Source organism: Pogona vitticeps, chromosome ZW-PAR, assembly GCF_051106095.1.
Source record: "Pogona vitticeps strain Pit_001003342236 chromosome ZW-PAR, PviZW2.1, whole genome shotgun sequence".
Lineage (NCBI taxonomy): Eukaryota > Metazoa > Chordata > Lepidosauria > Squamata > Agamidae > Pogona > Pogona vitticeps.
In genome coordinates, this window is record NC_135800.1 from 322,996 (window position 1) to 463,956 (window position 140,961).

At 51.6% G+C, this 140,961-nt stretch overlaps 2 protein-coding genes across 3 annotated transcripts in view; both read left to right on the top strand.

The window, feature by feature from the left end:
• The first annotated feature begins 20,084 nt into the window (after positions 1-20,084).
• On the top strand, positions 20,085-58,827 carry RXRA (retinoid X receptor alpha). Its single transcript, XM_078382707.1, is given in 13 exon segments — positions 20,085-20,242; positions 31,622-31,890; positions 39,287-39,305; positions 39,308-39,436; positions 40,044-40,222; position 40,865; positions 43,943-43,999; positions 47,928-48,097; positions 50,112-50,241; positions 51,411-51,543; positions 52,191-52,282; positions 53,361-53,466; positions 54,215-58,827. Coding segments are annotated over 13 exon segments (1,464 nt in total). The 5' UTR covers positions 20,085-20,211; the 3' UTR covers positions 54,363-58,827.
• A 53,848-nt stretch (positions 58,828-112,675) lies between these two features.
• Positions 112,676-140,961, top strand: part of COL5A1 (collagen type V alpha 1 chain) — a 103,040-nt gene continuing 74,754 nt past the window's right edge. For both annotated transcript variants that reach the window (XM_072984553.2, XM_020812243.3), the window contains exons 1-4: positions 112,676-113,130; positions 132,456-132,623; positions 134,698-134,911; positions 135,510-135,672. In XM_072984553.2, coding sequence (XP_072840654.1) covers positions 113,037-113,130; positions 132,456-132,623; positions 134,698-134,911; positions 135,510-135,672 — 639 coding nt within the window. In that variant the 5' untranslated portion in view covers positions 112,676-113,036. The remainder of the gene's footprint in view (positions 113,131-132,455; positions 132,624-134,697; positions 134,912-135,509; positions 135,673-140,961) is intronic.

Sequence of the window (140,961 nt, forward strand, 5' to 3'; positions counted from 1 at the left end):
TCTTTCCTCCCTCCCTCCCTCCCTCCCCCCTCCTGCCAACCCCCCCCACCTGAGACCGCCTGGGTCGCCAAGAGGCAGGAAGCTCTCCCGTGCTTCTGCCAGATGGCCTAGACGGAGTCCAGCCTCGGGAATAATTTATCAGAAGGAAATTGCGACCCTACTTAGGAGGAGGGGAGGAGAGGAAAACAGTATCTCTCTTCCTCCCCCCCCCCCCACACCACTGGCAGCCTCTTTCCAAAGAGGTAGGCAGGCAGCCAGCCCGACCCACCCCAGCCCAGATCCATGGCTGGCCAGCTGGGCTGTCCCTGGTTCTCTGGACAGATGAGAAAGCAAGAGGGGGTTGCAAGGGAGGGAGCCCTTGCAGGGTGGGGGGTATGGGGGCGGGAACAGAGAACCCCCTGGGCCAGGCTCTGTCTTGGGGGAGAGAAGCAGACCCGCACGTTCCTTTCCCTGGTGTGTCTCTTGCAAATCTTGGAAGGGAAGCTTTTCTCGCCTCCCTGCCCGGGGACGCTGCGCACGTCCAAACGTCCCCTCTGGCATCGGGGCTCCAGAGCGAGGGTCGCCGGGCCTCCTGCATCCCTTTGCTAGACCAGGGCGGGGGGAGAGGAGCCCTTTTCGTCCCGGAGGCTTGCCTGTGGTGATGAGGCCAGACCTCACCTGTCCAGGTGCACCGACCCTCCATCCTCTCGGGGCAACCTGCAGGGGTTGCACTCTGCGAAATCCTGGGCAGATGGAAAAAATGAACCAGGTGGCCCGAGACCTTGGTTGGTTTGGCCACAGGACGACCTCCTCACCTTTGAGCCTGCAGGGGGGCCTTCTGGGAGATGGAGTCCAGAAACAGGTGGAGGAGGACCCCTGCTCTTTAAGGTGCATGCTTGTGCACATGCGCACACACACACACACACACACACACACACACACACACACACACACACACACACACACACACACACACACACACACACACACACACACACACACACACACACACACACACACACACACACACACACACACACACACACACACAAAAACACAGAGAGAGCCTCTGGAGCGGTTCCCCGCTTTGCAAGCCCAAACAGTCCAAAACAGACCCGTCTCCATGCTTCGCAGTTCAGGTTTCATGTTCCCCGAAGGCTCAGAGCAGAAAACAGGGCTTAAAACAAGTAAGAACTTGTGCCGTTCCAGGGCTGTGCTTGCCGAGAAAGAGAGAGAGATCACCTTACTCTCTGTTTTGCACCTTCCTCCCCCACACGTAATTCCTCCAAACAAGACGAACGATGAAGAACCTCTTGTGCAAGAGAGATTGACAGGAGGCCGTCGCACGAGGACTCTGAACGAAAGCGGAACGTGTAAGGCGTGTCAGTGTAAGGCATTGGAAGGGGATTCCGGCATGGATTTCAAATTATATTTTAACTACAGTTTTGCATCTTTTGAGTCCTTTTTTTGGTTGTTGTTAAAAAGCCATGGGCTTGTAGAGGAGTCGTGGGGTGGCGGGTGGGTTTCTGAAGCATCAGAAAGAGAAACAGGAGGCTGAAAAGTGGGGGAGCCCTTGATCCAGACTTGGGGGGGGCTTACAAATTAGGAACCTGTTGAGTCAACGAAGGCCAGGCATCTGTCCTCCAGTTTCCAGTGGAACACGAGGCAGAGTCAGTAGACCACGTTCGGCCCTGTTTCCCGTTGTTCCTAATAAAAGAGGACAGTGTGTTTTGCCCTCCTGCCCCCCCCCAGTGTTGTGCCCCCCCCCCAATAAATCTGCTTATGCATTTTGCATCCAGACCTGCACAGCCCCTTCCCGGCCCTCCCTGGCTGGCGCCGCTCTTGTGGGTGGTGGATCGTGGTCCCTGGCGTGGCACCGCCCGCCTCCGGAAACATCATCTCCCTTTTTTTCAGCCATCAATTTTACATGAACGTATTAATCATTTAGACCCAGATGAACTCTGCCGTAGGGAAGAACGAGGGGAGGCCCGGCGTGGTTTCAAGTTCAGTTTAAAAGTCTGTGTGCATATGTGTGTGTGTGTGTGTGTGTGTACATATACATATACAAGCTGCCTTTTATTATGCAGCTGTGTCAATTAGAAAAATGAGACTGCTATTTAAAATGCTGTTCCGTGGCCCTCTTTAATTAAGGCAGCCGCATAATACCAATCTGCTCTCATTAATGAATTTTTAACCGTCGAAATGAGAATGACACACACTCGGTCAGGGCTGTGAGTGGGTGGGTGGGTGGGTGGGAGTCCCTTTGCAGGAGGCAGGGGCTGGTGTGCCCTTCCCCGGGGGGGGGTTATTTAGGGCTCAGCTGGAGCTGGGGTGAGAAGTTTGGGATCTTGCATTTAAGCAAGCACGTACACCTCAGTAGAAGGGAGAGAGAGAGAGGAATCATCTTGGCTTCCCCTACTCATTGCGTGGCCTTAATTTGCCTCCTGGGACCCTCCCCCCCCGAGAAGTTGGTGAGGGTCCCGTTCCTGCCAGTCCTTCCTAGTCTTCGTCGACCGATTAATGTTTGCACCCAGTGCCACTTAGTTTAATTGGTCTGCAAGGGGCTCCTTGGATCACCAACCCAATTGGATGACGAATTTGGATTACAACTCCCGTCAACCCTAAACGGCGGGGAAGGGTGATGGGATCCGCAGTCCAGTAGCATCTAGAAGGCCCTCAGGGTGTGAAAAATTGCGGCGGTATTATTGGGTGTTAAAAACACGTTCCACTAGCAGTGTGAAGATTACCCTAACCATCATGTCAAGTGTAATTTCACAGGTGAAAGGCAAAGATAAAAAGTGAAACCCATGTGCCACTATTATTAGGAATAAAGCTATGGACGTCCTGGGTTCTCATTGCTGTGTCCCATGGGTGGTACCCGATCCGCTGGTTGAGAATGATGGGCTATAGAGTGAGGCCAAAGCAGCTGCCCTGACGGGAGAGAGAGAGAGAGTATGTGTGTGCACGTTTGTGCACGTTTGTGCATTCCTGGGTTTTGACCTTGTTTGAGAGGAGGGAGGAAAAAGAGGATGGGCCATGACCCAACCTCAATGCTGGGCTTCTGGGGTGGGAGCCCTGGCCCCCAAGATCCCCCCATCCAGGAAAGGACAGGGTGCAAATCCCCCCTGCACCATCTTCCCCCAGAGAGACCGTGCGTCTCTGAAAGAGGGGCCAGCGCTTGCCGGGACCCTGTGTGGGAGCGCTGAGCGGTGGAAACCGCTAACTTGGCAACTAAGCCGGAGATAAAATTACTCGAGCTGAAGTAATTATGTCAACGTATCCTGTGGTAACCGTATCTCTTAACAAGGGCTTAGCAGCCAAGAAGGACTGGCAGAAGGGTGTGCGACCGATCCCTGCGGCCTCCCCCAGATGATCCAGTACCTGCTTCCCCCCCTCGTAGGCTGTGCCCTGCCGGGGTGCTTTGGGGCACCCCTGGCTGCCTCTTGGGGCACAGAGACAGAAGGCTTAAGCTGCCTTCGTGGTCCCCATTCTCGACAAGCGGGTTCCAGTTTATGGCCCCCTTCAGCGCTCTTGTGGTTCCTCTAGCTGTGGTCAGTGACGGGGGTCATCCTCCCACCCACCCCCACCCACTCCCCGAGCATGGCCTTTGGACTTTGTTTTGCTTTGCTTTCGGGCCCGCACGACTCTGGCGGCTGCCACTGCTCTGACGGCCAGTCGAGTTGGCCCAAAGCAAATTCCAAACTCCAGGCTGACGTGGTGCGCTCCTGAGCCGATTGGAAAAGCACAAAAATTGTGCAGGATTTTGAGAATCGTATGCCTTGAGCGAGGGAAACGTTCAAAGGCTGTGGCAGGATGGCGTGGGTGTGGAGGACGGAGACCAGCCGGCTTCCTGCCTGTTGTTTTAGGTTGTCATAAGGGAGAGCGGCTGCCGGTGAAGCCCAAGGTCTCCTCCGACGGTTGGGGGGGTATTCAGTGTCAGCCAGGGTGGACCTCAGACTCACCTGCCGATGGGGAGGCTGGGAACCCCACATCCTTCGTGCGAGACCATACAGATCCCTCCCACTGAACTCAAAGCCATGGTCTCCCTCTTGGGTGGGAAGCCGAGAACCACCAGCGGCGGTTGTGTTTTGTTTATTTATTTACAATAGGATTACCCAGGCTTTCTCCTTAAAAAAAAAAAAAGCCCCAAGGTTTGGCTTGCCCCATAAACAGACAGTACTAAAACTAACAACGGTGAGTATACAAGTACTTGAAAAGCAAGAGGACCTGGATCAGGCCCGGTGGCCACCGGTTGCATTCCTAGGTGGGTGCCCAACAACACAACCAGCACCTTATCGACAAGGGGTCAGTCGGCTTCTGTGATTCACCCAGCAAGCCTAAACGGCTGGTAGGATTCTGGCTCATGTCAGAGAAGGGAGATTTTGGCAGATGGGGACAGGAGGCAGGCTAGCGGTGTGAGCAAAGCGACACGTACGAATTAGGTAAGCTTATTACTGGGTCAGGTAAAGCTGCTTCGCTTTGTGCTGTCTAGCGGAAGAATTTGGTTGGGGCGGGTGGGGAGGGGCAGGTCTTGCCTCCGTGCGGGTGTTGGTGTGACGGGATTTGTCTTGTGCAGTGCGCCTCGACGGGCTGTTCCATGCTGTCACGGAGCACATGGTGCAAAAATTAAACCGACCCTTTCCTATCTCTGTGCGTATTTGTGTGCGCGTGCACGTGCTTCTGTACTCAACCGGACCTTCCAGCAACGTGGGAGCCTTAAGCAGCAACAGGCGCCTCGGGTGTGTGAGATGGGTTGTAAGGAGGAGGCTGGTAGGCACCAGTTGTAAATCGTGGGCGTCTACGTGGCATCTCACACCCGGCAATGACTTTTAAGACTCTTGCAGGCATCGGTTTGTTTCCTCTGGAACTTTGTTCAGTTGTCTAAAGCCACGGAAAGTTGTTATACTTTGACCATGTAATGAGAAGTGAAAAATGCAGAGAGTTACATTCAGGGGGGGGCGGGGGAAAGAAAAGCTAAATGAGACCAGAAGCGCAGGAAGGAAAAAGCGCATCCTGCCTGAAAAGCCCGGGAGGACCAGTGATGGAGATGATGGATGAGCAAGCTGCCCGAAGAGCAAAACTCGCCTGAGGGATGAGGGTCTGAGGTGTGGGGCTCGCGGCCAAGTCGTATTGACTCAGACTCAGGTGTGTTTGTTTGTTTGTTTGTTTCCAATGTCTCTGACTCGGCTGGTGACTCTGAGCCCCCTCCCCAAACCCTCCCTGTTTTTCCGGGGGGGGGAGGGAAGCCTGTTTTTAATAGAGACTCAGACTTGGTACCAAAGTGTCAGAGACTTGGGGTTTAGACTGAAAGACGTGCCAACCTTGGCTCTCGTATTTAGAAACGTCTCTTCCAACGGCTGTGCTCTTGTCGATGAGCATCACTCATTTACTAGCCTCATTTATTTGTGAGTTTTTTGTGGATCCTTCCACCGGAGAACGGAGAGGGCACGGTGTGGCGGCCCTGGGAGGAGCGCAGTTTGCAGCCGCTGTGTTCTTCTCATGGCTATTCTTGTCCTTTAAGCTTCTTAGGCCCCCCCCAGAGAACTTCCAGAGCTCCCTATGAGAGGATCATTCCGGTATTTTAAAGCCTATCTTCTTCTCTAGGCCTCTTTTTGACGGGGGGGGGGGGGAAATAGCAACAGGTACATGGCTTAAGTGATTCGGGGATTTGTTTCACCAGAGGAGTTGGGAAAATAGCGTCCTGTTTGGCAGCTCTTTGGTTTCCGCCACTGTGGCCTAGATGTGCATCCAAGGTTACCTCTGCCACCACAGGGACTAGAAACTTGTTTCAAAGCATTGAAGAATCCTGGAAGCAAAGTGGCATTCCGAATACCACCTGTGGATGAGTCCGAGTATCTGCAGAGTGATCTTGATGTCCCTCAGTGGCATCGTGGTGGGCTCTGCACGGTCCCAAAGTGTCCTTCCTACTCTCTTCCTTCCTTCCTTCCTTCCTTCCTTCCTTCCTTCCTTCCTTCCTTCCTTCCTTCCTTCCTTCCTTCCTTCCTTCCTTCCTCCCTCCCTCCCTCCCTTCCTTCCTTCCTTCCTTCCTTCCTTCCTTCCCTCCCTCCCTCCCTCCCTCCCTCCCTCCCTCCCTCCCTCCTTCCTTCCTTCCTTCCTTCCTTCCTTCCTTCCTTCCTTCCTCTTCCTTCCTTCCTTCCTTCCTTCCTTCCTTCCTTCCTTCCTTCCTTCCTTCCTTCCTTCCTTCCTTCCTTCCTTCCTTCCTTCCTTCCTTCCTTCTCCTTCAGACTCTTCTTAGTCACAGTTCTCAGCGTGTTGGGTGAGTGGGGCTAAACCCCCTGGGGGTCCCATCCATTTCAAGAGGTGGGTAGTTCTTCCCTTCCCCATTAATCCCCAGGCATTCTCTGCTCTTCCTTCAAGATTCAGAGATGGTCTGGAAAAGCTGCGCCCTGATTTTTAACCTGGAACAGGCAGGATGGCAATTCCAGCAGGCGGCCCCCAAACTGATAAATTCAATTTGCAAAGAGGAAGATGTTGCAGAAAGGTTGGGAAGAACCTCCTGATATTTTGGGGAGAGGACGGGACACTTTTGACGGTGGAACAGACTCTCCTGTGAGATAACAGACTTCTTAAACAGCCCTTGGATAGTCAACGGCCAGGGATCCAGGGGCTGTGGGTTTTCTGCGCCGACCCTTGCAGTTCACCCAGGGTGCAATGATTCTCCACAATTCTGACTTATTGTTGCGTGTAAATACAGCCATTATCATTTTTCCCCCCTGCCCTTTTGCTGTCTGTCTGGGATATTTGTTCCCCGTTCGGTGCTGGTTCGCCACAGCATGGAGAGCGGGATGGGGGCCTCGTTGCCCTTTCTCCTTAGGAGGCCCCGAGACGAATTGCTCTTCCCTGCTTCCATTTCCCCTGCCCGCCTCTTTTTCCTGAGCCCTCAGATCCATCAGTCGTATTGCATAGCCTTCGGCGACCCTTTCCGCCGGCGAGTGGCCCGTCAAGAGGCCCTGCTTTCTGGCCTCTGCTGCGCTCTGACGGCTCCCAATTTTGTCTGGAAATATTAATCCCACAAATCACAGCCAAGGAGAGCCAGTCTGCCTCTTGCCAGCGGGAGGAGAAGGAAGTGTGCAATTTGCTTGGGTTTTTTTTTTTTAAAAAAATACTGGCCAGGTTGCAGCTTAGAGTTGACTTTCTTTGGGTTTTTGAGGCCTGAGGGGTGTCCTTCAAGACAGGACTTGGTTGCTTACGCATGTCTGTGCGCGAATAATGAATGCTACGTCTTCAGAGTTCTGTCACATGAAGAGCAGCCACGAGAGCTGTTGCCGTGGTGCGTGCTGTCCGCTCCCTTTCTGACCACAGCTTTTTCCTCCTCTCCGAATTCCTCAGATGCTTCTTCGGTGTTACAGGAACCTTCGGATTTTGCATCACATGGTTCGCTTTAGCCAAAGTTGAGCTGGCTTTAACTTCTCTACTGTGACCAGTATAAATATAATAGCAGAGCGTCAAACATTAAGGCAAGAAATGAAAAGAATACGGGAGCCAGTTCTTGGTCATCCTCCTCCGGATTGAAACAATTGCTAGTGGTTTCTAAGGAAAGTCAGGAATCCTTGATTTTGCAAAAAAAACCCTCACCTCACCGGTGCGTTTTTACGACCCGACTCCTGAGTTTTAAGTTTGACTCTTGGGCCCAATCCCTCACACCAGCAAATACTGAGAAACAAGAAGTATGCTAAGAAAAACCACCACAGTTTTCCTTACCTGGCGACTCTTGCCAGGAGTGTAGAGTTCTCAAAAGTGGCCTCTCTTTCCTTTTTGTGGGGGGCGGCGGCAAGGGGGTTATTATTCGGGACCACTGCCCAAGGCCACCCAGGCTGACTCTTCTTCTGGCAGACGCAGGGTGGAGAAATCTAAACCTCTGCAGGCAGGCACTCCAACTCACCAAGCTCTTGACCTGAACTGTCCTGTCATCCTTTTCTGGGAAGGCCAGCGAGAAAAGATGTGCATCCCCCCTCCCCAGGGTCAGGGGATGTGGTGCCCCTAAAGATGTTGCTAGGCTGCGCTTCTCATCATCCCTTGGGTGTAGGAATCGCAGCCCACCGACATCGGAAGGCTCTCCTTCTCTCTCCCCCCCCCCTTCTCTGGGCTCCGGGGTGGGGAGGGCCAGCTTTGTAGAGGAAGCCCAAGAGTCTGGGTGGGGGGGGAAAGCCAGCCTGTTTCTCGGCCTCCTTCCCCCTCCTTTCTCCCCCCCCCCAAGTGTTTAGCAACACAGGTAATAGCATCATGCAGGGAGGGTAACCATGGGAACAAGCCAGGCAGCAGCTGCCATTCCAAGGAAAAACAGGGTGTCCCTTTTTCCACTCATGCATTTGGTGTTTATGGAAAAGTGCTGCTTCTGCCCGGAGGCACACTTTGGAAAGGAACTTGGGAAGCGGGGCGCAAGGCGGACGAGCGTGCATTGGCCCAGCCGGGCTGCTGGTGCGCTTCCCTTGGGGGGGCTGCTCAGAAGGTCGGGGGGGGCTCTCCCTCCCTTCTCCCTGAGGTTTCGTGCCCATCGGGACCCCCCAATGTCTTTGGTCCTGTTGTTGAGCCGATGGGCCAGGGCAGACCCTCCTTTTATCCCCTTCTCCCCTCTCTCGGTCTGCGCTTGGGCAGAAGGAAATGTGGGTTTGTTCGCCTGTCTTGGTTTGCCTTCTCTTGGCCCCGCGGACACTCCAGAGAGCCTGGATTGAGACATGATGATGGGTCTCGAGGTGGAGATCTTGGGTTCGGAAGGGCCAGCGTGGGAAGGACTGCCTCTTGGGTTGTGGACTCCAGGCGGATCTCAAAGGAGAGTTTCTTGGTTCTGTTGGGGATGCTGGTTTTCAGAGTCTCTCTCTCTCTGTGTGTGTGTGCATATGATGGCTGCCAAGGAGCACCGGAATGTCTGCTAGAGAACCCCCCTGCAAGGTAGAAACTTCTGGAGGGGCAGAAGTTTTTTTAGTTGAGGTTGGAAAGCCCCTCTGTCAAAGGATCCTTTCACGGTGGATTTCCTGCAGCCCCGGGGAGTCAGTCTAGATGATCCTCAGGGTCCCTTTGGGGGCTACAGTTGTGTGCCAGACAAAGAGTGCTCTCGGGCATCCGTCTCCCACCCACGGCCGGCTGGACCCTGGAAAGGGGAACTGGCTTCCTCTTTCTCTTTCCTCTTCCCGAGAGAAGCCAGTGAGCTTTCCAAAGAGGAGGTGTGGGTCTCCTGACCCTCACCTTTGAGAGCCCTTTTTGCGTTGGTGAAGGTGATCCGCCTTGCGGTGATCAGCATCTTAAACCAGCCCTGCCTCCTTTGGGGGCTCATGAATATACGCTGGGATTTCCTTCCTTTTGGAAGAGAGATCCTGGAGTGGGTTTCCTGACTTGGTCGTTGTCACTGCGGAAGAAATAACCACCTCTTTTCTGCCTTCACAGTCTTGGGAGCCTGTTTGTTGGCTCCACAGAGGCCGAAGCCGCCATGAGAAGCCCAAACGGGGGTCCAGCCCATCCATGCCTTTGTTTTAATATATACTGTGTATCTGTATAGCTCCCCTTCCTCCTTCCTCTCAGGGCTGGAGAGAATGGAGCCAGTCTGGAGAGGCCTTTCCTTCCTTCCTCTCCTCTCCCCACCGCGTTGCTTTTCTGCCCCGTGGCCATCCCGGCGTGCCCTGTGATCCACCTGCCACGTCTGCTCTCGGTGCCCTTTTCAACCTTCAGAGCCTATTAGGAAGAGGCTCCCTTTCCGTCCCGACCTGGCTGTTGGTGGAAGGAAGCAAGCCCCCCCCCTTTGCCCAGCGAGCCTGGGGAGGCGAACCCTTCTGAGACGCTGTTCCTGAAGGCCAGGGCAATTGGACCTGACATGCCGGTTGCGAGGGCCTCCTTGGCCACGGCCGGCTCACCCTCCCCTCACCCTCCCGACCCCCAAAGGACCCCTTGGGCAATCCCTTCTCCAGACGGGTTAAAGGCTAATGAAGCCAGTCTAGCCTTTTGGCGAGTCTCCGTGGCCCCTTTGCCAGAAATTCTGGTCTCCAGCTGGAACTCTGCTATTAAACCCTGTTGGTAGCTCGGCTAAGGGTTTGTTTTTTGTTTTTTTGTGGGCGTTTTTTTTTTTGTTTGTTTTTGCTGTGGGAGTAAACGACCTGACAGTCTGGCAGCACCTTGTGTCGATGGGAAGAGAGCATCAGTGGCATTGAACTAGGAGTGCCCCTATCCGGTGTGTCTTGTCATGGAAGGGCTGAGGACTTGCCTTGCCAGGACCGCATCTCTCGGAAAGGGTTCGTAGAGAATGTCTGTCTCCAGAGAGAGGTTGGGTCCTCCTGGCGTCTTTCTTTTCAACGTTTCAGCGTAGTTTTAATTATAAGTGCATCTGTTGCTCACCATTGATTTGGGGTCCTCCCCCTCCAGTACCTGCCAGACCCTTTTGGGAGCGCATCAATCCTGCCTTGAATCCAGAGCCCACGGTGGCTTCCAGAGCCCATAGGCCTTGGGAAACCTGCCCGCCTTCTGTGCAGTGACATTTCTCTCTTGGGCAGGAGACCCCCGGGTGTCCTGCGGTGCCCATTCATCCTTGTTCGCTTATGTCATGGAGGCGGGAGGTCTAAGTCCCCCTTTCTTCTCCCCCATTTAATATTTAGACCTTGTGCTGCTCTCTCTCTCTCTCTCTCTCTCTCTCTCTCTCTCTCTCTCTCTCTCTCTCTCTCTCTCTCTCTCTGTGCGTGTGTGTGTGTGTGTGTGTGTGAGAGAGAGAGAGAGACCTGACCGTATCTTGAAACAGAGGCACCTGAGGCTTTCCAGAAGTGGCTCGGGCTCAGACGTGGTTGAACCGCTTGGCGTGTTTCCAAAGTGGGGCAGAACTTTGAGGGCCAGACATCCAGAGGGATAGCCAAGGAGGGCCTGCCCTCCATGCCCGGGACTGGAAGTCTTACTCAACCAAGCAACATGCTGGACATTGTGTGTATGTGTGTGTGTGTGTGTGCGTTGTTGCCAAGTCAGAACCGAAATAGCAACCCTAAGAGGGCTTTCAAGGTGAAACATTTAAGGAGCGGTCTGACCGGTTCCACTCCCCCAGCGAGTGTCCATGACTGAGTGGGAATTCGAACCCTGCTCTCCAGAGTCCGAGTCTGTCACTCTATCCATTACACCACAGCTGGGTGTGTCCCCCCCCCCCCCCCCGAGGAACTCATTACCCAGGAGAGCAAGTAACCTCACAGATCGGCTGGAATCGTGTTCCTATTCGTGATTCGTTCGCATGGGCTGTTCTCGTGCCAGTGGGGGCCCGCTGTTTTCCCAGCCGCAGGGCCTGAGACCTTCCCCTGGCGGTGTAGTTGACGGAGCCATCGGTCACAGGACGGGCAGAAATTGTGAACGGTGTTTCTGTGAACGGCCTTGTGCGTGTAGAAAACTTTATCCGGACTCTTGCCTTTATTATTGCATTTGTTTCAACGTTATTTGTTATAATGTTTTCCTACTTGGGGGGGGGGGCGAAATAACTAGGAGTGTCTGGGAGGGAGGCCCTGAAAGGTATATTTTTCCCTCCTTAAATACTGTGTTAATCTTACTTGTTAGTAAGCAAACATACTCTTAAGGAAGTTTGCTTCTTGCTGTGTTCCAAATTGTTGTTCAAAAGTCCTAACATAAATATAGGGGTTAAAAGGCAGGGTGTTTAAAAGCCATGAAATTCGAAAAACACTGTGCAGTTTTGTTACTTCTTGCCCTTTATGTCCTGATCTGCTGGGACAGAGAAGCGGGAGCGGGGTTGGGGGGGGGGTTTCCAGGACAAATGCTGTCATGGCCACCAACGAAGCAGTTGTGGTTCTCGGGTCGTGGGCTGCCCTTTAGAGCACCCTCCCTAATGGCGAGGGAAATTATTTAGCCCCGTTCCTGTTTCCACGGATTTCTGATACGTGGCAAAACACTCACTCTGGTGCACAGAAAGCTTGCATGCCAAGGAACCAACTTTCTCAAGATCCGTCCGAGAGACGGAGAGAGAAAGAGAGATGGGCTGTGGGGTAGGGGCCCAGGCCTGGCCGTTGCTTGGGCGTCTCTTTCCCCTCTGGGAAAATGGCCGCCTTTATGCATCCTCCGCGCTCGCTGACTTGCACCAACTGGGTCTGTCCATTTGTGTCCCGTGTCCGCCCGTCCGTCCGCCTGCCCGCCCATCCCCAGCCAGGCAGCTGGCTCTAATTTAGGAATTCCACATTATCTCGAAACCTTTTCCAGCTTCCTCAGAGGGAACAGCAATGCTTCTGTCTTCCCGTGACCCACATCTGGAACACGTTACCTCCGGGTGTCGGCAGCGAGGGCGAAGAGGGCTGGCTGGCACGCATTCCCCCCTGAGCCCTCTGGGAAGAGAAAGCCTGGGAGTGTGTGTGTGTGTGTGTGTGTGTGTGTGTGTGTGTGTGTGTGTGTCTGTGTAGACTGGCAGTGGGGGTGAGGGACAGCTCACTCCTTAAACAACTTAATTAATTACATTTCTGCGCCCACTCGTTATCTCCCCAGGGCTTCTAGGATGGGTTCAGGACATGTACAAGATTATTTTTTAAAATGACCCAGTACAAGAAGCAAGATACTAGCAAACGCCTCCGTACTTACATTTTTTCCCTTTAAAAACTGCACATTTGTCCCAACGGGGAGTTCCCTGGTCAGTGAAGGGGAGCTGGAAAATGTGAAATGCCCCCACCCGTCCGCCCACCCACCCCAAAAGATTCCTTGGCTTCGCTCCTACCCTTCCTGGATGGCCCTGCCTGGGGGCCCGGAGTGGAACAGGGTCCCTTCTGGATTGCTCCTGCATGGGACCCTAATTAGAGGAGGCCGTTGTCTGAGCGATACTGGGATGGCCCGGTGACAGTGAAGCCAGTCTCCCCACTCCAGACCTCTTGAGCAGTCGGTCTGATGGCTCCAGACCAGTTAGTTTGGGCAGGGCAGGGCAGGGGGGCTGGTGGCACGGAGTGGCTTGTAAGGCGTAGAAGCAAAGAGGAGAGCTGGCGTTCCATCGGGTTTCCAAAAACACAAGCCGCCTTGGTCCAAAAGTTTTTGGGCAAGTAGATCAGGACCAGCGATGGGGAGGGGGCCGGCCACCCCACCCTAGACCTTTGTGTCACAGTGGCATTTCACCAGAGGTCTTAGCGAGCCTGGTTTGCTTTCCTGAGCTGCGTGAGGATTCCCAACGGTCAGGAGGAAGGGGAGCCGTCCTGCTGTTTGTAACAGTTGTGAGAGAACCAGAAATAGAACACGTGAAGAACCTTTATGCCTTGACTCGGACCAAGCGGGGATCCCCAGAGCCTGGGAGAGCTTATGCCATGATGAGGGGTGTAAATCCTTGCTTAACCAGAACTTTGTTACTTGTCATGTGGTTTGAACAAGCATTTTTGCATTTCTGAGCAATTGTTTTTTTTTTTTTTGCCTGGTTGCTTAAATTGTGCAAAGGGTAGAGCTAAGCTCCAGACTATAGTTCCTGCTGCCTAATCACGTGGAGTTTCAAAAATGAGAAGCAGGAGATGGTTTGCTTGTGTCTTTCCAAACAGCCAGCCTGTCCTCCTGCGTTTGCTCTGTCCGTCGCCTTATACACAGCTCCCACAGGTTTTTCTCCTTGGAGCACTGGAGTCAGGGAGTCCCATTCTCAAGATTTAGTTGTGCTGAACTTTGAGTTCTTGGGGAGCAAGGTGGTCCCCCAGACTGCTGGGAAAACCAGCTTACTCATGTCTGTCGTGCTCTGAGAAGCCCTTGTTTCTTTTGCAAAGAGAGGCTTGTCATCACTGAGGTCTGTGACTTGAACCTGGGCCTCACGGGGATCCAGAGGGTTCCTCTGTGCCAGAGGAAGGGGCAGCAGGGGGCCACGGTGGGGGGGGCTGTGACTGGCAGGCAGCAGGAACTCTCTGGCTTGGCCCTTCGGACCTTGCATGGCCAGGCGAGCACCAAGCCGGTCAGCTTCCCAGTTTCTCCCAGTCTGAGCTCAGGCTACTGCTGGGAGGATCCCACCCCCCCTCCTTGGTGCCCAGATCTGAGTAACCCCAGGGCCAGAGACTAGGGTGGCTGGTTTGACGCTTGGCTTTTCGGTCGGTGGGAAAGGGAGGCTCTGCGTCCAGATTGCGCATGCACCAGAGGCAGGCGTCGCTCCGCGTGGGAGAGCAGGCGCCCCCGTCCTACCCAGAGATCAGAGTCCGGCCGTTCTCGTGATCTGGTTTCCGCTCTCTCTCTGCAAGCGGAGGCACTCCAAAGTTCATTGTCTCCTTGGTCCTGCCTCGTCGCCCTTCCGGCAATCTGGAATTTCCTCTCTCTCTCCCCCCGCCCCCCCTTTTCTCTGCCTGACTATTGAGGGAGGTTGGGAAGAAGTCAGCCCTTGCCTCTTGCAGGCTGCATCACGCCCAGCAGAGCTGCCAGGGTTTGGACCACCTTCTTGCATCCAGCAGCCTGCGGGGGTGGGGTGCGGGGGGTGGGAGGGGGTGGGCTCCTCCTAGAGAATTTGTGTTGCATGTTTAGCTTTCCTTTGTGCGTCTCTCTCTCTGTGTGTCTGAAATTACACCCCGCCGCACTGCCTGGCAGTAAAACTCCCAGGCCAATTCTACCCATCGCTGCTCAGAAGCAAGTGCCCGTAGATGTCCCCTATATATATATATATATATATATATGTACTGAAGCACGCAATGATAAACTGGACAGATTAGGCTTTAATGGGTGGCCCGTTTCCACAGTTGGTCGCCCAAAGAATGTGACAGTACGCGGAGAGGTTTTGCCGGGAAGGGGGAGCTGCCGTGGGTGGGGGTGTCTGTTAGCGGGGATTTGCGCACACCGTGTGTGTCTCTTTGTGCGCCTTAAGATAATTCAAATAGTTAGGGTGGGGGAGGGGGAGCGAGCCCCCTCTTTGTTTTCCCGGGGACCCCAAGGACCTGCCAACCATCACAGCCGGACGAACCAAAACATGATAAAATTCCAGTGAAAACTGATCGCAGAGAACAGCAGGCGCGCCAACGGGGGACCTCTGGAAAATAAAAAAAACCGAACGGCAGCAGCAAAAAATGAAAATGAGAGAGAAAAGGGGTGGATGCCAAAGTCAGGAGAGGAGAAGAAGGAGGAGGAGGAGGAGGAGGAGGAGGAGGAAGAAAGAAAGAAAGAAAGAAAGAAAGAAAGAAAGAAAGAAAGAAAGAAAGAAAGAAAGAAAGAAAGAAAGAAAGAAAGAAAGATCACACACAAACGATCAGAGGCATGGGCTGGAAGGCGAACGACGTTCATGCAAAAGAAAAGAGAGAAAACCAAACCAGCAGCCACCACGTGAGAGTTTGCAGGAGTCGGGGCTTGGCAGACTTTTGCTCAGATGGAGAGGACCCGCTTGAAAAAACACGACACTGAAGGGGGCCAGAGAAACTGCCAGCTGAAGGGTTGGGGGCGGGGGTTTCCAGGGGATCCTGCTGCCGAACCCGGCTGTCCGTGCGTTTTAATGGCATATACAGCGGTCCTCCCCCCCCCCCAAATCTCTTTATTTATAGGCCAGCTTCCAGGACCACCCTTCTGAAGGGAGCTGCCTTGCCTTGCCCCCCCCCGCCGCCAACAACGAGTGAAGTTGGGGGGTGGGGACGGGGGGGCAGGATCTCTCCCGACCCTTCGTTTCCTAACCCAACCGAAGCCCAAACTTCTTTCGAGAGAAAGTGGGGAGGGGACCTTTGGAAGGGAACCGCAGAGGGAGTGGAGTCGGGGGCGGCGGCGGCGGCGGCTCCTCTCCTGTGAGCCTCTGCCGCGGGGGGGCTTCCCGGGGGGGGGCGGCGGCGGCGCTGCCCTCTGTGCCTCCCTAGGCCGCCCAGAGCAAGGGACGGACGGGGTTTGCGCACCTTCGGGGAGCGTGTGCGGTGTTCAAGGGTCCTCTGCGGCTTAACACGGGGGGGGGGGCTTGTGAGCCTGGTGCGTTTGTGTGGGAGCGGGACCTCCTGGGAAAGGGGCCGCCCCCTCCTCGTTTTGGGAAGGAGGGGGCCTTGGATGCCTTGACAGTCACATTGTGTGCTTTTCCTGCTGCCGTGGAGGAGGAGGAGGAGGAGGAAGGGGGGCGCGAGGGGAACCCCCTCCCTCCCGGGGCAGAGGTGCCGAAAGTAGAAGCTTTCGGGGAGGGAAAGCCTGCGGAAAAGCACGCCGGCCGCTTCGCTTCGCTTCCAAGTGTCAACACCCCCTTACCGCCCCCCCCCCCCGGATTTGGCAGAAGGAACACAGAAGTGCGGCTGATTCTGCTTTTTCGCCTCCCTTGGGCACCCGGGGCCGTGTGCGCGCTCGGCGGTGAGGAACAGCGGAGGAGCGCGGCGGGGCCGCCGAAGCCACACAGAAAAGCACCTCCTCTGCTTTTAGGAGCGCCGGTTGGCGCGCCTGCCTTTGCCTCCACGAGGACTAGAACCCTCGGCTCCCCGTCTCCGCCCCAAACGCTCAAGCAGCCCCGCCGAGCCGTCCAGCGGGTGGCTCCCCGGGACCCGGGCTGCTCCGCGGCGGGGGCGGCTTTCAGGTGGCTTCCGACGTAAGGAAAACCTGTGAGACGCCACCGTTGGCTGAGGGTGGGAAGAGGAGGAGGAGGAGGAGGAGGAGGAGGAGGAGGAAGGATAGCCGAGCCCCAAAGCCCAACCGGGCCTTGCTTGGAGGCGAGAGAAGGTTTCCGTGGCCCTGAAACGGGCGGCGGCGGCGGCGGCGAGGAGGAGCGGGGCCCCGTCCTCGTCGGAATGACTCAGCGGCCCTTGTTGCCTGGCGCGCCGGTGACTCAGAGTCTCCTCGGTCCGGGCGGCGGGGCGGCGGCGGGGGGGGGGGGGGAAGAGAAAGACAGCGGGCCCTTTGTGCGCCTGTGTTCCCCTCGCCGGTCTCCCTGCGCCCGAGGCCGGAGACCAGTCCCGCAGGCGGTCGCTCCGTCCTCCTCCTGAGGCTGTTGCTGGCGATGGGGCTGAAACTCTGGGCACGGGCAAGGCGTGTCAGGGGGTGCGGGGGAGCCTGACACGCAACCCCCCCCCCCGCTGGCCTCCCTAATACCCCTCAGCTAGACCCCCTCCTCTCTGTGTGTGTCCCTTTTGTAGAGCTGGGGGGAGAGGATAAGGAAAGCCCACGATGGGGTCTTCCATTTCTGTCTCCTCCTCTCCCCTCTGGAGTCACCCCCCCCAGGGGCTGCCAGAACCGAGGGCCAAACGCTGGCCCTTGCCTCCCCCCCCCCCAGGATTTTTCTAGGCAAATGTTACTTTTGAAGTCAGTGTAAAAGACTGGTATTCCCCCCCCCCCCCGTTTTATGCCTTTCTCTTAAAAATTCTAATTTCAAAACAAAACAAAAAGTCACCCCAAACCTGCAAAGTGTCAAAGCAAGGAGCGGCTCCCCAAATACGGGGGCAGGACCTTCCTTAAAGAAAGGAGGAGAGAAACAGTTACTGTATTGATTTCATTTGTTGCCATGTAATCTCGCTCTACAGAGAGAAAGGTTGAGGATGAGAAAAAAAAGAGGACTTGGGCATTTATTGGTTGGTTGGTTGGTTTGATTTCTATGCCGCCCATGGAACCGGTGGTGACTCAGGGCCATTCACAGACAATAACACGGACAGAAACAACCCTGACATAATCAAATGCGTTAAATTAATTTAACAAAATGACAAACATTCAAAATTCCTCGCAAGCCTTGGGATGAGTCAGGCGAACACACTTCTTTTTAGACCACAGTAACTTTCCCAGTTACTCGGCTCGCCCGAACCGGACCAGCGACTGAGCCCCACCGAACCCGGCGAGGGAGAGGTGGCTCCCAGCCCCTCGGATGGGGTCCAGGGGCCCGGAGGCTCCCCGCTGTCGGAAAGACGGCTCTTTCTGGCCACGCGTGGCCAGAAGCGGCTTCTCGGCGCCTCAAGGGCCCCGGGGTGTTTGGGGTTGGCGGGCTGAGGCGAGAGCCCATGCAAGACCCCTCCAGGAAGGAAGTGGCGGGGCTGCAAAGGAGCCGGTGGCTTGCGGTGGTTTCACAAGAACTCAGAGACGGGTTTCTAGTCAGCGCCGGGAGCTTGCTTAGAGGAGCCTGTGGTCGGAAAAGCCGGCCTCCTCTCTCTGGCTGGATTGGCTCAGAAGGCCACCGGCATGGCCCCCAACGGGGTCTGGTTGAGAGCGTGCACAGTAGGGCCCCACAGAGACCCCGGTACCCCCTTGGATCTGTAGGAGCAGCGAGAGGCCCCACAGGGCTGGCCGAGCTCTTCCCTCGTTTCCCCTGGGCCCGGCTGGCGGCCACGGGGATCCCCCCGGCTTCTCCTTCTCCCCGTTGCGCCTCCATCTCAGGCTGGGTTGTGGGGCACCGCCAGGGGTCAGCAGCCTACGGTCCCTGTCCTTGGGAGGACCCGGAAATCTCGGAACCGTTGGAGAAATGCTGCTCTGCATCCAGAAGGAAGGGTCCGGGCAGGCCCTGCGTCCGTCTCCAGCCGCTCTTCCAATTCCTCTGCCCGAACAGTGCGACTGTTCCCCTCCATCTCATTTCCACTCAGGAAATGGTGTGTGTGTGTGTGTGTGTGTGTGTGAGAGAGAGAGAGAGAGAGAGAGAGAGATTGGGGAGCAATGGAAGGATGAGGAGAGGCTACTTGTATGAATTCATGTTTCATGGCACACAACGTGGTCAATTTTAATTACGTCTTAGGCTGCCTTCATGTTACTTTTAATGTATTATTCAGCCTCCTTTTTTGCTGAGAACTGCCTTTAACAAGCTTATGAAAGGTGGGAGCTAAATTGTGTATCAATTAGGACTTGCTGGATGTAAATGCTTCTTCTGTAGAGTATTATTAGACCTTGCAGACATAGGAGAGGTTTTTTTTTGGGGGGGGGGTCTCTGTGCATGTGTGTGAGAGAGAATCAGGTTAGAAATGGTCTTTTTTATTATTCTCTTTTTTCTTGCTCTATTTTTGTTTTTTGTATGTTGAATTTAAAAAAGAAAAGAAAGAAATGGCCCTGAAGGCTGGCAAGTGAAAGAAGGATTCTTATTTCCAACATCGGCCCCCAGTGACGGAGGAGTGCTCTGGGAAACCTAGTTCTAGGGTTCATGTGATCCTTTCCATGTAGTGAAGGAACATGCAGAGGTAGCCAGGGGCCTTCCCGCCCTTGCCACATCCGTGGGGCGGCTTCCTCCCTCCCCCAGCTTTGACACAGTGGGTAGAGTTTGCACGGCTGGAATTTGAAGCTAAATCATGGCTGCAAAAAATGTGTGGCCAAGCCAGAGATTGCGCCGCTTGTTTTAGGCTCTCCTTCCTTTGCAGGGCAAACGCTGCAGAAGAGCAAGCATCACTCTAAACTAGCCTTCAGGCCCCCCAAAAGGGCAAAAATGTACAAGGGAATCGTCTCAGGTGCCTTTCCTGTTTGGAGAGATTTCTGGGCTGCGGGCGGCTGTGTTGCGTCTCTTACAGCAAAAAAGTCGTTGCTGCTTTCTGCCAGTGAAATGGTATTGTCTGCATAACTTAAATTACGAATGCTTTTTTTCCACCTAATTTCATTCCTCTGTCATCTGAATCTAATTGATTTTTTAATCATGCGATATACTCTGCGTACGGATAAAGAGATGCACCGTTGTCTGATACCTTTGCCCGGGGGAGACCATGCTGGGTCTCTGTCGTCTGCCCTGAAGAGCAGCCACATTATAGCAATGACATTGGCCTTATTGAACTGCACCCTTCTGGCCCGTCTCTTTGCTTCTCTGGGCGCAGCTGTGGATCAGCGGGAAAGGCTCTCCTGCCGTAAAAGTCGGAGGATTGCCTTAGCTTCCCGCTGCTTTTCCGAGGGACGCTCCATGTTCCATGATGTGACTCAGCTGGTCTTGCATTTTCGCTTGGTGGGTGGATGCCTGCCCCCCTTAATTAACCCCTCCCTGCCCAGAGAGGCAATTACCGTGTGACAGCCTTCATGAGATTATTACTTTTGAACTGCCGAAAGATTAGGAGGACCGTTGAGGTCCCTTGGAAGGGGCCACCAGGTGAGACTTATCCCGGCTCAAAGCCTCGACCGGCAAGGGGCCATCTGGGAAGCGGGCGGAGGCCGTTTCTGATCCTAAAAACGATTATTAGTCTTTGGATAAATGTGGGTCAGGAGGCGATAAGGGGGATTAATGGGGGTTGGGGGGGTTGTGTCGGGCCGGAGAGACTTCCTTGTTGGCTGGACGCACCGGGGGGGGGCTTTGAAGGCCGTTCTTCAGCATGTGATGCTGCCGTTTTCTGCGGGGAGCTAGCCAAAAGGTTTCTCCTGTTCGCTGAAGGTGCCGGGGAAGGGGTGGCTTTTTGGGCTGCTGAGGATGCTGGCTGCTGCAGGATGAGCGTCATTTCCAGGAGGATGGTTGCAGGTGAGGAAATGGCTGAGGGCTTGGCTGGGGTTGATGGGGGGGGGGAGAATTCCTTTCAGAAATGGGATGTAAGGAGAGGGGTAGATCTGGCCGTCTCCCCTCGGACACCCACTCACGGTGGAACAAAGGCCGCCTGGCCAGCCCCTCTCATTCCCAGCACAGTCGGACGTGCAGGAGGAAGGATGGTCTGCGGATTGAGAAGGCCAGCGTCAGGCTTCCTTTTGGACCAAGGAGATCAAGGGCTTTGCCTGACCCTGGCCAAGCAGAAAAGCCGCTGCCTCTGCTTCCCTCGGTCTCCCACCAAAGAGGGGTAGCCTCCTCTTGGAGGTGGAAGCTCCTCTGAGCTACCTAGTTCTCACGATTTCATCGGCGCGCTCATCCTCTGTGGATCGGGCTCCTGGTTTTTCTGAGTCGCCTTGAGGAGGAGCCTCTTTCTCTCCCCCTTCTCCCTTGGGCGAAGGGACCAACTCCTTAACGTTGTCCCAGCCAGGATGCGGTGGGGGCAGAAGGCTTGAGCTGCCTGTGCTGGAAGGGCGGCCGTGGGCTTTGCCCGCCTCTGCCCGCCGTCCCCTCTTGAGCTGGCGGGCAGCTGCTGTCTGTGATCAGAAGCGATGTGGCTGGCGCTGGACCCGGAAAAGGCAGCCGGGATGCCAGCCAGGGCACACGCTTGATCCCGATACAGCTGGGGCTCATCTGATCAAGAGGGAGGTTAAGAGGAGAGCATCTGTTGCCCGAGAGGGACAGCCAGCAGGAGGCTGTAAGCTCTTAAGAGCAATCCTGCCCGCCCGCCCGCCCGCCTGCCGTGGGGTGACTCCCCCCCCTTCCTGGGCCAGGGGCTGCCTCTCTGCAGGACTGATGTAAGAGAAGCCCCTTTGCCAAGAGAGGGGCTGGGTTTCCGGGAGGGGGAAAGGGGTGTTCCTCGTGAACGATGACCCTTCCCTGTGGGTGCTCAGGTCAACCAAGGGTGTCCAGTGTGCAGGATTCGCATTCAGGGCACAATCAAACCTCGAGACCTTGCTGGACCCCAGAATCCCCGAAGGGGAACGATGCCTAGCAGCCGAGGTTGACTTGAGTCGGACCCCCACCGCCACCCGCCCTGCATGACTGGGCAACGGAAGGGCAAAGCGGGACTCCACAGTCGGTGCGGTTTGTCAGGTGTGTCCGTGGGTGAGTGCGTGTGGATATACACGCAAGCTGCAGGCAGAAGTGGCACCGGTGCAGCACAAGAGGTGGTACGATTCGCTCCTTAACAAGATCTGCTTGGTTTTTACTCAGCTTATCCTTTTTGTATACATTTTTGGTAAAGGAACAGGGGGAAATTTTATTTTAAAAAACCCCCAAACCTTGGGACAGGCAGCAGGAGGCCACAAGACACCCTCCCCCCCCCCCCCGGTGAACTGTGTGACGGGGTGGGGGTGGGGTGCTGGTTTCGTGGGCAAGAGGGGCAGATTTAAGGTCCAGGAGTTGACTGAAGCCTTCCCTCTTGCTTCTCTTCCAGATTCAGCTCGGCTGTGCCCCCCCCCAATGGCCACCCCGCCTCTTTCCTCCAAATTCCCCTTTGTGGCTCTGCTGATAAACAGGAAGGCCTTTTCTGGGCCGGAAGGAAATTCATCTTGGGGCATTTGGGAGCTGGGCTTCCTGCTATCTTTCAAATGCCGCCCCATGCCCGTCCGTGCCCACCCCCTCCGTTCTGGATGGAGGGACGAACTGCAGTCCAGGAGGGAGGGGTGCCCCCCCCTCTGCATTTGCTTTCAAGCCTTCACTCCCATGACTGGCCACTGCCAGGAAGGTGCCACCCGCATCCCCCCCCTGCCACACAGAGAGACAAACTGCATATCAGAAGGGGTGAAGGTGGGGTGGGATTCAGAATGATGACTGGGGCATCGGAGGGCGAGGTCCCTGGTCATCGTTGTGTTTCTGGACCGTTCGGGTCCTGACTGCTCGTCTTAGTTGGTTTGGTCTGGGCCTCTGGCTAGCCAGAGGTTGGGGGTTCAAATCCCCCCCCCCCCACTGACAGCCTCCTGGAGCTGGACTGGGCGATCCCACAGGGCCCCTTCCAGCTCTGCCATTCTACGATTAATATATGCCATCGTCACCCACCCGTCGCTTATGCCAGTTCACTTTGTAGCATTTGTCTGTGGAGTGAGCCTTCTTTCCTAGATGTGAGGGTGGCTGCTGTGCTTGCGGAATAACTAACACTCTTCATCCAAGCACCACCGCCAGGTCCTCCTCAAAAGCAGGAGCAGCTTGCACGGCGCACCTTCCCTCATTCCCCCCCGCCGGCAAACGCCTCGCACACCCACGGGAAGGCCGGCTGGCTCTCCTCTGAGCAATCCTGCCGTTTCTTGTTCTGAGCCTTGCAGGGCATCAAGAGCGCATACCTGGCTCGTGAGCCATCGGGGAGACCTGCTCAAACATGTCGCCCCAGCTGGGGAGGAGGAGAGGCGGGCGAGGAGCTCTCGAAGGGTTTTAAAAAAGGGTTTTCCCTTTTCTTTCCTGGCAGAGTTCAGTGGAGAGGGGCCGAGCTGGCGGCTTTTTTTTTTTTTAAATGGAGTTTTTTTAAAAAATGGATTTTGTTGTGCTTGATGGCATTGAAGGCCCTTTGGCGCTGCTTAGGGTTTTTGTCCATTGAATGTGGTAGGTAGGTAGGTAGGTAGGTAGGTAGGTAGGTAGGTAGGTAGGTAGGTAGGTAGGTAGGTAGGTAGGTAGGTAGGTAGGTAGGTAGGTGTGTGTGTGTGTGTGTGTGTTGATGTCATCCTAAGGGGAGCTCATTTTCATCCATCCTTACTCACCTTGAAGGGGTGATGCCTGGATCCTTTGTAATCTGAAAGTCCGTGTTGTGACCTCTGGTTTATTTCACATTTCAGATCAGTTTTATTTAAAAAATGCTTCTTGTGGCTTTTAATATGCCTTTTTATTCCATGCATTTTTTTTAACTAATTGCCTCCATGCGTTGAGAAGATGCTTTTTCATTTTGCCACTCCAGACTTTTGTGGTTCGTTGTGTGTGGGGACCAGGGGTTGGACGGGGTTAGGCTAGATGACCCCTTGGTGTCCCTTTCCGCTCTACGCCTCCGCGGGTCTGGAGCAGAAGGGGGCTCGGCGGGAGGGGTTGTGATGAGCATATATTAGCCACCATCTGAAAGCACTGGGAAGGAACTCTTGTCGGCTTGATTAAGACATTCCCCAGGCTTCCCTTCCGAGGACGATAATGAAGGAAGTTGTGATAACATGCAATTTAATCAAAAACAGCTTCTGTTTATTTTGAAAAGGAAAGGCCCCAATAAACAAAACACATGTGTGGCTTCTCTGCAGGGACCGGCCTTGTCGTTTTCATCCTCAAGCAAAGCAGACCCAGCTTTTGCCTTCAGGTCCCCTTTCTCATTCGTTCCTCCACTGGCTCAGTTTTCTTAACGAGGCGCCGGTTTTTGTGCACTGGGGAGGCACTGCCCCCCCAGCTATGAATCTGTTAGGGTGGGGTGTGCAAAGGGTTCATTGACTTCTCCACATCTGCACCAACTCCTGCACTGTTGGAGCTTTTCTGCAAAATGTTGAGGACCAGAAACTTGCTTTTAAAAAAAGAGATAGATTTTGCTCCAGATTCTGCTTTTTGATCAAGAATAAGCTGATACCTAAGGCGGACCTTGCTAGTGGGAATTCTCCCAGCATTTCAAAACCACAAACCAACCCTCTGGGTCCAACCCCTCTTTCGGTCCTCCGCCTTTTATTTTGCAGCTGTAGGTCCTTGTGTTCCTTGCCATCCTCTGGCAGGAGGGGTAAAAAAAAAAAAAAGTCAAGGAAGCAAACTTTTGAATGTCCCTTGGTGAGAGCGTACTGGTCTTATTGGGGGGTGGGGGTGGGGGGGAAGGGCTGGTCCTGTGGCTTATTTTTAGCTCCAGGATGTGGGAAGGAGTGGGGGGGGGGCGACTGGGTTGGGGGGGTAAGGGTTTGGGAAGAGGAATGGTTTTCTGACCCACAGCAGCTGTGGTTCCAAACCTTTATTAATGGTTTGTGGTTTGATGGATCAGGGATTCCAGTAAGTGAAGTCTCTCTCTCTCTCTCTCTCTCTCTCTCTCTCTCTCTCTCTCTCTCTCTCTCTCTCTCTCTCTCTCTGTATTTCCGTCTCTTTGCACAGTTTTCATGACTTTAGCAAATAAAAGAGCAGGGCAGACGGATGAAACAAGACTTTTCTGCTTTCCACCGAGGGGAATAAAGGGAATCCCCAGAGGACAGATTCTGTCTGTTACAAATGGTGTAAATCGCCTCCTTCAGCCGCTCCCACCCTGCAGTAACCAATGATCATGTGATTTTCTCCCCCCCCCTCAATTAATATTCCCCTAGTGGGTTGTACTCTTTGCTGCTGCCTTTTTTTTTTAAGCGTGGATCCTTCTGCCTCCATCTCAGAGGAAAGACCACCCAGGGGGGCTTTTCTAAGTTGAGCCCGACCTGTATTTTACTCCTTTGCCACTTCTGCTCTTCATCCTTCCTTTGCTAAGAACATTAATTTCCTTGTAGCTTGGGTTTTTTCCCCCCTTCTGCTTGACTTCCTGGGAGAACCACAGAAGCCACAACAATTAGAATGATGGATTTTAAGCGGCATCTTGTATCGTATGGTAACCAAAAAAGGGCGGGGGCCTGCCAAGTTCTGTGTCCCAAAAGGACCCTGGCTTTTGAGATTCCCGGCATGTTCTGCATTCTCTTCTAAAGCATCTCCTGGCAGCCTTGAGGGCTAGAAGCATGTTGCGTCCCTGTTTGCTCAGGTCCTCCGTGAATGAAATCCGCTCTGTGCGAGAGGCCTGCATTTAAGTGCGAGGGAGAAAAGCGTGCAAAGAGAGTGCTCGTTGCAAAGACTTGGGAGAGGCAGCTTCTCGAAGCCTCAGAATTTGGGAAGAGGAAAAGATTTTCCTCGCATCATTTGTTGATTCGCCGATTCCGAGGGTTGGCTCCTTTTCCGTTGTTCAGCTCTGAGGATTTTCAGAGGAACCCAAGGGTGGAAAATACCTGTAACACACAGCCCAATATTGTTGGCGACTGTGGCTTCAGAAAGGAGCAATTCATAGAACTCTTTGAAGCCAGCCATGTGTTTGTTGCAAAAATGTGGATCAGAATGACTGTACATGTGGTTTTCTTTAGGCAAAGTTGTTGTCCCCTTATCCGTTCACTATCTATGCAGAACATACAGCACAGATTAGATTCAGAGGAAGAAGGAGAAACTTCAGAGATTGAAGATATGCAGATGACACCCTCTTGCTGGCAGAAAGCATCAGTGGCTTTGAAGCAGCTCCTGAGGAAGGTGAAAGAAGAAAGTGCTGAAGCATGATTGCAGTTGAATAACAAGAAGAGGAAGGCGAAAAATCATGTTTACAGAAGAATCGCCTCTCTTTAATGTCTGTCATGAAGAAACCAAAATGGTTCAAGATTTTCTTTACCTCCCTTTTGTTGCAACGGAGACTCCAGCCAAGAAGGCAAGAGAAAGCTGAGTCTCTGAAGGGCAGCTGCGAAGGAGCAAACTTCTCCTTGAAATCATGTTAATTCATCTTTCCATCCCGGGCTGAAGTGTTAATGTTGTTTGGCCCAGTTGTGTTCCTTCAGTGCTCTGCTTTGGGTTTTAATTGGAAGCGGAGGAGGCCAAGAGAGATTCGGAAGAAGTTTCCCTGCACTGTTCGGCCAACCGGATCAGAGGCCAAGTGGCTGAAGCACCAACGTCAGACTTCTTAATAGCATTACCTCTGGGTCCGTGGGTCTTGATCCAAACGGATGCTTTCTGCCATCGAGAGAGAGGTTTCCGCTCTCAGGCCAATACAGATCTCTGTCTTGTTTCTGTCTTGCATTCTTCTTGGTCTGCATGAAGAATGAGGTTGCCCACCGCAGCCCGAAGGTCCTCCTTCTTTGAAAATGTCTGTTCTGATGAACTTCTAAAGCGATGGCTTTAGAACAAGAGATGGAACAGATTTTGCACGCACTCAAAAATGACTAATTTCTGGGCAGTTTCTACAGGGGAAAAAAAAATCTGTGTTAAATCATTTGTTGCTTTTAAAATGTAAAAACCGAAAAAACCAAAATCTAACTTGTGGGTTAATTTGTCATTAAGTTTGTTAGAACACTTCCTCTGAACAGACGGTTTTGAATTGCCGGAAATGGCCGAGTTAAACGGCTGTGTTAAAACAGCATCATTTGCTGTGTTAGTAAGTTAAAACAAGTTGTTCATTTACTGCTGGAAAAAAAATGGAAGCAATAAGGGTAGTGAATTAATTTTTAAACATTTGTGTTGCATCCCAGGGGGTCCATGCCAGGAGACCCACTTCTGGCAGCCACCGTGGCCCTGGGCTTCAGGCTGGCAGGGGAATCATCACCATCATCCTCTTAGAACTGCCAAGCTAGAAGAGAGTGTGTGTGTGTGTTTGTGTCCTCTGGATGCCAACCCAGGCACCCTCTTTCCGAGTGCTGTCGCTGCCCCAGCGCACCCTCCTGGCTTGACCAAAGCTGCCCGCCCCTTCCCGGGGGTGGGGGGAGGCGGGATTGTGGCTCCCTCCCTCCCTCCCACGACTCTGGCCCGTGCTCTCTGGTGTTGGTGGCCACCTCTTTAGGCTGGGCGTGCAGGGTCCGCGGGGTGGTGGCCCTGCTCCAGCTCCAGAACAGGCAGGGGGCAGGGCAAAGGGGGGGGGGGTGTTTAGCGGTACACAATGTGGCCCAGGATATTTGAAGCAGGGAAGGCCCTACTGGGTAGGGCCAACCTCTCTCTCTCCCCCCCCCCCAGCACATGCCAGCATTGCAGTTTTGCTGACCACCCTGGAATGCTGTTCGCTTCCCCCCCCCCCCCGGCCGTTGCCTTGAGGCCCCCAGGCTTGCTCTGCGGATGGAAGGAAGAATTTTGCTCCTTCCCAATTAGGCGCTGAGCCAGTTCGGGAATGCAAGGCCAGCGAATGGCGGCTGGAAAACAGAACGGCCTTCCTGTCCACGGAGGAGGGACGGGGTCAGCGGCCGAGCGGGGCCAAAGAGGTTCCCAAGCCTTGTGCAGGACAGCAGGAACTGGAGGGTGGGTGGGGATCCAGGCCGCCGGATCCAGGCGAGGGCCGGCGGCAGAACCTAGGGCCGGACTGGGAGGAAGGAAACACCTGGCTCTTGTCACATTCTCTAGCGTTCCCGTTGTGGCGAAGCGAGGAGGTGGAATGCTTTTTTCCTGCCGTTGACATTTCTCGTCCGGCTCCCCCTGCCTTGGTGGCCCCAGTGGAGGCTGCTACCTTAACGTGGTTGGAACGTGGTGCCCCAAAGGGTGGCCTGGAGTTTATTGATGATCCATTGATTGATTTTATTTCTGCGCTACCTTCCTCTTGGGTCTACCTTGCCAAGGAGCGGTCTGGATCCTCAGGGTCTCACCGTCTGGCGCTTCTTCCATTTGGTTAATGAAATCATTCGGCATAAAGCCGTGGGAGAAGGAGATTTGACCAGAGCCTGAGGCGAAGGAGGGAAAGAAGTCCTGCTTGACATCTCACCCCCCACCCCCACCCCCACCCCTGTGTCCTTTCCGCAGTCCTTTGAGGGAGTGAAGTCCTCTGCCTTCCTAAGGACTAGAAAATTAGGGTCCTTGTTATGTGTCCCTGAAAGAAAACTCCGGTTCCAAAAGGGGAAGAATTCTGGGTTCGTTAAACTAACCCAAGGTTTGTGCATTGAGAAGCCAGACCACTCCGTTTTTATTTACTTGTTTTCATATGTTTTCATCGCTGTCTTGGCTATTTTTAATTTGAGTTTTTTGAAGAGTCCACTTCAGCAGGAAGTGGAGAGAGATGAGTTTTCAAAGAGGAGACAAGGAAAGGCTCTCAGCTTTTTTTCTTTCTTTCTCCCTTCTTGATCAAACAGAGACCTTGTACTTTATCCTAGCTGAAAAGCGGCTGACTCACGAAAAAAACCTCTCCCTCCCTCCCTCCTTCCCCCGCTTTGGTCAAAGCTCAGCACCCCCACACGGGCAATTACAGCATTTCCAATTTGCCCAGAGCCCATTAAACTGCGGTTGAGCGCAATTAAAAGGCCATAACGAGTCCAGCTAACCTGCAGGCTGGCCTGTTGCCTCCCTGGATTGCTGCTTCTCTCCCGGCGGCTGCTCGGAGGGCGGAAAGCCCCACAGGTCTGGCAGCAACCGCACGCCCTGCCTGCCTGCCAGCCGGCCGGGCAAGGGGGGGGGAGACCTAGAAGGCAGCCGAGGGTGAAGAAGCGAAAGCCGCCTTTCGCCCTTTCCTTCTGAGAGGAGATCCTGGTCGAAAGGCACACAGGTGGAAAAGAGGCGGGCCATCTACCTGTTACCTCCGCCTTTTTAACCTTCACATCACCTTCTAGAAAGAAAGAAAGAAAGAAAGAAAGAAATCATCGATAGATAGACAGACAGATATGTGGTTAATTTTCAGATGATCCAAAAGTATCCCCCGCCCCCCAGTCATCTTTCTTGGGAATGCTTTGGTTTTATTTCCCTTTTCTCTCATCGTTGACCCCGTTTCAAAGACTGGAAAAGGAGCAGAGGACACCTGATGGTGGGGGTCCAGCGGCAACGTAATCATGTTGGATCCTGCAAGAAAGGTTCCTTTTGAGGGTGGGATCTTTAAAGGGGTCCTTTTTTTTAAAAAAAAATAGCCTTCTAACACCCTGTTCAGTCTGGTCCCAATCATCCAGCCCTCTCCAAAAAAACAGGAAAAAAACAAAGTCTGAGCAGCTTAGGGTCCCTGGACCCTAAAGGTCTTGGCCAGGCATTAAGCAGGGTTGGACTGGTTCACAATCTGGACTACGTTATCCAGGAGAGCAAACCAGATGGTGCTCCAAAAAAGCAATCTAACAAACCATCTGGATCACATCCTAAGAAACGGCAAGGTGACCAAAGCTGGAGATAAGACATGCCCGAACCCCAATTTTCCATCTGTTCCCCCTGCCTCAAGCAACATTTTTATTAATGACTTCAATGAGTGTGTGCGTGCATGTGTGTGTGTGTGTACACAACAGAATGAAATTCAACAAGATGGGGAGATATTCGGCTTGGCAATACTACAAGTGAGAAGGATCTTGGAATTGTTGTAGATCACAAGCTAAATATGAGCCAACAGTGTGATGTGGCGGCGAAAAAGGCCGATCTCGCTCTCTTTCTCTCCTTCTTCCTTCCTTCCTTCCTTCTTGGCACACCGACTGGGAATTACTGGGTTAGAATACAAGATATTCTTTTTGGGGCTGGTGGGCTGCAGAATGGATTCTGCCGTCTAATGGGTTAAGCCGATTTCGAATGGATTCCGCTCAGATTTCCAGGAGGAATGGGAAGCGCCACAGGTTGAGAAAGTCATAAAGATCTTCTAATGGAGAAGGAAATAGCTGCGATTTTCAGAGAAGGGTGATGCCCTGCTCGTGTCTCTCCGTGGTTTTGAAACAGATCACCTGCAACCCAGAATTTATCTTTTAAAGCATTTGTAGGAGTTCTTGCTGGTACTACAGATGATCTCAGGCGGCTCTGGTTCATTCAGAGAGAAAGGCTTGTGGGGGGTGGGGGGTCCTTCCGGAACCCCCTAAAAATTCTGGAGGGGGGGTCTTCTTTGGGACCCAGTCCATGGCTGGCATTTTGGGGAGCGGCAGGTCCCAGGTGGTCGTCCTGTATTGTGTGGCGTCTGTTTTACGCCAGTGTTTGATTTTTTTTTTGCGGTTACTATGTTTGTAAACACGTGTGCATTGAAACAGGCGTGTCGAGTTTCCTGATCTTATCACTGATGCTTTCCATGGTCGGCCACTTCGGTTTTTATTTTTAAGGAAAGCAGGAACAACGTTTTGAAAAGAAAGGTTTGGCGCTTTCTCCCAAAGGGATCACGCTAAAGGTTGGGAGCTGATTCTCATGGCTAGGCTCACGCCCGAAGGAAGGCTGCTTCAGCTGGCGCTCAGGATCCCCTCTCCCGTTTCCTTCGCCATCCCTGGTGGTCTCCGTGGTGGGTTCTGCTCCTCGAGTGAGTTTCCATGGCCACGTGGCAATTTGAACCCAGCCCTCTCACATGTCACTGTTTATGGATTCGTACATTTAAGACATTTGAGCGCTGCTTTTCAAGACGAAGCTTCTGCGGGGGAGGGGGTGTTGGTTCACACAGCAGAATGTTTTTGAAAATCCATGTTTTTGTTGAGCACAAATTATGATCAGAACATGGGAGGATGGATAGAAGAAAAAAAACCCATAAAGAACAGTAGAACCCCCCCCCCAAATGTCTTAAGTATAAACTCAGATAAAAGACGTCCAGATGTCCAGAGAGAGAGAGAGATCCATATGCTGATCTGTAGGGTTCTTAGTCCACCGACTGATCAATATTTGCTCCATGCTGTTCTGATACCAGCTGATCTTGAGGGCATGGATAATCCATTTTTGTTGATTGTCAGTTAATCTCCAAGGGGTGGGGTGGGGGGGGTGTATAGCCTTTAAGGGGACACGGGCGTTCACAGAGTTCAAAGGTAGTCAACCCATATGGTGGACAACATCCCGCCCCCCCCAACCCCTGGCAAAGAAGTTGCAATGGGACATAGCCAGATTGCTTGCTTCAAGGAGACCTCGGATCTTGGGTAGACTTGCTCGGAAGAGCACCCCGGCATGGAGTCAATGGACCCCAGTTAGCACAAGGAAGGGGGGGGCAGTGTTTTCTTTAAATCCCTGTTTCCAATTCTGGACGCCTCCTGTATGGATTGTTGCTGTTGTTTTTTTAAAAATCATTTTTAAAGTTTAAAAAGAAAAACAAATTAAGACCTCCGGGAAGGGAGGGATTGGAGGAAAACGCAGACACACACATATCTGAAAAATGTCCAAACCAGAAATACCTGCCCGGGCGCTTCCTGTTCACCCTTTTTAACAGCAAGGAATGACCATTTGCAGGGCTGGGCGCAAAGATTCTGCCCCTCGCCCTCTCGAAGTGGCTGCCCCTGGTTTAAGGTGAGAGTGGCCCCCCCACTCGAAAAACGCAGGGGCGCCCCTCTTTTCTGTAGGGAACGTTCCCCTGCCATTTGAAGGCCGAGTCAATTTGGATTTGGTGCCGAGAGTGTGAAAAGTTGACGGAGTTGCTAATTCACAAAAGAGGCCCACCCCGCAGGGCTGCTGTGAAGGCGGTTGGTGACGACCCACCTGCGGGGGGGCCCTTGAGCCAAACGGAGGAGGAAGGATGATGGTGCTGTTGGTTCCCTTACGGTTGCTGAAGGATGATGATGCTTTCACAATTCTCCCCCCCCCCCATGGTTGACTCCAGTTTAGAATCAGAATTTGAATGCTGTCCTGAGGTTCTTTTTGCAGTTTTGCTAAAAGAGGGTCCAGAGGCGCTGAACGGAGATGCCGGGCTGCCCGTCTCGTGTCCAACCCTTGTGTTTTTCTCTCTCTTCTGCCTTACAGATTTTTCTGCGCAAGTCAATTCCACCTCCTTGAGCTCCCCCACGAGCCGGGGCCCGATGAACGCCCCTCCCCTCCACCCGCCGATGGGCCACGGGGGCCTCGGGGGCTCCATGGGCTCCCCCGGCCAGCTCCACTCGCCCATCAGCACCCTCAGCTCGCCAATCAACGGGATGGGCCCCCCTTTCTCCGTGATCAGCTCCCCGATGGGGACCCACCCCATGTCCGGACCCTCCGCGCCGGGCCTCGGGTTCGGAGCCGGCAGCCCGCAGGTGAGTGGAGGAGCTTCTGCAGGTGGGGGTGGGTGGGCTGCACCACTGGGTCTGGGGGGGGGAGAAGGTGGGGGGAATTTAGGACCTTTTGAAGTCAGTGACTTCACTCGGCCGCGCAGTTTGCAGAGGGGGCTTCTCTCCACCAACCCCATGTTGTTCCCCCAGCAATCTGGGGAGCCGGGCCGAGAGGGCAGCATCTCCCCAAAGCCGCCCGGTGGGTTTTGGCCTGAACAGAGCCTTGCACCCTCGTGCAGCCTCTCTTTCTCTGCCCTGACTCTCTTGGTGTCCACCTACTGTGGGAGAGGAGGAAGGAGGCTGCTGGCTGGCTTCCTTGCTTTCGTGCCACCCTTCCTTGGGGAGACGGAGAGCCAGGCGCTTGGTCTATTTTTAGACGTGGTCACGCAAAGCACCGGAAGTAAACAGGAGGCAGGCGAGCGGGAGGGGGGGGGGTGTTGACTAGAGGAGGGGAGAGAGAGAGAGAGAGAGAGAGAGAGATGCTCCTTGTCAGACAATGTTCGTTGCAGAACAGTCGGTGCTCCAGTTCCCGGTCATGGTGGCGGGCGCAGGAGGAGTAGCCCTCATTTACTCATGGCCAGCCTTAAGTGGTTTCCCTGGAGGAGATGCGGGCGATGCTCACACGCCCGGCTGGCTTCTGCCATCTGGCTCTCCTCTTCCCGGAAAGCCCGTCCCTCTCCCTCCCTCCCTCCCTCCCTCCTGCCTCTTTGCACGGGTTTCTGGCCGTGGCCCAGAGGACACACCTGAGTTTCCACAAAACCTGGTGAGGGAAAGGAGAAAGGAAGGGGGGAGCCAAAGGAGAAGCCGCCTCTCCTTCCTTCCTTCCTTCCTTCCTTCCTTCCTTCCTTCCTTCCTTCCTTCCTTCCTTCCTTCCTTCCTTCCTTCCTTCCTTCCTTCCTTCCTTCCTTCCTTCCTTCCTTCCTTCCTTCCTTCCTTCCTTCATCAGCCCCTTCCTTCCTTCCTTCCTTCCTTCCTTCCTTCCTTCCTTCCTTCCTTCCTTCCTTCCTTCCTTCCTTCATCAGCCCCTTCCTTCCTTCATCAGCCCCTTCCTTCCTTCCTTCCTTCCTTCCTTCCTTCCTTCCTTCCTTCCTTCCTTCCTTCCTTCCTTCCTTCCTTCCTTCCTTCCTCCTTCCTTCCTTCCTTCCTTCCTTCCTTCCTTCCTTCCTTCCTTCCTTCCTTCATCAGCCCCTTCCTTCCTTCCTTCCTTCCTTCCTTCCTTCCTTCCTTCCTTCCTTCCTTCCTTCCTTCCTTCTTCCTTCCTTCCTTCCTTCCTTCCTTCCTTCCTTCCTTCCTTCATCAGCCCCTTCCTTCCTTCCTTCCTTCCTTCCTTCCTTCCTTCCTTCCTTCCTCCTTCCTTCCTTCCTTCCTTCCTTCCTTCCTTCCTTCCTTCCTTCCTTCCTTCCTTCCTTCCTTCCTTCCTTCCTTCCTTCCTTCCTTCCTTCCTTCCTTCATCAGCCCTTCCTTCCTTCCTTCTTCCTTCCTTCCTTCCTTCCTTCCTTCCTTCCTTCCTTCCTTCCTTCCTTCCTTCCTTCCTTCCTTCCTTCCTTCCTTCCTTCCTTCCTTCCTTCCTTCCTTCATCAGCCCCTTCCTTCCTTCCTTCCTTCCTTCCTTCCTTCCTTCCTTCCTTCCTTCCTTCCTTCCTTCCTTCCTTCCTTCCTTCCTTCCTTCCTTCCTTCCTTCCTTCCTTCCTTCCTTCATCAGCCCCTTCCTTCCTTCCTTCCTTCCTTCCTTCCTTCCTCCTTCCTTCCTTCCTTCCTTCCTTCCTTCCTTCCTTCCTTCCTTCCTTCCTTCCTTCCTTCATCAGCCCCCTTCCTTCCTTCCTTCCTTCCTTCCTTCCTTCCTTCCTTCTTCCTTCCTTCCTTCCTTCCTTCCTTCCTTCCTTCCTTCCTTCCTTCCTTCCTTCCTTCCTTCCTTCCTTCCTTCATCAGCCCCTTCCTTCCTTCCTTCCTTCCTTCCTTCCTTCCTTCCTTCCTTCCTTCCTTCCTTCCTTCCTTCCTTCCTTCCTTCCTTCCTTCCTTCCTTCCTTCCTTCCTTCCTTCCTTCCTTCCTTCATCAGCCCCTTCCTTCCTTCCTTCCTTCCTTCCTTCCTTCCTTCCTCCTTCCTTCCTTCCTTCCTTCCTTCCTTCCTTCCTTCCTTCCTTCCTTCCTTCCTTCCTTCCTTCCTTCCTTCCTTCCTTCCTTCCTTCCTTCATCAGCCCCTTCCTTCCTTCCTTCCTTCCTTCCTTCCTTCCTTCCTTCCTTCCTTCCTTCCTTCCTTCCTTCCTTCCTTCCTTCCTTCCTTCCTTCCTTCCTTCCTTCCTTCCTTCCTTCCTTCCTTCCTTCCTTCCTTCCTTCCTTCCTTCCTTCATCAGCCCCTTCCTTCCTTCCTTCCTTCCTTCCTTCCTTCCTTCCTTCCTTCCTTCCTTCCTTCCTTCCTTCCTTCCTTCCTTCCTTCCTTCCTTCCTTCCTTCCTTCCTTCCTTCCTTCATCAGCCCCTTCCTTCCTTCCTTCCTTCCTTCCTTCCTTCCTTCCTTCCTTCCTTCCTTCCTTCCTTCCTTCCTTCCTTCCTTCCTTCCTTCCTTCCTTCCTTCCTTCCTTCCTTCCTTCCTTCCTTCCTTCATCAGCCCCTTCCTTCCTTCCTTCATCAGCCCCTTCCTTCCTTCCTTCCTTCCTTCCTTCCTTCCTTCCTTCCTTCCTTCCTTCCTTCCTTCCTTCCTTCCTTCCTTCCTTCCTTCCTTCCTTCCTTCCTTCCTTCCTTCCTTCTATCCTATCCATTATCAGCTCCTTCCTTCCTTCCTTCCTTCCTTCCTTCCTTCCTTCCTTCCTTCCTTCCTTCCTTCCTTCCTTCCTTCCTTCCTTCCTTCATCAGCCCCTTCCTTCCTTCCTTCATCAGCCCCTTCCTTCCTTCCTTCCTTCCTTCCTTCCTTCCTTCCTTCCTTCCTTCCTTCCTTCCTTCCTTCCTTCCTTCCTTCCTTCCTTCCTTCCTTCCTTCTATCCTATCCATTATCAGCTCCTTCCTTCCTTCCTTCCTTCCTTCCTTCCTTCCTTCCTTCCTTCCTTCCTTCCTTCCTTCATCAGCCCCTTCCTTCCTTCCTTCCTTCCTTCCTTCCTTCCTTCCTTCCTTCCTTCCTTCCTTCTTCCTTCCTTCCTTCCTTCCTTCCTTCCTTCCTTCCTTCCTTCCTTCCTTCCTTCCTTCCTTCCTTCCTTCCTTCCTTCCTTCCTTCCTTCCTTCCTTCCTTCCTTCCTTCCTTCCTTCCTTCCTTCCTTCATCAGCCCCTTCCTTCCTTCCTTCCTTCCTTCCTTCCTTCCTTCCTTCCTTCCTTCCTTCCTTCCTTCCTTCCTTCCTTCCTTCCTTCCTTCCTTCCTTCCTTCCTTCCTTCCTTCCTTCCTTCCTCCCTTCCTTCCTTCCTTCTATCCTATCCATCATCAGCTCCTTCCTTCCTTCCTTCCTTCCTTCCTTCCTTCCTTCCTTCCTTCCTTCCTTCCTTCCTTCCTTCCTTCCTTCCTTCCTTCCTTCCTTCCTTCTTCCTTCCTTCCTTCCTTCCTTCCTTCCTTCCTTCCTTCCTTCCTTCCTTCCTTCCTTCCTTCCTTCCTTCCTTCCTTCCTTCCTTCCTTCCTTCCTTCCTTCCTTCCTTCCTTCCTTCCTTCCTTCCTTCTATCCTATCCATCATCAGCTCCTTCCTTCCTTCCTTCCTTCCTTCCTTCCTTCCTTCCTTCCTTCCTTCCTTCCTTCCTTCCTTCCTTCCTTCCTTCCTTCCTTCCTTCCTTCCTTCCTTCCTTCCTTCCTTCCTTCCTTCCAGCCCCCACCAAGCTCAACGGCCAACGAGGCACGTGTGTGTCCGTCTCCCGTCCTCGCCCCCCCCACCAGGAGCCAAGGTGGGCCCGACGAAAGGCGTGGTGCATCGGACGGCAGGTGTCATGGGTGATCAGGTTCTGCTTTGTTGGTGCTGAAGGCCCAGCGGAGCAGAAGATGCAGGAAGGGACGGCAGAGCAGGAGAGACTGCAGGCCCCCCCACGGGCTTCCTCTCCCCCTTCTCCCACCTGGAGAGCCTCCCGAGAGGCCAGGCGCGTCAGGAGGGAGATCCTCCTCCGGTTTTAATTTCAGCTTGGAAATCCAGTCAGAGCCACACACGGCTGTTATTTTGAAAACATTTGTCCTGCACTCTGTGGCAAGGAAAATTGATATTATTCCTCTCTCCACTTCATCGAGCGGGGTGCTTGAGGCCCCTTTGCTGTTCACGACGGTTTGCCCATGTGTCCTCGTTTTATGGGGAGGGATCTGAGGAGCCGGGTGGCCACTTCCCCGGGCCACCTCTTGGGAACCTGGTCAGTCTCCTGTGCCTCCTTGCACCCTTGAGGGCTAGGATCTCACCTTTTAAAATAGCCACGCGGATTCTTCAAGAGCCCCAGCCTCTGTTCCCCCAAAGTTGCGTTCCCGTGTGGTCCACCCAAGCCCTCCGTGTCTCTGCTTCCCCCCCCCCCGGGGCCCCTCTTTGCGTCCAGTGAATTTCAGCTTCAATGGAGAGTTGCAGCTCAGAGTCCTTCAGGATAGGGGCTTGTCCACTTTTAACAACACAGAGAGAGAGAGAGAGAGAGAGAGAGAGCTTTGAAACACGGGCACACACACACACACACACAGGTATTGCAGGCTTAGCTTGCACTTAAATCTAGCAGGGAGCATGACGTCATCTTTTTTTAAAATGTAAAGATGCTTTTAATGTAAAGCGCAGCGCTCCCACACAGATGCTCAATATTTTGCGAGCCCTCTGCACGCTCAGCCCCTCTCACTCCCTCTCACGCACACACAGAGGGACCTCCTCTGGACAGAGGCCGGTCATCCAAGCTTCCCAACCGTCTGGACCGCCTTGCACAGCCTCTGCTGCTCGTCCGGGGCTTCTCCGCCCTTCTCAAGACTGGGTGAGGGTCGAGGGGGAGGCAGCCCAACCCGCGCTTGAAATATTCAGCCTGCTGGAGAGGAAACCAGGACCTTTTTCCTCCGAGGTCTAAATGCAGACATGGGTCTTGACATGCCGGCTGCATGCGTTGGCGCTAAAATGGCTATGCTTGTGTTCTGCAGGAGGAATTCGTCAGAGCTTAAGAAAAATAGGCTTCAAAACAAGGCCAACATGTGAAAAACTTCCCTTTTACATTGTTGTTCTTTAGATGCCTCCGTCGGCAAACAGGATGATTGTCACCCAAACGCGTTAGGTGACTGCTGTGTTTCCATCCTGTTGGTGTTTCTGGGCCTGGTCAGTGAGCTTTAGGCTTTCTGTCCTGGGTCCAGGGATGGTTCAGGGTCACCTGGACAGCTAGATCCAGCTGCAGAAGCCGGGGCCTCTGCAGTCCCCCCCCCAGGTGAGCCCTCAGTTTTAAGCAGCCATAAAGCCGTGTGTGTGTGTGTGTGTTTCCCACCCTTGTGCTTGCAACGTGCCACGTTCCACTGCCAACACAGCAGTGCCCGGTGGTAGCAGCAGCTTGGACTAGCATATGATCCTTGGGGCCCAGTTTGGAGCATGGATGGTCCAAGACGCCTCCCCCAAAATGTAGGTGCTCCACTTCCATTAATCTTTAAAGGTGCTTAAGTTCTTTGCAGACAGAACCCTCCGTGGGGGTGGAGCGTCGAAGAGATGCTTCGGGAGGGGAGGGATGAGAACGAACCACCGGGAGGGTCCAGAGCCCTCTGTGCCCACCCGGGGCCGTCTCGAGGGCGGTGGAGAAGCCCCTCTGCCTCTCGGGTTCTGCAGACGGTCTGGAGAGGTTTGCCCTCCTGAATGCCAAAGAGGAAGGACTGGTGGGCGCCCGGGCAGGACGGGGAAGGCCCCCGCCAGGCGCCGGGCTTTCCAGAGCAGCCGTGGAAAGAGGAACCTCTGGCGGCAGTGGGGGGGGAAGGAGGGCAGGAGGGAGGGTGGGTGCTGATCTGGCAACTTCTTGAGGTTTCTGACGACTCAGAGAGAACGGTGGAGCCGCCTGGTAAGGGTGGGCAGGCCGTGGTTTGGAAGACGAGAGGCGGCGGCAGCAGGAGAGGGACAGCTCGTGTCCGGATGCCCTCCTGTGCAAGGTTCCTTTGATGGCCTTTGAAGCCCCCCCCCTTTAACCAAACCCCACCTGCCGTGGGTCCTGTGCTGCGGCTTATTCCCCCCAAAAGGCACAGCTGCTGATTGCAGGCGACGCTGTTCCGTGTGCTGGGATTCAAGCGAGTCCGATGCCTTCCTGCCCCCTCCTGCCAGGGAGCCTGTTTTCCCCCCCCCCGGGGCCTGGGTCGTGCCGGTCAGGGCGATCTCTGGGGCAGAGGGGCCCTGGCCCTCTGGCCTTGGGTGCAAAGGGAAACAGGGGCTCAGCCTCCACCCCTGAGGGTGGTAGCATCCTTAAAAATCCGTCGTCCTCCTGAATCTGCATCCGGGCTTCTTCAGTTTTTGCGCAATAAATTAGACAGCGTGAGAGTTTTCCCCACACTGTGAGAAGGCAATCATTTTGTGGGTGTGTCCGTTTCAGGAAGATTTTTTGTGGGGAGGGGTTTTTGCAAGACTGATTCTGGGATGCGTCTGACAAAAAGCGCGCCATCAGAAAATGCTGTACAGTTTTGCCTGCCTGCGTGAATTAGCAAACGTTGCCGGACAGGATGGGTTGCTCGTTTCTTGTGCCCTTGGATGGGTTGTTTCTGTTTTGATCCGAGTGGCTCCCTGCCTGCCCCAGTTTTGCGCTGCTGCCTTTTCTTCAAAATGCCAAACACACTATGGGGAGAAAGGATTCATGTGGGTGAAGGTGAGAATCCTTGCAAGGGATAGAGAGCTGATGTCTCTCATTGTGCGGAGATGGACCATGCCAAGGAGAAAGGAGACCTTTATATCATCCCTATTTGTATGGCTTGAAAATAGCTCTGGTGTCATCTCATCTGCTTCTGGTGATTTATTTCTTCTAAGTGCTTTGAGAGAACCTTTTACTTCACTTTCTAAAACTGCAAGTTCTTTGTTATTGGATTCCTCTTCGAAGGAATCTTTCATCCTTGGATCTCTTCTGTATAGTTCTTCGGTATATTGTTTCCACCTTCTCTTTATTTAATCTGATCAAGTAATATATTCCCTGTTCGTCTTTTAGCATCCTTAAAGCAGTCACTTAGCTCATGACCTAATGCGCAGATACTGATGTAATGAACGCTTTGAAAGCTTGCAACCAGTCATCCTATTATGCTCTGTTGCTGTTGCCACAATCATCTCCTCTTGGGTCCCCTCGCAAGGAGAAAGGGAGCACCTGCAAATGAGACCAAATAAATAAATAGTAGGTTGCAATTCAGGAATGTGTGCGCTACAATAAAACCCTTTGGGCTTAGCGCCGTCGCCTTGCTTGTATCCTCTTCCTTCCCGGCTTATCCATGAGTTTTCCTTTGGTCTTCCCATCCTTGCAGCTGAATTCTCCCATGAATCCGTCAGCAGCACCGAAGATATTAAGCCTCCCTTGGGGATCAACGGTGTCCTGAAAGTGCCGGTGCACCCGTCCTCGGCCATGGCCTCCTTCACCAAGCACATCTGTGCCATCTGCGGGGACCGATCCTCAGGTAACGGCCAGCTTTCCAGCCGATGGGCTAAGGGAGGGTGTGTGTGTGTGTGTGTGGCTGGCTGGCCGGGGTGATGGTGGGAAAATAGGCTAGAAAATTGGTCGGTTTCTCCCACCAAGATCAATTAGAAACAGGCTTGGCCTCTAGCTTTCCCTCCGTGTAACCGAGGGCCTCTGGGATCCTCATGGGTGCCCTAGCCGTGAGGCAGTAGAAGGAGGACTCCGAAGAGCTGTCACTCGCGGGGACGATGGACCAGGTTTGTCCTCCGTCGCTCTGGCCTGGCACTTCCCAACCGCCGGAGGGGTCCCCAGATGTGCTGGGCGTGCAGTTCCTTTTGCCACTGGCTGTGCCAGCCAAGATTTCTGGGAGTCGTAGTCCAAGAACGCCTGGGGACCCCAGGTTGGGAGCCGCAGCTCCCGAGGAAAGATCCCGAAGGAGGGGATCCCAGTGAGGAGAAAGGACATATCCTGCCTTAAGCCTCAGGAAGAACGTCTTGACTGCAAGAGGGGTTCAAGAGCGGGAATGGGCAGGGGACCCTCCCGGGCTCCGGGGCCTCTCAGCCTCCTCCCACCGGTCTCCTTTCCTTCTGCCCCTTTCCGGCTTCCAGGTAAACACTACGGGGTCTACAGCTGCGAGGGCTGCAAGGGCTTCTTCAAGCGGACGGTGCGGAAAGACCTCACCTACACCTGCCGCGACAACAAGGACTGCTTAATCGACAAGCGCCAGAGGAACCGATGCCAGTATTGCCGCTACCAGAAGTGTCTCGCGATGGGCATGAAGCGGAAGGTAAGGCGCCAAGGGGAGGGGGGGCGAGAGGCGCACGCCAGGCCAGGCGAGGCAGAGCCACCCGTGCACCACGAAACTGTGAGGTCTGGGCATGGCTGGCTGGCGCAGGCGGGCAGGAGGGAGGGAAGGAGGGCCAAACTTTTCTCCTCACCGTTCTGTCCTGTCCTTGATGGAACTTTTCTACAGTGGACGGGGAAATAATACGTAAGGAAGAACGTTTTTAGCCTTGCTGGTTTTGGGTCGGTTCGTTCCACGTGCCGCCGGAGCGTTGATCTGTGCTTTTGCTGGACGGTCGGGTCTTTCGCTTTGCCGGGAGCTCGCGGTGCGCGGCCCCTTGTCTCTACAGAGCCCAGAAGAGGCCCTTCATTTGGGCAGCGAGGGAGGGACACCCTCATCACGCTAAGCAAGCCCAATGTGCTCAGTTTACGGGGTTATTTTGGGATGTTCCAGCGCCGGGGGCTGGAAATGTCAAACCCGGCGCTTCTCTGGGAAGGAGATTCCCGCCGACCCTGGTGGTGACGGATGGAAGGGCTCTAAGGAAGGAATCCAGGAGGGGTGGGATTCCCTATATCCCCCCAAGGAGAGGACCTTTTCTGCCAGGGCCGGGTCAAACCCCTCCTGCTTGCCCGGGGGGTTCCAGAGGGTCTCCCTCACCCCGTCCACCCTCCGGCCTCTTTTGTCCTTCATGTTTTAGGTGTTCTCTTCAAATTCTGCTCTATCTATGGGGGTGGGCAGTTTATTTGACGCTTTGCTTTGGATTTATCTCTTTGCAGGCAGAGTTTGTGTCTGATTTTTCTCTGCTCACGTGAACCGTTTTTAGTGAACCGTTTAAGGGAATACGTACGTACCTTTTAGGCTGCATGCATGATTGGGTGTTGGGCTGTATGAGTCAGGAAGGGATATTTTGGGGGTTTATATCTATAGCTATATGTATATAAATCACCCAGCCTGACTCTGGCATTGTTGACGCCTGCAGAACAATCTCCCCGTCGACCTTGGTGGAGAGCCGTTCTCTCCTACCCCACCCAGCCCAACACGCATTCACAGAGGCAGGCAGGCAGGCAGGCGCACAGGCGAACGTGGCCCCGATTCGTTCTCTGAAGGAGGGGGAGACAGGATGCGTCCTTGAGTTAAAGCTTTCCTGATGTTGCTGTGGCTTTTCCTCTCTCTTCCCCCGAAACCTTTCTGGGACCCGAACAGAAGCAACCCTTGTGAGCCTGCAAAACCAAGCTTTTCTTTTTCAAAAAGAACAGAAACTCTTAACAGAGAACAGGACTTCTCCTAAACACTTTTAGGGCAAGTTCATTGCAGAACCGTTTGGAGAGAATTCACCAGGGTGCTCCTGAAGCGTGAGAGGCGAACAGACAAAGATCAAGTGGGGAGAAAAGTGGAAGATGCTGAGCTGGAGAAAGAGGACCATAGCAAAAGTGTGCATGTGAAATTAAGAAAGCCAAAGGGAAACGGAGAGGAGAATTATGGCGTAAACCTGGAGAGCTTTAGGCTTGAGGACTAGTACCTTGAGGTTGACTTCTGAACATGAAAAGTCTGAACGTTAAATAGCAGACGCAAGGAAGGGACATGTCATGAAAGGCTTTAATACTTGGGTACTGGACCCTTAATTCTGTGCTCCAAACACCTGAGATCCTTTCTGCCTTCTGCCCGTTGTTGTTCCTGAATCCTACCATACGCGGTTCCTCCTAGAAATAAAACCTGCATTTTAAAAAAGGAACTAAATAAATCCGAGCTAGAGCAGATTCTGTGGAGCGAAGCTGAACTCCATCGCCTGTGCAAATTGGGGGAAAGTGAGGAAATAGGCACATATTGGTGGATGCAAACTAGCTTTTAAAATTAACATGCGGCCCTTTTCCCGTCAAACTGCTGACGGTTGTCCTGGAATGACTTCGCAGGACTGGTAGTCATGCCAGTGACCTCTCCCTGAGCCTTCTGCTGTCGCTGCTGCTGTGGCCGTTGTTTCTCTCTCTCTCTCTCTCTCTTTCTCTCTCTCTCACACACACACACACAATCATGAGGGAGGGGGAACCTGGCACGGACTTATCTTGGGAAGCTGGGAAGGTGCCTTGCAAAGGAGCGGAGTGGAGAGGGGTCCTCAGTGAGGAGGAGGCCCCCCTCTGGCTGGGCACCCCAAAGGTCCCAGGGTCTGCGGGGCCGCCCCCACCACCCGGCCTCTCCAGGCAGGGCTGGGGACGGCTTTAGTAGCCCAAACGCTGGACGGCGGCTGCCGCCCCCTCAGAGCTGCCAGTCCTGGGCTGAGATGGGCCAGGAGCCTCATAAAAGTTCCTCCAGGCCAAAAAACCTTGGGTGTTGTGGCTTATCTTGGTCATGCGCATTAAATATCTGCAGAATTGTGTACAAGAATTAAAAGCTGTTAAATGTTCTTGAAAACATGTGCCAAAACTAGCCCTGAGGACTAGTTACTTGTTTTGCACGAACAGATTGAAAATCTGGGATGCGTGGGCTATGCTGCCCTTTGGAACCTCTTCCATAGGGTCCTTTCCAGCTCTGCAGTTCGAAGGTGACGCGGATGAGGATGAAACCCTTCTTCTTTTGACTCTCGCTCTCCGTTTCCTTCCTTTGCGGGTCCTGCTGGTGTTGCATGAAGCCGAGTCAGCCTGCGAAACAAAGTGGCAAGGAATTAAGAAAAGAGCATCAACCATCCAGTGATACAAATGTAACGATGCTTCGGCTGGGCCAACGAGCCCTTGTTTGTATTAGTTGGAGGGGCTTGTCCTCAACGCCACTTCCCAAAGCTGGCAAACATCGACGAAGCGCCAAACTTTCCTGCTGACAGAGGCGTTTGTTTCTGCTAAGGGGTGCTGACCAGGGAGGTGGAAAGAGCTCTCGCTGGGTACCCCGATTTGAGCTCCACGCTTTGCAAAAGGGTTTGGATCCCTGCAAACAGGAGGACAATCTACTTGAGCCTGTTGTGATCAAACCCGGCTCACGAGCAGAGTCTTGACCGCAGCGCTGCAAGAGAACCACTGGCCAACTTCGGTCAGCTTTGCTAACACTGGTGGGCGCCAGCCGTGGCTCTCGTGCGCTCCAGGCAGGATTGCGTCGTAACCCCACCTTAAGAGCTCCCTGGCGTTTGTTCCCTGGGTGGGGCAGGTGGGGGTGGGGGTGGGTTTGCATTCCAAATAGTACCAACCGGGCCTGTCCTTGCTTTGCTTCCAAAGTCTGATAAGATCAGAGTGAAAGGGGTGGATTGGTGGCCGGTGGCATTTCCTTGCGCTTGGGATGTTCAAGCTGTCCCCAGCCAGAATGTTTTCCGGGGGGGGGGAGAGCTGGAGAAGGAGGAGGTGGGGCCCTCGTGGCACCCCCCAAGCTTTTCGTGGCTCAGGAATGAACCTCTTCTCATGCATATTCGGTGGCCTGTTTCTTCGAAACAGCCGGCGTGGCTGCAGGAACACGTGGGGTGAAACCCGTGGGGGAAATAGCCACGGCTTCTGCGCGCCGGCTGCTCCCCTATGGCGATTAGAACGGACTCCAGGCGAGCGAGACTGCTGCCGTCTTGCCGCGCTCCCAGCCTGTCACCCCTGGAAGAAGACGGCGTTGGGCCGTTCGCTCCGGGGTGCCGGTGCGGCCTAGGTGGAAGCCACGGTCCAGTATTTTTTTTGATGATGATGATGATGATGATACTAAACAGAAAGAGCAGCCTTTACTACAAAAATGTTTCATTCCAAAATTTCTACTCTATTACAGGGATGGAGCACCATCCCTCCCGGCCCACCAGACTTCCTGGAAGGCAGGAGGAACCAGGTATTCCCATTTCAATCTTACTAGACCAGCTGTTGAGCAGCCCAACACGTGCGTGCGTCTCTTGTCTGCAAAGGGGGAGGGTCACAGCAAAGCCTGCCCCTCCACCCCCCACTCCCCCCACACACCCAGTTCAAGGGGCTCTGGGGAGCCTCCCCCCCCCCGGCCGGCTTCCCTCCCTGCAACCCCAAGAGCAAGAGAGAGGACCTTTGGCCCCCTCCGGTGTCTCTCCGGAAGGGTCTGAAAGCTGGGGGCTCGGTAGAGGAAGGGGGGGTTCCCAGCCAGCCTCAGCCCTCATCCGGGATGTCGGCCAGTCTTCGGAATGTCGGTCCCAAATCTTGAGTCCCAAGCCCTAAGTCTTGAGTCCCGATTCGAAACAAGCTTTTTCCCCCCAGAAGAAAAAAAAAGAGGCAGGGGTGGGTGGCTTATCAAGTTGTGTCCGGAGACCTTGAAACAAAGAAAGAAAGAAAAAACTGAGTCAATTCGCTGATGCGACTTCAGTCCAACTTGACAGAAAGTCCCGCGAATCAGGTCCCCCTCCCTGTTAGCCATGGGAGTGGACTAGATGACTTTTGAGTCCTCAGTTCTGTGACTCTGGGGGGGGGGTACGAGATTGGAGAGAGGCAGGGCCAGTGGGAAAGGAGGAGAGAGCCCCCCCGGGTAATACTGCATTGCCTCCCCCCCTCCCCGCTTCTTTCCATTGCAGTATGAGATGCTGCTGCTGTTTCAGAGCATAAGAGCGATCCCCGAGCAGCGCACACCCCCATTACCATGGGCCTCTTGAGGAGTATCTCTCACTGGCTGGGTTAATAAAAGTTGCAGACACCTAGAACGCTCGCTCAGCCTACGGAGCATTTGATCCCATAGATGCCTTGCCTACTTGTGCCTCTCTCTGCAAAGACACCCTTGCTTTCCTCCCTCTCTGGGTTACTAACCAGCATCCCATAATGATTCCCTCCCTGCCTCCCACTCGAGGACCCTGCACCACCCCTTCCATGCGCCGAAGCCACCCACCCGGCGCATCCGACGGCCCGAGGGGCACTTTCTCCATCCGGAGCGCATTCCCTCGCCTGCGGCTGCGATGGATCCTGGGCCTCCTCTGGAGGAGCGCTGCGGGCCCCTCGCTTGGGATCTGAGCATCTCCGTATCGTTCGTGTCACACCCGTGGCATGCGGGCGCGCATGGGGGGGCACATGCGTGTGTTCTTTGGAAGGCCCAAGGTTTCCTGGTGACCGGATGGTTTGCTTCCTGGCAGGGGCTGTTTTTCGGGCCGTAGGGCCAGACCGAAAGGGGTCTGTGGCCCAGTGGATGAGCCCCACTCGTTTTTTTTTTCCCCAGCAGAAAGCCCATGCTCTCCTCTGGGTCTCCTTCTGAGTCACCTGGCAAGGTCCTCTCCCCCGTCTCCATTCCCGTGGCCAGGCGCAGTCTGGAAAAGCCACGGGCGGGTGAGCCCCTGCCAGGCAAAGGCAGGTTGGAGGGTGTGGTCTTTCCATCCACGGGGATGGAAGGGGTCCTGTGGGGTTTGTTTCCCCACCCGCCCCACCTCACCACCGCCTCCTCCTTTGCATGTCTGAGAGGAGGATCCGCTGGAGTCCTCCGCTTAAACCTAAGGTTGATCTCTGGTGCAAACGTTGGGCCCTCCAAAAGGATAACGCCTGTCCTGCACCCCGACCTGGGGCTGCAATCATCATCGCCGTGGCATCCGTGACGAACCTTGTGTGTGGAATTGCGTGGGGATCCTGCGATGTCACAGCAGCCCCGAAGGCGGCGACTCTAAGAAACGGCCCACTCTCTTCTAGGATGCCCGGTGGGGGATGCAAGCCCTGATCCTTGTCACCCCTTGGCTCGCATCCGTGAAAATGGGCGTCTGGTGTTCCTAAACTCCAGCTTTTTTTAAAAAAAAAAACTGCTTACAATCAAAATGTTTTTTAGCTTTCTTTTTTTAAAGGAAAAAAGGTTCTTCCTGACACTATACCTGTTGGGGCAGATTATTTTATGCTTGAAAGAAAGAGAAAACTAATTTTGATGGAAATCTTGGCTGCTTCGCTCTCTCTCTCTCTCTCTCTCTCTCTCTCTCTCTCTCTCTCTGTCTGGCAGTCTTTGCAGGGCATGGTGAATTATTGAAACGCCAACGCCTGAGCGTTGCTCCTTTCTGGCAGCATGATTCTCACTCGAGGCCTCCACCCTTCGAACGTTCCCCATCAGATTGGCTCCGTGCTTTTTTTAAAAAGTGACTTTTCATCCTTTTGCCTGGTGGGCGTTTGGAGACGGCGTGCCTGGACCTTTCTGCCTATGAAGCGAGGGGGCCCTCAGGTTCTGTGCTGCTGATGGACGAGGGGGGTGGGCGCTGGATTTAAAAAATGCTTACTTAAATGGCACAATTACCTCAGTGGTCCCTGCTTTCCTCAGGGCAGAGGGGTTTGCCCACGAATCTAGATCTTTCTCTCTTTTAAAAAATGTTATTGGACATAAAAAGAAAACAGAAGAAATGCCCGTTTTCTTTCATTTTAGCCCCTGTAGGTCCCGACTCGTCCTCGCGTCTGTTCCGTCTGTTGTGAGGGTGGCCGGTTTGTCCCCTTTTGAGCACAGATTGTGGGTTTTCTGCTCCGTGCCTACTTTCAAGTTATTCCCCTCTCGGCTGGCAGAAGGAGAAGGGGACGGTCCTCTCCGAGCCCAACCTCCCAAGAAACGGGCTGGAAATGGACATCTTAAGCTGGGAGGGGGCTGAGGAGTGCTTTGGGGAGAATTAGGATCCTTAAAAACTAAAGATTTAGTTCAGAGAACTTGTATTTTGGTTTTTAGTGTCTGCCCTGAGTAATGCGCAGAAAAACCAAGCTGCTCTTAATTTCCTTCACCAAATTTGCAGTGTTTATATGGTGTGCCTGCAAGAGGGGACCCAGGCAAGGAACCCTTCATTCTTGCCTGCTCTACTATTAAAACCCCCTTTTTATCATCAGTGCTGTGAATAACTGAGTTCAGGGCCAGTGACTAATTCGACAGCAAAAGGGATATAAACCCGGACGAATGCCTTCCAAATGGTCTCGGTCCCTTAAGAACACCCAGAAGGCATGTTCTCCACCGTTAAATGATGATCTCCTTCAACCACAGAGATGTGGGGTGTCTCTCCTTTGGGGAGGATTTTGACACAGGTTGGGCGCCCGTCTGCCCGGATTCCCGTACCGGCAAGAGGTCGGCCTCGGTGGCCTTTATTGGCATTCAAGCTTCTGGCGTGACAAAGCTATGACTCTATTTCTCCTCCCTACTTTAGTGGACAAATGTGCTTTCCTGTCTTAGGCTGTCGCAGTAGGCACGGTGGCCAGAATCCAGTTGAATAAGCAACACTGGTGTCGGTCTGTGGATGGGAATTTCAGCAGGAATGTGCTGCTAGTTAAGATGGTGTTGTTTGTGCTTCTCCTCCCGTGCCAACGTGTGTGACTGATGTGTAACAGGAAGTACAGCAGTGGGCTTGTAGGCAAACAGCTGGATTTGTGCTGATATATTTGAGGCTGTTGGGTATAACTAATCGGGTTCTGGACCGTAAGGCCCTGCAGCATTCCCACCCGGCCTGGCGCGCTGTTCTGAACCAGGTGGTAGCTGGCGTCTCGTCTTGAAAATATCCCCAGTTCTTTCAAATGTCTAGGAAAAACCTGGCACAGTTTAATGTTCCTTGAATCGCTATCAGTAGGCGACACGGTCTTGGGGAAATTCTCTCTTTGCTTCGCCAGTGGCTTTTGAAGGACGGGAACTGGCTGACCGGCGTGGCCGTCCCTCTGTGTGCCCCCCCCCTTGTTCACGCTTTTCTCTCGGGGGTCTTGGGGGGGCTGCGGACCCGGAGAATCCCTGCATCCCGTTTTCAGCGAAGACCTCTGGCTCGGGAAGCCCCCGACTGACCTCTCTGCTCTTTTCGTCCCCCTTCGGTTGGCATGGCCAGCTGTGCAGGAGGAACGGCAGCGAGGGAAGGATCGCAACGAGAACGAGGTCGAGTCCACCAGCAACGCGAACGAGGACATGCCGGTCGAGAAGATCCTAGAAGCTGAACTGGCCGTGGAGCCAAAGACGGAGACGTACATCGAAGCGAACATGGGCCTCGCCCCGAACTCGGTATGGGACAATCTCCCCCCCCCCCTGCTGCCGTCTTGTGTTGTCTGCGAGCTGAGAGGAGGGTTAGAATCCTAGAATGATGGGAGACGGAAGGGGCCTTGAAGGCCATCGACTACAAACCCCCCCCCCCCTTTGCTGCTGCTGCTGCTGCTCAGGGCAGGGACTCCAATCCAAGCAGATCTGAAAGAGGGTGGCCCTGTTTTCTCTCAAAGACCTCCAGGGTTGGAGCGTTCACCACCTCCCCCTGAGGTCCTGTTGTCTCACGGCTCTAATAGTTAAGATTCCCCCCCCCCCAATATTCAGTCTCAATCTGCTTTCCTGTAACCTGAGCCCATTATTACCTGCCTTGTACTCGGGGAGGATCGAGAGCAGATTGGGAACTCTCCTCTGTAGGAGGACCTCTCACGTCTTTGAAAAATGCCACCCTATCTCCCCCCCCCTCGGTCTTCTTTACTCAAGGCGAAACGCATGCCCAGACCTTTCCATCTTTCCTCCTCCAGGGGCTTGGTTTCCAGCCCCCCCTGATCCTCCGGGCTGCCCTCCTCTCAACTTGCTCCAGGTTGTCATCGCCCTTCTTAACGGATGGTGTCCAGAACTAGACACAGGACTCCAGATGGGGCCTCACCAAGTGCGGAACAGAGGGGGACTAATATTTCATGGGGGTTTGGAGTCTATAAACTGATGCATCCTAAAATAGCATTTGCCTTTTTTGCAGCCCCGTCACCCTGAGGGCTCATATTCAGCCTGTGATCGGCAACGATCCCAAGATCCTTCTCCCAGTGTAGCCACCGAATGCCTCTTCTGCCCATAAATACATGTTGGCCCTTGTCGTGAACGTGAACCTCGGGTTCGAGGCCGCTTTCTGGGCGTGCCGGGTGGTGGCTCAGGACGGCTGGCCCCATCAGAAGGCGAGACCTCAGAGGCAGGCCGATGTGCTGTCCTGGGGCTCCCAAGGGTCACCCCAAAAGCACCTTTACAGCCTCTCTAGCAGAAAAGAAAAAGTGGGTTTTCAAGGGCTGGATGCCTCCGGGGGGGGGGTTGGCTTTGTCTTAGGCAGGTTGGGGTTTCCTGAAGCCCACCCCAGCCCCTCAAACTTTTTTTTTTTTTTTTTAAAGCAAAACTAGCTAGAGGTGTCTTTTCCTGGGTGACCCGAGGGAGTCCGTAACTGTCCCTTCCTGGAGTGCAGGGCTTGCTGGCTGGCTCAGACCAGCTCCCGGGCCCCGCATGAAGCGAAAGCCTCGGAGGGGGGCCAGGGAGCGAAAAAGCCAGGACTCCCGTTACTCCTGGCACCCACGATCTGGCAGCGATCAAGATTCAATAGACTTCAGGAGAGATGTAATGAGACTTGCGACAGGCTTTCGGGGGAGAGGCAGGCAGGGAGGGAGGCCCGGAGAGGAAATGGAGCTGAAATAAATGGCTGCTTCTGGCCCAGTCTCTCTGCCGGCCTCTTTTAGCAAATTGAATGTGGCTTCCTGCATAATTCAGCACGCATGGCTGGGAGGAGGAGGAGGGACGCTGCCGGCTGCATCCAAAGAGAGGGAGGCCAGGGGCTCCTCTGGGCTCCCGGAGACGGAGGAGCGGCGGTGACTCCCACCCTGTATCGGTGGCTGTGCACGGGGAGGATCAGTGCATGCCGGGCGGGGCGGGGGAATGTCTTTCCTACCCCGGGGATCCAACCCCAGGGGCAATTAGGAGGACGAGGCGTGGCACGGAACGGCTGAGACGGCCCTGGGACTAACAACATCTTCCCAAGCGGCGTGCATCCCTCGGGGGGCGTGGGTGGGAATCAGGGGGACAGGCTCCCACAAAGGAGATCCATTGCAGCCGAGGAGGGAATGGGAATGTGGGATTCCCCGGGCGCGGCTCCTGGCCAGGCTGCCCACGAGGGTGGGTCGGCCCTCGCGCCCTGCCTCCGCCCCTGGTTGGATGGGGAGCAGGGTGGGGTCCCTCCTGCCCGCCCCCTTCGGCTCCTGGCCCCCCAACCGACCCCTCTCTGGCTTCTCCTCCTTGGCAGCCCAACGACCCCGTCACCAACATCTGCCAGGCGGCCGACAAGCAGCTCTTCACGCTGGTGGAGTGGGCCAAGAGGGTCCCCCACTTCTCCGAACTGCCCCTGGACGACCAGGTCATCTTGCTCCGGGCCGGTGAGTGGGACGCGCCGCTGACCAAGATCGGGGGGGGCCAGGACTGGACTCGGCCGGCCATTCCGTTGGCTTCCAGAACAAGGCCCCCCCTCCCTCCCGGTGCCCGCTTCTGTGGTGGCTGCTGTGGTGGCTGCGTTGAAATGAAAGGGGCTTCCAAAGCCTTTCCTGAAACCCCGTCTTTCAGTTGGAATTTTGCACCCTGCTCTCGGCCTGCTTTCCAATGGCAGAGAAAGCACCCTCGGTTCTGTTCCCTACTGACGAACATTGTACAAAAATAAACACAACCCATGAGCGGTTTGGCACGGTGGCCCCCCCGATGTCCTTTGTGCCTCTCTCCCCCCCCCAATTATTGTTGTACGCCTTGAGAAGCAGCGGGCTCATCAGTCAGGCCCCAATGGTTGCCTCGCCATTCCTGTTGTGCAGTGTTGTGGTTTTTTTTTTTTACACCTGGCACCCCCCTTTATTGAGCCCTTTTTTTCTTCTTTACCAAGGTCCCCATTCCTGGTAGCGCTTCCTCGCAAGGGGAATGTTCCAGGTCAGGGGTCTTTCCGGTGCCCCCCCCCAACCCTGCCCGCTTTGCTGCTTTCCGGTCCTCCTCTCCTCGGGCACCTACAGGCGGCTTTTAGACACTGGTTTATCAATGCGCAGGTGCCTGCCCGGTGCTGAAGCACAAGAGAAACTAAAGCTTCCACCCACTCCCTGAAAACCAAACCTGGCCCTCGGGTGGAAAGATCTACTAGGGGAAAAAGAGAGGAAGGAGGAGGTGCGAAAGGCAGGGCAGAGCGAGCGAGAGCCACAGGGAAGGCGCAGGACGGGAGGAACCCGTTCATCTGGGCTCCGCTGTGCGCTCAGAGGAGAGTCCCAGGCGAGCCACCCTCCCCTCAGGTCTTAATCCCCTGCCCGTAAAGGGTGACGACTAAGGGAGGCGGGGGGGCAGACAGAGGGGGCAGCCTCTGGTAATGCAAGCTTATAAAGGGGGGAGAGAGAGAGAGACTTCAAACACCGCTTGTCTACATCCAGGGTTGATTTTGGACACTGAGGGATGGGGTCCATGCAGGTACCTGAGACCGTGTTAGACTCGGGGGGGGGAAGGGGGCCAAGGAGGGAAGGGTTGCTCTCGCTCTCTCTTCACCCCCCCCCCCCGGTTCTGTGTTTGGTTTTCTCTCCAGGCTGGAACGAATTGCTAATTGCATCCTTCTCCCACCGGTCGATAGCTGTGAAAGACGGGATCCTGCTCGCCACGGGGCTCCACGTCCATCGGAACAGTGCCCACAGTGCGGGGGTCGGCGCCATCTTTGACAGGTGGGCCAAAGGCAGCTGACTGGAGGAGGGTGGGGGTTGGGAGGCCCCCCGCCCGCCCCCCTCCTCGGCAAGAAAAAGGGGGAGCAAACCGCTTAGATCGTTCTTTTGCAACACCCCTTTCACACAATCAGAAGCCCAACCCCATCTACGACTGGGGAAAATACAAGGGGACCCCCTATATCCATGGGGAATGCATTCCAAGCTCCCCCGCGGATGCTGAAAATCGTGGATGCTATTTTAATAGCAAATTACTATACATAAGATGGCCTCTTTCTCCCTCTAGTGGCCAGTTCTGGTAACTCGACCTTTAGCAATATAGATTTCTAGGACTTCTTTTTATATTTTTAATATTTTTCAAACCATGGATATGTGAACCAGTGGATACTGATCCCATGGAGAAGAGGGTCCCTCCGCACATTAAATTTCAGGGAAAACCATTTCTGGCTCTCCTACTGAAAAGAGAAACAGAAAAGAGGATCACAACCAGAAATGTCCAACTGAAAGAAGGGCAGACCAGCAAAGGGTTCTTGGCTTAAGATGTTTCCAACTCCACAAGTTCGCTTTTGCTGCCCTGTGAAAAACGCAGAATGGCAAAGCTCAGGGAGGTGGGCTCAGCCCCTTAGGCTTGACTTCTTGTGTCCGCGCAGAGTATTGACGGAGCTCGTGTCGAAAATGAGGGACATGCAGATGGACAAGACGGAGCTCGGCTGCCTACGAGCCATCGTCCTCTTCAACCCCGGTAGGTGGAGCCCCTTTTTCCGCCCTTCTTGATCCTCTGCTCGGGGCCCGGTTCGCCTTGTCCGGGGAGGGCCCCCCCACCCCCACGATCGGGCCACGTCCAGGGGCCACCGGGCTTCCCGACACGAGGAGCCTGCCTCCCAAAAAGCCATCTTGGGACGGGCGGGGCGGCAGCCTCGAACCTTGCAAGCTGTTTCTCCGATCATCTTAAACTCCCCGGCAGAGTGGCACCAGGGCGCGCTCAGGGGCGAGGATAAGAACAACCATGTTTGGGGAATCAAGAGGAAATCAACCCCAAAAATCTGAATTTAATCAGAGTGTAATTGGATTTGGCTGCTTACGAAATCCTCTGAAGTGGAGCGATGCCTTGGGGGAGATGCCTCCTGTATAATTTAATCCGGGGCCTTTGTTTTTCGGTTGTTGTACGCTTTTTTTCGGGCTGTTTGGCCCTGTTCTGGAGGTTTTTCTTCCTAACGTTTCTCCAGGCTCTGTGGCCGGCAGCTTCAGAGGACCGAACTCTGTGTCTGTGTTCTGGTGTAGTGTATGGGATACTTGTAGCTGTGGGATCAGCTTTTTGTCCTGTTCAGGAGATTGGGTGATTATGGTGATCAATTGTGTTTTGTTTGTTTTTGTTTTTGTTTTTATTTATTTATTTTTTTGTGGGTATATTGTTGTGATAAGGGGGAGAGACTGGTGGAACGTAGGAAGAAAAACCTCCAGAACATGGCCAAACAGACCGAAAAATCTTCAACAGCCATCGGATCCTGGCCATGAAAGCCTTCGAGAATGCCTCCCCCCCCCCCCCCCGCTTCCTTCACTTTATCTCCCATGAGTCAGCCTGCCACTCCATGTTCCAGCTCTCAAATCTCCTTTCTGCTTTGGTGGCAGGAACTGGATTTTTTCCCAATCCCCAAAGCCTGTCCCCCCCCCCACCTCACAGGGCAGAGGCTGGGCCGGCCTTAAATGTTTCAGCCTAAAAAGCATTCTTGAAAACCGTCAGCTCCCCCCCCCCACTTCCAGAGCCCTTGGGACTTCCCCCAGATTTCCTAGCTTCATTCGGCAACTTTCCTCTCTTGCAGACTCGAAGGGGCTTTCCAATCCGGCCGAGGTGGAGGCCCTGCGCGAGAAGGTCTACGCGTCGCTCGAGGCCTACTGCAAACACAAATACCCCGACCAGCCGGGCAGGTAAGCCGTTGTCTCTTCGAGGCCACGTAGTGCGCCCCACCAGGGAAGCTGCTCCCTCGCGACTCAGGGCCTCGCGCGGCGGTCTCCTTCTCAACAAGCAGGGCGGTGCCGCGGAGGGGGTGGCCAGGCCGACGTTCCCAGGGCCGTTCTCGTCCGAGCTGCCAAAGGGGCTGCGCTCCTCTCCTCGCAAGACACTCAGAACCTCGGACGGCTCTCCTAAAGTCCAGGCGCCGTTCGCTTCCCCTGGAACGGGAGGTCTCTCTGTTTTTGCTGTCTCAGGGAGTCGTTCCCCCGACTCAGGGGGGCTGGACGGGGTGATCTTCTAGAGGGTCAGTTTCAGCTCTGCAGTCCTAAAATGATGATGATGATGATTGATGATGGTGACAGGGACAGGAAGCTGATCTTACGGACAGGCTTGGGCCCCATTGAGACTCAGGGAGGAACCAGGAAGCCTCTTTCCAAATCTGCTTGGAAAGCCGCAAGGGTGCAAGCAAGAGTCCAGGCCGCCGGTGTGTGTGTGTGTGTTCGGGTGCGCTGTCTTGCTCCCAAAGCTCATGGGGGGGCTGTCGGTGCCTCCCCACCACCACCCGGTGTCATTTTCATTGACTTGGGCCTGTCAGGTGACTCGGATGCCCTTGGAACTGGCTGGGTGGGAGCAGGAAGGGCCCCCGCCAGGAAGGGGGGAGGCAGGGGCGGGGGGGCGGCGGGAGGGAGCCGTTTCCCGCTCACCCTCCGGGTTCCTTTCCAGGTTCGCGAAGCTCCTGCTCCGCCTGCCGGCCCTCCGATCCATCGGCCTGAAATGCCTGGAGCACCTCTTCTTTTTCAAGCTCATCGGGGACACGCCGATCGACACGTTCTTGATGGAGATGCTGGAAGCGCCTCACCAAATGACTTAAAAGGCAAGGATCCGCCCCTTTTCTTCTTCTGTCCAAGCAGGCCGCCGCCGCCGCCGCCACCGTGACACCTCGGTCCCTCCGCTGCCACCGCCACCACCTTCCTCTTCCTCCTCATCCAGGGCGCAAGAGACGCTGCCTGCTGCTGTCTCTGTGATGCTGTCAGGTGACGCTGTTGACTTGGCCGGTTTGCCGCTTTCGCCACCTCTGCGCGTTCGAGGATAGGATGATTGACTTTTGCTCTCCCTTTCACGGACGGAGAGACAATGTGGCTTTTCAGTGTGCAACAGGCGCCTTCCTCCCCTGGCGCTCCAACTGCCCCCCCACCCCAAATCCTGGGCAGAAGTGGGTTTCTAAACAGCCTGCAGTGCGGGTCCTGCTCATCTCCTGTATGTTTGTGGCTTCGGTTGTTCCCCTGCTCCAACACACACACACACATACACGCAGGCACGCACACACAACCGCCCCCACGCTCTCTCACACACACAACCGCGCAGGGTCATCCGAGGTGGAAGAGGGTTCGCTTCCGACCATAAGACTGCGGGGAGAAGGAAATGGGTGCCGACCCCCCACCATTTTGGAAAAGCGGCAAGACGGAAACCCTGTGGTTTTCTTCCCCCCCAATGTGATTCTCTTCACCTCGATTCCGGGATGTTAATCTGGAGCCATTTTTGAGTTATGAGCAAAGGACTGTGTGGAAAAGCGGATCGGGCTCCTCCAGTGGTTGGGGGGGGGAGTGTGGGTGTGAAGGGCAAGCCCCCTCCCTCCTTCCCCCTCCCCCTTTTTCTCTTTCGTGGGTGTCATCCAAACATGGTCTTCTTTGGCTGCTTTAACGCTGCGGCTCTCAAGGCGGCAACTCCACCCGTCCCTTTCATTCTGCAAAGCCCCCCCCCCGGGGGCCCCCTCTCTCTTTTCCAGGGGGAAAGACCCCCCCCCAACATGGGCAGGCTGGCCCGCTTCTCGGAGGGTCTCCTCGGTGGCTCCCCTTCCGCGGCCCGCCCGGTTGTGACGCAGCTGGGACTTTTCCGCCCCCACGTCTCCTCTGCAGCGCGACCGGGTCCCTTTTCTGCCCTCAAAGCAGGAGCGAGCCGCTCGGCTGGGCGCGCAGGTGCTACGGAGAGGACGCATCGCCGGCCGAACAAAGGCCGTCCTTTTGGGCAGGAAACAGGGAGGCGGGTGAGCGGTGGCAGAGCCGAGGGGAACCTCAAAGGCAGGCAGGACGCCGTTGCCCGGCAGCGGCATCTCTTAAAGTCGGCAGGCAAAGCTTGGCGAGTTGCAGCCTTCTCTCCTCGTGATGCCGTCGCGAGACGTCCAGAAAGAAAGCTGGACCGTTCCCGTGTAAGGAAGCCTCGGTGACTCTTAGCAAGGTCCACTGGGTTGGGTTTTTTTTTAGGGTGTGCGAGTTGGGATTGTGGTTGGAAGGATCCTGTCAAGTTCAGATTCCCTTAAGCCAAAAGGTGGCTTTGCAGGCACCTTTTGAGGGTGTGTGTGTGTGTGTGTGCGTGTGCGTGTGCGTGTGCGTGTGCGTGTGCGTGTGCGTGTGCGTGTGAAAGCCGAATAAACACTGAAGGAGTCGGTGGATTGGACAGAAGGGAGGCAGAAAGGGCGGCTGGTCTTCGTCCCCCGGCTCAGGGCCGAGAGCAAGATGGTTGGGGTTGGTTCCTGCCCTGGAGGTTCCTTTGAGTGCGAGGCTGGAAGATGGTTACACCCATGGCCGTACAGACCACGTCAGCCCCCCGTGGACTCCTCACCCAGACACGAACTATTCCGGTCCCGCTGCTGACTGATTGGTTAAGCAGATGTCTTGTAAGATCCTGTGTTTTAGGGCAAAGTTGCTCCTGCTGCTGCTCTTCGTGTGGGACGTCCAGAGCCTCCCTTCCACCCTTACTCCAGGAAGAATCCGTCCGCCCGGCGAAAGGCCTGCCCCTTTCCTTAAGGTTTCCATTTGGCGTTTCCACGGGTTCTCGCTCCCTCCCCTGGCCATCTCGCCCGTTGCTCAGATCCTTGCCCAGCTTTGCTGACCCAGGAAACCGAGGGCGCGTCCGCCACCCGCAGAGGGAAGTCGCGGCAGGGCAGGCGGCGGGAGCCGAGGGGTGCCCGCTGGCCATCCCCGACATCTCGGTTGCCAGCTCGCTGGTGCTTAGAAACCCTTCCGCTGGCTGGCGCTCTCTCTGGCCTTAGCCAGGGGTAGGAGGTTTGAAGAATCGCGTCCCCTTCCCTTCCCAGAAAGGTCCCACGTGTGGAAGTGGGGGGACGGCCGGCTTGCGTTTTAAGAGCCTGAAGACCCCCGCTCACCGTTCAGATCTTAGTGGTGGCTCAAAAGGGGAGAAGGCGGGAGAGAGACGAACCCCCTTTGCCTGATGGGTCTCGGGTGCTTGGCCGGTTTCCGTCCATGATGTATCGGCTGTTCTGTCAAAACATGCTGGTGGGGCCGTTTCAGAGCCATGAAGTGACCCACGTGGAGGGCAGGTGACTCCTATGGGGTTCCTTTGTGAGTATGGGGGGGGGAGTGGGGGCAGAGAACGCTGCTTTTTTTGGTGGAGATCGGTCCAAAGCCCTGCGAGACAGTTGCCACCTTGGCTGCTGCAGCCTTAAAGCCAATACCATTGACACCCTGATTTTCATTTATATCTATATCAGTCAGCCCTTCGTTTTGTCTCTGCGGCCCTACAAGGTAATGCTGGAAACCGATGTGTTGACTTCACCCTGGGGCGCTTTCTCCCTCCTTTCCCATCTGCTCGTTGGCATCCTTCTGCTGCCCGAGAGGTCTGGAGAACTCTGTACCCCGTCGTGGGGGGGGCAGACTGGAGACCCGAGGGGGGGTCATCTCTTGGGTGTCCCTGGTACTAGTGAGGGAGGGGACGGCAGGGCAGGGTTTGGAAGAGCAGAACTTGTGAAAGACGGGATGGGGCGCCCCTTTGGCTCAAGGCTGCTGGGGCAGGTTGGTGTGCGTGCGCGCGCACTTGGCGAGGGGCCCTCTTCGAGAGACGCCTGCAGTGGCCTACGCCTCCCCGGAGGTCCGCATTACCAGTGACTCGCTGGTGTTGATACTGGAGCACCTCACCTCCGCTGGCCCCCAACTGCTGCTCGTCCCACCCACCCAACGATGCCCCCCCTTTCACTAGAACGAAGGCCCACCGCCTGGCAACCGCCTTGTCCTTAACGGAGTTGCATTCTGCATTTTAAGTTGATACATATGTGTGTGTATCCATGTATGTAGTGTAGATATATACACTGTATAAATACCGTCATTCACATATACATATAATGTACCCACTTTTCGTGTTACCTTTCTGTTCTCCAATCTTTTTAAAAATTTTGAATTCCCTCATTTCCGATCCCCACCCCAACCTCCATATTATGATTTGCTTTTTGAAAGCAAATACAACAGGACCCCTGTATCCACGGGGGATCAGTTCCAAGGCCCCACCACCACCGCTGATGCTGAAAAAATGCGGATAATAGCAAATGCTAAACGTAGCATGGTCTCTGGCTCCCTCTAGTGGCCAGTTCTGGTAATTTCATCATTAGAAATATATATATATTTCTAGGATATTTCTTTTACTATTTTCAAGCCGTGGATAAGTGAACCCGTGGATACAAGGGTCCTACTGTATTTTTGATTGGAAGCTCACAGTCCGGCCTCTGCCCTGTCCCGAGCTGACAGTCACCAACGTGAGATCTTTGCAATCCAAGGAGAGAAGTAAATGTTGCATCTATTTTACGATGCCTTGGAAGGAAGGAAGACGGATGGCTACAGCAGAGAGGAGAAGCAGGAGGCAGAGGGAACAGCCGCTTTAGCCATTCTCAGCACTTAGGAAAACGGGATGCCTTCGCCATATAGATTGCGTAGCTTGAGCAGAGAGAAAAAAAAGCAGAAAGAAAGACACTTAGAAGGGATTGCAGGAAGAACAATTAAAAGGAAATTTTAAAAAGAGAGAGAAGGTATGCAAAATATCTAAAACGTCAATAGAGTTAAAATATCTATTTTTGTACAAATGTAATTTTATCCCTTGCATATTCTTGGGGGGGGGGGAGAAAATGGGTTTGGTTTTTGGGGAGGGGGGTTGTTTTTTTTCTGCTTTTATAGAATTTGTTCTAAACCTCATTAATATGTTCAGCTCTAAGCACACCTGTCAGGAACAAAGGATAACTTTTCGATCGTGTTGAAAACCTCTTTATCCGGAAATCATTCTCTTTCAAACAAACGGATTTTTATTCCCGCGGCTACCTTTGGAAACACAAAATATGGCCTTTTGTTGCATCCCCCGCCCACTGCCTGCCGGCAGCGTTACCCTGCAGGTCTACTCTACTGTGAAATCACTACCGTATATTATTGTTCACTAAATAAAAATAAAATAAAGTAAATAAAAAAAAATCTGCTGGAAATACCAGTATTTTGAAGAAATGTATTAGAATTGTTTTAAAAAGGTAAAAAAAGAAAATATATGAGCATTTTAAAATATAATGTACTTCTGTCTCTCTTTTATTATGTGGTAATGGCATCTGTGGGAATAGTCTGTGTGGTGCAGTGGATAGAGTGACAGGCTAGGTTCTGGGTTCGAATTCCTCTTGAGCCGTAGAAACTCCCTGGTCCCTCTTTCTTTATTGGTATCAGAGCATTGCACAATTTAAAATCATAGACATACATGATGTATAGGTAAAATTAAAACAAGTTAAAATGTTAAGATAATGGTTTGTTACGGCCCCAGATTCAGCTGTGACAAATAATGTCTTCTACTTACTTTTAAAGGCTCTTTAGGTTAGAGTCGTCCTAAATTAATTATAAGCCTTTTAGGAAACCATTTGGGCTTTGCATGAGAAACTTCCACTGTGCCTTCCTCTTATCATTAATTTTTGTAATTTGCAAATATTTTATAAATATTTGTAATATGCTGCCTTGTCATGGCTTGAGTAACTCAGAGAAGCTATGGGCTATGCCATGCAGGGACACCCAAGACGGACAGGACATAGTGGAGAGTTCCAACTAAACGCAATCCACCTGGAGTAGAGGAGGAAGAGGAGGAAGGCGGGTTCCCAGAAGCCGTGTGGATGCCTCGTTCTCACAGCTCAGGGCCCGCACACTCCGTGAGTGGTCGTGGCTTTCCAGGGTCTTCAGCGAGGTGTGAACAGGAGCTGTTGGGGCCGTTCCAAAGAGGAATTTGTCTCAAAGGAGCTTCTCTGGCCCAAACAGGCCCTCTCCAAAGGCACGGCTGCCCCTCCTTTCGGCTTCAGCAGAGGGGCTAAGAAACCTGAGGTTTGGGGAATCCTCAGCGGTGGAGGTCCTCCTTGGACCGACGTGTAAAAAGAAATCGAACCAGGCCTAGTTGTGGGTGGGCAGAGGGGGAAGCGAAGAACCCCAGAGGCACATTCAGAAGGGGATAAATAAGCAGGCAGGGAAACGCCGGAGGCAGAGGGGAGTGTGGGCTTCCTCTTCGAAAGGGACCTTCCTCGGCTTTCCTCCGGTGACGTCGGGGGTTAAATGGTCAATGTCTTTATGGCTGCAGCATCACCAAGGTCAGCTCCGAGGCAGAGAGGAACGGATGGGAAGCATGCAGAGATGCCGGTGTCTGTTGTTGTGGGTTGGGTTTGTTTTGTTTTGTGGGTTTTTTAGGGCAACACAGCTTTGATTAGAAACGTCTGTCTTGGCATGAATTGGAGATCTGGGGCTGAATTTGCTAGGCGATGCTCGGTGTTCCCACACTAAAGGAGGCTTGGAAAGGGGGGGGCACAGACTCCCTGCTTTCTTTCAAAGGCCAAGAAGCAGAAACCAAAGTAGGTGCAGAGAGGTTTGTGTTGTTGTTGTTGTTTTCAAAAAGAAAGAAAGAAAGAAAGAAAGAATTTACCAAAATCCAGCGTTCACACATTCAGTGTAGAAAGAATGTGTAGTTTTAAGAGAATTCAGAGGAAACAGGATAAGCAGAGCCAGCTGGAACAGGATGGAGACACAGTGATCAGGATTCGGGTTTCTGTTGTTTACAGGGGTGTGTGTGTGTGGCTTTTCTTTTCTAACGTTCCCATACTGTGGTCTCACCGAAAGCACAGAGCGTGCAGTCAGGTTGGAAGGAAACTCCTCAGGCGTATTTGCTGTCTGATGTCGTATGCGAAGAAGGCGAAACATGCGACCCATTTAACAACATCCTCAATATTATGTGTGTGTATGTATACTTTGTAGAATATATAGGTTGCTGCACATCAACATAAAACTCCTCGGAATAAGCCATGTTCAAGAAGCACAAACCAACTGCTGAACAACCACTTTAAAAGTTCAAATAAAAGCGTGCACACACACACACCCCGGTTGTGGTCTCTCACCTCTCCCCTGCCCCCCCCCAGCGGCACTTGGGGCTCCAAAGTGAACAGGCAGGTTTTCAAACTGGTCTAAATTGGTCCAGGGCTGGTTCTGTAAGAAGGTGCTCTGGGAGGGGGAGGGACACACCCCTGGAGCCAAGCCAGGGGGGGGACCCCAAAGCCTGGAAATGCCGCTTTCTCCCAAGGGACCGACGAAAGGCCAGAACCTGCAGACCCCGTCCTCTGGAGAGGAAAGCGTTGTGCCAGAGCAGGGTAGGGCTTTTAAGGTCAAGACAAGGATCCTAAAATAGCTCCGTGACCTGATCGGCCACCAATGCAAGGCCTCTGGGATGATGATGGCAAGGGGAGAAGAAGCGTGGGAAGTTGAGAACCACGCGGGCCCGTTCTGTGCCAGGGCGAGGGGATGAAATGAAGAAGGACGACCCAGTGGAGGGCAGCGGCCGAGGTCCAGGCGCGACACCACCAGGGCACGGACAAGGCGCTCGGTCATCTCAGGAGTGACGGGGAGTGACGGGTCCAGATGATCTTCGCAAGAGGGAGATTCCACCCCTTGGCCGTCGCGTTCAGAAAGGAACAGAAGGACAGCCGGTCACTCACTAAGGATGTCAAGATGTGAGTTTTGTGCAGAGAACAGTCATGGATCTTCTCCGTGCCTGGCTGTCCTGTCGGGGGGTGGGGTGGGGGGGCTGAGGGCTCAAACGCTCCGTGCAGAGGCGTCCTCTTGGAAGACCCTCCGTCCAGGAGGAACCGAGCAAACCTTCTCTCCTACCTGCAGAGCTTCGGGTGAGCCTTTCCGCCCTCGGTTTTCCGAGGCCAGGCCTGCACTCCCATCTGGTGACCTGTTTTGAGAACTGCAGCCGAGGAAGGCCGCCATTGTTGTGGGGAGCCGGAGCTGTGGTTTTGCCACGTTGGCTCATTCAGACCCCGAGTTGAGGAGGGGGGGGGAGTAGAGGTGGAGGTGAGGCATGGCCTAGAGAGCGGGAGAGGAAGAGAGACATGCTTCCCTCTGTGTGCCAGCCTCGTTCTCCCTTGTCTCCACGCCACCTCACCGGAAGGCCGTCCAAGGACCCAGTTCCCGTTTTAGCCCACTGCGCGTGTTATGCACACCGCTGTCATTGTGGAAGCTCACAACTAGGGTGTTAATACACAATTATGGATCCTTTTAAATCCAGATTCCACCCTTCCTTTAGCCATGCGTGGTCCCCACCACCATGTCCTCCATTTAAAACCAGATATTGGGTGCTCTCCACTAGAAGGTGTGGTTTGTTCCCCATAGAAAGCTCCCCCCCCATGAACCAAAGGTGTGAGTCTAAAAGGCACTGCAATACCTTTGGCTTGATGTGCTTATTTAATTTATATACCACCTGTCTGGCTTCAAAGGCCATTCTGGGCAGTTCGCCACACGGTAAAAACAATAGTTAACAACATTAAATTATAACAACTGAAAAAAAATTAATTCTCTCTCTCTCTCTCTGTTTTTTTTTTTTGTTTGTTTTTTGTTTTTTTTGGTCTCTGTTTTTGTTTCATATATACCTGAAATGCTGGATGGCGCTTCGTCCTTCTGGAGACGTGGTCTGTAGTTCATTGCTTTCTGAAATGGCAAACGCTGCTTCAGGGGGTCACCAGGTTGGAGTGGCAAGAAAAGCAACTGCGCTCCTGGGTAAAGAAAGGGAGCGACCAAGTGTGTCAGGGATGGAAGAAGCACCTCAGAACTGAGACAGGAGGGGCCGCGTTGGCTTCACACAACTGAATCATCACTTGCTCGAAGGACAGAGTCAGAAGGGGGCCTCCAGGGTCATCCAGACCCACCCCCTGATCAAGGCAGGCATCTGAAGCAAAGCAGATTGGATTGAGGGCGGTCCAGTGTTCGCTTGGAGGCCTCCAAGCATGGGAGCGTTCTCTTGAAGACCTTCAAGAGGACACTGGACCGCCCTCGATCCAATCTGCTTTGCTTCAGATGCCTGCCTTAATCAGGGGGTGGGTCTGGATGACCCTGGAGGCCCCCTTGTGACTCTGTTCTTCGAGCAAGTGATGATTTAGCCGTGTGAAGCCAACGTGGCCCCTCCTGTCTCAGTTCTCAGACGCTTCTTGGCTGGGCGGGCCGGGAGAGGAGCCCATCTGTTGCAGCCCATGAGCGGATAAACAAAGCGTGGCTCTTCCCTGTGCAGAATGTACACACACACACAAAGCCAATAAACAGAGAGATTCCAACAGCCACACACTTGGACCCAAAAGGTGGTGGTGGGGGTTTGAGGGGAGCAACCCTTCCAGCCCTTATGAGCAGCTCAGAGTTGGGGGGGGGGGAGGAGGAGACGGAGGGAGAGGAGGGAGGACCAAGCGAGGGCCTCTTCCTTTGGGGAAAAGCCCCCCAAGAAAGGAAGCAGAGTGTGTCCCCCCCATTTGACCAACTCCCTGCCTGCCTCAAGGAGACTCCAGGCCCCCAGATGTTGCCCAGCTGTCTCTGGTTTCCCTGGTGAAACAAAAGATGCTTCAAAATGCTTCTTGGTCCATATTCCTCTTAAGGGGAACTGAAAAGAATGGTCCAGGGACAAGGAGAGACCAAGGATGGGGCCTGGCGAGAGTGTCCCTCGAGGAGAAGGGGCATCCACCCAGCCCACTGTGGCCCCGTTCAGCCTCAAATGGGGGAAAGGGGGTCCCGGCTGTAAGATGGCAGGCAGCCTCCCGAAACGTTTTCCCAGTGGCAGGCCACCCGGCCAGCAGATGGAGGCATCGCCCCACCAAACCACCTGGAGATGGTTTTTCTTGGACCTCCGGAGCATCTTCTCTGCAACAGCTGCTGGGACGGAAGTTCCTTTCTGGCTCTCCCCCCCCCCCCCCCCCGTGCACATCATCCCACGCTCCTGTCTCTTTTTTGCCAGGTTTGCTCAGGCTTTCTGCCTGGGAAGCTTGCCTTGTTTATATACCCCCTCCTCCTGTTACCTCCCCCCTCGTTTTAACAAACTAAACAGAATGCAATGTCCCTCCGAGTTCTCAGGGCAAATGTTGTATCGGAGGTGGAGAATTTAGAAAATGCATTGCTTGGAAATCCAGAGCGCCCGAGGAACAGCTGGAAGGGGGCGCCTCGGACCCCCTCCCTCCCCCCTCTTTATTTCATTAAATCATTTTAAATGTTGGAGATGTCCCTAATGCAACTTACAAACAGAAACAAAGGCAATCAAAAATCACAAATGTTGCAATAAACTGTTTTTTAAAAAAAAAATTGGAACAATAAACAATGCATAACAAGGAACAATATTAATTGCAACACAGTATTGGCCGCGTGCATGCATGTTGCAAATATATATAATGAACTGGGGGGTGGCTAACAAAGTCATTGGCTGGAATCTCGGAGATGCTGACATAAGGTTTGTATCAGTCACTCTGAACAATTGCAGCTGATGTTTGTAGTTAGCATTTGGAAAGTTACTTTTTTTTTTTAGACAAATATATTTTCTTCATTGTAACAAAGTAACAGGCGGTTGTTATTTTTGGCCCTGTTTCAGTTTTCAGCTAACAAGAAAGTGAAGCTTGCATCAAGTAATTCAGAGCAAGAACCCCAAAAACTCCCAGCGAAGGGTTTGCAGGATGCCGGCCACTCCAGCCGGTTTGCAGAACATTCTGGGAAAGGCACAGAAACGGAACGGTGCGGGACAACCGCTGGCGGACAAGGCTCACATCTGGAGAGGGCGGGGCAGGCAGGCCCTCTTAAAAATATTCCCCAAATCTCTCCTTTTTAAAAGGGTTGCTTCCCACTCCCTGTGTCTATTCCATGCTAGCGACCCCAATAGGTGAGACGTTTAAGGAGTGGGTTGAACAGCTATTTTATTTTATTTTTTCATTTAAAATATTTTTACTCCGCCTTTCTCCATAAAAAAAGGGACCCAAGGCAGCTTGCAGCCTGGAAAGGAAATATTTCAAACTGAAAACAGCCAGTATACAAGGGTGCTTTACATCATTAAAAGATCATATGTAAAGCTAAGAACAAGGAGTATAAAGAGGGAGCCTGCATCATTAAGAGGCAATATTAAAACAATAGGCATGCAAACACTAAAAAGGAACAAACGAATGCCACTCTGAGCAATGGTAAACACAAGCAGTACTAATGACCCAGTCGGAGCAGTAATGCAGTTTCACTCCCCCAGTCAGTTTCCATGGCTGAGCAGGAATTCGAACTCTATTCTCATGCCTCTTCGTCCGTCAGTGTATCCACTACACCAGTGTTCCCCAACCTTGAGCCTCCAGAGATTCTTGGACTTCAACTCCCAGAAATTCTGGCCAGCAGAGGTGGTGGTGAAGGCTTCTGGGAGTTGTAGTCCAAGAACCTCTGGAGGCCCAGAGAGTCCCATTCCTTAGCCTTCCCCTGATAATGGAGAATGGGCTTCAGTGAACCCTTGTTTAGTTCAGCACTGTTTACATCTCTTCCATCACACACCAGTCTCATAAGGTAGGTCAGATCCAGGAAGAGTGCATCAAGGTCCAAGATTTACCTGTTGAATTTCACGGCTCTGCCTGGGAATTTGATCCCGAGGCTCCAGATTGGCAGGGAGGTCAACCCTGGCTCATTCCTTTCTCGCACAAGGAAACCATTTGTAAAATAATAACTAACTTTTCTTCCTGCTGGGCGGGATTTTGAGAGTTTGGGTGCAATTGTTATTATTATTATTATTTTGCACCCTTACAGTTTTGCATTTTGCAGTCCAGGGATGGGAACTGCATCAAGTGTTTGTTGGCACACAGCTCCTAAGCGCCTCTTCCTACCTTAGACCTATTCTAGTGAGTAAGAGATCAAGGAAATAATCTATCAAGTCGGATGTCAGTTCTGGTTAGCCAAGTAAGTAATGCGTGGCCGTTGATTTAACTCCCCTTCCCGCACACGCACACACACACACACACACAGAGAGAGAGAGAGAGAGAGAGAGAGAATAGAAGACAATATCAGAAACTCAACCGGGACCCTTCACATTTTTCCTCTTGATTCATGTGTGCCAGAAACCAGCTTTTTAATATCTTTTTCCTCTCCTCCCAGAACCAACCAGTGTTTTTTTCCCCCCATAGTTTCCCAATGACATCATCCGACGCGATTGGAATCTGCCACTGACGGGTAAACCCTCAAAGGCATCATTGCCCGTTGTTTCAAGAAGGCAGAAATCATGGCGTTCTCCCACCCCCTTTTCCCTCTTTTTTGTCCTTAAAAAAAAAAAAAACCCTCTCCCCTTTGCATTCCTGTTTGGCTTCCAGATGTTTCCTGCAAGAATCATCATGGAGTCGGGCGAATGGGGGGGGGAAGAGGAGGCATCCGAGGGGCAGGAATCAGGGCGGCGGGAAAGAACAGCGAGAAAGGCCTGCCAGGCATGGGTTGGTTGATATCTGCAGATGAAGAAGCAGAAACAAGGTTGTTCCCAGTTAAAAACGACGCTTCCTTTCAAAGGGGGAAGGCAGGGACCAGGTAGCCCATGTGCCTGCTGTCCAGATGACGAAACAGGGGGTGGGGGTGGGAGGGAGGGAAAGCTTGTTTTTAATAGGGACTCAGACTTGGGACTTGATACTCGAAGACCGGCCAGCCTCCCTGGCCAAACCCCCTCCCTTCTGCTGGCCTTGTCCTTTCTGATCAGAAGGTGAACCGGATTCCCTAAAAGTCCTCCATCTATGTGTGGGGAGGGGAGGGGGAGAGGAAAGCAACTTTTGAGGATGCCCTCAGCTTGTAGGAGTGACCCGCTGGAATCTGATTTGAGGCTCTGGAACCAGAAGGAAGAAGGGAGGGAAACCAGGAGCCTTGAATTGGCCCATCATCCACCCCTGGCACCGCCAACCCTCCCTCGGGCCACTCGCTTCCCGACTCAGCTGAGACAAACTGGAGTTCTGTTCAAAGGATGCAAACACCAGTTTTTGGTGTCCTCACAAAACCAGAACTTCCCTCTGTGAAGATTTTTGTTTATCAAAGCTCTTAAAAGAGCCGTGAAGTTCAGCGGGAGTCGGACGGGCGCCGTTCCACCGGAGAATCTCATGAATCGAAACTCAGGCTCGAGCCGGATTCTGTGCTGCTCTTGGGAAATGCTAAAACATGAACGCAAGGAACAGCCAGCCATGAGGGCGGGACAGGCCAGCATATCCCGCGAGGACGCTCGGCCGGCTGTTTGCCGAGGCCGCTGGGAAGACCAGCCTGGAGGTTCGCTGATGGCATGGCAAGGTTTTGGGAGAACCGACCGAGAAGCTGTCAGAAAGAGATGGGCAGGCAGCGAGGGTGGGGAAAAGAGGGAGAGGAACAACATATCTTGGTTTTAAAAAAAACCCTAAGGACTGGGGTGGGGGTTGAGGGTTTTCAAAATGGGTCCTGGTGCTGCGTGGACCTTGTGTTGCCCTCCACGGATCTAAAGGGTGACACAACCGTGGAAGAGAAGCCATGGATACTCCCAAGAGCTTCAAAGGGGAACATCATCTCTGCAGCACCAAGAACTCAGCTAGGCCTTGCGTTGGCGCCCTGTCACCTCACCGATCACCTTCTCCGTGGCTAGACCACAACTCCCCCCTCTTCCTTTGGCCATCAAAGGAAGGATGGGAGCTGTAGTGGAAAGCCTCTGGAGGGTGCAGGGCTTGGAGGGGCCGTTCAGGTCAGTTTCTTGCTTGGCTTTGGTCCCTAACTGCTCTGAGATCATATAGGAGACCAATGGCAGGGTCCTTGAATGATTTTTTTCATGGAGCCCTTGCAGACCGCAGCAGCCGACATCTTCGGAAACGTTCCTCGCAAGAGCAAGCCGGAGGGTGGGCGTGTGTTTCGGATAAACCTTTCACCTGGCTGAGCTGACGGTAGGCCAAGCCCACGGAGGACCAAGATCTCCTCTTCCGAAGACGTTCATTCCAATGAAATGAACGTGGAAGGATCTCGGGCGTCCGGCGCCTGCTTGTCAAAAGCGGGGGGCCCTGCAGGGAGCAGCTGGCGAACGACGTTTCATCATCACAACCAGCACAGCAGAGTTTGTGGGAGCGAAGCCCAGCCCAGTCCTCCTTCTAGAAGCCGTTCTCATAGAAATCCAGAGTTCATCTCTCTCCGCTCTCCAACCCCCCCCCCCGCCTTCCCCGAATGTTCCACAGCTGCAGAAAAGCCTCCCTTGGAACATCATGTGTGGCCAGCTGCCACCTGGCAAACCCAGAGTACATTCATCCACCCTCTTTGCTCAGCCGGCAGCTTTCCCTTGGCAGGCCACGGCGCAAGCCTGGATCGTCCCGTCCTGGGAAGGAGGTGCGGCCGTCCCCTTTGCCAGCCGCACTGCAGACCAGAGGACCCACCTCCAGGCTGAGATGAAGGGACCCTGGCGGGGGGGGGGGCTCAGGTTTTTAGGACCTGCCACGGGAGAGAGAGAGGCATTCATTCCTCTTCTTTTGTGGCCAATGGCTGGGTCATGGGTGGATGATGACCAAGCCAGGGGAGCTGCCAGGCCTAGGTTTCAGTTGGCCTTCCCACTCAGTCCAAGCACCAACCTTGGCTGGTCCTTGGAAAAGCCTTGAAAACCGCTCCAAGAAGATTTGACAGATGATGGCACACGTGCAATGACAGAATTGTGTCTTGGGCAATCAAGAAGTTTAATTCTTGCCGGAGTGCAGAGGCAGGAAGGGAAAGACACGTCTTTGATTCTTCTTCAGTCATCCCTTCCCTAAAGCATACAGAGATCCAAATAGCCAGTGAGTTGCAGCCCACAGAGTTTGCCCTCCTGAGTACCGTCGGCACCTTGAACAAAAGAAGATCCTTCTCAGTTTGGAAGCTGAGGAGGGTCTGGCTGCATGAGCCCTTGAAGGGGAGAGACTACTAGTAGGACCCCTGAATCTGTGGGGGATGGGTCCAAGCCCCCCCCCGATGCTGAAAGTCACATAGAGTAGTGAATGCTATATACAGCATGTTAAAAGAAAAAAAAATCCAGAAGTGTGTGGTTTTGCCATGTATTACCAAAATTGGCCACTAGAGCCATGCATTTGTCAACAAAAAGGAAACTAGCCTGGTCTCTGGCTCCCTCTAGTGGCCAGTTCTGGTATATACATCATGAAAATGTATATTTCAATTTTTTTTCTTTTAATATTTTTAATATTTTCAGACTATGTATAAGTGAAACCATGGCTACCAATCCCATAGATACTGGAGTCCTGCTGTACACGGGAATCTCCAGGTTAAGGCTAGGAAAGGCTGGAGCCCATCTCCCTGGAAAGCCACTCCTCCCAGCTTTGGGGAGAGATGGACTGCTAAGAGGACAAGCCAACCTGATTATGTTCCAGTGTTCCTCTTGAACCAAAGTGTGAAGTTCCCTGGACAGATACCTCCTTTGAACTCCAGGCAGCCTTTGACAGAGATCCCTGGTACGCAGTTTCACACAAAGCAACCCTCAATCCTCTTGTGGAGCCTCATTTGTGAGGTGAATCATCTCTCTCCAGCGAATCGTGAGTCAACTCGATCATCCGTGGCAGGACCAGTTGAGTCTTGGAGACAACAGGCCGACTCTATGCCTGAGCTACCACGCTCGCCTCCCGCCATGCCTTTCCATGGGCTTCCAACTCTCAGATGCTAAATACACATTGAATTAAAATATCATTTGGTGATATTGAATTAAAATATAATTTATCGATATAAGAGTTTTCCTGGGATCCCTCTTGGCCTAATACCGATGGACTCCATAAGTCACGGCAGAAAATTGGACACCGAAATTTGCAGAGGAGAATTCGGGGAAGCAAATTTAATTCTGCGGTTGAAGAAATGGATTAAGGAGGCCTACGTGCAAAAGGCAGCCGCTTGGGATGCAGGCGAAGTCTGGCTTTAAGAAGCTCTCCGTCCTCCTGTTAAGGAGATAAGAAGCTTATTAGAGGCCCTGCATTGTTTCCCCCTGCCTTGGTGCCCGTGGAAATAAATGGGCATCATTTTGCCTCCTATTATAAAGCAGCCGTAATAAAACACCCGGGTGGGTGGAATGGCAGGCGGCCTCGGAGGCACCCTGGAAGGATGGTCAGGGCAGGGAGTAAATCTTGGCAAAACAACTCCTCGGCGGGCGAGAGGGAGCACCGTGCTCATTTTTATTAATAAGGAAAGTGATTATTGAGCCGAGGTAATGGGCACTTCGGTTTCCCGGTGATGAATCGGAGGTACTTAGCGGACTTTTATATGGCATTAGTTTCGATGCGTTGCTTTGTGATTTGTGCCCTTCCAAGAAAAGCAATTTTTGTTGCAGTGTTGTGTTGAGAGGACGCCCGGTCATTGGTTCCATTCTCCCCCCCCCCCAGAAAAATGGCAGTCATGATGGCGATGAAGGAGGAGGAGGAGGAGGAAGAGGAGGAGTTGGCAGTTTCTCCAAACCATGCAACAGATTTCAGAATGTAAAATTAAGTAATTATAGACAGGATTGGTGAGGGATCTGGCACACATAAGGCATTGCCCGGATTTATTTTTATTTTTCCGGACTACAAATAGCATCACGCTCCATTCTGGGAGTTCTCCCCTCACATTTCCACCCATCGTTGCATGGCCAGCCTCTGAGCCTGGATCCCTTGACCTGCTTTTTTTTTTTTTTTTGCTCCCCCACCCACCCTGCACCTCAAGTAAACTGAGGAAGAGACATGAGCCCCAGGGGAAGAGGCAGCCGAAGTGTCCCGTACAGATGGCCAAAGCTGCATCCATGCCTTCATGGGACCTCAGGAAAGGGCCCCAAACTTTTGCCGGCAAGACTAGTGGGAAGAGCTGCAAATCTGCCCCCAGATACATTGGCTTGCTGCAAAATTTAAACTAGGCAGCAAAATTGAATCCTCTGCATTCTGGGAAGAGACAACTTTCCTCCATTAAAAATGCCTTTTTATGCAAATGTGGTGGGAGGGTCACAAGTTATGGAACTATCATAAAAAGGAGTTGTGACTCAAAAAAGGGTTAGGGACCCCTGCCATAGAGGCTCCAGTGACCTCTCCAGCCACCACTAGGTGGCACTAGACCAGGTCCATGTGTCGCCATCCAGGCAGGAGTAGGACTAGAGGTGCTCCCAGGCTGAAGGCTAAGAGGACTGCTTGTGTATCTCTATTTGAGCCACACTTAGGAAAGAACAGTCCTCTGAGAAATTGATCTAGAGTTCCTTGAGACTCTTGCGGGCTCGCTTCAGAAATCCTCGGGAGGTTTCCTCAAATGCACAGCTCTGCCCAGGGTTGGGCTGTGCTTGAGATGTAACCGCAGTGGCGATGGGGCACGTGCCCTTCCGAGGGAACAGAGAGCAGGCAGGCATTTTTCCAGAAGATTTGAAAATGGCCCACCTGGCCTCGAGGCAGAGGTTCCAATTTCTCGAGTCGACTCTCAAGACGGCGGTCGTTGAGGAACAAGAGGAAAGACCTGGAGGGGAAAGGCAGCCTTTTTTGGTGGCTGGGGTATGGCAGTGCAGCCTCAGCTCCAGCTTCCTTAAGTGCTTCCAGATGTGGCCGCGATGAGGTCATCCAGGGACTCAGATCCCTCTAACCATCACACATCCCCCCTCCCTCCCTCCCCCCCCCCCCGCCGCCAGCCCCGGGTTTTTACAGACTTGCCCAGAGAGAGCATCGAGTGCTGGGTGGAGCTTCACTCCTCCTTGGCTGGCTTTTGTTTGCATCGAAGGAAACCAAGACGATCTGGTGAGAACGTTGAATCTGGAACGGCTCTGCTGCTGCAAGGCCTTCCAGCTGGACGGAGGGGGGGCTGGGTTTTAAGGAGGGGAGCCGCCTTCTGTCCAACATCGCAGGCAGCTTCCTTTCCTTTCCTTTCTTTTCTTTTTTTCAGTTTCTTTTCTAGTGTTGTTGGCCACTAAGATGCATTTTTTTTTCCTTACATGCCTTGGGTTGGCTCATTCCAACGCTAGCCTTGTTCAGGGCAATGCAGGAGAGGATGATAAAGGCAGCCTCTCCATGACGACAACAGATGCCCAAATTCCTGGACAACAAATATCACCAAGCAGGATGCAAAGGTTTAAGGCCAGTCTAGACAAGATGCCAGCTTTGCAAGTAACAAACGAGAGGCATTTTTCAAGGGTCTTCCAGGGCGCGCTTTGTTCCGAGGTGCATCTTTTAACCTCTCTAGCGCTAAAGAGCCTCAGCGCTATACTAGGATCCAGCGATTTAAAGACTGGTTCTGCCAGTTCCACGCATCGTCCCCCCCTTGAGTTTCTGTAGCCAAAGTTTCCAGAATTAATGTGACTGTGGTGTCGATGGGTCTCCACAGATGGTCTTCTGCCCCCAGAGTGCCTCATTCCTGCATCCCCTGTCGTTGATATGAGCAAAAGACAGGAAAGGGACGAGGGGCTTCCTTCAACAGCCTACCTCTCCGGGCATGGAAGGCCTAAAATATCAACACCGTGACACTTGGTATATCATGAATCCACATTAGAAGAACATTAGCAGCCAGTCACATTTCTTTAGAGCTGGTATCCCCTAGGGCTACACATTGCAATAGCTAAAGCATCATCCATCTTCAAGGGGAGCCCCAGGTAGAGCATATTGCAGAAGTCCTAACTGTTCTGCTGACCAGTTGGTGGCACAGAGGACACCCCAGAATACACCTGTTGCTTTCTTGCCTTGGGAACCTGGGGTTCATCTTGGCCCAACTTGGGGGATTTTTGGACCCATGCTGCCAGGGAGGAACGGCAGAGGCTGAGCTACGAAGGGGCAGTTTGTGAAGTGACCCAAGAAGAGCTGGTTTGCTGATCGGGAAGAGCGAGGGGGTCAGGGTGAAGGAAGAGCAAGAGACGCTTCTTCCCCTTTCCCATTACCTTACTCAGAGGAAAGGCCCCTCCAACCCTATTTTGAGGCAGCAGGTCTCGCAGCGGGATCCCCGAGGACATTATGGCGGGTGTTGTATACGATAAAATCTGCACAGCAGAGCCTTCGCTGTTAGCAAGCCGAAGTGAAGTCATGGTAGCAACAGTAAGTAAAATCCGTTTGTAAAAACACGTTGAGCGTGTTCTTGGATACGATGGAGAAGCTTGGCAGATGCCGCCCAGTCACTCCATTGCAGACAGGATCCTGCCAAGTCTCCTTGATGTTGTTCAAGATGCTGAGCCTTTGATCCCTTCCAAGAGGAAAGCAAGGTGTCTTCAGAAACAGAGGCTGGCCAAGGAGATCCCTCGCAAGGCCGGGGGGAGAGGGGGAAAAAAAGGAATATGCCTTGTATAAAGACTCAGGCTTGGGACTTAAGCCAAAGACTTGCCAACATAACTGCCTAGATGACACAGGTCGATGCTGGCTCCATTCTGGTACGGTGGAAGCCCTGCCTGGCCTCCTCTGAGGAGTAACAAGCCTGCAGAGAGAAAAGGCGCAACCAGCAGGAGACTCGCGGCTGAGAAGACAAAACAAGTCGAAGGGTCTTCAAGAGAGAGAGAGAAAAAGATTCATCCCCTGGAGGCTTGTTCGGGTGAAGGCACCGAACGGACCATCCCGTCGTTCCGTCATCGTCTCACCTTGAGCCCCAAGTCCCGAAATCCGGAGGAAATGAAGAAGACTTGTAAATTGACCCAGATTGCTTTTGCATGCAAAAAAATCTGGACGGCGCCTTATCATTTCAGCCCTTCAGAGCGATGCTTTTTCCCCCCCTGCCTACATTAGTATTCTGCAGGCATTAGAAAGGATATATCCAGAGACCTGGATTTCCTGACTCATTAAAGCCTCTTCAAAGCCAAACGAAGGCATTTATTTCTCATCCTCCCGCCCCCGAAAAAAGGAGCATAAGGGAAGCATTACAGAGACTTCAAAACGTTCTTGAGGATGCCCTGTGGGAGAGAGAGGCAGCGAGTAAATCCTCTTGGAAAAATGCAGCCTGAATGTCAATATGGGGAAACGTCTCATCTCCGCATTAACAGGTCGAGAGAAGCTTGGAGGACAACCGGGGGCTGAGTCTAGTTCAACTGTGATTTTTTTTAAATGGCCTCCAAGCTTATCAGGGTCTCTTCAAGGCCTTTGAGAGTTTCTACCCCATGTCCTCTTTCCTAGAAGAAGGTGTAGAACAGCCCATTCCACGCATTGTTCCTGTTTTCCTCCTGCTGTCCGCCATGGGGATGATCTCCAGCTTGCTTGACTGGGGATCACCCCCAAGCGGAACACGGCACGGTTATGAAACAGAGCAACATGTTGTTGGGTGTCATCAGATGTATGGCAACTCTACGAATGAGGGACCTCCAGATGTCCTGTCTGCAGAAGCCCTGCTCAGGTTTTGCCCAGATCCTCAAGGATAAACCCAATCCAGGAACATGAAGCTGAAAGCAGGGGATTGACTAGCCAAGGGTCACCAGGGGAAAGTTGTGGCTGTCAGGATATGAACCTGGCTCTCCGGGAAGTGTTGGGTTGCGCCCCTTGTGGAAAACCTATGAAGGCCTCCCTCCCCCAACTTTGCACCCTGAGCCTTCCCAACTTACGCAAGAGCACCCTCGTGCCAACATCCGGAGAAACATCAGTATAAAAATACAAACGTTAAGTCAACCACTTCCAAGAAAACTTGAATTGAAATAAATTGCTGCTGCTCAGATGTTCAGAAGTCTCCAACTCCATTCATGATTCGATAGAATCACAGAATTATAGAATAACAGAGCTGGAAGGGACTTCTCAGGCCATCCGGTCCAACCTCCTTGTTCAAGGCAGGAATTCCAAATCCAAGCAGACCGGACGGAGGGCTGTCTATAACGTTCTCTTGAGGGCCTCCAGCCTTGGAGAGCTCGCCCCCCCCCTCCCCCTGAGGTCATGGGTTCCTCTGTTCCACTACTCTAACAGTTGAGAAGTTTTCCCTGCTCTTCAGCTGAAACTTGGTTTCCTGTCATTTAAGCCTATGAACTGATTACAATTTGCTCGTTCATGTCACATTTTCAAGGGTTCGGAAACATGGTGGGCTTAAAATGGAGGATGTCCTCCCAGGTTGGGAATGACTTTAGTGACAGAGAAGATGGGCCCATTTGAAGATTCTGCTTCTACCTTGGCCCTTTTAGGGTGATGCTTTTCAGGGAGAGAGGCGTCCTGCATGGGGGGCTGGTGGTAGTGGGGAGCAACTGCTCTCCCTCTCCTCTGGCCTTGCTCCCGAGTCGCGGCTGCCGTAGAGTAAAGGCTCCGAATCATTCAGCAATTACTCTCATGAAAGAAACATTGTTGTCCTGTCATGTTCCATTAAATGGTCTGTGGCGCGAGTTAAAAGAATTATTAACAGCCTTATTATCTGGCCTTCACGTTGTGCCGTGAGGGAACAACAGGACGCTTACATAAAATCTAAGAAAGACAGGCCTGGAAGCTGGCGTGAGGGGAGCGAGTGGGAAAGGATGCGCAGGGCAGTAGGACCCACACGGGGCGATGCTCCACCACGAGATCTCGAAGACTGAGCAAACGGTGCCTTGCCTTCTTTCCTTCCTCTGATGGCTTCAGCGGGAAGAGGACGGAGAAGCGTTAAGCGCGGGCTTCGTCTAGCATGAAGAGAGGGTGCCAGATTTAGAACTTGGCTCTTACTCTGACCCTTTCTGTGGTCAATGGCAGCAGAAAGTCTGGTCTACCCTAAAAACAGGGGACCTTCTTCTCCTCTTCACTCATCGGTGCGGGAAGCTCGAACCGTCTCTTGAACTCCGGACGTCCTCGCGGGCTCCTTCCATGGTCAACGGAGTGCCGGCTCTTCTCGAGGGTCACCACGACAGCCGCCGTTGCCAGCGTGGAACGACAAGCGGAAAAAGCTCCAAGCACCCAGCTGAAACCGGCAGGATTAAGCGGTCCAAGCTAGAAAAAACCCCTGCGTGTCCCGGACAGGCCAAAGGCGAAGATCAAAGGGCTGCTGCTTCTGGTGGAAATATCTGCCCGAAAATTGAAAAACATTTGGCACCGGGGAAAGACACCCGAGGCCCTTGGGGGCAGCTGTTGCCGCTTTGCACTGAAGAGCTGACTTAGCATTGCTTGCTCGCCGGTAGGAGGGCTGGTGAGAACAGGAACCCACCCGTCTCACCGATCTGCTTCCCTTCTCCAGCCACTCTGGAATTCCTGCTCTCCGGAGCCGCTGCCTTAGCAGGGAAGCATCTCCCGGTGTTCCAAACTCCGTGCTCAGAATGAAGACAGAGGTATGACAGAATCTGCATCCTAAAGATATCAGACACATTTTGTCTTAAGATACTACTGTCCCATAACTTTGACAGGTTACTCTTCCTTGGAAATACTGGCCGGGGATTATGGTCATTCAAAACGGGTCATGCTCTCAAGCGGTGTGAAATCTGGGCTGGCAAGCCAACCGATCTGACCCAGATCTCTTTTCTAGGAAAAGAACACTCTTTGCAAGAACCATCACGAAAAGGCTGACAGTCGGTTTGGAAAAGTCCCCTCCCCAAGCTAACGGGGATCCACAAGAGCATTCGAAAAACACATCTCCACCTGCTAGGGTCAAAAAACGAGGTAGAAGCAAGGCTGGTTCTCCGGAAGGCCGTCCAAAGGAGAGAAAAGGAAGTCCTTTCTCAGACCACACCTCACTGTGGACTTTGTTGCCAGAAGGTCTTGCGATGGTGGTCATCTTGGGCAGCATTAGAAGGAGGCTGGAGAGATTCATGGAGATACGGGCCAGCCACATCTACTAGCCAAGGTGGCCATTCAAGAACTGTCTTGCTGGTCACGAGCTATAGAATCCAAGGTCACTCAGGGCGAGGGTGCTTGGAAGACCATCATCCTTGCCTTTGGTGTTCCTCAGAAGCAAATAGTTATAAATAACCTAGTTAACCTGATTGCAATGAGTTGGTTTTTGAGTAAATAGCCATATAACTAGTAATTGCGGAGTTCCTTTTGGGTCTGATGTGTCACGTTTCTTGGGTATATCAAGTCATGTGCAGTTCCTTTCAAAACTTCGTGTTACGAGTGTCTTTAGAGATGTTTTGATAGGAGTTTGAGCACAAGGACTTTGCGTTGGGGAGGGAACCCCACCCTCCAAGATTATTCCTAGATCACGGCACCCAACGAAAACCGGTGCTCCGAAAGATGGCCCTGGCTGACTCGGGGGAAAAGGGGTCAGAGCACATATGTTGCTCAGATACTTGCCTATCTGGGACACGGATCTTAATGAGGTTCAGATGCCTCAAGTATGTGTCCCGTATGTCTTTGTTATTAATCTTATATAAGAAACAGTCTCAAAAAGACTGCAGATTCGTTGGCGTGGGAGGGAACTCTGACATGGGCTGTTCCACGAGGATGCAGCGCACGATCTGTTTGCACAACACATACAGAGCGAGCTGAGAGAGCCAGAATCTCCACTTCAGCTTCTAGAAAGCCTTTGCCTTAACAACTCGGGGTCAGAGGGCGTGTCGAGGCAAATGGGACATTATCCTTCCAGGCATGCCAATCTGTCAGCGCTACGTGCCCAAGGAAGCTGTGCCATCTCCCCACTGACCCAGCAGTAAAAGCCCTCTCGTTGGCCAAATGAGCAGAATCACTATAGCGAATGTGACCAGAAGTAACAGCAGCTCCGTCTACTGCGGTTGAGTCAACTCTAATCCGGAGTACAGCCCACGTTTGGATGCCACAGTTTAAGAAATGGAAGAAGAATGGTTGAGAAGTTGGAACCTGTCCAGAAGAGGGCAAACCATAAGGTCAAAGATCTGGAAACCAAGTGGCCGAACCAGGCAAAAATCAAAACCGAAAGAAAAATAAAGAAGACCTAAACAGGGTGGCACCTGAAAAATAAACAGCTATATTTGAACGTGAGCTTCCGTGGAACAAGTCCACCGGCTCAGAGGAGTGGCTAGAGTTAGTCGAGAGAGTTTGGGGTGTTTTTTTTTTCGGGGAGACGAGAAATCTGAGAGGTGACATGATTGCCCTTTATTTAATACTGGAAGGGCTGTCAGGTGGACAAAAGAGCAAGCTTATTCTTTTTAAAATAGAGGTTGAGAAGGAAACCAAGGAAAGCGTCCTCCTTGCCCCTAGATTTCCCCATGGGAGGGGTTTATTTTTCTCCTCATGGGAAATGTCACAGGATTTTTCAGGGGGTTGTTTTTTTTCCTCCTCTCCAGAAGAAATTACCCATTTGCACAAAATTCTTGCTGTCCCTCCACAAAACTACCTTTTCGCTGCACAAGATTTCCTGGAAAGCCACGAAGCTAAGCAGAATCTGGCCATTTCTATTCAGGAATTTTAAAAAGTCAAAAAAGAGAGAGAGAGAGAAAAAAAAGAAAAAAAAAAAGAAAAAAACGGGGGGGGGGGGAAGAAAAGAGAGAGGGAAGGGGGCCAGGCATCTTGTTTTCATAGGAAGCTGGGAAATACCACGTGTCCTTGTAGAAGTTTGAACCGTATCAAGACTCCGGAAATTACTGAGAACAACATGTTTCTTGACTTCTCTCCTGCATCCATTACTCCGACATTTGGCAATGTCCTGCTTAATTCTGGCACACCGGTAGTGGTGCCATATATGTTGTGGAAGCACAGCAGAAAAGGACACTACGAGCAAAATCAAAAGATGGGGGGAACAAACGAAGTGTTATAACTATAAAACTAGACCTCGGAGCAGCACCAAATTTGCCACAGAGGTAGCAGAACATCTGCTCTTGCTCGGAGCCAAATTTGGGGATCTTTGGGTAAAAGGTGTTCAAGTTGTGATATTTTTTTAAAAAAAATAACACAGTTTTACCCCTCCCCCCAGAATCTTTTTAAATAATATCTGAGAATTCCAAAGGACCGATTTGTATAACATTGCTTTCTGGCCAATCTGGAAAAGGATCCAGAAAAAAAAAAAAAGAGAGATTTTTTTTTATGGATCCGGGTTTGGGCAAAGAATCCAGAAAAGGCTCCAGAACTCCAAGGGGGGACCTTGTAGACATAAAGCAATTGTTGGGACTGTGAATGGCAGTGAACACAAGAGGGGACCCTGCAGACCATCTTGACTTGCTGCCATGGGTGTCGTCAACCTCCAGGCTGCCCTTTGGCTACGTAAAGCTTGGCTTCCTTTTTCCTGCTGGCAATGCGGGCACGCTATTGTGCCAGGGATGTGAATCTTGACCAGAATTGAATTGATATCAATCCACAGTTTTTAAAGAATAATGGGTGGTTTTTAATATTTTTTGTACCAGTCCCAGTGATCCAAGTGGAATGTCACGCGTAGCAGGGAGCAGAAAAGCAAGGCCTTGGAAATCGGCTGGGTTTTTGTTTACAGGAGCATCTGCTTAAATGGACCCTCTACTTCCACAGAATACGGAGATGTTTTGCCAGACTCTGGAAACTTTATATACATTCGACCGATGACCGAAGAGGGGGTTGGCTGCCACGTCGCTCTCTCTAGGCAACGTGGGAAGCCTCTTGGGGATGCAAGGAAGCTGTCCAAAAACTGGAGCTGCTGCTACCGCCCAACCCCGGGGATCAGGGGCCTTGTGTAGCCACAGCTGGTGCTGTGACCAGCTGTGTGAGTCGAGAGTCTGCGTGCATATTTTTGGCCACTGTGGATGTGGCTTTAAAAAAAAAAGAGGTGAGGGTTTAGGCAGAAACTGTGCACATCACTTTTTTCCCAAGGAGGTCGCCATTTGTTTGCAGTCAAAACAATGCAACGCTTTGCTTTTGTTGCCCACAGAGTATTAGGCCACCTAAAACCTGTCCAGTCTTTCAGGTGCCCCGTGACTGCTTGTGCAGACCAAGAAGCGATCATAACGATCTGCAGATCTAAAAAGCAGAAATGCTTCTGTGCATTTGTAGAGGGTTTGGACGCCACTTTTCTCTTGGGATTTTATAAGAATCTTGGAGCTGCAGAGATGGAAAGGGGGACCCTCCAGATCATCCAGTCCAGCCCCTGTCAAGGAGGCCGGGGAGGGGCAGGGTGGTGGTGGAACTGAACTCTTAACCTCTGACCCCGCAGCCAGAGACACGAAACCCCTAAGCTAAGTTCTCAGAGCAAGGGCGGGAAGCCACTGAGAAGTCGCAAAAGTGGACAAAAGGGCCATAAAGTACTGGAACGGGAGGAAACGTGAACTCTGGACGAATTGGAAAGACGGGGGGGGGGGGAGGAGGAGGAGGAGGGCGTTCTGGCTGGCCGCCAGGGGCTCCTTGAGGAGCTGCGGCAGGACAGCCAGAGAGAGGACGACTCAGCAGCGAGGTGACCTGGAGTTTCCATCGCCTGCTGTCTGCTGTGCCTTGAACCTGATCCCAATTAGATAAACATGGCAACGCCTGCCCGCACGTCTTTTATGACTCATTTGCAAGAAATAAAGAAATGGCACAGAGACGGAGGAGGAGCCACACATTCTAAGGACCGACCCCCCTCCGGCTGCGTCCCCCCCCCTCGTCCTCCCTCCCTCCCTCTTTCTCTGTCCTTCCACAAAGGCCGCTGAGCCTCGGAGGTCACTGACAAAGCAAGAATCCAGCAGCAGCTTCTGCATTAAAAGACACCTCAGAAACAGGGGACTTTTTTGGCTTCTGGCTGGAATCACCTCGGAAGGATGTTCTGCACAGATCCTTTATTTCAGTTTTGTTTTTAAAGCTCAGTGGGCAGAGACGTCACTGGCTGGGCTGATTCCCTCCACCCACCCACCCAGCCACCCCACATTGTACTAGCAGCAGATGTGGGGCGAAGAATCACTGGCTAGCCACCGAGACATGGTGTGGGAGTGAAATCCACCAAGGTTTGCCCCTGGACCTTACTGCCTTTCCCAGGATGTTTTGTCTTCTTGTGACACACACACACACAGGACGGCAACCTTAGTCTCATCCCTTTTTGCCCCTAGACCGTTCCCTTTCTGCAGCGAACAGTAGCTTCACATGATGATGATTGATTTTTAAAATGGTCACTGCAGAGGGTCTTCCCAGGGGCCTGGGGCTTTCCTGATCGTGAGCTTTCCCCTTGGCCCTCTAGAGCCGGGAGTCCCTGCCCCAGGACGGAGCAGCCAAGGCTGGACTTGGGGGTCTCCTAGTGAGGAGGGATCAGGCCACGTGGCAGGGCTGCCGGGAAGGAACTGTCTGTCCCGAGGCAGACCGAGTCCCACATTCCCAGCCAACGGACTAATAAGAAAAACGTTCCATGAAGGCAGAAAGTTCAAAGGCCATAATTTGGTGATGGAAGCAAACTTGACTAACTTGTGAATGCAATTCACAAGATCGAAGAATATGGAAGGCTGGTTTTTCCGTAAACGTGTTCTCTACTTCTGGAGGACGTCCACGGTCTAGAAAAAGGCTAGGAGGGAAACCAAGGGAGAATGCCTTGGTGGAAAGGGCCACCCCACAGTGGACGGGGCTAGTTTGGAAGCGGGTGGCAATGGCCGCCCTCACCCAGCTTTGGTTGGATGTTTCACATCATCATCGACATCATCTGAGAAGTTCAGAGATTGGAAGGGACCCTCTAGATCATCAGGTTCAGCCCCAGTTAGGGAGGCTCAATGGGGAATCGAACCCCCAACCCGATGTAAACTACTGAGCTAAATTGCTGAACCCTAATTTTGATGTTTCACATCATCATCATCATCATCATCTTAGAATGGCGGAGAACTGCTGGAAAGGACTCTATAGCTCATTGAGTCCGGCCCCTGTCAAGGATGCACGGAAGTGGGAATCGAACCCCCAGCCTCTGACCGAAGCCCCTGAGCTACCCAGCAGTTCATCTACCACCTTTCGCTCCGGGAAGAAAGCCAGGAGGTGATGCTCTTTTGTGGAAAACGCAAACAGGTCTGGCACTCCGTCAGAAGTCTCTCCAATCGTAGCGGACGGGATCTGCACCTCCCTCCTCCTGCGGAAACTCTTGACGGAGTTTCCTACCTCTTCCCCCAAAACTCTGCAAACTTCTCCGATGGTCATTCTCAGACAGAGGAGTCATCATTACTGAGCAACGGCCGAGACCTGAGCCACTGCCGGAAAAAATGCTTGAGTGCTCCAAGGAAAGCAGGGCGGCCCAAGGCTTCACGTCCTAAATCACCTCCCACACACACACACACCCTGGGCCAGTTTGCAGGGCTCTTAACCTGGCGATCGAGCCCTCCCTGATGCTGAACCGTCCCTTAGTTCTCCTTTCCCCCGTCAGTCGTGCCAACCCCGGTCTCTCAGGCTTGGTCTGGGCCCTTTGTCTCCCCAAAGCAGGCCTGTGGTTTTTCTCCACATCAGACTCAGGGCGGGGTGTGGACGTTCAGGTCCTACCAGGCTGCCATGCGGATCCAACAGCTGGAGGCAGCAGAGGGAGAGATGCAGCGAGGTTTTCCGAAGGGTTTAGAACGGAGGTGGTGTTTGTGTGTGTGTGCTATTTGAGGACCCTTTTTCTGTAGCAAACATTCTTTGGCCACGAAGGCATATTCTTGCAACTCTTTGTCCAATTATGTGCAAAGCAGGGGGGGGGATACAATTTGCCCCATTGATGCTGATTCTGGATCCCCCTCTTGCTCGAACCTCCAAAATGGCAATTTACGGACGGAGTGTTGGTGATGGCCATTGCAGGAGTTCCTCTCACTCTCCATAATTTGTCCATTTGTTTGGTTAATTTTGCGTTTGGGGCTCCTTCACAGCCCGACATCTGAAAAGCAAAGGTCAGCCTGAATCACATATCTCCCACACCAATGGGCTTTTAGCTCTTGTCATGCGTTTTCTATAATATCTGTTCCAGCCTTAAGGAAAAGTCCAGGTTCTGCCCCGATAAACTTACACAGAAGGAATGGAAACAGGGGGAGTCTTGATGGAGAAGAGTCGAGAGAGAGGTGAGATTTTTTCAGGGTCTCCCCCTCTTGGAATTAAAAATCAGGACAGGAAGCCTTGTCCTTTATTTTCCCAGTTGAAGAAAAGAAACCACTTAACCAAATAAAAATGGCTTGAGGTGGAATTAAGCTCTCTGTTTGTCTTTATTATTATTATACGTTTAACAAAAACCACATGACGGCTCGAGGAACGAGATGTACCAGCTGGATGTTGGCCTAATTAGGCATTTTTGCATACATTGAGGCTGGAAGGAAAGAGAAGGAGGTTCAGGAACACAGGCCGTAAGCAGGAGGATCCGGGGGATCTGCTTGACATCCGCAGAAGACGGCGCAGGCGCGGAAGAAGGAGCCGCCCACGTCTTTGATTCCACTTCAGCCGTTGCTGGAGAAAGAGTCAAAAAAGGCTTCTCTGAGCAGGCGTCGAAAGATCTGGCAGAAGAGATGTGACCCCCCCCTTTGTCCAATGGTGTTTGTGGCCGGAACCCGTGGGGCAAGATGGCAACCAACACAGAAGTTCACTAGCCACGTCTCAGTATCTTGTCTCCTGGAACACTCGCTGGACAGTGCCAACCCATGACCGTCTACTCAGAAGTAAGTCCCATTGCCCCAGAACTCTCGTCAGACTTCCTCTGCTGGAATTTCACAGGCCAGTTGCCAGGAAAGGTAAAAGAGCCAGAATTGAACGGGAAATCCCAAGAAGAACAAGCCTGTTGACTCCACGTCTGTTGTGTTGCTTGCTATGCCGGAGGAGCCCCTTAGAAGTTACAGATATTCCTCCTCCTTCGGAATCTTGAGCTTGACATCAGACTTGGGATGGACAGCCCAGCACATGGAGCGGCGGACCAGGATTTAGGAGATCAAATCCCTGCTGGACCACAGAAACTCAGGGCGGCGCATGGTGGATCAGTCCCTTCTAGAACATCTTGGCCTCTGTTAAGGGCGCCATAAGTCAGAGGCCGTCCTGGGCTCTTGGCTGTCATTTTTTTAAAATTAAAAAGGCTCTCTTGCTCCCTCTAGCGGCCAAAAATATATATTTTTTTTAAATTGTGGAGTTCCAGGGGTCTGGGGAGGGGGTGCTGAAAACATAATTCCTCCTTGGTGCTTCTAGATCTTGAGGACCAAAGGGAGCTCCTTTGGCCATTCCAGAGGCCTGGAAATGCTGCTAGGCCCCAGGAGCCTCGCAGGGAGGCAGGTTCCCTGGATTTTAGGCGCTGTTGGTGGTAGTTTTTTATTTTTTTTATTCGCCTGTTTTTCAGGTAGACACACTGATTGCATCGCCCTCTTGACAAACTGAGGGAAAGAGGCCAGGCATCAATCAAACCAATGGCCGGGGGAATCCCCCCAGAGAATTTTGTAGAATCCTAGATTTGCAGAGTCGAAGGGGATCCCGAAGGGTCATCTAGTCCAACCCCGGAAATGCACACCTCAAGCATCCCTGCCAGGTGGCCATGCAAGCTCTCTTAAAACGACAACAACAACAAGGGGCTTTCCAGCGCAGGCAACGCTCCCCCCCCCCCTTCCCAAGACTGCCGGCTGGGGAATTCGGGTCTGTCCTGCTTGCTTTGGGAGCAGAGACAAGACCCAAGACCCCCCCCCCACACACACACACACTTCGAATCCGAAGGGACAAGAGGAGCATCCTCCCACGCAGACACCCCTAGATTTGGACAAGGGTGCCTCTGCGCAGGCGGGTGCAGGAGAGGGAAGAGTTCCCTTCTCCAAAATGTGTGCCTTGCCTTCCGCAGGATTCCCGGCTGGGGAGGGCGGGGAGGGGTGGAGGGGGACCGTTGCTGCGCGCACTGGTGGCAGTCTTGGGAAGCCGGGGGGGGGGGACCCACACGAAATGAGGGAAGAGGGCGAAGCGGCGCGGATGAAACTGCCGGGCGCGCACCCGCATCTGTTTCCACTCTGGCTCGTCCTCCGAGGGACCAAGGGATGTAACGCTCACCGACCCCAGTGATCGGTTGGCAGGGAACCCCACCGGGGGGGGCAGCAGCTCCGGCTGCAAAGTTCCTTCTCGCTAATGAGCAGAAAAATCTGGGCTCTCTCTCTCTCTCCCCCCCCCCAACCCCTCGCCCCCCCGCGCCCCCTTCCATCCATCCATCCATCCCTCGCTCGCTCTCGGCCAGGGCCAGCCTTCCCCCCGTCACGATCCTCCTCCTCCTCCTCCTCCTCTCGTTTTTGACTCTTTTCGCACCCGGACAGACCCGGTGCAAAGAAGGCACCGGAATGAGGACGAACGCGTGCAAAAAACTATGGGGACAGGGCGGGGGAGGGGGTTTCCCATTCCTCCCCCCCCCCCCGACAATCCATTTCCCAGCCGTGCGCCCAACGTCGCCGCCCCGCCAGGGCTCCGCTGGAAACCGCCTCCCGGCTCTCGTGGAGTTAAACTGTGTCCAGGCCCTTGTGGGCTGGGTTCCTTTTAATTTTTCCTCTTCTTCCCCCCCCCCCTCTTTTTTTTTTGTTCAGAGTCAAGAATGTTTTACTACAATTGCCATCTCCACGCAATCACCAACCTCCAAGTGGACCCTGCTCGCAGCAGCAGCAGCAGCGTTACATCGTCTGTCAGGGAAGCATGTGTTTCTTGTAAGACCGTTTTGGGCTGCGAGCCTGGGTTGGGAGGAAATGGTTTATCTCTCCCTCCCTCGCCCTCCCTCCCTCGCTTCCTCACTGTACTTTCTTTCCTCCTTCCCCCCTTCCCCCCTTCCCCCCTTCCTTCCTTCCTTCCTTCCTTCCTTCCTTCCTTCCTTCCTTCCTTCCTTCCTTCCTTCCTTCCTTCCTTGCTTGCTTGCTTGCTTGCTTACTTACTGCCCTCCTTTCTCCTTCAGAAGAACCCAAGGTGGCTTACAATAATTAAAGGACAATATTTAAGTCAGTAACAAGATTCTTTGCTGTCATTGGTGCAACAGATTAAAACACGTGCTCCCTGGGAAATAGATGAGGGCTAGAAAGCAGCCCCAAAGGGGAGACCCCCTTGTAGTGCTGATAATCCATCCATGCAATGGTGCAATTTCATGTGTCTTCGTGTGCCTGATTGAGTGGATCCATCGAAATCAACAAAACGTGACAGGCGGCTGCAGAGAGTTGACCGTCCTCTCCCTTCAGCAAGTCACAAACAAGAATCCAGCAAAGGTTTTGAGCGCACAGATGTCTTGGCGAAGTTTCAGTTGGTGCTAAAGAGAGAGAGAGAGAGAGAGAGAGTGCTTCGCAGCATTGAACTTAGGCCTGATGGTCTTCTTTATCAAGGAGAACGTGCTCTCTCCTTCCGCTGTACGCACAACCTCTCTGCTGAGCGGTACCTGAGAAAATGTTGTCCCCTACGCTTGCCGTGTTCCAGCTTTCGGAGGCTAATGGCTACTCAGAGGTGGGTGGGTGGATTGATCAGTGGAACGAATGCGCGAATGTGCCGGCAGTCGTGGCACTGGGCCTTCGCAGCCTCCTTGCAGAGCATGGACCCGGCTCAGCGCATGGGGCTGGGGAGGGCTGGGAGGAAAAGCCAGGACCCCTCCAGCCGAGGCGGTTAACCTAAACCTGCAAGGCCATCAACAGAATATAAGCGAGGAGCTGGCAACGACATGTAGGAACTCTCTCCCTCTCCCTCTGTGTGTGTTTGTGTGTTTGGAGGGGGGGGGGCTTCATGTAAACAGAAACCTCACTGTTTCCTGAATAACAATAATCGTGGACGGGAGGAAAGACAAGACCAACGTTGCTACAGCATCAGATATCACCTACAACTCACGCCACACGCACAAACACTGCTGCCAGCAAGCTTGCAAGGGTAGCTCCCAACTGGGAGAGGAAGGGGGTCGCCTTCTCCGCCATTCAGACGCCACACCCTCGTTCTGCGCACTCCCTTCATCTCCCAAGTTGCACAAGGGCCCGTGGTGGATGCTTTCGGTGCCCTCCGTTCCCCTGGTTTCCTCCACTTTGACGGCCTTTCTCGGTGGCCTGCGGTGTCACAAGAGTCCTGGGCTCTGCCTGAGCGGTTTGGCAGTCAAAGAGGGATCGGCTGGATCCCCCTTCAAGACCCCCTGCTGCGCCCCTGGGGGCTCCTGCCCGACTCCGCCTAGCAGGCTCGCTTTCGCCCAGCGGCTCCAGGCTGGGGTTGGCGAGTCTAAGCCCAGCTCTTTCCTTGGCCATGAACTTTCATCCTTCCTTTGCTAAGTTCCCATAAAACCACTTCTATGGCAGGGCCCCTCCTCAGGGCCAGCCTGCCAGGGCCAAGCCGTAGTCCTGCAAACTCCCTAGGAATTGCTCAGGGGTTGAGGTCTCTGGCTGTGGAGCCAAAGGTTGGGTGTTCGATTCCCCCATGGAGCCTCCTAGATAAGGGCTGGACTCGATGATCCCTTAGGGTCCCTTCCAGCTCTGCCGCTCTAAGATAAGCGCGCCGTTATTTGTGTTAAAGTAGCTGCTGAGTGAAAACGCAGCTGTGCTACGTTGATGACACTGTAATTGGTAACATTATTCGGGAGGATAATTTTGCTCACTCTTCTTTGGAGCTGTTAAGCTCGATAATTGCCCCTCTAGCCGTGGGCGGATCTGATTTTAGGTTTGGAAATTACCGAGGTCTGGAAATGACGCCCAGCCTTTGTTAGAAAGGCAGCAGGATTAATTAAGTTAACATGCAGTGTTTTTAAAAATGGTTTCAAGAACAGATTTCAGGTTGGCTCAAGCGCCACTGGACACTGGAAGCAGACTCACACCGTGACTCCAGAAGGGATTTTTTTTTTCCAGTTTTGCAAATGATGCTTATCCTGCCAAACACTCCTGTTCCCCTAGGCCAGTGGTTCCCGACCTTGAATAACTCAGGTGTTCTTGGACACCTGGAAAGCCTTCAGGAGCTGTAGTCCAAGAACGCCTGGGGACGCAAGGTTGGGAACCCCCGCTTGACCACAGGAGACACCCTCCTCGGGTTGGTTCATGATGACCCTCCAAACTGTGGCCTGGAGGATCATCTGAACCAAACAGGGGTTCCCAACCTTGGGTCCCCCCAAGATGTTCTTGGACAACAGTTCCCGGAAATCCTTGCCAGCACAGCTCGTGGCGAAAGGCTTCTGGGAGTTTTAACCCAAGACCCCCTTCCAGCCCAAATCAAGAAGTGTAGGATGAAATGCTTGACCCTGTACATGTACCATATGGACCACTGGACTACCAACGCTCTTGCCCTTCATCCCATGGAATCAGTCAGACAAGAAACATGAGAATATATCATGGTGATTGTCCCGCTTACTTCTCCCTCCTCGACCTATTTATTTCATATATTCCTTTGGGAGTCCAACAAAGCGGCTATTCTGTGGCTGGCTACATTCTTCAAACATGTGCTGTATGAGTTACCGAGAGATGAGTAAATAAAGGGTTCTCTCTCTCTCTCTCAATCTCTTTGTATATACATCCGTATGTACATATATGCATATGTTTAGAAGATCTGTTTTTGAGTTTGCCTGACCGTCTCCTCGGCAGCATTGAGTTTTCTCTTGGCTTCAATTGGGATTCCCACTTTTTGCTTCCCTTCCTGGGTTCGGCCACCTTGCCTTGCGTGATTTACTTTAAATTGCATCCTGATCAGGTTTGTGGGGCTCTCGGCCCAAACGTTCTGTCCAACCTTCGTGAGATCCATCCTATTACTGTAGAGACGCAGACCTTGGTAACAAGTAGCTTGTCTAAAGGCCACACAAGTTGGCGTTTTCCCCCGCCGTAAGGAACGCGGGCCCTTACCCCAGCTTGTGTTTTCATGTATTTGTTTGTTTCATATTTGTCTTGCATATCTGACCAAGGACCACTCCGGGTGTGTGTGTGTGTGTGTTATATCAAAGACACACACAGCATCATCATTAAGATACCAATTCGACAGGGCAGAAAACAAAAACAATAAAATACAAATAAACAATACAGTTGGGATGCATTAAAATGCATTCTTCTACATTTTCATGTGGCATGAACATGAACCAGCCTCTAGATGCTGTTTTTTAATTGCACACTCCCGTTAAGAACACGCTCCAGAGGGATTCCCCCCCCCCGTCATTTCTGGGATTGGGGTGTGTGTGTATGCTTTGACCAACAGGAAAGTGAGTGGCATGGTTTCTTCCACTCTGAAAAATACTGCACTGGTCCCACCATGAGAGCGTTCATGCTGAGGTTCCTCAGCACCAAGAACCTGAGGTCTGGCGCCTTGTTAGGTAAAGCAGTGACCTATTAGAAAGCGCCTCATCAGAAATGTTCTGGAGTCCGGCGTGGGAAGACGAGAGCTGTTTGCCCAAGGAAATAATTTTAAAAAGGAACCTCCTGCTGCCAGCGGTGGTGGGCCTTGCATTCTTTCCCCATGAAGTTGTAAAGGAAGGCAAGCCCGCTTGCTGCGCCAGCCTGTGGTCAGGTCTCTTCCCATCAATGGAAGAGTCACACGGTCTTTGTAGCCGGTAAGAAGGCTGGGTGAGTCAGACCAAACGCGCCCCACTCCTTCATGGCCTCTGGGGAACCTTCCAGGAGGTCCTGGCCTCCCGTCTCCCGCCGGTGATGTTCTGAGAGAGATGGACCTCCCCGTCCCATGTAGGAGGTTGCAGCGAGAGACTGCGAAAGGGGGCTAGTAATAACTGAAACGAAGCAACCCCTGTGCACCTGAAAACCCACCCAAGGAGCTGGAAGTAAGCACGTGTGGGTCCAGGGGGAAAATCGAGCAAGCACCGGTCGCTCATCCCTGGGGTGGGTGGGTGGCCGGCCAAGCACGGTCAACGTTGTCTTGCCCTCGTCGGCGAGATGCCAGGGGCGCCTTGAACACGCATAACGTCAACCATGGTTCCCTTTTAAGAAATCCTGATGAAGCCACTCTTGCCCATTCATTCCACATGGCTTGTTTGGAGGCGCTTCTTAATTCCCTTCGGCGTGAAGGGAAAGCGGCCCAGGGGCTCGGTGGTGGCCCAGTGGGAGCAGCAGAACCCACCACCAACACCACCCCTCCGGCACGTTGTGGCTTCCTCGGGTGGTCGCCACTGTTGGCTGGGCAGAGATACAGCTTAACCTGGGCAAGGATCACCAGGTCTTTCGGAAAAGACCGCAACCGGGATTCCTTGCCCACCCTCCTCCCATTTTGCATTCCAGCTCTGATTTACTCGCTGCAGGTGACACTCCCCACCTGCTGTCAACCAAATTAGCACACACCCCTCAAGTTTATGACACGGCCACAGATGTACCATGACAGTTATGTACTGCAGAGAAAAGGGGGGAAACCCTCCCAAAAACCCCTCCCTCAAATCCAAAATATTTTTAAAAAGGGTCCAAACAAGAGACATTTCTCATTGGTGAAGGTGCGTAGCATTTTGACATCACCCAGCAAGGGATAATGGCAGGAAATAAGGCCCAAGTATAACTAAAAGCCATTAGTTTTATCCAGTCGGTTGCAGTCATGAAAAAAGGATATAGAGATTAAATAAAGTCAGAGTAGAAGTTATATTGGGGGTGGGAATGATACAGAAGAGAAGCAAGTCTGATGGACTACTTTGAAGAATCTGCCATTTTAGAAAGTGAAATGAAAGCTCTCTTGAAAGCATTCGGAAGAAATAAATAACTGGGATAGATGGGATACTGATAAAACTGCTCCAATCTGTGGGAACCGAATCTGTCAAAATTGTAACAAGAAATTGCCAATAAGTATGGGAAATGTAACAATGGCCCAAAGACTAGACACCTTCAATGTACATTTCAACCTTCAAGAAAAGAAACGTTTCAGGAAGGAGCAGGAGGGAATGCATTCAGACGGGCGCAGAGGCCTAGAGGAACAGCTGGGCCCTGTTGCTTTGCCTCCATGGCGGCCAAGACAATCCGAGGCCCATTTTGGTTACATTTCGTGTCCCGTGGAGGTCAGATGCTGCTCTGCATTCCTGGAGGCTTTAATAAATGGTTCTTAATGAAGACATCTGTGCGCGACTCAGTTGCGCTGCTTCCCATTTTCCAAAATAGCTGGAATCAAGACCAAACCCTGGAAGCAAGAAACGATGAATCTGAGAGCGGGTCCCCCCCCCCCGTGTTGTTCCTACCAGGAAGCAGGAGAAGCAGCAACGACCAGAGAGGGAGCTACCTAGGAAGACCCCCCACACACACACACACACCTCTCTGCCCTCCTTGGAAGCCAGGCAGACCCTCCTCCCTTGGCTCAGCCATACACAGAAGAAGAACATGGAGGAGGGGACGCCAAGCATTTTCCCCCAGCCTCTGCCCTACCGTTTATCATGCAGCTGATGACACGCAGGACATATGGAGCTGTGCATTAACCTTGTACGTCGTTTGAAAGGAAGCCCTGGGATGCATTCCATCGGACCCAGTAATGCCGTGGAAGGGGGCCAAGCAGCCCGATCCTTCCCTGAACTCCACCGCTCTCTCTCCTCCCCCCCACCCACTCCCAGCTTTCCTTCCTGACTTCCATCTCTCCAAGCTCAGCTTTGGCATTCCCATCGTAGGACCTTAAAGGAGCAGCTCAGCTTGGGGGCCGTCTCCATCCTTTGGGCTTAAACCACGTCAGGAAACCTGAACCGTCCGACTAGGGCAGCCCTGTGTCTTCTTGCTGGGAAGGGGGGTCTTGTCTCTGCAGGGACGCCAGAGGAGAACCATCCTTTGGAAGATGTCTTCCATAGGAAGGGACACCCAGTCCACACCTTTTTGTTGTTTATTTAGTCATTAAGTCGTGTCCGACTCTTCATGACCCCCTGGACCAGAGCACGCCAGGCCCTCCTGTCTTCCACTGCCTCCCAGAGTCGGGTCAAATCCATGTTGGTCGCTTCAGTGACCCTGTCCAGCCATCTCATCCTCTGTCGTTCCCCTTCTCCTCTTGCCTTCACACTTTCCCAACATCAGGGTCTTTTCCAGGGAGTCTTCTCTTCTCATGAGATGGCCAAAGGATTGGAGCCTCAGGCACACAAGTCATTGATCAAAACCCCCCACGCACATAATTGCACCCCTAGGTATCAATATGGAAAAAGCCATTGTATACTCATCAGGGTCCTCTTTCCTCCTCCTTTTTGGTGATGTGGAAGGTGTCTGGTTGCATCACAGCCTAAGCTTTCTCTCCTCTAATGCCTTGCACATTTAGCATCCTTGGTTTCATTGTTGGTCACTGGGAGACAAAGGGGGCCCTGGTCTTCTCCCCCTCCTATTTCTGTGACACACAAGATCAGACCCAAAGACAAAGGAACACGGCAGTTTTCTGACTGCTTCTACGTCTTCTCTTCTACTGAAGCAGAAAGGGAAGTTCACACATACCACCAGTGCTTCGACCATGTACGTAAGAGACAACGAGGCCCGGAAAGGCCCATTAGCTCTACTTTCAGCTGCTGACTCCGTTGTCGAAACAGCCTCTACTTCAAGGGCTTGTTAACCAAATCCAAGTGTCTTCTCCACACGGCTGAATGGCTTCTGGTGGAAAAAAAGCCCAATAAATCAAAGATGCTTGTGGACTGATTAAGAAACCTCCATTAAACCTGACTCATAGTCTAAAAATCCGCTTGGTCAGGACATGTGGCTGCCAGCGAATGACGGTGCTCAAAAAAAATATAGAAAACTCATCCACACCAAACCCTTGATTTTACAATTCAGATGGACGAAAATAAACTACATGAGGACGGCCTTTCTTTGCCCTCCTTAGAATTCTCGAGATAATTTTATCTAAGCAGGCATTTGGACTTTGGTAACCCACTTTCCCTTCTCTCCAAATATTCCCTTTATCATTTGCTTCATTGACTAATCTTGTTGTTTTAGACTTATTTTACCTGTATGTCATTTTGAATGCACAGGCAGAGAGACCTGGTGTATAAATAAGTTGGGAAAAATAAATGAAGATGCGTGAGGCATTCATGATTTATGGGGGGGTAGGGTACGCGGTCCTAGAATTGAAGAACTGGAAAAGACAAGTCATGTAGCCCAACCCTACGTCCATGGCGGAATGTACGGCTAAAACATCCTTGACAGATAGCTGGTTAATCTCTTTTTGAAAAAAAAAATCTCTGTCCTGCTATCAGACAGTACCTACTGCCAAGAAGTCTTCCCGATGCTTGACCAGAAATCTATACAAAGAGGAAGGACATAATTTTGATGGGATGTCCATCCTTTTTTGGAAACGTTGTTGTCCTTCCTCTCTAGGAATAAACCAGGATTAAAACGGGGGCGATCATGGTTGACGCAATATTGCCCCTAGTGGTGACTCACCTTATGGCGTGTAGGAAAAGAAGGGTTGGGGGTGTTCTCTTGAGCTGACCTTCAGATCTTTGGGTGATCCTGTTCACCCGCAAAGCCCTTGTCTGAAGAGCAGGCTAACATGCGAGCTACAGGAAGCGTGGCAAGCACCGTGGATGGCAACCAGATGTTCTCAGCACTTAAGGAATTACTTCCCACCTCTAATAAAAGATTTATCTGGGGTGTATTGTTTGGTCCTTCCCACCTCTTCGTTTGCTACCACTTTTCTTCAGTTACGTGCCTTCTTCTGTTCTTCCAGACCACAGCCTGAGATCCATTCCATCCTTGAAGCGAGCCTCGTGCGCTCCGAGTCCTGCATCTCTCCTCTTGCAATCGTGTTGCTTTGAACCGTGTTCTGATTTTGACCCCACTTCTGCTACCCTCTGGATTAGGCACGGATAAAATTTCTGCAACCCCCTTTGTAACTTAGATGAAACCGGACGGGACCTGGATGCCCAAAGGGGGTCCGGCATGGACACATCTGTAAGGGACACCCGACCCACGAGTCTGAATGAAGTCTTTCTCTTCACATTTTCTCATGAGCCACAAAATTCCCCAATGCATGGAGCAGAGAGCTTGTGAAATGAGGGTGATGCATTTCTTGCTTTGAGACACTGACTCATGCCTCTCCATCCATGCTCTTCATTTCCCATGGATCTATTCCCAGGGGGGGAAGCTCCTGGGAGGACTCCCACAGATTCCCCCTTCTCCCAGTTTCGCCACAGCATTTCCTTGAAATCTGAAGCCCCTGCCCACTACAAAGCATTAGCATTCAAAAGTATCAGGCGCAATCAATCAAGATTATAAAAAAACATTGGCTGGTATTATATAAGAGATACAACTAGCTTTAACCAAAAACCTAAGTATCCATTAAATATCAGCCCAGTATGTATGCTGTTCCTAATATTGCTATTTTTTGTAGCCCTGATTGTGTTATTTCAGAGATCTGCAGCTGACAACTGTTTTTGCTATTGTCGTTGTCATCATCATTGTATCAGTCTTTATCTTCTTGCAATTTCAAGGGCTTGGCTCTTACTTTAAAATATATTCCACAGTGGAATTTGTAATACTAAGTTCCAGGATGGCAGGTGGGGTGAATAAAAGATCCATTTTAGCGAGCCGGCTATGGGGCTGGGGACAGGCTAACAGCCTCTCAACAGACCCCCGTCTGGAGGGAGATAAAGCTGGGCACATCTGGAGGACGAGCCTCACTTTGGCTCCCAAGGCAGGAAACGGAAATTGCTTGGAGAGCCAACGGTCAGACCGGGGCCCGTCGGAAGTGGACGGAGCAGGGCGAGGCAGGGCTGGACAGGAAAACGCTTGGCAGCCAAATGGCAGGGAACAAAGCAAAGCAACCCTGGAAGGATGTGCCTGCTCAGACAGGGAGCAAAAGTTTGGAACAGCTGGGCATCAGGGATGGAGCATCTCCCCAGCCAAATTGAATCCAGAGCCGAGATGACACGGGAGACCTGGAGAAAAATGCAGATCCCAGTCGGACTCCTGTTTTCCTCCTGGGACCGGGGACCCTGCTCCCGTTGAAAGGGAGAAGGGGAAACATTCCCCCCCTCCCTGTAGCGCTTGGCTTGGGCTTTTCCTTCCACCTGAAGATCGAAAAATTGGCCACTCCATTTTTGATCCAGTTAGGTGATCAGCCTTCATCCCTGGGTCCCGGTTGGATCTGTTTCAGCAGACGCATCATACTGCATATTATCCTTGGGCCTCGCGGACAAATCCGTCACCCTTCGCAAAACCAGGTTGCAACTTTGCTCTCATGCAGTTTGGATGTACTTTCCTCGTGAACTTTTGCGCTGATGTGAATCTGTAGTGATAGCTAGGAAGTATTAATAGCTAGGTCAGGTCAGGGAGAACAAGTGCCTTCCGACTGTGGAGCTAAGGAAGGCGAAGGCTTCCCCCTTGGGGAGCCGAGCGTCTGCACAATGAATATATCCATATCAACAGTCGTTTCATTAGCTATCTGCGATGCCATCTGCAATCAATTAGACGTTGAGCAGGAATACGGTTTAGAGCAAATGTGTTTTCTCCATAAGCGTTGCAAGAGGGGGACCTTAGAGATGTCGGGGGTCCAAGGTGAAGCCCTTCCACATCCCTTGTGCATTCCAGAAAGATATGCCTTCCTTCCTTCCTTCCCTACAGAAAATACAAACACTATGGCTTTTACTGGATTGTCATCTGAGACACCTATGTATGTGATCCCTTCGAAGCAAGTGAGTCGTTCCCTTCTGGTTATGGAAAGTTGGAAGGTTGACCGAGAGAGAGAGAGAGAGAGAGAGAGAGAGAGAGGCACGCAGAGGGATCCTGCAGGCTTGGGCTTCGCGGATTCACCTCAGTTCCCCCCACTGCTGCCCCACCCTCTCCCTTGTGATAAGAGCATTCTGTCAAAATGAATCAGGAGAACCAAGGCATGCAGAAAGACACGGTGCTGGGTTTTTTTTGGGATTGTCTTGGCATGTTGGCCCAGGGAACATCTGCTCTCTGCATACCAAGCACGTCTCTGCTTCTCTTTGCTGCTGTTTGCTCAGGTGGAAGCAGTTCTGCCTCTTCTTTTGAACAGCTGGCCCTGTCTGCAGCTCCCTGCCTGCTTGCAAAGAGAGCAGGAGGAAAAGGTCTTCTCTCTTTTTGTCCTTGGGGGTGGGAACACCCCGGGGGGTGGGGAGTCTTACATTTGGGAATTGGGTGCTATGTTTCAGCTGGAGCTCCAGAAGACACAGTGAAGCTCCTCCTGAAAACGGCACCATTAGCTCATGTCTTTCCTCTCTCTACCCCTATCTCCACCAGTAGCCCAGAGATGTCCAGAAATGGGAAATGTATGATGGGATGTTATCCACAGCCTCCAAATGAGACAGCTTCAAAGGGAGATGGGACAATTTCATTCATGGCAATGAATGTCTCTGGGTACCCGTCATAATGGCTCTCCAGAGACAGCTAAATAGCCCATCAGTGCCTCATTAATGGCAGATCTGGAAAACACAGTAGGAAACCATAAAGCTGAAAGAAGCAATCAACAGGAGAACAATGACCTCGTAAGACCACTCTGGTTAATCAAACTATTTGCGGCTCCAGAAATGGCAAGGCAGCAGGCCTAGATGACCTCCACGTACAACAGACAAAACATTTTGGCACAAAGTGTCTCCTTCTTTTCTTTAACAACGGTCTTGACTCAAAGAAAAGCTTTTTTTCCAGAACATCCAAGAAACCTGAAGGAACAGCAATTAATGCCAGGAGAGAGAAGGGAAACTACTCAGCTCTTTTAAAGGATGGTGCCCCAGGAAAATGTAGTCCCCCATCCCATGACTATGGATCCGAGTTGGCAGAACCAATGTGATGGGCTGCCTGAGTGGGATTCTTAAACGGATGGCTGCGCCTTATTGCTTTGCGCTTTTGCTGTCATTTTTGTTTACCATCTTTTAGTGTGGTCTTTTTAAAAATATATATATATCCTGGTTTTAGCTTTATTGTCTTTTAATGATTTAATCTGTGTTGGGTCCTTTTAAAGGATATCTCCTCCACATTGGTTTCACTTCCCTCAGAAATGTTACATGGTTTATCCAAACTCTCTCGTTTTCTTTCTTTCTAAAGGTCCTTAATATTTCCCAGAGGTTTGCCCTGAGCTGCACAACCTCCTTCTTTACCTTTAATTTTTTTTTTACATGCATCCCGACTGCTTTGCTGTCTACTCCAGTGGTCACCTGGAAATCTCCAGATGGGTTCAGCCACAGTTCCAGAGCCCTGTATAAGTGGGGCAGATGTGAAAGACCTCCAGATGGCCCCACATGGAACAAAAACAGATCCCTTTGCCTTCTCCAGAGGAATCCGGTCATGCAACCGATCAAATTCTTTGCTGCATCTAAACCTCCACAAACAACTTGTCTAAGAAGATGTTTCAACACTGACCATGACATTCCACCTTAGTCAAAAATCAATATCTTGAGATACCCTTGGACTCATTTATGTATATAAAGCATGTCAAATGCTCAAGAGGGATCCTGCAAATTATAAAAATTGTGTACTATCTCAGAACATCATTCCATTGCACGGTGATGGGTGGCGGCAGTCGCTGGCATAATTAGCCAGTTACAGTGACCTTGAAAAACAACTTTTTAAGTTGGAAACCCCCCTCTCCTTTCCTTTCGCTCCTAAAAAGGAGCCCCGCCTGCATAAGACCTGTCCCACAAGGCAGGTCTGTAGGATTTTCGAGAAACAGCAACCCGAGCAAATGTATCAGCCATGATGGGGAATTATTATGTTTCTTAGACATGTGTTTTTAAATGGAGCAGATGTTCGCCTTTTCCGTGTCTGCCAATTCTTTCAGTTTTAATAGCTGCTTGGGGAGCCTTGGCTTTATTTATTACCTTTGAAAGCAGGGGCATGATGTCAGGTTTTCAAGGAGAAACGCTGGCTATTTCCCTTCTCCTCATGCACAAAACACACGCTCCATCCCACTAAAAGGACATGAGCCATGGAGGAAGATCTTTTTCTCCAGCGAGTGAACAACCAAAGTTGGCGGAATCCGCGTTCAATAGAAGTCAGCATTTTACCTTAGCATGGCCAGGGGTGGACCCTGGAAGAAGTCAAGGGTGAAGTAGGTTTCAAAGCAAGTGACTACACAGCATGGGAAACAAACCAGATAAACTTGAACTCTTGACACAGGGAGGCAAATATGATCTAATAAGCCTTGTCAAGCTCTGAGGAGTCAATAGGACTGGAACATAATAACTAAGAGATTTAACTGAAAATAAATGGACTAAGTAGACAGAAAGAGGAGTTTTGTTGTTGTTATTGTTGTTACATGCATTAAGTTGCCTCTGACTTATGGCAACCCTATGATTGAGTGACATCCAAAATGTCCCATCCTCAACAGCCCTGCTCAGCAGACAGCATTATGTAAAAATGATGTGTACATCTGCTTTTTCTGGTGTGTAGGATGCTCTTGAAGTTCTTACTGTGTTTCCCTGAAAATAAGACAGGGTCTTATATTAATGTACAACAATCTACATTGATTCAAACACAGTCATGTCATCTTCTTCTGGTTGCTGCACAAGGGTGGAGGGCGGGGTTTCACTTCACTGGGGCTTATTTTGGAGGCAGGGCTTATATTACGAGCATCCTGAAAAATCCTACTAGGGCTTATTTTCAGGTTAGGTCCTATTTTCGGGGAAACAAGGTACTTCTTGCATATATATATATATATTTACATAGGTTTTCTTTGTTCTATACGGCTCTTCCTGCAATTTTGGAGAGTGGAAAAAAATGTTCCTTAACTTGGCATCTTGCATGGAAAGTTTTAGACATCTGATCAGAATCAACACATGCACGGGGGGGGGGGTGCTCAGGGGGAGACATCTGCCAGCGAATGGAGGCCAAGTAGAGACAATTAAGCAGATCTTTGCAATACATCTCCCCCCGCCCCATCAAAAAGGCAAAAATATGCATGTTGATAAGGATGGATGTGAGCAGCCAGTCAGCAACCTTGTAGGATCACAGAGTGAGGGAAACGGGTAGAGGGGACCCCACAGAGACAACCGCTCCCCCATGCCGAAGCGGGAAATCCACAGCCATGAATGGAAGAACTAGGAAACCAACCAAGGAAAGAAGCAGGAAGCAAGAAGGGAAAGCCTGTGTGGTTAAAAAAAGCTGTAGCAGAAGTCTCTGAAGGCAGACCTCAGTGGTGGAGCCTACAGGATGATTTTACGCCAGCTGCTGCCGCTTGGCTCTACGTCACCGGGCTGATGTGACAATAAGGCTGCACGACACCCGCAAGGAAAGGAGAGGTGGGGGTTTGTGATAGATTCAGGACTTCCATGACATAGATGGCAGAGGGGGCGGGAATCCATTTTTCCAGGCCATGTCCTCAACCTTTGGGTCCCTGAGAAGGAGCTGCTGGATGTCCAAAGCACCTGGACCAACATGTAGGCATCCGGGTCAAAGGCTCCTTAGCCAGACCTTCTGAAATGGGGCCTCGCCTCCATCTTTTCCCTGCCTCTTGTGCTCCTCCCTTCTTGAAGTCTTGTCTGTGGCAGTGAGAGACATTTCCTCCAAAGAGGACAAGCTTGATTGGTCCTGGCAGCTGCTTAGAAAGTGGTGGAGGTTTCCGGAAGTTTTATTCCCTCTGGGGACCCAAACTTGGGAACCACTGATCTATGCCCTGGTCTTTCAGTTGAGGTGGTAAAACCCAGCATTTCCCCAAGGGGCTAGTTCTGAAGTGGAGGCCTCCATGCCCAGAACAATGTTGCTGCTGTATGGATGCCCCCCACCCTCCTTTAGGGACCTCCTCATCAGGCCAGGCAGCGGATCCTGGAGGTCTCCACGCTTGGCTGGAGGGAGTAATCTGGGGCCTGAAGAAGCCACCGTCTACCGAGGGACACACTGGGAGCTGTCCTCGGTCCTGCAACATTGGCCTGCCTTGCTACCCGATGGGCTTTCGAGACCAGGCTAGACACCTCACCCTACTCCACAGGGTTAGTGTGAAGATAACCCAGGGACGGGAGATTCGGCTCTCTTCTTTCGCTGCAAAGACCACAAAAAGACCCAGCCCCTTGAGGCTGAGCAGGCGGGCCCCGAGCCTCTCCACCCCGGCTACACTAAGGAGGTGCTTGCGGTGGGCATTTTCGGTACAGGCACTCCGTTGGTGGGCCACCTAGAAAGCTCACTGCACATGTGCTATTCGTCATGCAATTGTCCTTTGACAGGGCAGAAGCAAAATGATTATCCACTTCCAGGCGTCTTCTTCCTTCCAACTCTTGGCATGCCCTTTGGGTGGCTGCCTTCCACACTCTGCATGGCCACCAGGGAATCTGGCTTTTGAACACGGCAGGGATCCTGAAGGTCATACACTCCACTTCCTGCCTTGGTATTTGCTTTGACCCTGAAAGCAATGGGGGTCTCCTTTTTTCACACCCCAATAAATCTAGACAGAGCCTGTCCATTCTAGAGACTCATAACCTTAGGGATGTGTCTTCTCCACAGCTCTTTCTAGGCATAAATGATCAAGACGCCAATGAATCATCTTCTAAGTGCATGCAGACTGGAATAAACATTCTGTGGCCCTTATAAAATCTCCATAATAGTGACAGAAGCACAGAATTGTAGAGCTGGAAAATATCCCAGAGTCATTTCCTGAAACAGGAAATCGACAGTTAAAACATCCTTAATGGATGGCGGTCCCCACTGCTGTTTTAAAAGCTCCACCACCTTCCGAGATAGTCCGTTCTGCTGGCGATCTGCCCTTACTGTCAAGAAGTGTCTTCCAGACATTTAGTCAAGCAGAAAACAAAATCGTTCCCTCACAACGGTCCCTCAAATATTTGAAGATGGCAAGTCCATCAACCTTGGAAGGGTAATGTAATGATGTCAACCCAATTCAATGAGGTTGAGTAAGAGATCCCACAACGGACTGAGCCGGATCATCCCGAACCTTCAAGAGGTGAGCATGCTTCAGGCATGTGCGTTTTATGCTTGATGACTACAGCATCGAGGGGTCACCAGCATGTGTGAATGACGAAACGGCAAAGACTGCTCTTGCACATACAACGTTTCCCCGCATGCTTCCAGTGGTCTGTAAGCTGCCAAACGTGAGCGTTCCCAAGTATGAGGTCAAAAATAAAGAGGCCATCCAGTTACATTTATTGGAACTGTACTGTAGGTTCATAACTGCTGTGAAGGCCAACATGTTTCCAGTCGTCGGTTGAGATCCTTGCCCTGGTAGAGGACACATAAAGCCTTTTTTTATGGCATGTTATATTATCAAGAACATGTGCAGGAATGAAATAAAGTTCAAGATCTCTGACTGAACTTAGCTCCAAGGGATCTCGCATCCCAGTTATTCCGAACAGCTTCCGCTCGATAAACATTGCGGGCTGGACGAGGCATTCCACCGAATCCAGCTGCAGCGCCTTCTCGAGTGAGTTGCATGTTCGAGGGTGAGTTGCATGTTCGAGTGTCTCTCTCTTTCTCTCTCGCTCGCTCTGGAGAGAAAGTCTCCCCTGACATAGAGGAGCAAGCCCACAACCAGCTTTTCTAGCTTCTTGGGAAGCTAGGTTTTTGTGTGCAAAGAAGACTTTAAATGGATGGATGTTCAGAAATGCGACACCTTCGCTCTTTCTTCACAGTTTTGGGAGCTCTTAGAAAGTCGGACTGACATCAGCCATGGAGCGACGTTACTGAACTTGTGTTCCATCTGAAACGAAGCAAGCGTTCCTCAGCTCATGTCAAAAGTGTCAGCAAATTCCATGTCCTATCTGTCAGCAGCTCTCGCCTCTTCCTGGTAACCATCCACTGAGTTTCAAGGGTCTCCTAGAATTATTTGTTCCTCACCTAACATGTGGAATCGAAAAGGATCCTTGAGGTGCTGACCTTTAGCAATTTATATGGGAGGAAGTTTTGTGGGGAGTCATTCCTGCTCATTGAGAGTAAACTTACTTTAGAGTAAACTTCATTAAAAGGGGCACTGCACAATGCTACATCACCGACAACCGAGAAATATTGGTATCAGAGGCAGATATTTGCAAATATTGGTACCAGAGGCAGACATTTGCAAATGTATGCATTCGTAGAGTTGGCCATGAGGAACCTCCTTGGATTGGGTTTTTCCAAGGCAGGTTGTGAATCCCCATGGAAACGCCATCCCAACCTTATCTCTCGGTTGCTGTCTGCTCTCCAGCAGTTTCAGATGGAGGTCACATTCCAGCAGAGATCGTTGCCGGCGGCCTGGAAAGTGAAGGAGTTACCAGCAGCGTTTGCCAGGAGAACCAAGCCAACTCCAGCCAAACACATGTAGACCAGATTCTTGCTACACAAAGAAACAAACGCCATGTTTTTTGACATGCAAGGTCCTCGCTCTCCAAGGGTCGAGTGGCCACCTTCAGAGCGACTTGCATATAACAACATCTGGATGCCCCGGAAAATTGGGAGAGGAAGGTCTGATGATTCCAAACCAACAGCCTTGTCTGGAACGAAAGGCCTGCTCTTAACAACCATCACATTCTACGTAGGTCGCAACAAACACACCTTTATTCTCCTGACCTGCTGTTTCATAGAGTGGCTCATTCCTCAATTAAAGGAGAAGGAGAAGGCAGCGGATCTACCGCCTCTCCATGCATCATCAAGAATGTTTCTGCTTCAGAGCAACCCCCTCTTCCTTGTCCTTTCCTTTCCGATAAGGCAGACACAGAGGTCTGTGGCCAAGTTGAGCAAAAACCTCTCTCCCGTGAAATGTTGCTGGCCCTGCAGAGGAAGAATCCTGCAAAGTATACAGCCCGTTCAAAGCCCCCTTTTGGCAAAGGTCGTGATGCCGAACCCAAAGGAGTCGCTAATCCTTTGAACCCCTTCTCCGAGGACGTGCTACCCCTTCCTCTTTCGCCTACATCAGAATGACCTCATGTTCATAAGCTGAGGAATTTCCAGCCGGGGCTGCCAAGCAACTTCAGCTGCTAAATTAAAGTTTTCACCTTCCTTTGGAGAGCGTTTCCCCTCTCTTGTTCTTCGCCTTTCGTTCTTTTCAACATTAAATTACACCAGCAACAAAGGATGGATCAAGGCATGCCATGCATGGATAGGATCCCGTTCGCACCCACCGAGAAGAATGAAACCAGGAGCCGGCGGGGGGAAGGGGGGAAAGATCTAATAGAACTTCCAGACCTTCAGGTCCCTCAATGACGGGACAATTTGTCTTGTCTACACGAAGGCAGACATTTGTTAATTTTAGAGGGTGGAGTATATTTTCTGATTGGAACAACTGCGCTCCAATGCGATTCAGTCCAGGGAGAATCTACCAGACCTTCGACTCCCTTTTTCTTACAGAAGGTCTTCTTCTGCGGAGCAACCGAAGATGTTCTTGGACAGGTGCTCCTTAGAAACAGCACGACAACCACCGCAAAGTTGGGTGAGTTGCAGGAATGAATGATGTCAGCGGAGGAAAATCAGCCCGCCTGCGTTTCCTCCTTGTTCATGTTGAGTTCAATCTAAGGGTTTTTTTTTTTCTTTCCAAGAACTCAGCAGTAATTTGGAGACACATTCTCATGGTGGTCGATAAAATCCATGGAAAACATGTATCTGGCCCAAAAGGAGGCTTCCAGGACCTTACATTTTCCCACTTGTTCTAGGGAACCCTACTGTGGGCTATTTTCCAGATTTCATTCTTCCTGCCCTGGCTTAGTAAGGTCTCCAGGACACAGAGGTGTTTTCCAGCATAGCCCTAACCCCCTCGACTTAATTGGTCTTATCTCCACAGAGGCTGTTGAAACGTCCTGGGAGACAGCTTGCCCTTTGCACTGACGGCTAATCTTGCACTCACAACAGACAGGTCCAGATGCTTAATGAAGGCAGCAGAGCTGCAAAGAGCAAAATCAGTGATTAGGTCTTGCTATTGCCGTGCCTAGAGATACTCAAAGTGCAGGGGCCCCAAAGCTAGCAAACTTCCTCCAGTACTTGAGAAGAGAAAACAACAACAGTCAACAAGTTTCATTCCAAATGCAACATTAATAAAGTCAATGAATTTAAGACGATAACGAAAAGCTCATGAAAAGCTAGGTGGCTTATGGGAAAGAGGCGCCTGGCCAAGCAAAGTGGCAAATGCCACGGCAGGAACACCCACCACCCCCAGCTGGCAAACCCGACCCACATACGTTCTGGATTTAACATGGCCAACCTCTGGTCATACTAAGAAGGAAAGCAATCAAACTGTTCTAGAAGAAGGTGGCTTGCACGTGGATGTGAAAAAAGAATGCAACCCATTTCAGGTTCCCCTGAAACTCCTTGTCGTAGAATGTTTCTCTTCGCTCCATGCCAGCCTCCCAGAGTAACTAATACTATACTTGGCCCTGTGTAATCAATTCCTCCACTGAGTAAGGAAACAGAATGACATTGCATTACAAATATAACCTACATTGCTTCTTTTCTGGTGTAATTGTTACATTCGCCCTGGACAGATTACATCTTTCCGCGGTTGCAGGAATGTTATTTGTGTCCAGAGTGAGTCATCGTACCCCAAAGGCTGAGCAAGAGAGGAAGACGGCCCTTTTCACAGTGGAATGGAAGGTTGAGATTTTAAAAAAGAGACCCATGTTGGCCATCGGTCAGGGTTGCTTGAGCTGTTGACCCCCCTGCCCTGGCAGAGAGCTTGACCGGATGACCCTTGCGATTCTGTCCAGCTCTGCCACCCTGTGATAATTTATCCATCCCCATGGATGGATTCTAATCTCCTGCTTTGGGATGAGTGTTGGCTTGGAGACAAATGTAGCTGCACCAAGAACCCAACGATAAATGGATCCACCAGTTTCTCCTAACCTTGCACCTCAATCTCTGGGGGTTTGGGAGCTGGCCCTCCCTGGCCTCTTTACCAAGCAAACGCCAAAAGAGGTTCATCTCTGGACAGGGCTCTAGACGTCAGCCTGAGCCACCACAGTATTGGTAGGGATGGTGGGAGGAAGAGAAGTCCCTTTCCTGACCTCTTTCACTTTGGGGGTGCACATGAGGAGCAGCAACCAGGGTGTGTACCCCAGTCTTTTCTAGCATGAGGGAAGGGCAAACACCCTCCTCGACTTGCTTTCGGCTCTTCTTTTAGGTAGTTTGACAGCTTAGGTCCAGAGAGAGAGAGAGAGAGAGAGAACTGAGGGAAGATGATGGACCAGTCCAGAAAGCACAGCTGAAAAGCCCTCAAACATGGAGCCGGAAGCATTGCAACGCCTTACAGCAGACAAAAAATTCAAGCAGAACCATGCCAATAGAAAAAGGATTCCTCCACCCTCTTCTGTGTGGTTTAATGCTTCCCCCGAAGAACAATCAACAGAGAACGGAGTCGGTTACTTACACTTTCCAGTTTTTTGAGACCGCCTCCAGCCCTCACCAAACCTCGCCAGCCCTCCCTTGCCCGAAATTGGTCTGTAAGAATGAAGCCATCTATTTACAGTAGCTGAACTCATCCAGGGCTCCTCTGGGACTGATTAAGGATCCTCACATGTCGGAGAACGCTGTTTTCTGTCTGAGAAGTAACTTGGGTTTGGCACCTCCGGAGTAATACCAGTGACTGCATTTGATGAAATATGCCCAAGCTTTAAAATAAAAAGGAAATAAATAATAATAAAAGGCCAAGGCCAAAATGATGTGGGTGGTGACTGGGGTTTTTTTGATCAGGAAAACAGGAGCAGTTAGTGTTCAAATTCAACCCATGGCCCATATTTAGTAAAAGTGGAGAGGTGTGAACTTAGACTCGTTAGGTTCAAAAGACTGATTTACACACTTATAATCCAAGGTAGCCTTAGAGACTTGTTGAGAAACAGCCTTGATGTTGGCTTTGTGTTTGGGTGAGAAGTGGAATGGAAAAGGGGGTCCCTTGCGTGGTGTCATTTTGTGAATGGCAGTGAGCACAAGAGGGGATCCTGCAGACCATCTTGACTGGTGCAATGGGTGTCGTCAACATTCAGGTCGCCCTTGGCTACATAAAACTTGGCATCTTCTGTCCTACTGGCAACACGGGTACAATATTGTGCAGCAATATCGGTCCATCTCCCGGGTTTTCAAATGGTGGCTACAGGAGTGCCCTATCCCACATTCATGAAACGGAGGTCTTTGCTGAAGAACTGAATCTTCTCTTGAACACCTCCAGCGTCACCTCCACTCATCACCTCTCGAGGCAACATCCATAGGTATTTGAGGATGGATAGCGAGGGATCATGACATTTCTGCTGTCAGGATGGCTCCTTCCTCTCAATGTCTTCTGGCGGACACAAGAAAAGGGAAGGTCAGTGGGATCACGTAAAAGTGCTGCCGTGAGCTTTGGAAATTCCGGGCATGCCTCCAAGACAGACCTGTTTCAGGACAATGCTCCCCGATTATTTTTCCATTTGATAGGGCCGCCCTGCAGTTTCGAGGGGGGAAACCCAAGCCTTGACCAGCCTTCTGATGGAGACTCTTTCTCTACTGATCCTTTCTGGGCATCAACACAAATGGGGTCCCTCAGAACAAGAGAAGCCTTTTTCTCTTTCCTCTTTCTGGGAGCAATCTCCCTTCCACCTCACGGCGTGGCGCTTCTGCTCAGGGGCATGAATGGCTCTCAAGACAATTTGTGGCTTATATGACTCCAATGTGGGATGAAACCACGTCGCTTTATTGCACCTGGGACGATTGCCGGAGGGAGCGTATCGTTTGCCCGGGGGCAGGCAGGCGGAGGGCAGGCGGGCAGGGGGGGCAGCGCGATGACAGACGGCTTCTCAAGCGGGAAGGACTTCTGATCCCCTTTAGAGAGAACCACAAGGCCGGTATTGTTGGACAGAGGGGCTCCTGAACAAGCTTCGGCTTCTCAGACCCCTTCTGTCAAAAGGGGGTGGAGTGGGGGGGCACAGGAGAAGGGCCTGAAAAAGAGCCTCCGAGCTTCGTATAGATCGGATTGTGACTGGAACAGCCCCAAAGCGGTGGGTTTGGTGCCCACGGGGCCATCCAAAGACACCCCTTGCAGAAATAGTTGCGTCACTCCAGTGGGGCTCAAGAAGGGCAGGATTTGGGGGGATTTTCTGGACTACCTATTCTCCAGTTTGGAAGTTCTACCTTTAGAGCACCTTACAGTGTAATGCATTTGGCAGGAAGACCCCCAATTAGTAGGCTTTGTGGCTTAACTAAGCCTAGCTTAAGCTTAACCTTCCCATTGCCAACTTTTTTCCTCAGCTGGACAACCAGACTGAGCTTGGCCCACCAAGCCTTTCTCTCTCAGGTGCATCTTGGATTCAGATGTTTGTAGGGCGCCTGCAGCTACGCCTTCGCTCTGTTAAGCTCAAAGCCACAAAGGGCTTGAACCTCCTGCAGGGTTTGGACCGAGGCTCCGTGAAAGACTAGTTCCCCCCCCACCGTACACCCCCTTCTGGACACGGAGATCTGCTGGGGAGGCCCCTCTCACCTGTCCCACCACTCCAACCCCGAAAGCCACAAATATACCACGCAATGTGGGAACAAGACGGCACACTCTCTCCTCTAGAAGCCTTCCCAGACGGAGTAAGCCAGGCTCTGGAAAATTCATCAGTAGAAAACCATCTAAAGTAGGGAAATGGAGTGAAAAAAACTGCTCCCACTTTCTCTCTCCCTTCACTTTCCCCTCTTTCGTCTTCTTTTAAGGTGGCTTGTTTGAAACACTGAGCAGGCAGAAAGTACAAATTAGTCGTGCTGGAGACGACTTGGCAGAGGGCTGGGTTTCTCGCCGTGATTCATCCTTAAGAAAACCATCACTTAGCTCCCACATTTTTCTTTAGCCTCTCTGAAAAGGCCACATCGCCTTCATGACCAAACTGCTGCGAGACGGAGGGGTTTCTTTGTGCCATCGTCAAAGCATTATAATTTCCAAACCACCCGTTCCAAGGAACGCCAAAAAAGCAAATTTAAAAGCACACACACACATACACACATGAAAATGAGGGGTTTTTGTAGCACTGCAAGGATCTTAGAAGAATGAAAACTGTAATCTTGGGACATCAAAGCCCACTGGCAGCCTCTGTTCCTCTGGTGCAGGGCGGTGGACTAGGCAAGACCACAGAGGGATGAGCAAAGGGATGGCTTCTGGGAAATGCCGTGGGCTCTGAAATTTGGGAGTGATGACTCCCCAGACTGCTCCAGGTAACCTCACCTGAGTCCGGGAACACCTCCTTCTTTGGCAAGACATTTGAAAAACCTTGAGGAGAATGAAAAGGGTTTTGACAAAACAAGGCAGTGTCTCTCAAAGGAGTGCTGAGCCTTGTCACAAGATCCCAACCCAATCAAAACACTTCTCGTTGCTTGTTTCTCTATGAGCAAAACCCAGGCATCCCCTTCGTTCCAGACATGGAAGGAAGGGGTGTCCAACAGTGGACCATTGCGTCCAACTCCCTGTGCGATGCAGGAATCCAAATCAAGGCAGATTTGACAGATGGTATAGTCCAATTTTCTCTCAACGGCCTCCAGGTTGGGCAGCCAGCTGCGAAGGATGCTTTCGCTGCGTATTTTCTGCTTGGGCAGAAGGGTAGACATGACAATCTTTGGGTTCCTTGACAACTCTACACTTCTGTGGTCCGAAATTTGTCTACAACCTTTGGTCTTCCTTCTGAATGATGATACATGTTCTCCGACTGCATTTGTAGCAAAAATGACTCTTCATGCTTCATGGTTTACTACTCTTGACATTTTTGGTCAATGGCTCTGCTGTCATTGTATTATTTCAATTTTATTAAGCTTGGATCCACAAATCGTGCTCGAGAAGGCTTGTAATCTAATTAGGATGCCTTGAGATGGCCAAATAGCTGAGTAATAAACGGGACCTGGGCCCATCTAGAGGCTGCATCCCCGACAAAACATCTGAGGAATTCCAAGAGAAACTGACAAAGCAAAAAAAAAATATGTTGACGACACGCAAAATGTCTCAAGAGGGTTCTGCCAATATCTCACGAAGAGCAATGAGGTGGCTGAAGGTTCATAGATCTCTCAGGAGCAGATATCTGAAGAAGGCTTTGCACCCTGGATTGGTGATGAACTTCACCCTGATCATCACCGATGAAGCGGTCAACTGGGATGGGGAATGGTGGCTCTCCAGATGTATGTCACTCACTGTTCTGATGGTGGATAACCGGGATAGCTAGCTGTCTGGTGTTATGAAATCTGTTTCCAAAACCATCCTCTAGGCTAGGAACAGCTCCTCCTGTTTGATTTCTGCCTGTCACACGCTTCTGCTAAAGATAGGGCCAGGGAAACAGAGCAAAGGGTTGGATGAAGTGACCCTTGGATTCCCTTCTTGGTCCTCAAACCTACGACCCTACGAATATCGGAGAAAGAGAGGTTGGCATCAAAGTCAATGCCTGCAAACTCTTGAAAAGCGAACGCTCTGGAGTCCCCTTGGAGAGGTGGGACTCTCCTGGCACCCCTCCCTCCCCTCCCTTCCCCTTCCCCCAACCCTGCCTGCCCAAAGGAAAGAAGAAAACGCCCTCGAAGAGAGAAGGGACCTCCTAACTTCCTTGCGCAGGGATCGGGGGGGGGGGAGAGGGCCCTCCCTCCTCGGCTTCCTCTGCCAAGCCGTCTTGTCTTGAGCCTCCTGTATTTGTCATGTTCATTCATTTTTCCTCTTTGTAAGGCAGTCTTGGAAGTGACAGAGCAAATGGCTTTTCCAGCTGATATTTGGCCATTTTTAATATATGACAGATGTGGACTTGTGTAGGGTTGTTGCTTTTCTGTTTTGTTTTGTTTTTTAACCCAATCCCATCTTCGTTCGCAAGGCAGCTGGAAGAAATGATGTTTTTTGTTCCACGGCTACCTTGCTTCGTTGCGCCGCGGCTGCCAAGCGTTGCCCCCTTCTTTTGCCCCAGAAGAGGCGGCTGCCAGCAACGTTTCGGGGATGCCTCCCAAAGGGAGGAGCGGAGAGGAGAGAGGCTGACGCGAGCGGCCTCCAGGGATGTTGGCAAGTCTTGGGAGTCTGAGTCCCAAGCCCTGAGTCCCAAGTCCCTATTAAAATCAAGCTGTTTATGCCTTGGCAGCAAGTCCCACGACAGGGGTCCCCGTCCCTGTTGGCCTCCGCCTTCTGGTCTGTTCCACTCTGCGTTCTCTGACTGTTCCCATGTTTTTGGGCTCGGCAGGCGTGTACAGCGCAGTGCGACGATCCAAGCAGCATCCCCTCTTTTTTCTGTAACTTCTCTTCCAAAAGTCTCCACCTGACCTACAGGCAGAGTAATTTCGGGGGATCGTTGCACAGAAGGTCCCCAAAGGAAGGAGAACCTCCCCCCCCATGGGTTCTCAGAGGAGTGGCTGGGATTTTCTCCTGATTATTCTGCTATAGGAACTCCACCGGCTCCTGGTCCGTTTCTGGGCACCATTCAAAGTGTTGGTTTCAAGCTCTCAACGGCCAAGCTGTCTCAAGGACCGCGTCTCCCATTATGAGCCTGCACGGGTGTCAGGATCCTCAGGAGAGGCCTTTCTCTCAGTCCTATAGTCCTCACATGTGTGCTTGGTGTGGATCCGGGAGAGGAGAGCCAGACTGTGGAACTCCCTGCCACTGGAGGCCCGCCTGGCCCCATCTTGGCTCTCCTTCCGCAAGCAGGCCAAGAGTTTTCTCTTCAGGCAGGCTTTCCCTTAATGGACTGGCCGCCTGTGCTGGGATTTTTTTTTTAATGGATTGTTGTGCTTTACTCCTTTGATTGTGTTTTTAGTGTTGCTTGTTTTTGTTTTTTTGTATTGTATTTGATTGATCCTTTTTAGAATTCGTACACTTACTGTTTTCAGCTTTTAATATTGTCTTTTAATGATGTAAGCCACGTTGGGTCTTTTAAAGGTGAAAGACAGGGTAAAATCATTTTAAATAAATAAATAATGGAAATAAATAAAACCCTGTTTTACACACAGACACACATACTCTCTCACACACACACAAAATACATTTCAGACGTATCTCTGCTCAGGCCTCCTTCTGCTGTCCCAGGAATATAAAAAAACAACAAATGACTTTGGATGTATATGGGCTCTAGGAAACTCCAGAACCATCGAACGAGCCTTCATGTTTCTTGGGCACTCAAATAGATAAAAACCCACACGCTTGTATCCATCTCTGGCAAAACAAGAGGCAGAGTTGAGTTTAAAAAAAGGAACCACTCTCCTTAAAGTCCCTGGAATGTTTCTATCATCAGTTCAAGTTGGGGGCTGGCTTCTAATTTCGGACTTCTTGATTAACATTCCATGCGTCAAGAAGACGGAAGACGGCATTTCCTGAAACCCTAAATATTGGTCTAAAGTTTTGTTCCTGTGTGGAACCAAAGGGCCCCAATATTATGGGTGAAGTCTGCACCTCTACAGAGTGCCACGCACATTTTGCTTTAATTCTAGAATGATGGTCCACTCCAACCACCCTAATCGAGGCAGGCATCCCAATCGAAGCAGATCCGACAGAGGGCTGTCTAGATTTCCCTTGAAGGGCTCCAATATTGGGGCGCTCACCACCACCTCTCGAGATAATGGGTTCCATTGATGTACTGCTCTAACAGTTAAAGAGTTTTCCCCCCCTGATATTCAGACTAAATCTGGCTTTGTCACTTGAGCTCATTATAAACGTGTACTCGGGGATGACTGAGAGCAGATCTTGCCCCTCCTCTGTTAGGAGGACCTTTCAAGTGTTTGAAAAGGGCTATTCTGCCTCCCCTCCGTTTTCTTCTCTCAAGGCTACACTTGATGGCCTTAAAGGCCCCTTCCAACTTCATTATTCTGTGACTCTAAACCTGCCCCAGTTCTTTCAGTCTTTCCTCCGAGGGCTTGCTTTCTACCTCCCTGATCCTCCCGGTTGCCCTCCTTTGAACTTGTTCCATTTTTTCAGCATCCTTCTTCAAGGGGGTCCAGAACTGGACACAGGACTCCAGATGAGGACGAAGAGAGGAGAATGCGTGTGATGGTCACAGTGAGAGCCTGTAGCATCTGCCACAAGCCTTCAGATTTGGAGGGGGAGGGAGGGGATATGGTGGGGAGGAAGAAATCTTCGGCACAGTGCAGTAACCAGGCTTCGTCATTGTCTGTGCCGTTCTGGAGAGGGCCGGATTCTTCTGCAGAAGTCCCTAATGAGCCAACCAAGGTATCTCTGATATTTCCCTCTGCTGCCGATGAACCCTTGCCCTCCCACCCTCCGAAAAGGTCACGGTTGCAAACAATGAGCTATTTGTGTCTTCTCCGGAGTGGGGAGAGAAGGGAAGCCAGCCCACATCTGGAAACAAAAAAGAGAGAGAGAGAGAGAGCCGAAGACAGGGAAATGGAGAGCCAAATGCTACCTGGGCTCTATCATTTTGCAAGCCACAACGGCCGGCCCTGAAGAAGCCGCCTGTCATTTTCTCGCGCCGGTCACTGTATTGTCTGCAGAGGCAAAAATGGAATCTTTCTGCCCTGGAGCGGCTGAAGCCAAAAGGGTCACTGACCCCTGCGGAATGTCCCAGTTACATACCAATCCACAGCCACCCACCCCATGATTTCCATCTTCTCCCTCGTGTCCCGGACGAGGCCGGAGGCAAATAGGGACCGTCTTCCAGCATTGTTCTGCTGCTCATCTTTCCTACCCCCAAAAAATGATGTCCAGGGTCTCAGGCACCCCCTTGCCCTCCTGGCCTCTCGGTCCCCCGAGATCACAGGGCGTTCTCCCCCCTCTGGGGTGACTCCTTAACAGCCTGCCTTTTTCAAAATGCTGCTTTCTAGAGGCAAGGTTGTGTGTGGGGGGGGGGGGTGTTGAGCCAGAGAAGTGGCTTGCCTGGGACCACCGCCCTGCCGCTTGGCCAAGAGGCTGCCCTGGCTGGCTCTTCCCCTACAACAAGGCCCGGGGGGGGGGGGAATCCAACTCCCAACCTCTGGCTCTCCCCAACCCCTGAGCTCTCCAGCCAGCTAAATGACCGACCCCTAACTTGGATGTTTCACATCATCATTATCATCTTAGAACTGCAGACCTGGAAAGAACCCTGCGGAGCATCAGGTCCAGCTCTGGTCAAGGAGGCAGAGCGGGGGAAGTGAACTCCCAACTTTTGGTTTCACAGCCAGATTTCTAAATCCCTGAGCTATTGAGCCAGCCGGGCGTTAATGTCGTATTATATCAATATATCCTATATGCATCCATCTAGGTGTGTGTGCCATGAATTGGATGCCCATTTATCCATGATGCTCCCGGATCCAGCACACGCATTCCTATACACACCGATCCTGCCTTATGTCTGCATTCTTAGCAAACGCAGGCACGTTGGGTGCGAGACCGCCAGCAACTCCCCGCCAAGCCTGAGACCCCCCCCCCGGGATCTGCCCCCCCCTCCCGCTCCCCTTTGCTGGGCCGGCCGGCCGGCGAGCCTGCCAACTTTCTGGAGCGCCGCCCGCCCGCCCGCGCGCGCGCACGCGCCCCCCCCTCCCGGCCGGCCGGCCTGCCTCCCACCGGAGCGCGCGGAGGCGGGGCGTCGGGGCCTTTCCCGGGCGCGGATTGGCCCCGCCGGCCGGGGGATTGACAGGCCCTCCTCCGCGGGCGCGCATAGAAGGCAGCGGCGGCCGCGGGGCCGCGAAAGTTGCGCTCGCCGCTGCCGGCCGGGAAGGAAAGGGAAGGGAAGGCGGGGAGCCGGGCTCGGGCACGGGAGGGGCGGAGGGGGGAGGAGGAGGAGGAGGAGGAGGGAGGAGGGGCCCCGACCCGGAGGAGGACTGCGGAGAGGAGGGGGCCGGAGGAGGAGGAGGAGGAGGAAGGGGGGGAGAGGCGGCCAAGGGAGCAGGCGCTGCCGCTGCCGCCAGGCGAAGAAGTTTCTCCTTCTCCTCGACGACGCCGTCCCGTCGCTCGAGCGCTGCGCCATGACTTGCTGAGGAGCGCATCCCTGGCCGGGGCGGGAGGGGATCGGGTCCGGGACTGGGATCGGGAGCAGCTCGGACGGAAGGGCTCCGATCCAGGCGGCAGCAGCAGCAGCGGAGGAGGAGGAGAAGGAGGAGGAGGAGGAGGAGGCTCTCCGGGCAGGCAGCCGTCGAGGGACCCCCCGCCCGCCCCCGGTCGGACCTCGCGCGCCCCCCCCCCCGGGCCATGGACACCCACACGCGGTGGAAACTACGGCGCGCTCGCCCCTGGAGCCTGGCCGTGGCGCTCCTCTGCGCCCTCGCAGCCCCCAACCGCGCAGGTAAGGGATCGCGCGCAGCTGGAGGGCCAAAACAGGGGAGGCCACTTCTCCCACGAGGAGCCCCGGGGCCGAGCTGCCCGACCTGACAGGCTCTGTCCCCCCCGCGCCCGCCCGGCATCCCAGAAGGGAGATCCGCGGCGGGAGCCAGGAAACTTTGCAAACTCGCCTGAACTGAGCAAGGGACGCCCCCTCCTTGCGGCTTAAGACGGGAAAGGGACAGAGAGAGAGAGAAGGGGGAGCCCGGACACCCAAGCGGGAGGGAAGCGCGGATGTAGGCAGAGAGAAGGGACCCCCGAGGGTCATCTAGTCCAACCCTGGATCGCCCGGGAAAGCTCGCTTTGAGTCGCTCACTGAGAAGGACCACTGGGTTGAGCCCTTCCTGCCCTTCAGGACCCCTGGCAGGTGGCCTTCTGACCTCTGTTGAAGAATCCCCTTGAGAGGTTGAGAACCCCCCCCCGCAGCGCCCCCCCCCGTAAAGTATTGCATGAGGTTTTGTGACAGCAAGGAGGGGTGGCGGGAGGAGAAAGAGGAAAAATGCTTTTATCGTGGCCCTGGGGGCCCAGAGCGGGATCCGAGGAGACGCCTCCGAGCATCCCTGCCAAAGTTGCATTCTGGATTTCAAAGGGTTTCGCGTGAACAGTGTGGCCTGGACAGGATGGGGTGGGGTGGGGTGGGTGAGGCCCCCGTGCAAGAAAAAGACCCGATTCGGAGGGTGGTAGGTGCCCCTGATGGCCCTGTTTGCAGAGCATCCTTACCAGCTGTGGGAAGAAGGGAAAAAAGGTCTCTTGCAGGAACCACATAGACTAGACTCTCACCGTGAAAGGTGAAAGGAGGAGGAAAACCAGAGGAGGAGAAGCTTGTGGGGAGGGGGGGTGGCGGAGCCCAAGAGGGTCCAGGCTGGGACTTTGCTGTGGTTTCGGGAAGGGCCTCCAAAGTCACGGCTGCCTGTCCCGCAAGACGTAGGCTCTGTCTTGGAGAATAACCAAGCCTGGCTTTAGCTGATCAAGAGAAAGGGACCGTCCCCGGGCCAGGCTCTGTGTGTGTGTGTGTGTGTGTGTGTGTGTGTGTGTGTGTGTGTGTGTGTGTGTGTGATAGATTGAACAACACAGCAAGGACGGGCTGCCTCGAGGAGGGTTGCACGGCCAACGGCGTGAGCCCTCTCCGTGGCCCACCCGTGCCTGAACTCTGCGCGAAAGGCTTACGTGTCACTGGGAGCCAAAAGCCGAGCTGGAATTACGTCCTTTTGCTTCCAGATGCTGGCGGACTGGAAAAATCTTCTCACAGGGAGCAGCAGCCGCCCTTGCGTCAGGAATGTACTGCTGACCCTGTGTGTAAAACTTTTTTCCAAGACTGGGGGGGGGGGAGAAGAAGAATCGGTCGGAGGAGGGATGAGAAGCGGACGGTCTCACTAGAAGCCACAAGAGGTGCTTCCTTGGTGGTGGTGGTGTGTGTGTGTGTGTGTGTGTCAGATCTCCGAGCAAAGCAGATTCATTTGAGAAGCTGGGGCTGGCTCAGCTCTGCAGAGCTCAGCCGGGGGGGGCCCTCAGAACCAGGCAGCATCGGGGCCGGGCCCTGGAGTGGCGTCAGGGATTCTTCTGGAGATTCATCCCAGAGAATCCCTCGGAAGGAAGCCACGGCAGTTGTGCAGCTGCAGCCACTTTTTGAGACCAGAACAGCTGGGCCAGAGGTTGGGAGTTTGATTCCCCTTATGGGTGCCTCCTTGACAGGGGCTGGAGACTCGATGATCCCACAGGGTCCCTTCCAGCTCCACCATTCTAAGATGACCGTCAGGAGAATCCAGAAAGGCAGGAGGTTGGATCCGTCCATATCAACCCTGGAGGGGCAGGTCTTTTGTAAAGTTAACGTCCCTTGGTTGCCCACAAGGTGAACCAAACCGCTTGTAATGACCCTCATTCCCATTCAGGGGGCGGTGTAGCTAGCCACAGTCCCTGTTCTGGGAAAATCCATCTCTCTTGCCCAGTTACTGCCAGGATTGCGACTAAGGGAACAGCCTTGCCTGCTATGTGACCTCACAAGGATCTGTGCCTCAGATGCAAGAGGGGACTGTCCCAAAGCAGGGTCGCGCCCCAGATACTGGCCAAGCGGGGACTAGGCACAGGGCTTTTGTGCTGGCCCAGTCTTCTTCCAGCCAGGCCTTCCGGGCCCCACTTCCGAAGGGCACCCGTCCTGAACGTGAGGGTGTGAGAGAGCCTAATGAGTCTCTGGAGAAGACTAAGGTTTGGTCCCATCCGAAGGAGCTGAGTTTTTAAAAATTATTGGATATTTGCTGAAAACTCCCTATTTTCGACCCTGTTTGCAAAAGGAGCGGAGCCAAAATATCGCAAATGTGATTCCCATTTTCTCGTCTGTGCGCCTGCTGTTTGCCAGGAATCCAGATGTGGGAGATGAAAGCCTGCGAGTAGGCCTGGGGGGAGGATGCAAGACAGCGGGGAGGGGGGAGAGGGAGGGAGGGAGGGCAAGTGCTTGGAAATGACCTCATGCCAGAGGCTTGAGGTCCTGGCACAAACGCTGCCAGCTTGCAAATCCTCTCGGCCACCATGAAATGGATCTTCGTGTTGCACATACGTGACTACAGTACGCATGTGCCTCCATGTGAACATACATGCGTGTTTTGTCTTGGCTCACAGGCCAGTTGAAAAAAAAGGTCTGAAAAGCATCTGAAATCTACTGCTTCTTTTTCTTTCTTTCTTTTTACTTCTTAGCTTCTTTTTGTAGTTGAGCTAGACTGTTCCATACCAGAAGTACATTTTCTGCAACTCGAGGTATATGGAATGTTGTTTGTTTGGTATTGTACTGTATGTAAATACTTCCTTTGCAAAGCAAAGCAAAAACTACTAGGCTCATAATACCTTGCATCTCCCATGGAGCTTCATCCCATTTGTCCATTTCAATTGTCAGAAAGTACATTTTCTGCAGCTTGAGGTGTTTGGGGCATTGTCTGTTTGGTGTTATGGGTAGATGTTTACCTTTCAGAAGAAAACTCGGTAAAGTCACAACTGCACTGTCCATCTTACGTTTTCCATTAAGCAAACATGGAGGGATGGCTTAGCCCAAACCTTCATGGCCACAAATAAGACCCTGTTTCTACCTTTCCAGAAGCAGTGTGGGCTTCTTCCCATCCTGCTTTAGGCAGTATCCGTCCCGGGGTCAGGAATAGGAGGTATTGGTATCTGGCCATCCAGAGCTCCACCAGCCACCTTCAGGGTGATGTGGGTGCGAAGTAGGTCTCCTTGCCCCAATACTGTAAATAAAAGCATCCTCAGCGTCATTTCAGGCAAGGGGCCCGTCAAGGCCCTGAACCCGGATTTCCCAAATGCTGGTGGCCAAGAACTGTTACAGAAGGCGGCTGGGTTGGATGGAGGCCCTTGAGTGGAAACCAGGAGGCAAAGCAAAGGAGAACCCCAGCAGAATGATGTGGATCAAATGAAATTTGCAACAAAGTGATCAGGATTTTAAAATAATATAGTACCTTGAACCACTCGAAAGGACTTCATCCCAGAGACATTCGAGAGTTGGCAGATGGTTTTCTTTGGAGGCTGTTGGTTTGTTTTGCTTTTTAATGGAAAAACAGTCACAAACAAAACTCGTAATAATTAAAGAAGAAGAAGTGATAAGGAGATTTGTCGGGAAAGTTCTTGAGGGAGTTTTGTTAGGGAATCATCCTGCAAGCCCATATGGGAACAGACTGCGTCTTCAGACAAGCGGGATACTGTTGAAATTCCATCCGGGTGAGTCACTCCGCCTCTGCCTGCTGGTCTAGGGTCATTCCTTGTGTGTCAGGAGAGCCGTGGAAGAGTTAGGGGTGAGGGTGGGAGTTGGTGATGTCACTGGGATAGTGTGGAGGAAACTGGAAGCAACTCCCACCTCAGATATGGGTATCCCCAGAAGCAGGAACCTGAGGACGTGCAGGGTTTCAATGGGATTGCCCATTCCAACTCTCTGTGGTCTTGCAGTCATGTATCTTCGGCATTATTGCATGCCGGTAGACTAGGAGAGAACTTTTAGCGTGGCCTGACAGAGTCTTTGAAAGCAGTTGTCTTGGGAGGAGGCTCTGCTGTGTCTCTGTATGATCCCCTGCTCTGGACTTGGTGCCATCCCCAGGGCCTCCTCGATGGGGGATGTTGCAGGCTGGTCATACTCCTTCTGTCTCTGTGGGACACAATCCCGTTCAATGTAGTGGATTGATTGGCCATCTACTTGACTTATTGCTCTTTGTCCCGTTCCACCAGGAGCCATCGGTGGTTCAGGCAGAAATAGAGGGGAAAAGTTCTTGCAGTCCAAAGCCATCTGGAGGTAGGCATCCACCTTCAGACTCTTAAGAGATGGGTTCATCCTGGCATGCAAATCATTGCTTTGGTGGGCTGCAGTCATTAGGTTAGATGAGGGATGTAAAGAATCCTTGCTAAATTCGTTGTCCTTATAGCTTTAAAAGCTGTCTTGCCGTGACACCTTGATGAGAAGTCTTCGAGATCTGAATAGTTGGTCAGGGCTAAGCTATGTGGGGACTGGAATCTGGTAGTCACTACCTATTAAGCTCTGCACACCAAGCTTCTTTAGAAAAGAAAAGAAAGGAAAGGAAAGCCAAAGCAAAAACTACCAGGGTCATAGTCCCTTGCATCTCCCATGAATCTTAGTCACACTTTCCTGTTTCCTTTTTCTTCCCATATTGAGTAAAGTCCAAAAAATCTCCTTATGGATTGATTTAAAGATGTGTTGAAAGTTATAGTGCATTGTTTTCGGAACGTTTTGATATGATCAATTCTATATTCCAGAATTTGCACTGTTATCAGTGATGTTCTATCAACATGGTGGTTGAGAGGAAGCATATGTATCTGTTCCACCTTTAAAATAGGCACAATTTCTTTGGGTCAGGAGAGAAGCATAAATGCACAAAGAGGTTCATGTATGACCGCTCCCCAGTGTATTTTCTTACCTTACCAGCAACCCTGTAAGTTCATTTGGCTTAACCTGGTGTGGTTCATAGCTTAGCCAATTGCATCACCAGAGTCATGCTCCACATTGAATATTTGAAATTAGAGATGTAAATAGACACTCTGGAAATCATTGTGTTTGAGGTTAGCAGAGGATGTTGTGGGAACTCTCTGTGTTGTTGAAATGGCATGTTCATATCTGTCACCTCTGCTGTTGATTGACACATGGCTTTGGCCCACCTCTTCTTCATCATTTGGAGTGCAAAGCCCATCGTCCCCAGGCAGCAAGTCAAGTCAATGATAATGGGAGAATTGGCAAGAAACATAGGGGCCATTCCAAATCCATTTCAATAACTGGGTTTTACGTATTTTAATTGGTCAAAACCCACCATTGGGTTACAGCTGCAACAGTGCATTATGTTGTGTGGTTGTATGCTGTGTTGTGATAGCATTTAAGTCATGCCTTTCCTTCACTGAACTCAAGGTGGCATCTTTCGCCATTTGGCGTTGGGCGGTCCTGGCACCATCTCTTACCTGGTCTGCCCCAGGAGTGCAATCCTATACAAACCTACCTGGGAGTAAATCCTCTCCAATGAATGAGATATATAGCTCAGTTGACAGACAAGGGGATAGATAACCCAGTGCAGTGTAACGGAGAGAGTAAGAGACTAGGACTCAGGAGAGAGTTGACTTTGCATTCCTGCTCAGCCTTGAAAATTCACTGGAGGTATGGAATGGGTCAAACCACTCCTTAAATAACTCACTTACTTTGAAAGCCCAGTTAGGGTCCCTGTAAGTCGGTTCCGACTTGATGGAACATAAACTAGAAGACCTACAAAGGTTTATGGTGTAAGAAGTTTCCTTTGCTGTGGCTTTTAGCCACATGCAGACCTTAACTAGGGGGAGGGGAGGCAGTAAATGAAGTTAGAGTTTCATGGCTTATTTATTTAATTCTTTGTAACGAAGGCATTCTGTTTTGTTCCCGATGGGGAAGTGTTGAATCTAAGAGGTTCCTGCTGGCCCTGATGACAAAGGCAGGTTTCCTTGTGCTGATGCTGGTGAAGTCATCGCCTGATCTCCTTTGCAGGCAGAATATGGCTTGTTCCTGAAAGTTAAAAGAAAGAAAGAAAGAAAGAAAAAGAAAAGGGCATTTTTGTGGTAAGACGTAGAGGAAGAATAAAAGGCAGCCTGAGAATTGGAAGAGGAGGCTCCGTCAGCAATTTGTGGCAGGTTTCTTTGGACTCAGGAGCGGAGAGGCAGAGAGAGAGAGAGGCCTGTTCTGTGGAAGAGGGCAGGTTTGCGATGCAAGTAGAAGGCAGACACACACACACACAAATCCTGGCCACTCTCTGGCTTTAGCCCCAAAATGGCCGGAAGTGGGCTGCCGAACGGAAGCAGCGCCCTCCGCACCTGAGCCCACCGGTCCGCCCTCAGCGCCAGCTGCCTGCCTTCAACCGCAGGGCCCTCCGACTCTCATCTGGCTCCTTTTCCTGCTCCCCTCCGTGCGGTTCGTCGTTTGCAAAGGAATGGCCCAGTGGCCCTTTCTTTCGGGCAGGAAATTAAAAGGCTTCTTTTACAAAAGGGCCTTTTAATGACGGGCCATCCCAATAACGTTGCCGAGCCTCGGGTGCCCACGCCAGGCCATCTGAACATTTTCGCTGACTCAGGTCTCCTCATATGGTGGCCAGATGTGCTTGACTTAAAAAGGAAAACCGAGCAGGCGTGACGTTGAGAGAGAGAAGCCCAGCCCAGGAGGGTAGAGTGGGCACCCCTTGCCTTCCAAGAGATTCAGCTGGCAGTGATCTGATGGTCCAGCTGGACCGATTTCTCTCTCTCTCTCTTTCTCTCTCTCTGACTCTTTTGTTTAAGGCTGGCGTTTTGGGTGGAAACCAACCATTGCTGGAATCGGGAATGATCTCCGTCTCTGAAAAGCGGTTTAATGTATGCACAAAGCTCCCTAATAACCACTATGGATGTGTCCTGAGTTTGTCCCGAGGTGTTCAAACGGGTTTTCATGTGTGCGTTTTTAATTTAAAAGTAGTGTCAGCTAGTAAAAGGGTTTAATTTCTTGCTTATTTCTAAAGTTTATAGACGTACCGCCCCTTGAGTGCAAACGCCGGGCGGTTTACAGTACGCTAAAACCCAATGAAAGTAAATCAAGTTAAAAACAAGAATTGTATTTAATTGCAATTCTTTGTATTTATGATATGGTGTGGTCATGTTTTAATGACATTTTATAGACTGCCCAGAGAGGGGCAGCACTAAGGTGGTGGTAGACAAATGGAAACAAGCAAGCAAACAAATAGACAAACAAACAAATAAATCATTTGCAGCAGAGGGATGCTCGGGGAGTCTTTACATGACACGCAGAACTGTGTGGCTGGATAAATGCATCCTCGTGTTATATCTGTGAAGATTCTCAGTCCTTCAGGTGAGGTTATCTGGAAGTTGAGTCGTGGCCACTGGACTTCTTTCTTGCTAGGTTGAAATGTTTTGCTCCTCCTCCGACCGAAGAAGCTCCTTGGAGGAGGAGCGAAATCATTTCAGCCTAACAAGAAAGAAGTCCAGTGGCTATAACTCAACGTCCGGGTTCCTTGTGTAATGTGCGGTCAAGTTGGGGCCAACGTGCTATGTTGACCCTAGTAGGGTGTCCAAGATACTCAACCTATTTCAAGAGTGCTTGTGCCATTGTACCGCCCCCCCCTCTGCGATTTTTGTGAATAAGGCAAGTCAGTCAGATGGCCCTGAGGAAGAGGGGCATGACTCGACCCTCACCACCACCACCCCGTTACCCCTTAGATTCTCTGTTATCCTTCAAGGGGGAAGCTGCCTTCGTTGGGTTTGTCATGGGGCTCTGGAAGCAAGTGGAAACGGAGGTGAGCCAAGAGGCGTGAATTCATTCCTAGTGGGAAACCCTTCAAGAATCATAGAATTGTAGAGAGAGAAGGCAACCCAGTCTAGACCTAACATGGGAAATCCACAGCTGGAGCACCGCTGATGGTCACCCAACCTCTGTTTAAAAACTCCCCTTGGCAATGGCCAAGAGCTTCTCGAATGTGGGTGCACAAACACACCAGGGCTCAGAGAGGAATGTGCAGTGGTCCTCATCATCATTATGTCATCATCCTGCCACTGTTCCACAAAAAGTGTTTGCGGGACAGCCCGTTGGTGGCGAACTGCCCCAGAGACGGATCTCATGGCCGCTGCTTGGTAGCCCGGTGCTCGGGTGCCCAGCTTTGACCCTCACCCACCGATCCTTTGTGCCTCCTGGCATTCCTGTGGGTGGACGGAATGGCGAGGCTGCTTTTGAGACAGACACACACACCCCCCTCTGTTGTTAGGAAGCAGTTACATCGTTTTCTCCAGGAAAACGCTCTTCGGATCTCGTCCTCGAATCCTTCCAGAGAATCGGGCCCTCTAAGAGACCACGGTGTGCGTGTTTTGAGAGCTGGTGGGTGGATGCGACCGAACTGAGTCAGTTTTTCCATTTTAGCAAGCAACGAATGACAACGGCAGGATGAACGCGGCCAGGTAGCTCACGTCTGCTTAATATCAGCCGACACATGATTAAATCAGGCATGTGGAAATTACTCCTGTGAAGCAAAAAGATGCATCTGTAGAAAAGGGGGCGGGCGATGGAGAGGAAGACCGGAGTGCTCCCGTCTCCTCCTCGGCCTCTCCTCCGTTTGGGAAAGGGGAGGAAGAAGGGCAGCCGACCCAACCCATAATCTTCCCCTTGAGCCACTGGGACACAGCCAGCTTCGATGGATCCGTAGGTTAAGACAATCCGACGTTACTTTGATGGAATAACTGGCTGGTTTCCAAGAAGATCTTGAATCCTCGGAGATGGCCTTCTGAGACCTTCCTGTTTGCAGATAGTTCATAGTGTGCCACAACCCCCTTTTGTGGCACGGAGAGGTCCAGGGGTGGGGGCTAGGATCTGTTCGCTCTGCCACGATACCCAGGAGTCCAACTAGACCAGTTGGAAAACTGGGGGCATCCTTTACGGCCGTGACCAGGAAAACAGGGAGAGGGTGTTTGTAGGTAGGAGGTTGTCCTCTGCTCGCCCTCCAGAGAGCTGCTTTGTTTCCAAGGGTGGAAACCAGGAGAAAGGGCAGTGTTTCGATGGCCTCCTTCAGGCACCAAATGGTTCTCCTGTTGAGGAGGTGGGTAGCGCTCGTGCGGGTCACCAACACAGAGGCTCAGGGACCCGATCCATAAATGACCCGCTGTGGCTTTCCCCTGCAGATTTGGGCTCCAAGGTGTGTGTAGGTGTCCAAGAAATGGTGAGGATGCCCCAAAACTTGGCCACCGCTGGTTTCAATGTTAACTCTGGGTAGATTCGTAACTCTGGAGTGAATTGTAAACATCCCATGCCAATATTTTTGTAGTGTTGAACGAAAGGGGTTGCAGGATAATTCACATCTTCGGCTTCTGAGAAGTCCACGTAATAGGCGGGCTATATTCTTTCATGGTTGCGTGGAATGTTTGATCCCCGGCTCCACAGCCAGATGCTCCAACCCACCAAGCCGGCTGCTTCTTCATGTCTCCAAGAACTTATGTTGTCAAAATGGGCTCTGCTCAGGGCTTCTTGGACCTCCAGACCACTCGCGATGGATGACGTGTGTAACCCTCGGTCTGAAGGAAAGGAAAAATTGCTTGTCTCCCAATAGGTTTACTCTAACACTTTAGTTACTCCTTTCTTGGAAGGAAAAGCAAAAAAATAAAAAATAAAAATAAAACATGGCCTGACAGGCATAAAGGTCTGAGGCCCTAAGAAGCCAATTTATTTATTGGTTTGCTTGATTTGCAGGCCACCTTTCTCCCCAAGGGGGCTCGCAATATTAAAAGAAATAGAGTTTAAAAACAGAGTTTTTAAAGTTAAGCCGAACAAGAAGAATTACAATGACAATAAATTATTATTATTATTATTATTAAGAAACAATCAAGCTCTCTGCTCATTAAAGTACCATTGAATAGTTTAAAGCAGGTGAACCTGACAAGCGATCAGGGAAGGCAAGGGAGGGGTCCATCAGGATGAATGTCAAACACCTGCCTTCCCCTCCACACACACAACACACACACACCACACACACCCTGATTGCCTTGCCAAGCCCTGAATGAGGAGCACCTGGGAGGGAAGGGGGCTGAGGCTGGATGGCCAGTCGGAGAGTTTTCTCTCAGGGCAGAACAGGCCTGTCCTGAGTCCTGCCTGCTCATCAAGGGAGGCCTTTCTGTCAGTCCCATCATCCTCACAAGGTGCTCTTGGCGGCCCCACGAGAGAAGGCCTTCTCGGTGGTGGCGGCTCCTTTAGACTCTGGAACTCCCTGCCACCGGAGGCGAAAAGGCCTCTTTCTCTTCAGGCAAGTTTTCCCTCCATAACCGGCGACCTGGATGGGGGTTTCTAAAATGGAGGGTCACCCACCCTGACTGCGTTGAAGGTGTTTTTAGTATTGACTTGGTTTATCGTTTTGAATGTGGCATTTGATTCTTGCTGTTATTAGCTTTTAGGGAAAAGGCAAGTTTAAAAAACACACACATACAGAGGGAAGGTCTTTGCTTGGTTGGCAACTGCTTAAAAGTCCACGCAAGGGGAGGAAAATCTCGGGGTTGGGGGGGTTAGGATTGCCAGCTTTTTTAGTCGCTGTGGGAGCGACTTTTTGGTGTCCCTTCCAAGATGTACAGAAGCACGAGAGAAACTAGTTCAGAAAGACACCTAAAGGTAAAATTCAATTAATCCCTTTCTTATGCCCTAGACTCCTGCCTCTGTCTGAAAAAAAAATTCAGAGTCTGCTTACTAATGCTAGGATTTAGTTGGGCTTTTGTTTCTAAATATGCTTCTGGTTATCATTATAGAGCCAGCCTTCTGCTTGGATTTAATATTTTTTTTTTTTTAAGTACACATTTTTAGAGGCTCGATTAAAGAGACTTGGCGAATTTCTGAGCGAGAGCTTCACACATCCCCGTCCGAGTTGGGTATGAATTTCACCTGAAGCTAAATTCAAAGTAGTTTTGGAAGTTCCAGTCAGGGGGCACCACATCTGAGGGAGCGCAAAGGAAATGAAAATAAGATTCTTCTCCTCTCGATTTGGGTTTGGAAAGAAAAAAGCAATTTTGTTGGTAGACAAAACATGACGTGTAAATATTTGCACCTTATAAAACCTTCTTTTGCAGCTTTTCCAGTCAAATTTATCCTTGGAAGGAGCCGTCAGTGTCACCGCAGTGTTGGCCCACGTGAACATGTCCAAAATGAGGACAATAACCTGCAGATGGTTCTCCTTCCAGATCGGACACACAAGAATGCCGTCCTGATTTTTATTTTTTTATTTTTTTGGATGCCAGGTTCCAGAATTCTCCAAGAATCCCTGAAGCAGAATCTTATATATATATAAAGTAAACTGCCAGTGTCCTTCCTAGGAATGGTAGAGTCTCTACCATTTCAGCTTCAGAGAAGGGAGCTCCCAAAGAAATCCAGCTTCCAAGGAGTAGCAGAACACCTTTCCTTTTTTGGAAATTAATGACAGGAAATAAACCCAGAGCTAGTCTGGGAAGCCCTGCAACTTGGCCCTTTCAGAGGCGAGCGAAATATAGGTGTCTGCAGATGTGGATCTGTGGCACGACTGCAAAAATCCAAAAATCTGAAAGGCAAATTTCTAGGAACCACATGCAAACCGTCCATGATTCCCTGACTGAATGAGGCATGAGGTCTGGAGGTAAACTTGAATTTTATGCTAGAGTTTTGAAGCCTTGCCTTGCAAATTTATATAGGTGCTTGTAACACGTTAGCTTGGGGGCAACAACATTAGATTTCGAAAGTAATTTCCTACTTGTTTTTTTTGGAGAACTTTTAAACATTTCTAGAAGCACTTTGGCTCCGGATTTCCATGCTTTGCTCCACTCTCCTCTGAATCTCACAGAGTTTGCTTGTTCGTGGAGGGGGGGGGCGTTGCACTTAAGAAAAGTTTAATTAAAAAGTCTTGGAAAAGTCGTGGGCAAAAGCACTCAGTAATGCCGTAAGTTTGAATGCAAGATAACTATGGGATTACTTTTAAGGAAAACAAAGTGAAAAGTAATGGGAATAAGTTTCTTTTAAGCCGAGGATTCTACATTTTAGGAATTTCAGAGGAAACGTTTTCAAGAGCACGAGGGTTTTCTTTCTTCCCCAGAAGTGTTCTGAACTCTCCTGCAATACCAAGCTGCTGAGCCAGCCTTAATCTCTGGCCTCCTCCTTCAGCTGAGGAGAACAACCACCATGTCGTCCTCCCTGGGGAAAGCAACGCTAAGGCTGCCAAGCGGAGCAGGAGTGCATCTGTGGGTGGTCCCTCTCAAACCGAGACGTTTCCATATCTGATCCTCTAGTCCTGAAAGGCTCACCTCCTTCAAGCCTCTTCTTCACCTTATTTTTTTAACCTTGGTGGTCCAGCAAGAGATGGATCTACGGCCAAACGCTACCCAGATGCCGTCTGGTTTGTATATATTCTGTTGATGCCAAGGTCCTTGTCGATCAAGGAGTGAAGAGGGAGGAGCAGAAGAGGCCCCAAAAAGTGGTGTGTCGAATAATTTGAAAAATATTTTGGTAAAAAGCTGGCATCTTGTGTCATGCCGTCGGGCATGGGGGCCGAAGTGGGTGAGCCCTCAGTGAGGAAGGTTGCCAATCAAAGTTTGTGCCAGGCACGGATGCTCAAAGCCAACCCCTATTCTTGTCCAGAATAGAGGAGAAAATCACTGGGCCTTCTGCAGGTCCATAACTAGGGGTTGTGTATATTTTTGTGTATTAAAATGTTGAGATATGACACATGCAAGCGAGATTTTTAAAATAAAATAAAAAGCACAATGCAGAAGCAGAATTCTGCAGGAATATTCACAAAACCTTGCAAAAACATTACTGATTAACCAGTTTCTGTTGGATGGAATTCATTCATTTATATTTATTTATTTTATTTATAGGCCATCTTTCTTCTGCTATGGGCGGCTCAGAATATTAAAAGGAATAGAATTAAAAACATAATAGGTTCAAGATTAAAATGAGTTAAACTATACACTAATTAAAATACAATTGAATAATGAAAAGCAAGTAAACATTAAAAAATAATTTTAACTCGTTCATCTTCCGAAAATCTCCAGCATCCGCTTAAAGTGGCTAGCCCCCACGGATCTGAAGAGACATCACCAAAGGCTTGACCATTTTTTAGAGGTTCTAGAGTGAACATGCCAACAGGCGTCATGTGCAAGATTTATAGGGAAATCAGATATATTTAACACAGGGTTTGCGCAACTATGTTCTAGGTCGATTCTTGCTGCCAACGGACCCGCCGTGGGCTTGCTGCCCGGCTGCTGAAGCTGCTTCTTTTCCAGAAGACCAGAAAGACGATGGATTGCAGACACTTTAAGAAACAGCTGCTCTGCACGGTGTGCCCATTGAAACAGACTATTTTTGTCAAAAGTTCCTCCTCTCTTCTGTATGTCTGCTGGCTTGTAACAAAGTCTCTGTTCTCTTTCCCCTTTGGAAAATGTGGGAGCCGTTTGTCATGTCCTGGCTTGGGATACAATGAGATCTTTTAGTCTTTTGGGTAGGGTTAAGGAGAGATTCTGCTGGTTTCATCCACAAGGATGTAACCCTTCACTTCCCCTCATTTTCCCACAGGTGAGAACAAATCTTCCTTCCCATTGGGAAGAGTTTCTGTTGCTTTGTTCACATTTTGGGGGCTTTCCCCCCAAAAAACAGCAATGGCTGTCAATTTGATGAGACCATTCACAAGTATTTGTTACATCTTTGCTTGTGTGTTATGTTCTGTGCCGTCAAGCCACAGCCGATATATAGCAACTCTAATAGGGCTTTCAAATTAAGTGAGAAATGTAAGGAATGTTTTGACCAGTTCCACTACCCCCCCCCAATGAGTTTCCAAATGTTTATTTAAACCCTGCTCTCCAGAGTCCCTGTCTGTCATTCTGTCCACTACATCGGCACTGGGAATCACACCTCGTTTCTTAGCACCATGTAAAACAGCGCCAGTATCTGATCCGTGGTGTATTTGTCCTGAATCTTCAGGGAAATCTGTGGAACTTCACTTTCACATGGAAACGTTGGCCAAAATAGTGTTGCTTTGGCCTAGTAAATCACACTAGAATAGGCCCACTGACTCAATGGGAATTTGGTGAGTCAACTCCTCCTTAGGTTTTGTTGATTCAAGTTGCCTCATGTTATTAAAGCAAGTGACACTGCAAACTACATTAAGTAAGAGCAAATGTACTGAGCTAAGAGTTTAGAAAGTTACTTTTTTGAAAAAGACCCTAGTTACTTTACTCATAATTCCATGCATCTAGGTGAGTGTTTAGAGGAATTGGTGGTGTTCAGTTTGGGATGGGTTGATCACCCTAATGGCCATAATGGTTCTCTCTAGTGGCCAGTTCTGATATTGCACCTTGAATTCTTGTATTCCTAGCCAAGTCCTGACATCACTGTGACTGTCTTGACTTTGAAAGTGGCGGTTCTAAGCCGTGACCCTCATGTTGCTTCCAAACCAGCCTCCGAAAGGTTCTTCAGCCTATGCCCTCGTTTCCTCCTTGCCATTCTTTCGCCGTGTGCTTTACCTCGAGTGATCGTTTGTGAGAAAGGGGTGGGGATCCTGGCCTGGGTTTTGTTATGGATTTTGTTATGGTCAAGGTGGAGTTTCAGAATTGGCCACAGCCGGGCACCTTTGGGCACACTTCCACTGCCTTTCCTCCGGCGTGCTGCTCTGAGGGCAGCGCAAGGTGTTCATAATGGCCAAAGCAGCTACTCCTTTTGCGAGCTGGGCAAGGAGAGTGGACACCAGGCTGTTCTCTTGCGAAGGAATGCATCCTGCAAAGAGTCTCTTTCAAAACAGCACAGCTTGGCTTCTGCTGCCAGCTTTGAACCAGGATGGTGCGTCAGTGGCTGCTGCAGATCAAAGACGGCAGGGAGAAGCTTCCAATTTCCTGTTTCACAGTTAATTGCATCATGGTTATGCCCATTTTCTTTCTTTCTTTCAGAATTCTCTCACAGGCCCCCTTCCCGCCCCCATTCCCTTGGCGTTTCTCTCTCTCTCGGGCAGAGTTTTGTGGCTTCTCTGTCTGGTGTTGGTGGAGGCTGTTCAGGTGCGAGGGAGATGCAGCGAGAACGCTACCTTATCTCTCCTCCCCTCGCCACCCCTCACCCCCCCTTGCCCTACTTTTCTTGCTTGTCCTGGCAGCCTGACATGGGGAAATGAAGGAAGCTTTTCCCGTGACTCTCTCTCTCTGCCAGAAAGAAGAAGAAGAAAACAAAGTGCCTGCTACATTTCTACCAGGAGAAGCACAGGGCCAGGGCTGGAAGGAAAAGATGCTCCTGCTGCCCGTGTCGGCCAGCCTAGGGGCTTGAACCCAGAACCTTAGACCCCCAACTGGGGAAGGAACTCCTTTTTCCAAGAAACAACGGTGGAAGGAAGAAATTTGCCCTGCGTGGAGTTTCCTGCAGGACCAAACCCTTCTCCATCGGTACTGAATCCCAACACGCAATACAGGCATGTTGTTCCCTTCAAGAGGACTAGAAAGATAGGATGCTTCAGTTACTCCTGGAAGTATAATTTCTGGATGCTCGTGGCTCTTCCTGGAGTGGCCTATTGTTGTAGCCCTTCCAGGACGTGTGGCCTCTGGAGCGCCAACCACACATTCTGGAATGGGATATTATTTTTTGACATTTCAAGAAGTGTGTCACCCACAGACTGCATTTTCCCTGTTCCTGCCCCAGTGCTAGCTGGGAGTTTTCTGAGCAGGAAGCTTGGGCGGAACTAGGCCTAGCTCGGCCTCAAATCCTTCCTGTTTAGGCCTTGCGCCCAGGCGAGCCGCATTCAAGCGTCTGTCTGACACCTGTAAGGTGGATACAACTCCAAGAACGGTGGATTATGGTATTTGTAGTCCTGAAAATAAAAATTTAAAAAATCCCCTCCCTAACGCCGTCTATGGGAAATAAAAAGGTGCTCTTCACCAGCTCACGAGCAAAGGCCTCTATTGCGGTCGACTTCAAAGAAGGGCTCCTCCTTCGTTGTTTGGCTTTTCTTCAAATACATTGCAACTCGTAATTAGCCAAATCAAGTCCTACTCACTGCCCCTCCAGCCGTGAAAATTCATGTAGGCTCTTGCACAGCTGAACCCAGAGGAAAGAAGCACCGCAGCCATGGATGTTTATTGAAGCCACTGGGGTGGAACGGGGAAGCCACAAGACGGCTCGGGCTTCAGAGGACCTTTTTTTCCCCCCCTATTGCAGCCTTTCAAGCATGGAGCCCGTAGGTGCTGAAGGAGGTTCCACACAGGTCTTTTTTTTGTTGTTGTCTTCCACCTTTGTTTCTTGTTGGAATTTTGTTGGAATTGCTTGTTGTGGTGCTTTCAGAATTTTTTTTTTAAAAAGGAACTCTCGCCCACCTAGGCCTCCTTTTCTTGCTAGGATCTCCAGCCGTGGACCTTACCTGTCATTGCTCTAAATTTATTAAAATCCGCTTTCCTAAAACCCATCATATTTGTGTGCCTACACTCTGTCTCGGTTTCCTTTGAACTCAAGTGGAACGTGCTCGCTTTCTCCCAGTGCTCCTCTTGCGGCCACCCCTGCCATCAAGTCACCTCTATTGATTAGGATCAAGTCCAGGATAGCCACTCCTCTGGTGTCTTCCGCCACTTTTTGTAGGTGCCAATGATCAACCGTGCTCGCCAGGAGTGCCTTGGAAGGTCCGTCTGTGGCCGGATTTGTCTGTTAAAAGGTATCAAGATCATTGAAGTATTTCGTTACGACTACATCATGCCTCTCTGAAATTCTTGCAAATTGTTCTTCAGAGGTTTCCCCTGGTCATTTGGGTGGTCAGCCATAGACTCCCACCACCACCCCCATGTTCCTTTCGTTTCTCGACCCAGTTGTATTCTTGAGGTCCGACCAGTGAGAGGAGTGAAGCAGGAGCTGGGGATCCAGAGCCGGAGGTAGACCGTCGTTGGGAGCATGGGACCAAACACAAACAGGGAGGCGCAAAAGGAGCCAAATCGGAACAAGCCCAAGGTCAGACGCTGGCAGGCTGATCTCGGCAAGGGGCTCGCAGGCGGCCAAGAGTGGCGGCCAAAGACCAGCCAGGGATGTTGTTGTCGGAGGCCGGCTCCCCACCCATTCCAGCTTGGCACGGAGGTTTCTTGGAACCTTCTTGGCCGCGCGTGCCACATCCGTGGTTTGGCAGTAAGCGCTTCAGCGTTAGCTTTTCTGAGGGGAAGGGTGTTTTGTTGGTGGTGTTGTGTTTTTTTTTAATCAGAAAGGCCCTGGCTTCTGAAATTCCTCTCCTCAGACAGAAAGCGCAGGTTGAGAGAAACAGATTATTATTATTATTATTAATTTGCTCACATCTCCATCATTTGTGGAAGCGGTCTCTGAAAAACGGGTGCCTTTTCTCTTTGGGAAGCAAAATGGGTTGCCCCTGCATGCGCAGCCACACAGAAGCTCAGCATGCGCAGATGCCTGGCAGTTCGGAGGGACTGCTGGACAGCTCAGTGGTTTCGATCCATGGCTGTGGAGCCTAAAGGTGGGGAGTTTGATTCCCCCGTGGAGCCTCGTGGACACGGGCTGGATTCGGTGACCTATAGGGTCCCTTTCCATCTCTGCAGTTCTAGCATGATGACGACGTTGTGGATGATGACACGAAACATCCAATTTAGGGTTCCTGGAGAGCTCGGTGGGATAGAGAGGGGCCAGAGGTTCAGAGTTCGATTCCCCCCCCCTTGGGCCTCCTCGATAGGGGCTGGACCCTTGTGATCTACAGGGCCCCTTCCAGCTCTGCCGTTCTGAGGTTATCATTCGGTTATCATCATCAACTCCCCCCTGCCCCCGAAGAAACAACACACTTGATGTTTCAGGACCTTATAGTACTAAGTCCAAGCAACAACATGGACATGACTCTTGTGTCCCCTTTTCAGAAAGGCAGATGAATTAGTGATCGTACTGAAATGTGGATGGAAAAAAGATCTTAGTATCTCTGGTTTTTCACTGCTCCTTTTTTTCCTTCCTGTTTTATGCTTGGCGTCCAGTCATGGTTTTGTGTTGAATTGTGCGTTTCTCGGGTAGTTTTGCATTGCACCACCTTCGGCCCACTTTGGTCTGGAATGATGGGAGAGAAATTTGTTGAATAATAAAATGAACAGTGCAAGAGACACCTTGGGCTTCTGCAAGAGCAATTACTGGTCCAGGTTCTTCCTCTTCGTTGCTTTGTGACAGCTTCTGCCCCTGAGGCCATCTGGCTGCTTGTACAGGCTGGGAAGTTGTTCTGTCCCCCCCCCCCCCCCGATCATGGAATAATGGAATCAGAAGGGTCCTGTAAGGTCATCTAGTCCCACCCCTGGCTCAATGCAGGAATCTAAGTCTCTGGTCTCTGGATCAAGCAAGGGTTTCACGTCTCGCCGCCAGATGGCCATGTTAAAACCAGGGATGGGAAGTGGAGTCACAGTCCTCGCTGTCAAGTTGGACTTAGCTTGCGCTGGCAACTCAACTTGGACTAAATTTGGGTTTCTTTTTTTTCAGTGATTGGAACTCTACTCTCGAATCAGAACTCACCTACTTCTCCCTTTTTTTCTGGGGAAAAAAGGCTTGTATTTAATAGGGACTCGGACTTGAGGCTTCGGACTCAAGACTTGGTACCAAAGGCTCAGACTTGGGACTTGATAAGAAAGACTCAGACTTGGGACTTGATACCAAAGACTCACCAACATCCCTGGTTAAAACTGAGCTATGTCTTAGATTCTGTGAATCTCTCAGTCTTTTTACTGGCTGTCTAGGTTACTATTACGACCATTTCTTTGGTTTCTATACCACCCCATTTGCGCCTTGCATGATTCTAGGGGCTTTACAGGTCCGACGTCTGCCCTTTGCAGTTTGGCACTCTGGGGTTAGGATTCGAACGTGGGTCTTCGGTTCACCCGTTATGCGCTGCGGGGAGTGTATGATGTCACACTTTCGACAGAGAAACCCCTGGAAGGGTTGCCTCAAGTTAAAAGTTGGAATCAACTTGTCAGCACAGAATTAGGATGATGATTCTCATTGGAGTCCAGGAATGCCAGTGTGTTGGTCGGAATGCATGTGTCTATGTGTAATCTCACTGGGGGGAAAAAACCTTTTTTACATTTGAAGCTGCCTGAAAACCTCTCCATGCCATTGAAAGAATCTATGGTCTATGCAATTAATGGTGATTTGTTTGGTTCCATTTGTTCTCTTTTTCTTTTTTCCCCGGAAAGCAATCTATTTGATGTTTTGTTATTTCTGCGCAGAGCCTGGCAGATCGGAATTGTCTGGCGACTCCCTTTTCCACCTACTGATTGTGGCCTCTCCCCCTCCTTTTTTTTCTTGTTTTCCAGCTGAGCCTGCCGATCTCTTGAAGGTGTTAGATTTCCACAATTTACCTGACGGGATCTCGAAAACGACAGGTTTTTGCACAAGTAGAAGGTCTTCCAAAGGAGCCGATGTGGCCTACCGAGTCACAAAAGATGCCCAGCTGAGCGCCCCCACCAAACAGCTCTACCCTGGTAAGGTTTGTTTGATTAGACATAGCCTTTGTTGTGACCCTAAGCATGCCAACATTGTTGGATTTTGGAAGCTAAGCAGGGTCAGGCCTGGTGAGTATGTGGAAGGGGGACCATCAGAAGAAGGTCCTTCCCAAAACAACAGATATGCCTCTGGCTGACAGCTAGAGTTGACCCCACATAGCCAGGGGTCCCGATGTCTGGATTCAACAGAAGTCCTCTTCCATTGCTCCTTGTGGTACAAAACAGACCAAAATCACACCTGAACGTGGCTGCTAAGCAGGGTCATGCCTGGCAAATACCTTGATGACACACTGCCAGGGCGTCTTTGGGATCTCCAGGTAGGGCTTAGAAAGAGTCCCGCACGAAACCCAGGAGAGCCATCATGGCTACTAGGGCAGAGCCCGCAACGGCAGGCAAGAGGGTCCGATGGCCCCACTCCGTATAAGACGGATCCCCAGGTTCTTACAGTTGCTAGAGGTTAAACTTCTCCAGATAACAGAGAAGCTGGCCAGAGGGTGGAGGAAGGAAAACGATAAAGACCAGCTGTCTTCAGGCGAAGGACTGGAGATACAACTGAGAGTTTCGGCTTCTCTCCTCTGCCTTGCCAAACAGTCAGAAGCTTCTTGACTAGGTTTCAGTTGAGGATGGTGCCCACCTGGGGGGGGGGGTCTGGGGGCCTCCTGAGCGTCCCAGACCCTGCAAGGGTTCATCCAGCCTTCCTCAGCCTGGCTGCTACCTGCATTTCCCAACACCTTCGAAGAAAGCCAGGTGGGGAACTTGACTTTGAAATCCATGGATGTGGCCCCCGGTGTGTGAGGATTCAGGAGGGGGGGGGAGAAATAAACGTAGTAGGAAAAAGGCTGGGCCAGGCGGGATCAACGTACAGTCTTACTTGGGAGACACATATTTCCCCTGTCGTTCAAGACTGAGGTCACCGAAGGGACGAAATCCCCCCCCCCCGAGAATTATTCCCAACCTCACAGAATTGTTCCTTGTTCCTTGATTTCAGAGCAAGGGCTGCTCTGGAGGAGCGGACAGGCCGGCCCCCCTCACTCAAAGCACCTCCCGTGGGTCTCGGTTTGAATACTGTGGGGCTGATCTCAGGCCACGAAAAAAGGAATTTGGGTGATGAAACTCTTGAGATGGATGAAGCCTGGTGTGCAAAACCACCGGCAAGCCAAGGGGCATAATTTAGACCTCAGATGAGCCCGTTGGATGGCGGCCAGGGCCTCTCCGAACCCTTCCGCCCCGTTCTGTGTAATAACACACATCGTTCCCAACAACGAGATGTTACTTCGTTCCCAACAAGCAAATGAGTAGATGGAGAGATCAAGACAACAGGAGTAATTGTAGAGCAGTTGTCAAATATAAGTGGAGTTTGGGGATTTGACAATGAAGGGTGTCGAGGTGGAAAGAGGCCAGGACAAGCGGCTGGGCCCAAAAGCCTATATTTGGGGCTAATTAGAAGGTTTTGTTCCCTTAAGCTGGTAGTTTTCAGCTCCTTGCGCCCAGCCCCCTTTGAGCCGCTGTCAACGTGGCACAACACTGAAAGTGGTCGTCTTTTCAAACAGAACAATCTCCCCAGGAGACAATATACTGGAATGGTTTTAGCAGAGTTTTCCCAAAGTGCAGCTACTAGGAATCAAGCCCTCCAAGGGAGGGTACTCGTGTGTATGGGTGTGTTTTTGGGAGACTGAGAATTGAGTGGGAAAAGATAGATAATCATAGAACTGTAGAGTCTGAAGGAACCTCAAAGGCCATCAAGTCCAACCATGCACTGCTGCAGAAAGTCATTTGTTTGTTCCTTCCTTCCTTCGTTTGTTTAATAGCCTTAGGTCTCCCAGGTATGCCTTTCACAATTCAAATTTGCATTGGTGACTTCAGCTGCGACTGCTCCCCGGTGCATCACCAGATAAGTCTTCGATGTCTCCCCCATCCAAGCATTAACTGGGTCTGACCCTGCTTAGCTTCCAAAAACCAGGGAAGGTCCATTGTGTTCAAGGTTGTATGGGTGGTCATACAATGGAGAGAATTCACCGGTCTCATCGGCTCCTGCTCCCTTTCCCGATTTCAGCGTCTCCATTCCCCGAAGACTTCTCCATCTTAACCACTGTAAAAGCAAAGAAAGGCAGCCAGGCCTTCTTGATTTCCATTTACAATGAACAAGGCATCCAGCAGATTGGCATGGAGATGGGGAGGTCTCCCGTATTCTTGTACGAGGACCACACCGGGAAGCCAGGCCCTGAGGACTACCCTCTCTTCCGGGGCATCAACCTCTCGGACGGCAAGTAAGTAGCCCCCTTTGTTTCTGTTTCTGGGCAGGGCAGACTCCATGGTGGGGGAGAGTCCCCAGGGCCCATTGGATGCCTACTGGCGGGACATCCTGGTGGTGCATTGGAACTCCTTTTGCAAGGGAAGATTTGGGGACTGAAGGTCTTTCAGGATCAGGTCCACCCAGATTGGTGCCTCCAGTCCGATCCAGGACATGGAACCAGGGAGCTCCCTGGCATACCTTATGCCAACTAGCCTTCCAAGCCAGGGATTCTAAGCTGGAAGCGTTCTTATGCTAGGGCTGGGTGAGGGTTGTGTGGGCTGGACTGAATTTAGACTTTGCTTATTCTTCCACTTTAAAAACAACAGAAAAAACCCTCCCAAAGTATGTGCCCATAAAAAGCCGAATCCCACCATCTGCATTCACTTGTAAGGCCAGAACAAATGGGCATTGCTTCACTTAATTGGCATAACTGGGCTTTCGTCCAACATGGGGGGGGAGAGGGCAGGAGGTCCGTCGGAGTGATCCAGTCCCTTGGAGGACGAAGCTTTGAAATCCGCCAGCCTGTTCTTAAAAGTTGGGGTCCTTCTTAACCTCCCTTTTTTATTTCCCAGGTGGCATCGGATAGCCATCAGCGTGCACAAGAAGAACATCACTCTGATTTTGGATTGTAAAAAGAAGATCACGAAGTTCCTGGACCGGAGTGACCATCCCATCATTGACGTCAATGGTATCATCGTATTTGGCACGAGGATTTTGGATGAAGAAGTCTTTGAGGTGAGGAAGCAAGGAGAGAAAAGGGCTTGGAGAGCCAGGAAGTTATTTGAGGGGGAGAAAAAAAATTAGGGAATGCTGCCTTCTTGCTCTGGAATAATATTTGGGATCAGAAATCGTGGTCGGTGGGAGTTCGTGTTGTCTGTTGACCAGGCCAACATTTGGAGGGTCAGAAAGAACATCCTCCGTCCATCAGTGGCGAGACCCACGCCAGCCGGAAAGAAAGGTTGGTTTCCCACCAGTTGAGGGAATCTTTGGAGCCAGCAAGAGAAAGCAAGTTTGCCGAAGAATTCTCCCTTCCCGGCTAGGTCACCAAAGCAAGGCAGAAAGAATTTGCCCATTGCTCTTTGCAAGCATCCTTATTATATCAAATTAATTAATTCTCTGAACTGTCACGCTTCGGATACTTGCCACCCATTTTCCCCGTGTGGCTCCACCTGCCTTCACCGCGCTTTCCATTTCCAGCGCCCGCCTGACACGCCAGGCCTCGCCTGATCTGGAGAGCTCATCAAGGTTGGGCTTAGTTCGTAGCAAGACGGAAGACCAACCTGCCTTGTCTTCCCCGTTCCATCTTGAACACACCCATCCCATCGGATCTGGGAAGCTAAGCAGGGTCGGGCTTGGTTTGGCCTTGGATGGGAGACCCTTCCCAGGGAAAACTGGGGACGTCCAGGCAGGGCTAGGGAAAGATCCGGTCAGATGGCTTTGGATCTTCTACCAGCCAGTGGTTGCTAAGTGGGGCAGTCCGTAATTGGCGTCAACCAACCAACCAACCAACCAACTGCCCATTCTGGTTTAGATGGGCCAAGAAGACACCATTGATAGGCACTTTTAGAACTGAGAACCGGCAAATGGAAACCAAAGTGTGCTGCTTATCTACCACCCCATAGCGCTTAAAGCACTCTCTGGGTGGTTTACAAATTTAATTAGGCAGGCGGCCCATTGCCCCCTCCCCCGGTGAGATGGGTACTCAGTTTAGCAACCTTGGAAGGATGGAAGGTTGAGTCAACCTTGAGCTGACTACCTGAAACCGTTGGGGTTGAACTCAGGTGATGAGCAGAGTCTTGAGTGCAGGACTGCAGTCGAACCACCACACCGCAAGGCTCCTGGCATTCCAAGAGTGGCGCATCCGATGAGCCTAGAGGGAACGCTTGTTCCAAAGGCAGTGTTTTCTAAGATTTACAAGGTTGTTAGTGGTTTCAAGGTTAACAATAGGAGAGTCTTGACCTGCATCCAGAAATGAGCACCAAATGACCCATAGGCGAGATGAGCTTCATGTGAATTCCTGGCTCCTGTCGTCCGACGGCTTCTTCTGTCTTCTTGGTGTTATTATTATTATTTTCCCTTTGAAACATACCTTTGGCTGGCTAACGATATGACAAACTCTGCTGAGGAACAGTGTGTCTGCCTGGCTGCTTATTATATGGTAACAAGATCCCCCATATTTCACAAGTTTATGGGATGTTTGGTGGGCTTGTGTAGCCGAAAGAGTGGGGTTTGGGTTTGGCCGTACAACGGAAATCCAGCCTCCAGTTTTCATCGCGGTCCGGAAAGGCTGACTTATTCCCCACAGGGACCGGTGTTAAGTATCTCCCATATTTTCCACAACTGCTCAGCTACAGATGTTTCCTGCAGGCAGCAAACACACACACACACACACACTCCCCGACAATGCACAATTATATCAAATTATTTTCTTGGGGGAGCCGACCCTTTTAGTAAGCCGAAATGGAGGACAGTTTATTGACCTAAAACGGTGACATTGCGTGCATTAGCTGGAATCCTAATTAGTCAGATTTCTCCTGGCCAGGAATTTCTGTGCCAGCTTCCTCGCCCTACCAGGGCATGAATGCGCTTGACTGTGTTTGCCTGCAGGGGTGTGGCTAATAGGAAGCGACAGCCATGCTAATAAGCCTCTGGGCGGAACGAGGGCTGGGTGTTCCCCGACCAGCTTGAAAAGATGCCCAGTTATTCCATAGGGGACACAACACGCACAGTTGTACTCTTGCTGCCTGTCGAGAATAATACTCCTGGGTACCTCTCATGTTCTGCCGCTTTTGGGGGGGGGGGGCTGGGGACTGGTGGGATATTTAATCCAGGATGGGGGGCAGAGAGTTATCTGAAGGATGGCCAAACTAAGGTTCACAGGAGGCCAGGTGAGGGAGGCAAATTTGCTTGAAAATAGAGGATGTCTAGTGACTGAGCGCCTTATTCACAGCGGTGTATGCTGTTCCCAGCATCTGTGGGCAGATGTTGTCTTGAAATTCTCCACACTGTTTTTTTTTTCGGGAAGAGAAATGGGGAACTATTTCACCAAATATCTGCTGGAGTCTAGCTGTTTCTCAGAGGTGGGGGGTCCAAGAGTGTTGTTCCTATTCTTATTATTCATATTTGTGTTTGGATACCATAGTCTTTCGAGACTGAAGGATGCCTACTACTACTGTTTGTATTCATACTGATATTTGTTATCTTCGTATTTTTATTCTTCGTGTTCTTATTCATGTTCGTGTTTATTCGTGTTCATATTCTTATTCCTGTTTATTTGTATTCGTAATCTAATTTATATTCATTTTCATAGTCTTTTATTTATTTGTTCTTATTCGTGTTTTAATTCATATTCGTATTTGTGTTCATATTCGTATTCTTACTTATGTTCTTATTCATATTATCTGTGTTCTTATTCGTATTCATATTTGTGTTCATATTCATATTCTTATTCGTATTATTCGTGTCATTATTTGTATTCGTATTTGTGTTAATATTCGTATTCTTATTCGTGTTCCTATTCGTCTTATTCGTGTTCTTATTCATATTTGTGTTCATATTCATATTCTTATTCGTGTTCTTATCCGTGTTCGTATTCTTATTCGTATTCATCTTCTGTCACTGCCAGTGTCAGTCAGAGCAACTGGGTTGGCTATCTGGGCGCGTCTTCTACCTGCCCCTTGACCCTGGGTCATTTTAGGCCATCAGGATGAGGGGATCACGGTGGGAACCACCAGAAAAAGTGGTAGAAAAAAAAAAACTTCTAGAAATAATTCTGCTGAGGCACCTTGCATTTCTATGGCAGTGTGGAAAAGAGAAAATGTTGGAAGAAATCAGAGTATTACAATATTATATTAATACGCAATGATCAGATAGCTGTGCATTTTGAGAAGTCCTGGCTCAACCCTTTTGCCTCGTTCTTCAGGGTCCTGCAGACTTCCTAAAGGCTCCGGAGAAATGGCTGCTTATAGATTTTGCCTCTACTCCCGTTTCTTATAATAACAGCAGCTTCCCTTCAATTCCTTTCGCACCGGAGTTCCCAACCTTGGGTGACCCAGGTGTTCTTGGACTGCAACTCCCAGAAGCCTCCCCGTTAACTGTCTTGGCCAGGATTTCAGGGAGTTGCAGTCTAAGACCACTTGGGTCACCCAAGGTTGCTTTGGCCGATAGGGCGGAGAGTGATGGTGATAGCCACTAGAAATGGGATGTCCAGAGTTTCTGGACTACCAAGACCATAATCCTCCATTCCGGGAATTCCACTTCTCTTGCGGACACCTTCCAAATTCCTGAGTGTGGCTCACCTGGGAGAAAGGCCTCCCTTGGGAGGCTGAGCTCGGCCTCGCTCTGCCCAAGCTTCCTGCTCAGAAAGAAAACTCCCAGAGAACACTGGGGCAGGAAGGAGGAAGCAAGGGCGGAGCTCGGCCTCGCTCAGCCTCCCCAATGGAGGCCTTTCTCCCAGGTGAGCCACAGGGAGTACTTTGTAGGGAGTCTACCAGGCAATTGGTTGTGTTATCCAGGGCTGTGGCGTTGTTGTTACCTTCGCTGCACTCACAAAAAAGTAACCCATTGCCGTTGATGGTGTCCCTCCTTTCTTGCCTTTGTTGTTTTGGAGGGAAATCCTGGTAAATCGCTTTCTGGTGCCCTCTAGTGTCCGATTCTGACCCTGCACCTTAAAAATACTTGGAAAAAAATACAGTGTTCCCTTTGTCACAACCGAAAAGTGATAAGAAAAACCTTTAAAACTCTTGCTCAATTTACAGCATTTTGGGCAATGCGTAGATGCATTTGGGCAGAATTGTTAAAGTTTGGGCTATTAAAAATGACTGGGCCACTTGGGACACAAGAAACAATGTTATAACTACTTGTTACATTGTTGTTGTTGTTTTGTAATGTAGCCTAGTTAGACCGATGGTTACCCAAAATGTAACTATTTGCAGTTGATTATACAACTTGCAATACAAGTTACATTCAAGTTCTGGGTAGACGGCCCTGCTTCACTTTCCCCTCAGTGTCTTGTTTTTTCTTTTTTTTTCTCTTTTTTCATTTTTAAAGAAATCAGCACAAAATCTGAGCGGACCTCTGGCTGGCCAGGAATGCTTGCTTTTTGGAGGGCTTGAGAGAGATTCAGCAGGAGCTTTCAGCTGAGGGACCTCCTGATTAGAGATGTAAAATTTCTGAAATTTATCTCTTTTTCTTCCTATTAAAAAAAATTCCTGTTTCTCCCCCCTCCCTGGAGAAAATACGGAAATTTTCAGGAATTTTACATCTCTAGAGATAACTTATAAATACATAAAATCTCAGAAGTCTCTCATTAAGGCTTTCATTTCATATAGTTTGAATACCACGTCATAAACATATTATTTATCCTTGTAAAAGAACACATTTCACACTCCATTCCCCCCCATTTTTTTGAGAAAAAAATAGCTTTTGGGGGAGGGGGAAAAGTCCCCCCCAGCTTTTCTGTTTTTTTTTCCCCCTTGCAGGCCTTCCCATCTCTACCCATGATGGAACAACGTCAGATGGGGCTACCCCACGGATGGTGCCTTCCCCCCCCCCCGTGCAATCAAGCCACTCCTGGCTTGAGAGGGAGCTTGACTCTCGTGCTTCCAGGAGGGGCGGGGGCGTCGTAATAAGCAAGGATCCCAACACTTCCAACTTCCAAACAGTCCGTTCGTAATCGACGGATAGGAGAAAAGAGTTTGAAAATGTTCTTTGAGTGGAAAAACAACAACTTCCTCTCATTAAAATTCAATTAGTTTTAGCTGCAGAGCAGGAGACCGTCCCTCTGCAGAGCAGGAGAGAGGGGGGTGGCCAGTGGAAAGGGAGAGAGAGAGAGATTTGACCGCCAGCCAAGGCTGGTCTTCCAGGCATGCAGGTTGCCTTTTATGCTGAGAGGAGGACCTGACATGAAGGATCTGCCCTTGTCGGGGAAGATTTGCATCCGTGGCATGACGGCCAAGGCAGGGGGACCTCGGTTCACTGTTCTTGGAAGGAACGAGCGGAGAGGCGGCTGCTGTGAGATTAATT